The sequence below is a fragment of the Prionailurus viverrinus genome, chromosome A1, assembly GCF_022837055.1.
Source record: "Prionailurus viverrinus isolate Anna chromosome A1, UM_Priviv_1.0, whole genome shotgun sequence".
Taxonomy (NCBI): domain Eukaryota; kingdom Metazoa; phylum Chordata; class Mammalia; order Carnivora; family Felidae; genus Prionailurus; species Prionailurus viverrinus.
In genome coordinates, this window is record NC_062561.1 from 207,512,816 (window position 1) to 207,620,564 (window position 107,749).

At 39.7% G+C, this 107,749-nt stretch overlaps 1 protein-coding gene and 1 long non-coding RNA gene across 3 annotated transcripts; one reads left to right on the top strand and one right to left on the bottom strand.

Moving 5' to 3' along the window:
- Positions 1–16,401: 16,401 nt before the first annotated feature.
- On the bottom strand, positions 16,402–29,606 carry LOC125173444 (uncharacterized). The gene is made up of 4 exons (XR_007155024.1): positions 29,364–29,606; positions 28,102–28,300; positions 23,354–23,432; positions 16,402–16,508 (listed from the first exon to the last, which is right to left on the bottom strand). It is a non-coding gene; the product is annotated as an uncharacterized LOC125173444 (long non-coding RNA).
- A 116-nt stretch (positions 29,607–29,722) lies between these two features.
- MROH2B (maestro heat like repeat family member 2B) lies at positions 29,723–103,220 on the top strand. Of its 2 annotated transcripts, none has more exons than XM_047823272.1 (43): positions 29,723–29,939; positions 30,172–30,234; positions 31,850–31,911; positions 33,333–33,443; positions 34,968–35,127; positions 35,843–35,941; positions 38,637–38,791; positions 41,558–41,698; positions 42,046–42,138; positions 42,230–42,299; positions 44,165–44,278; positions 45,161–45,234; positions 47,678–47,800; positions 48,519–48,632; positions 50,701–50,857; positions 51,004–51,044; positions 51,925–52,066; positions 52,624–52,667; positions 54,930–55,037; positions 58,599–58,715; positions 71,628–71,735; positions 72,264–72,416; positions 75,416–75,442; positions 76,225–76,344; positions 76,561–76,640; positions 82,692–82,827; positions 82,922–83,017; positions 83,279–83,368; positions 83,737–83,857; positions 86,469–86,566; positions 89,149–89,301; positions 91,457–91,614; positions 92,126–92,252; positions 92,845–93,032; positions 94,335–94,475; positions 94,785–94,899; positions 95,525–95,671; positions 95,915–96,097; positions 99,781–99,936; positions 100,280–100,414; positions 101,058–101,160; positions 102,167–102,232; positions 102,686–103,220. In XM_047823272.1, exons 2-43 carry the CDS (start codon positions 30,207–30,209, stop codon positions 102,790–102,792), a joined length of 4,761 nt encoding a protein of 1,586 aa, XP_047679228.1. In that variant the 5' UTR covers positions 29,723–29,939; positions 30,172–30,206; the 3' UTR covers positions 102,793–103,220. The 2 variants fall into 2 exon arrangements, with proteins under 2 accessions (XP_047679228.1, XP_047679235.1); XM_047823279.1 differs by having other exon boundaries at positions 29,723–29,781.
- Positions 103,221–107,749: the final 4,529 nt, after the last annotated feature.

Genomic DNA, 107,749 nt, shown 5'->3' on the forward strand with positions numbered 1-107,749 from the left:
TCTCTAGACTGCAATAGCAAAAAAAATTAGAAACATCCAGAATGCCAAAAAAAAAAAAATCTTATTGCATTGTAGAAAATTTGGATAATATGAGCAAAACTAAAGAAGAAAATATAATTACATCATCTACAGTATTTTTCCTATATATATAAATACAACTTAATAGAATAATACTATACATATACTTTTATATTCTATCCATTTGAGTTCACATATGGGCTGATACTAAGCTGGAATGTTTACTCTAATGATTTCAGTTACTAAATTATGGAAATATCTCCATAGTAGTTAGAAATGGTTGCTGCCCCAAGCCTTCTATATACGCCTCCTGAATTTGCCTTGGCTTCCACATCTGGGGCCATTAGACTCCCTCACACTTCAGAAACTGGAGGAATATGTCTGACACTGCCAGAGGCTTCCAGAACTCTATACCAGCTTAGTGGTCTGCATCCAATTGTACATATTAGCACTTGTGTCATACCAGTTAAATTATTCTATTGTGCCACGACATTCATTTTTAAAATTATTATAATGTCTATGTTGTAAATATGCCATAATTTATTCAAATATCTCCTTCTTATTGAAAAATTGTGGTTTTAAATTTTTTTTTTATTTTGTAAGTACCACTGTGATGAGAACTTTGTTTTATTGCTTATTTATGAAATTATAACTAGGTCACACAAGGATGAATACCACTAAAGCCCTTCGTATATGCTGCCTAATCTTGGTAACTTTTTAAATATGGCATTGGGTTGACTTGAAAGAAATACACAAGAACCTCAAAGACCAAAAGGTCCTGAAGATGTAAAAGCACTCTAGAATAAGGGTTTTCATGACAGCTTAAAGACAGAGGTACGGCGCTGAAATTAAAAGAAATTTCTCATGTATTGTTTCATTTGATACTCAAAACAACTCTGCAGAAGAGGTAGGACAGATTAGTAACTTGTCCAAAACCAGTCATTAATTTATATACATATATATATGCCTGTGAACCCACATGCACTCCCCTTATCCATAGCTTTCAATTTTATATAATATTGTATATGCACATTAATTAATAAAAATCCTTTTTAAGTGGATGTTGCTGAAATTTTACTCTCATCTTTGTGCTTAACTTTGATATTATAAAAAAAGCCGCTAAGAGCTCATTCTGACTTTCACCAGATAATGGCTATATACTCCTTAAAATCTATTCCATATTCATAAACATACTCTAATGGCTGGTGAGTTTAAACAAAATGTCATGGATAATTTTCATCTCTAATATAATAATAAAAGTGATTGTATCTCTCCTACTCAGCTTATAGGAATTAAAAATTTCAGTGCCTTAAGAAAGGAAAATATGATAAATATGCTTCATGATCTTAGTAGAGTGGATATACATCCTCAGTTATTTTTTTTTCACTTTGAGTAGAACTTTCATTTGAGATCATCCTTCCATTCTGCCTCAAAAACACAAACTGGCATCCTTTCCTAGACAAAGCCTATATTAACACTAAAAGTATTCCTTCTAGAAAATGGTATTTATTTGTTGTTTGAGGGGAATTTGATGCAGCCCTTGACAATTCTGCCATGACAACAAATTTGTTTCCATCCAGTTCTGTAGTGTCAATTTGCTTTCAAACATATCACCTCATGCACTCTCAGCATGTAGCATCTCTCTGTTATTTTAGACTTCAATCTGCTTCAGGCTCAGAGAACGCCGTGGTGTGTCTGTAATTCATGTTTATTTTTAGAGTTATGCGACTTTCATTAGAAATCACAAATCTATCTTAACCCAGTTTGTCTTGTTCTGACAAAAAAAAAAAAAAAAATGATCATGCCAGGACAGTTTCAATGAGCAGACTTTGAAAAATAATTGAAGGAACTTTCCTGGGGAGGTATGATGATGGTGGACTATATCTCTCTCTGTATCTCTGTATCTGTATCTGTATCTCTCATGCAAGATTAAAAGAACCCTTCAAGGTATTTGATTTATGCCACCAAACAATATCAAGTAAGCGTTTCTTTAAAGATAGAGATTATAAAATGCTTCTGATAAATAAACCACAGCTCCATAAAGCAAAATGAAAAGATATTTGGAAGAAAGCCTGTTTGAAAAGAAAGGGATTAACATTCATTAAGTGCCCACCAGATTCCAAGTACTTTCTGCAACATTAAGTAGGTATCGTTACTATCCCCCATTTTAGAGTTGACAAAATTGACCAAATAAAGAGCAGAGCCAAGATGTGAATCCAAGTCTGTTTAAATTTCAAAACCATTGATTTTTGTAGTGCATGTTTTGAATGAGCGTATGATCAAGCTTTTAGTGGTAGGTTGCATTAGTGTTCCCAGTTCTTCACTGCTTCCTGCATACCCTTTGCCATGTAACTTTCTAAGGCCCTCTCAACTGAAGGCAGAGTATCCCCCACATCCCAAGTCTAGTCTCAACCATGTGATTGGCTTTAGCCAATGGGATATTAATAGACATAATACAAGCAGGGGGTTGAAAGCATTTGCTTGATTGGTCTTGGCCTCTTTCACTCCACCAGCACCATGAGAAAGACTCACTGACCCAGGTAGGGGATGAGAAACCCCCAAAACAAATCTACCCAGCCTGGATCAGCTGAACCCAGCAAGCTGCAGGCACATGAGGAGTCTAGCCAAAAATAGCAGAACTGCCCATTCACGCTCTGCCTAATTCAGCTACCCTTAGCCAATCCACAGATCTGTGCAAGTAAGTCCTGTTGCTTTAAACCACTGAGCTGTGGGATGATTTGTTACACAACAGTTTTGTGGCAATAGCTGACCAATCTACCCCCCATAACCTGCCCCAGAATGGAGCAGAGACGGTTGTGTTTTTCTTTGTAATCCTACAGGTTGCAAAATGTACAAAGGATTGAATATTGCTTCCACACACAATGAAGGAAAAGCTTTTGGTCAATTAATCCTAGAAATATTCTGTAAGAGCTCTTGAAATATTAAAACATCAGCCACAGTACACATTTAAGCAACATTTAAGTCCCAAGATCACCAGCTGGTTGACTTCACAGAATGTAATCACATTCCAGGAACAAAGGGGACATGCTTTTAAGAGACACGGGCAAGCCATCATTCTGCAAGAAGAGGACATATAAAAATTTCAATCTATAAAAATTACACTTTAAATAACTGAAAGAGGGGCACCTGGGTGGCTCAGTCAGTTGGCTGAGCTTCTGACTTTGGCTCAGATCGTGATCTCACAGTTCATGGGTTCAAGCCCCACAGCAGTCTCTGTCCTGACAGCTCAGAGCCTGGAGCCTGCTTCGGATTCTGTCTCCCTCTCCTCTGCCCATCCCCCACTCATGCTCTGTCCCTCTCTCTCTCAAAAATAAATAAACGTTAAAAAAAATTTTTTTTTTTAATTTTTTTTTTCAACGTTTATTTATTTTGGAGACAGAGAGAGACAGAGCATGAACGGGGGTGGGGCAGAGAGAGGGAGACACAGAATCGGAAACAGGCTCCAGGCTCTGAGCCATCAGCCCAGAGCCTGACGCGGGGCTCGAACTCACAGACCGCGAGATCGTGACCTGGCTGAAGTCGGACGCTTAACCGACTGCGCCACCCAGGCGCCCCCAAAAAATTTTTTAAATAAAATACCTGATAGATGTGAAAAAAACTGATAAAGTTTGATTAGTTTTTATCTTTTATTCCTACAATTTCATAGTCTCTCTCTTCCCCCAAAGCACTTACTTGTCATTTACAGAAGAGAAAAAAAATGACAACATGAAAATAAACAGATCAGTTATAAGTGCATCTTCCCATTTTGCTTGTTATTGACCTTGTTCTAACACTCAGGACATGATTCTGTTTCACATATTCTTTACTATCTGCAGTCCACTCATTAGAATAAGACTTTTTTACTATATAACAAACTTATACCCTTGCTTTAAGACTCAGCTCCAATTCTGGTTCTTCAATAAAAAGTTCCATAAACTATTCTCTCTTTCTATCCTAATGACTTGCCACTAGACAAATGATCTCTGTCCCACGGTTCTCTCCTGGCAATTTACTTGCACTTTAAAAAAATAGCCCCTTGGGGTGCCTGGGTGGCTCAGTCAGTTGAACATCCGATTCTTGGTTTCAGTTCAGGTCATGGGCTCAGGTCATAATCTCATGGCTTCCTGGGTTCAAGCCCCACATCAAGCTCTGCGTTGGTGGCACAGAGCCTGCTTGGGATTCTCTCTCTCTCCTCTCTCTCTGCCTCTCCCCACTCACGCTGTCTCTGTCTCTCTCAAAATAGATAAATAAACTTATTTATAGTTAAATAAATAAGTAATAAGTAACCCCTTAACACCTTCCAGTTGGATTTTGAGGTATTTTTTGTGCATCTTGATCCATCTGCTAAGCAACAGGTCATCAACTGAACTGCATCCTAAGGTCAGAGGGGTAAGGATCAGTAAAGAGGGTTGACAAATGGCAACTCTGGGGAGTGGAGATTCTAGCCAGCTGAAGAGCATCTGAAGAAAGAAAGCTGTACTCAGGTCCACCGACATTTTTCCAATAGGGGAACATACGCTCAGAGGTGATAGATACTCCAGTTTTTAAGATTCTTATATAAAATTTCCCAGCCTTGTATGAAATCCTCCTTTTTAAATCCTGCTATGACAGAGATTTCATTATTGTTCGCAATTACATACCTGCTGCACAGAAGCAGAATATAATCCCCCGCCCCACTGAGGAAGGGCTTGGCTACGTGACTTGCGTCAATCAGCAACGGTTGCGCTCCGTGTCTGACCAGAGCTTTCAATGCATCACCGTAGCCTCTGACCCCAAAATGACAGATACATGGAGCAGACCCCAACCCTGACCTGCAACCTGAGGCGGAGCCACCCCAGCCGACCTGCAGATCCATAAGCAGGAAACATAGATGTTTGTTGTTGCATGCCCCTGAGATTTCTGGGCTTGAATTTCATACAGCATTATTGTATCTAAAATTTGGATACAGCATTTGCCCACACATCTAAGGAAAAAATTAAAGCACAAAGCACTCTGATAACTAAGTTGGGCTCAGAGGCCTGTAGGTTTCAACCTTCATTACTGGGCGTTTTTTGAGGAGCTTGTAGGGAGTGTATTTCCATTTAAATTTCCTGTCCCCTATCAGGACAACATCTAGTATTGTCCATCATAGAATAAAAACAAACAAACAAAAAACTAATTTCTTACTTGATAATAATCTCTTTTACATCAAAGCTCTTCTTTTTATTTATTTTTTAATGTTTATTTTTGAGAGACAAAGACAGAGCACAAGCAGGGGAGGGGCAGACACATAATCCAAAGTAGGCTCCAGGCTCTGAGCTGTCAGCACAGAGCCCAACGCAGGGCTGGAGCTCATGAACCGTGAGAACATGACCTGAGCCCAAGTCGGGTGCATAACCGAGTCACCCAGGTGCCCCAAATCTCTTCTTTTTAAAAATAGAAACCTCTTGCCCAGATTATGGGGAGGTCAAGCTATAAAGCATGCTGAGTCATCACTAAAATACACTAACTCACACTAATTTCCACATCCTGTTCCATATATAAACCTTACAAATGTAGACAGGACCCTTAAGAGGAAATTTGAAAACACGACTCCCGGCACTGACAACTTTTGAGTATTCTGCAACAGACGAGAGCAGTCTCACATAGCAACAAGTGGATAGTTCAAAATTAGGTGCATCCTTAAATATGGATAATTAAAGATGCTATGCACAGAGTTTATTTCTCTCAATATAGGTTTTGTTTGGCCGTCCTGGTTGGTGCAACGGTTCACCGATATCTGTGACAAGCTCTTCTTACAATGCTCTTTTGTCATCCCTAGGTGATACCGTTGGCCTCAAGACAAACATTAAGTCACCACCGTACCCACGTTCCAACTCCCTGGGAGGAGAAAGAAAACAAAAGTCAGCCTCCTTTCCTTCTAAGGCATGACCAAGAAATGGTACATAGCACTGCTGATGCAAAATGAAAACCTTTCAGAATTTCCAAAAAAAAGAAAAAAAAAAGGAAGAGTTTTATTCAAGCCCATGTGAGAGCAGCTGTCCAGGATATACAATCTGGAGGAAGGAAAGAATACTACAGGGTCACCTGGGTGGCTCAGCTGGTTAAGCATCCAACTTCAGCTCAGGTCATGATCTTACACTTCATGAGTTCAAGCCCCGCATCGGGCTCCCGCTCTGTGCTGACAGCTCAGAGTCTGGAGCCTGCTTCGTATTCTGTGTGTGTGTGTGTGTGTGTGTGTGTGTCTGCTCCTCCCCCACTCATACTCTGTCTCTGTCTCTCAAAAATAAATAAATGTTAAAAAAATAAAAATAAATACTTCAGAGAAGTAAAGTTTAATACATGGTTGTGTATTTTTTTTGTTACATCAAGAGTTACAAATCATCATGATAAAGGACATTTCATAAAATTACAAGCTTTATCTTATGCTTTTAGTGTGGTCAAGGTTGTAGGCTTCAGAGTTGTGAGAACAGAATTTAGGGAGACTTTTACTCTTATTTTTAGTTTGAAATGTTCCTTTTAGGTTATTTGCTAATGAAGCAGAAAGTTTCTTTTTTTTTTTTTCCTCTTTATACTTTTCTTTATTTCTAAACTCCTCTACAATGAACCTATACTGCTTTTGTAATTTGACCAAAAGTTAAAGACATGATGATTCACTCACTTTATTCCAACTCTGAGAACATTGAGCTTTTGTATTTATTTTTTTTTTCTGAAATTTATTGACAAATTGGTTTCCATACAACACCCAGTGCTCATCCCAAAAGGTGCCCTCCTCAATACCCATCACCCACCCTCTCCTCCCTCCCACCCCCCATCAACCCTCAGTTTGTTCTCAGTTTTTAACAGTCTCTTATGCTTTGGCTCTCTCCCATTCTAACCTCTTTTTTTTTTTTTTTCCTTCCCCTCCCCCATGGGTTCCTGTTAAGTTTCTCAGGATCCACATAAGAGTGAAACCATATGGTATCTGTCTTTCTCTGTATGGCTTATTTCACTTAGCATCACACTCTCCAGTTCCATCCACGTTGCTACAAAAGGCCATATTTCATTTTTTCTCATTGCCACGTAATATTCCATTGTGTATATAAACCACAATTTCTTTATCCATTCATCAGTTGATGGACATTTAGGCTCTTTCCATAATTTGGCTATTGTTGAGAGTGCTGCTATGAACATTGGGGTAGAAGTGGCCCTATGCATCAGTGCTCCTGTATCCCTTGGATAAATTCCTAGCAGTGCTATTGCTGGGTCATAGGGTAGGTCTATTTTTAATTTTCTGAGGAACCTCCACACTGCTTTCCAGAGCGGCTGCACCAATTTGCATTCCCACCAACAGTGCAAGAGGGTTCCTGTTTCTCCACATCCTCTCCAGCATCTATAGTCTCCTGATTTGTTCATTTTGGCCACTCTGACTGGTGTGAGGTGATACCTGAGTGTGGTTTTGATTTGTATTTCCCTGATAAGGAGCGACGCTGAACATCTTTTCATGTGCCTGTTGGCCATCCGGATGTCTTCTTTAGAGAAGTGTCTATTCATGTTTTCTGCCCATTTCTTCACTGGGTTATTTGTTTTTCGGGTGTGGAGTTTGGTGAGCTCTTTATAGATTTTGGATACTAGCCCTTTGTCCGATATGTCATTTGCAAATATCTTTTCCCATTCCGTTGGTTGCCTTTTAGTTTTGTTGGTTGTTTCCTTTGCTGTGCAGAAGCTTTTGATCTTCATAAGGTCCCAGTAATTCACTTTTGCTTTTAATTCCCTTGCCTTTGGGGATGTGTCGAGTAAGAGATTGCTACGGCTGAGGTCAGAGAGGTCTTTTCCTGCTTTCTCCTCTAAGGTTTTGATGGTTTCCTGTCTCACATTTAGGTCCTTTATCCATTTTGAGTTTATTTTTGTGAATGGTGTCAGAAAGTGGTCTAGTTTCAACCTTCTGCATGTTGCTGTCCAGTTCTCCCAGCACCATTTGTTAAAGAGGCTGTCTTTTTTCCATTGGATGTTCTTTCCTGCTTTGTCAAAGATGAGTTGGCCATACGTTTGTGGGTCTAGTTCTGGGGTTTCTATTCTATTCCATTGGTCTATGTGTCTGTTTTGGTGCCAATACCATGCTGTCTTGATGATGACAGCTTTGTAGTAGAGGCTAAAGTCTGGGATTGTGATGCCTCCTGCTTTGGTCTTCTTCTTCAAAATTCCTTTGGCTATTCGGGGCCTTTTGTGGTTCCATATGAATTTTAGGATTGCTTGTTCTAGTTTCGAGAAGAATGCTGGTGCCATTTTGATTGGGATTGCATTGAATGTGTAGATAGCTTTGGGTAGTATTGACATTTTGACAATATTTATTTTTCCAATCCATGAGCAGGGAATGTCTTTCCATTTCTTTAAATCTTCTTCAATTTCCTTCATAAGCTCTCTATAGTTTTCAGCATACAGATCCTTTACATCTTTGGTTAGATTTATTCCTAGGTATTTTATGCTTCTTGGTGCAATTGTGAATGGGATCAGTTCCTTTATTTGTCTTTCTGTTGCTTCATTGTTAGTGTATAAGAATGCAACTGATTTCTGTACATTGATTTTGTATCCTGCAACTTTGCTGAATTCCTGTATCAGTTCTAGCAGACTTTTGGTGGAGTCTATCGGATTTTCCATGTATAATATCATGTCATCTGCAAAAAGCGAAAGCTTGACTTCATCTTTGCCAATTTGGATGCCTTTGATTTCCTTTTGTTGTCTGATTGCTGATGCTAGAACTTCCAGCACTATGTTAAACAGCAGCGGTGAGAGTGGGCATCCTTGTCGTGTTCCTGATCTCAGGGAAAAAGCTCTCAGTTTTTCCCCGTTGAGGATGATGTTAGCTGTGGGCTTTTCATAAATGGCTTTTATGATCTTTAAGTATGTTCCTTCTATCCCGACTTTCTCAAGGGTTTTTATTAAGAAAGGGTGCTGGATTTTGTCGAAGGCCTTTTCTGCATCGATTGACAGGATCATATGGTTCTTCTCTCTTTTTTTGTTAATGTGATGTATCACGTTGATTGATTTGCGAATGTTGAACCAGCCCTGCATCCCAGGAATGAATCCCACTTGATCATGGTGAATAATTCTTTTTATATGCCATTGAATTCGATTTGCTAGTATCTTATTGAGAATTTTTGCATCCATATTCATCAGGGATATTGGCCTGTAGTTCTCTTTTTTTACTGGGTCTCTGTCTGGTTTAGGAATCAAAGGAATACTGGCTTCATAGAATGAGTCTGGAAGTTTTCCTTCCCTTTCTATTTCTTGGAATAGCTTGAGAAGGATAGGTATTATCTCTGCTTTAAACGTCTGGTAGAACTCCCCTGGGAAGCCATCTGGTCCTGGACTCTTATTTGTTGGGAGATTTTTGATAACCGATTCAATTTCTTCGCTGGTTATGGGTCTGTTCAAGCTTTCTATTTCCTCCTGATTGAGTTTTGGAAGAGTGTGGGTGTTCAGGAATTTGTCCATTTCTTCCAGGTTGTCCAATTTGTTGGCATATAATTGTTCATAGTATTCCCTGATAATTGTTTGTATCTCTGAGGGATTGGTTGTAATAATTCCATTTTCATTCATGATTTTATCTATTTGGGTCATCTCCCTTTTCTTTTTGAGAAGCCTGGCTAGAGGTTTGTCAATTTTGTTTATTTTTTCAAAAAACCAACTCTTGGTTTCGTTGATCTGCTCTACAGTTTTTTTAGTTTCTATATTGTTTATTTCTGCTCTGATCTTTATTATTTCTCTTCTTCTGCTGGGTTTAGGCTGCCTTTGCTGTTCTGCTTCTAGTTCCTTTAGGTGTGCTGTTAGATTTTGTATTTGGGATTTTTCTTGTTTCTTGAGATAGGCCTGGATTGCAATGTATTTTCCTCTCAGGACTGCCTTTGCTGCGTCCCAAAGCGTTTGGATTGTTGTATTTTCATTTTCGTTTGTTTCCATATATTTTTTAATTTCTTCTCTAATTGCCTGGTTGACCCACTCATTCGTTAGTAGGGTGTTCTTTAACCTCCATGCTTTTGGAGGTTTTCCAGACTTTTTTCTGTGGTTGTTTTCAAGCTTCATAGCATTGTGGTCTGAAAGTAAGCATGGTATAATTTCAGTTCTTGTAAACTTATGAAGGGCTGTTTTGTGACCCAGTATATGATCTATCTTGGAGAATGTTCCATGTGCACTCGAGAAGAAAGTATATTCTGTTGCTTTGGGATGCAGAGTTCTAAATATATCTGTCAAGTCCATCTGATCCAATGTCTCATTCAGGGCCCTTGTTTCTTTATTGACCGTGTGTCTAGATGATCTATCCATTTCTGTAAGTGGGGTGTTAAAGTCCCCTGCAATTACCACATTCTTATCAATAAGGTTGCTTATGTTTATGAGTAATTGTTTTATATATTTGGGGGCTCTGGTATTCGGTGCATAGACATTTATAATTGTTAGCTCTTCCTGATGGATAGACCCTGTAACTATTATATAATGTCCTTCTTCATCTCTTGTTACAGCCTTTAATTTAAAGTCTAGTTTGTCTGATATAAGTATGGCTACTCCAGCTTTCTTTTGGCTTCCAGTCGCATGATAAATAGTTCTCCATCCCCTCACTCTCAATCTAAAGGTGTCCTCAGGTCTAAAATGAGTCTCTTGTAGACAGCAAATAGATGGGTCTTGTTTTTTTATCCATTCTGATACCCTATGTCTTTTGGTTGGCGCATTTAATCCATTTACATTCAGTGTTATTATAGAAAGATACGGGTTTAGAGTCATTGTGATGTCTGTATGTTTTATGCTTATAGTGATGTCTCTGGGACTTTGTCTCACAGGGTCCCCCTTAGGATCTCTTGTAGGGCTGGTTTAGTGGTGACAAATTCCTTCAGTTTTTGTTTGTTTCGGAAGACCTTTATCTCTCCTTCTATTCTAAATGACAGACTTGCTGGATAAAGGATTCTTGGCTGCATATTTTTTCTGTCTAGCACCCTGAAAATCTCGTGCCAATTCTTTCTGGCCTGCCAAGTTTCAAAAGAGAGATCAGTCACGAGTCTTATAGGTCTCCCTTTATATGTGAGGGCACGTTTACCCCTTGCTGCTTTCAGAATTTTCTCTTTATCCTTGTATTTTGCCAGTTTCACTATGATATGTCGTGCAGAAGATCGATTCAAGTTACGTCTGAAGGGAGTTCTCTGTGCCTCTTGGATTTCAATGCCTTTTTCCTTCCCCAGTTCAGGGAAGTTCTCAGCTATGATTTCTTCACGTACCCCTTCAGCACCTTTCCCTCTCTCTTCCTCCTCTGGGATACCAATTATGTGTATATTATTTCTTTTTAGTGTATCACTTAATTCTCTAATTTTCCCCTCATACTCCTGGATTTTTTTATCTCTCTTTTTCTCAGCTTCCTCTTTTTCCATAACTTTATCTTCTAGTTCACCTATTCTCTCCTCTGCCTCTTCAAGCCGAGCTGTGGTGGTTTCCATTTTGTTATGCATTTCGTTTAAAGCGTTTTTCAGCTCCTCGTGACTGTTCCTTAGTCCCTTGATCTCTGTAGCAAGAGATTCTCTGCTGTCCTGTATACTGTTTTCAAGCCCAGCGATTAATTTTATGACTATTATTCTAAATTCACTTTCTGTTATATTATTTAAATCCTTTTTGATCAGCTCATTAGCTGTTGTTATTTCCTGGAGATTCTTCTGAGGGGAGTTCTTCCGCTTGGTCATTTTGGATAGTCCCTGGCGTGGTGAGGACCTGCAGGGCACTTCCCCTGTGCTGTGGTGTATAACTGGAGTTGGTGGGTGGGGCCGCAGTCAGACCTGATGTCTGCCCCCAGCCCACCGCTGGGGCCACAGTGAGACTGGTGTGTGCCTTCTCTTCCCCTCTCCTAGGGGTGGGATTCACTGTGGGGTGGTGTGGCTCGTCTGGGCTACTTGCACCCTGCCAGGCTTGTGATGCTGGGGATCTGGCGTATTAGCTGGGGTGGGTAGGCAAGGTGCTCGGGGGCAGGAGGGGCAGGCTTAGATCGCTTCTCTTAGGTGATCCACTTCAGGAGGGGCCCTGTGGCAGCGGGAGGGAGTCAGATCCGCTGCCAGAGGTTTGGCTCCGCAGAAGCACAGAGTTGGGTGTTTGCGCGGAGCGAGTAAGTTCCCTGGCAGGAACTGGTTCTCTTTGGGATTTCGGCTGGGGGATGGGCGGGGGAGATGGCGCTGGCGAGCGCCTTTGTTCCCCACCAAACTGAGCTCTGTTGTCAGGGGGCTCAGCAGCTCTCCCTCCCTTTGTCCTCCAGCCTTCCCGCTTTCCGAGCAGAGCTGTTAGCTTATGACCTCCCAGACGCTAAGTCGCGCTTGTTGTGGGAACACAGTCCGTCAGGCCCCTCCGCTTTTGCCAGCCAGACTCGGGGGCTCTGCTTGGCCGGCGAGCCGCCCCTCCGCCCCGGCTCCCTCCCGCCAGTCCGTGGAGCGCTCACCGCCTCGCCGCCCTTCCTACCCTCTTCCGTGGGCCTCTCGTCTGCGTTTGGCTCCGGCGACTCTGTTCTGCTAATCCTCTGGCGGTTTTCTGGGTTATTTAGGCAGGAGTAGATGGAATCTAAGTGATCAGCAGGACGTGCGGTGAGCCCAGCGTCCTCCTAAGCCGCCATCTTGCCGCAACTCCAGAAAGTTTCGAATACTATAGAAGAGAATAGGTACTTAAGAGACAACTAAGAATGTCTGTAACACGAAGATAAAGAGGAAACATTTTGACAAGTTTGTAAACCCTGATCCACTTTAGTCATTGCATGTGAGTTTACAAGTAAATCAGTGTCTATGCACTCTTTAATAAAAACTACTTTGGGGTCACCTGGGTGGCTCAGCCGGTTGAGCGTCTGATTCTTGACATGGGCTCAGGTTATGATCTCATGGTTCATGGGTTTGAGCCCTGCATCGGGCTCTGCACTGATAATGGGCAACCTACTTGGGATTCTCTGTCTCTCCCTCTCTCTCTTTCTGTCTCTCTCTCTCTCTCAAATAAATAAATACACATCTCAGAAAAATACCACTTTGCCCCCTTAATTCCATCAAGTAAATATTGAAGAAAGGTATTTAAAGAAATAAATTTAAGACAAGACCATAATTTTAGACTGCTTGAAATGACCAAAGGATTTGATCTAGCCTTTTCCTTGCTTAGCATATGATTAATATTGGGTTAACTTCATTTTGAAATGAAAGGGTGTGAACTTCACAAATGATACTCAAGCAGATGATCTGTGTTTATTCACTAGGTGGTTAGTGGTTACCTATTTATTGAAGTGCCATGGCAAGGCACTTCACTAAGTACGGAAGACACGCATGGATAGCAAAGCACACATGCTCCTCGTGTTCATGGAGAGAAGACGGACATCAATCACACCATCACACAAATAGAAGCATGGTTACAAATGGATGAGGGTGCGATTAAAATTGATACAGAGTACCGGGCAGTACATTGGCCATGGGATATGGAGATAAATAGTCCTTGGAGAACACAAAAAGCTTCTCCTTTCACACTCAAGCACCAATTCTATTTCTCTTTGTGTATCTTTTGCTTTGAGGAGAGACCAAAGGGATTCCCCAAGAATATGCTACCCAGAAAGGTAGCGCATTAGCTTCCGGGCACCACAGTTACACCTCTTAGGAGTACTGTGTTGATACAGCAATTGATTTTTACTGTAGTCTAGTTTTCTACCAAAAAATCTGTGTAGCCTGTGTGAATGATAGAAAACAGCTCAGGGATGTGTTTGTCTCAAACCATACTCTCTACTTCTCCCACAGAAATCTTATTGAGTTGCCAACATGATAATTGATCTCATTAGAAGCATCCCAACAGTCAGTGCTCAGCAGAAATTGAGGAGAATGCTGGGAAATTGCCATTGCTGCACCAGAGCTGGGTCTAAATTAAAAGGAGCAGGTTTTCCCCGACAGGAGACTAAGGTACAAGATAAAGTTAACACCTCTGGATTATCTATTATTCAGGAGTTTTTAGAAAACTGTGGTTTCTATTTTCATTATACACACAATTCCTTAAATTTTTGTTATTAATATCTTATGACTATGGCTTTTCCAAAGCCCCTGCCTCCCGGGCTAATTGCCCCCTTTGTGCACTGCTGCGTCCTCCACGACATCCAGATGCTCCAGGAAAGCATCCTCTCAACTCTCATCTCTGCCTTTAAGCCCCCAGAAGCACCCTGAGCCTGTTCTACTCCTCAGTGTTCAGCAAAATAACACAATTTTTGAACACCCAATAATTCCACTCTCTAATACACAAGCATCTGCTGGTTTTAATAAGGAAAATAGCAAAGGGGATTATTCCTGAAGTCAGGCGATGTAAGTTGCTAAGTCTGTGGGAGACATGGTCTCTTCAACAGTAAAGTGTAGTTAAGAATAGCTGGCCTCCTTTACCTTGCGGAGCTTTGATGAGATGAAGGATATGAAAACATTCTGAGGATGACAGCAAACATGCTGTAAGCCAAAGGCGACAGAATCGGAATGTCCCCTGAACACACTGGATGTAGGATGTTTTGAAGACCCTGAAAATCTTGCTGTCTTCCTAACTTTACTCCTCCTTCACACCTCAATATAACTGTGTTTATCATGATACCAGAAATTTGCACTTCCACTGTTGTCCTTTTACATTGAGTCTTGGGTCTCCGGAAGTCCCTCTGACAATGCATAGATCTACCTGGTGTTGGTAACAAATGAACCTCAAGGGCAAAGAGAGGAGGGTATCAGATTAGTCCATTTTGGTCTTGCCAAATGGATGGGATATCCTAGAGGATGAAATGCAACATGAGTACATTTGGACTGACTAGAGAAAATTCAAGTTTGAACTGAAACAGAACTATTTATGGACTTGGGTAGAACACAGGAGGATAGAAATTAAAACTGGTTCCAAAAAGGAAATGTGGAGACAAGTACTATAGATGAATTTCATCTGCTGAACTACATGACTTAAATCTAGACAATAAAAACCAAATGTGGCTCTAAAAACTAATTATCTTTCTTTCTGCATCACTTTCATTGCATCCTCTATGAGCCTCAGTTTCCTTATTTGTGAAATGAGAGTAGTAATGCTCACCTTACAGCTTTGTTGAAGGATTGGATACTAAAATAATGAAAAGCAATATGATGCAGTGTCTGGAATATAATAGGTGCTCAGTAAATATTTTCCTCCCCTGTACTACCTGTGAAAATTTATGATATAACATTTTTATTAGGGGTGCAGAAGGAATAATTAGCATAAAGGAGAGAAAACAACATTTAAATTCTCCTTTTGGTGGGATTTTTCCTCCCTTATTTGGGAATGAAAGGGCCTAGAAACTAGTTAATGTACATAGTTCATGTAACAAAGCAAAAAAAAAAGAAAGAAGAGAAGACACAAGAGACACTAAAAGTTGCATAGAAATATTCAAAGTTAGAAGGTGATGAGGTATGCATCCATGAAAGAATACAGAACTTTCAGGGCTATGCTGGAAGGAAGGAAGTGGATACAGGAAATCCATCCAACTGCTAGTGGAAGATTCCAGGTTATCAGACAAAAGGGATAAAGTGGTGTGTCCCATTTCAGTGGACTAGGAGAAACTGCAGCTCTTGTCCTGAACCCACCATCAATATTTAGGAATTTTGAAAGGGTGAGAAAAATGCAAAACAAAACAAATACTGCAGAGAGAAAAAGTCCTAATTTTTCAAATACGGGAGGAAAGTGGAACCTGAGAACTATAATTTAATACCCCCCCAAAATGTTTCAGACAGATTAGTAAATATATAATTAATAAGCTGTTGGAAAAGAAAGATATGATTGCCAGGAATCTGAACACCCTTCTGAAGATCTCTGAGTAGCCTTGATTGATATGATTCTCAGACTCATTAAGAGTACCATAAAGGGTATGTTTTCATTTTAACTGAGGACTTAGCAAAAACCTTCTCAATAGTGTAGTCAAGAGAGAGCATTGTGTGATAGATACACATGGAAAAATCTCTAGAATTAAAAAAGAAAAAGAAAAAAAGAAAAATCTCTAGATTTATGGAGGATCAGTGTTCAAATAGCTGGTTTCTCAGTGTCAATAAGGACAGAATAATCTAGGGTCAGCTACAGATTTCAATCCCTGCTTGATCTTTCCTGCCCTGATATGTACCATCTCTAGAAACTGAGTCCCCAAATTCTCTCAATATTTAGGCTTGAACCAATTCCCTTTCCCAAGCCAATCTTGACAAAGCAAAATATATATCAAAAACCTCCCTAATCCAGAATAGGAGAGCTTGGAATTAAGTAAGAATTCTAGTGCTACTTCCCAGAGCTCAGTTCCTTGGTCACAATCTCTGGGGGAAAAAAATTATTTTATTCATTGTCTTAGTTCACACTGTTATAAAAAAGTACAAAAGACTGGGTGGCTTATAGACAGAAGAAATTTATTTCTCACAATTCTGGAAGCTGAGAAGTCCAACATCAAGGTGCCAGCATAGTCAGTTTCTGGTAAGGACCTTCCTCCAGGTTGCAGACTGCCAACTTCTTGTTGTGTCCTCCTGCGACAGAAATAGGGAGATAGAGCTCTCTCCGAGTCTCTTTGATAAGGGCGCTAATCCCATCCATAAGGGCTCCACCCTTGTGACCTAATTATCTTCCAAAGACAACACTTCCTAATACCATCACATTGGGGATTAGGATTTCAACAAATATATTTCGGGAAGACACAAATATTCAGTTCATAACACTGGCATTCCATCCCTCAAGGTCTTCTTCAAAGCCATTTAGACCCAGATCTGATGAACCAGGAGCAAATCTTGGGCGCCTGGGAAGTAATCCTCAAATTTTAGTTCTAGGCCCATCCCCTCCATACAGATTACACTATAGATTTGTGTGATCCTTATAACAGTGCATTAACTGTTATTTGACTTCATTCCTTCTAGTAGCTGGGTTTTGCACATTTAATTGAAGTTGTAAAGTTCCTGAGTTCCTGATGTGCTCCTTTTGGGGAAGGACACACTCATTTGTCCTACCTAATGACAAGGATCTCTCTCCCCATATTATCATAGTGATGACTTGATCTATAGTTGTCTACCATGTGAAATCCCTAGATCTAGAACCCTGCTCACCTTCCTGAGCAAGTGAAGCTTATTTTATTCATTTCTTTAAAAAGATTTATCCTTCATCTCAGTAAATATGCCAATAAACATGCCTCTGGTCCTCTGATATTCTCTCTCTATTGGCTGGCCCTGTGTTACCAATTCTAAATATTTCTATGGCTGAGACCATCTAATTTACAGCCTCTGAACTAGTCAAAAACATATATCTTTAAAATTTATTTATTTAACAAATATTTATTGAGCACCTAGTATATTCCTAGCACTATTCTAGAAACTAGAAGCAGAGAAATACAAACAAGTAAAAATCCCCTGCCCTCACTGAAAATAAGTATGTTTTATTTGAACTTTTTCTAAAATCTAGGAGGTAAAATCAATAAGTTAGAATACAAAGCAACCCAAATAAACTAGAACGATAAGCCAAAGCAAGTAAGACTAACTTTAGCAGAGTGATACAATTTTCAATTGGCTTTAAAGACTCCTTTGCTCAAACATAAGTTGGGGAAGATCTGGTATGCCAGCAATTCAAGTGAAAAGATATGTGCATTAATCTGTGAGTTAATTAGAGCATAGAAACCCAATATGGTAGAGCTATCTTTAAAAAAATCTGAATCTTAGGCTGAAGTAAGCACAGTTCAATGCACGCATTAGTATGGAATACTGTGATCAGTTATTGACAATATAGATGGCTTTTATTTTATTTTTTCATGTTTATTTGTTTTGAGAGAGAGAGAGAGAGAGAGAGAATCCCAACAGGCTCCCCACTGTCTTCGCAGAGCCCGATACGGGGCTTGATCCCACGAACCGCGAGATCATGATCTGAGCCGAAATCAAGAGTCAGATGCTCAACTGACTGAGCCACCCAGGCGCCCCAATATAGAGGGCTTTTAAACACTAGAAAGTATTCATAGGAATGTGAGAAAGATGGCAAGAGACCTGGAAGTCGAATTATTGGAAGAACTATTAAGAGATCATTTAAAGACTTTTTTCTAGAAAAGAGAAAAGCTGTGAGGTACAGAATGGGTCTGGAAATCTTTCCAAATATTTGAAGTACTATCATATGGATGTGAGAATAGAATTTTCCTACTACAAAAGACAGAACTGCACTCAAACATAGACTTCCCAAAACCAAAGAAATTGGCACATAAGGCTGGCCTTTTTAACAATTTGAGCTGTGTCGAAATAGAATAGTCTGTGTAAAAGTGGTAGAGTCCCTGTCACTGAAAGTTTTCCAGCAAAGGCCAAGTTGGCACCTGCTAAGAACTGGAAGTGGGGTGAGGAGGAGGGCAGGGGCGTCTATAGTAGAGAACATATTACCCTGTAGCACTATCTAACATCTCCTCCAATTCTAAGGTTCTGTCATTCATCCATTTTACTCCACCATGTACCGAAGGAAAGAGAGATATTCTAAGGCATTAAAAAATAGATAAGCTTGATACCCCTCCTGCAGTGGAAAAAGCTGTACCTAAAACAGTGCAGTCAGTACAAATTGAGACAAAATGGTCCTTGTGAAAATTGTTAATTCAATCGCTAAAATAAAACTGTCTAAATGTGCATATGGTACTCATTTAATAAATCGTAAAAGTGACACTTCCTGACAGGCAAGGGAAATATTTAAGTGCCAACTTCAGAACCACAAATCTGTCTAAGTACTATAACTTGTAAATGAGATATTTTGCCAATATATAATGTAAATTAGACATACACACATGCACTTTTTAAAATATTCTTTCATGGGGCGCCTGGGTGGCTCAGTCAGTTAAGTGTCTGACTCTTGATCTTGGCTCAAGTCGTGATCTCCTGGCTTGTGAGATCAACCCCACACAGTAGGCTCTGCACTGGCGGTACGGACCCTGCACGGGATTCTCTCTCCCTCTCTCTCTGCCCCTCCCCAACTTGCACTCTCTCCCCCTCTCTCATAAATAAATAAATAAATAAATAAATAAATAAATAAATAATATTTTTTCTTACAGTGTGTAAGTTTGCCTTTATAAGGCAACTGCTCATAGCTGATATTGTACGGTATTGTTGTTTTTAAGCTTATTTCCTTTTCCTTAATACCATTGTTTTCCCCCACATCCATATTTTGTAAATAGGGGTAAATTTAATTAGTCTAATACAGCCCACATGTTGTTAAGTTATGGTAGGTAATAGCAGCTTTTGCTTCATGCTAACCTTAAAACCATATGCAATATAGTGATTGCTCGACCATTCAGATGACCAAAATATATTTGTCCTATACATCTGGTCTTCATCCAGGGTTCTTGGTTCATAGTTCCCAAAGTTCTCAGAATTTCCTAGGTGTTAAGAGTCATAAAGGTGACTTTTGCTATGTTAATGAGGTGACTTTTGAGAAGGCAGTTTGCCTGTAGAGCCAACCATGTGATTAGAGGGTTGGAACTCTCAGTCCCACCTCCAAAACCTCCAGGGAGGGAAGAGGGGCTAGAGATTGAGTTCAATCACCAGTGAGCAACCATGACTGTGTAATGAAACATTTGCAGGGTTCGGAGAGCTTCTGGGTTGATGAACGTATGGAGAGGCTGGGAGGATGGTGCGCCTGAAGAAGGCAAGGAAGCTCTGTGCTATTTTCCCATGCACTGCCCTATGCATCTCTTCGTCTGGCTGCCCCCGAGCCAAGTCCTTTTATAGAAACCAGTGATCTAGTAAGTAAATTGCTTCTCTGACTTCTGTGAGCCACTCTAGGAAACTGATGAAACCTGAGGAGTTTGTGGAAACTTCTGGTCTATAGCCGATCTGTAGCCAATTGGTTGGAAGCACAGGTGATAACCTGGGCTTGCCACTGACATCTGAAGTTGGGGGTTGGGGGGAAGGTAGTGAGGTTTTGTAGGACTGAGCTCCTTACTTGTGAAATCTGATGCTATGTTTGGGTACAGTGTTAGAACTGAGTTGAATTCTTTGACTCTGCTAGTGTCTGAGAACTGCCTGCTGGTGTGGGGAAGCTCCCCACCCTCCCACACAAACCCCCACATCAGAACAAGAGACCATATTTAGTATTTATTTCATGCCACCAAAAGCAAATATCTTCTAAATAGTACAAGTAAACTATGCAGATTTTATTGACTGTTCAGTTAGGATATGGAAAAGATTTACATCATTCTTCATACAGATCAAATATTTGAAATCCCAATTGAAATGTAGAGATTAAAAGAAACTTAAGAAGCATATCAACTAATTGCAATGGATATATCATAATTGGTTCATACTAAAACAGATGAACTCAAAAAAACTCAAAACTCCTCAAAAAAAAGAGGAAATTGAACTCTGAATATTTGACAATATCAGGAAATTATTGTTAATTTTTAAGTATAATAGTGGTATTGTGCTAACTTTTCTTCAAAGACTCTTGAACCCTTAGTTTTCAGAAAAACATTCTAAAATATTTGTGAATGAAATCATACACTGGGATTTGCTTCTAAACAATCTACAAATGGGGAAACAGAAGAGGATATAGAAGAAAGAGGTAATTCTGACTTGATAATTATTTAATCAGGTGATGAAAACACATAGGAGTATTAATTATACAATCATCTCTATTTTTACAAATATCTGATATTTTCCATATTTTTTTAAATAAAAACAAATCTTATTTAGACTTTTATTTTCTCTCTGCAAAGTCCTTCTTCAACCACCACCAGCCAATTTTTCCTGTTTTCCTACATTTTCTAACTCCTGTATTTTCTCAAGCAATTCAACTCTCAAACAGAAAAACAAAAGCCTTGAAACTAACCACGCCCAGCCCTTTAAAGAACACATTAAAGATTGTTAATCATGCTCAGAGTCTATCCCTTGAGATCTTGGGTTCATGCCAAAACATCTGTTTAATTATCTAGTCTAATTGCAGTTCTTCTTGTATATCATTACACTGGAATTTTTTAAAGAAAGAAAATGTATTACCATAAGTTTCATCATCTTAACAGCATTAAAATTCATGAGTGTGTGCATGCACATGTGCACGCATGTACGCACAGGTTTATCTCTGCCTTTGTGTGTGCTCAAGAGGCACAAAAGCATAAATAACTGAAGGTTGAAATTAATGATTTTGAGAACTTCTAAAATAAATTAAATAATGAACAAATAATAATGGAGTAAACCTCATAGATTAGGACAATGATATGAGGTATCATCTCCATTTGAACTTATCTTTTATACCCTAATTTTACCATTTTGACTCTATTTTTATACGCTATTCATGATTTACATAAAACCAACTGACAAACACAGATGGAAAATGTTATCTAACAAAGGAAATAAATGCCTATATCTGGCTCCCTCACAGACCTCTAGTCATATTTAGGTTTACCGTGTACCCTTAAATGTTTGGAACATAATAGGATTTTTGTTCTGGCAGACACTCTGGACTGTCTATCTAAAAGATCCTCATAACTCCTTTCTTCCCTGTGTTCCTCTATTGAGAGGCATAGAAGCTAAAATACATGATTTCCCAGGCTCTGTTGCAGTGAAAAATGGCCATGTGACCAAATTGTTACCAAGAAAATGTGAATGGAATTCACTGTGAATGTCTTCTCTTCCCAAATTTAAAATATAAAGTCTTAAATGGAGAAAGGTTTGTACTTTTCTACCTTCTTCATTTCTGGAATGCCAACATGAGGTGCAGAAGTATGGCAAGGCCATCTTGCAACTAAGAGGTCAAAAACACATGCTAAAGATAGTAAAGCAGTAAAAGAAAGAGCCTCGATCCAGAACAACACTGCTAAACCGCTGTTTTATCTCTGGCTTCCTTTCTTCAGATGGATTTTTATATAAGAACAACAAAACATTGTATATTTAAGCCACTGTCAAGAGTGTTTTCCAGGTTTCTGTTTTGTTTGTTTGTTTGTTTGTTTGTTTGTTTGTTTTGAAAGGAAACATATTCCTAATTTACACACTAGTGTTCCTAGGAGCAAAACAGGTGGCAGCTGTTCACAATACAGAAACGACACAAATATATGTAAGAATGTGGGCAGACTTCTGCTTCTGGCAAAGATGATGAAGTGACAGGGACTGGATTTACCTTTCCACCTAAAACAAGTAAAAGAACAGACATAAGAAACAGTTTTCAGACCTGAGCACCTGTTAGTGCAGGACATTGATCTCTGAGAGAGGAGGAAAATCTGGGTTAGTCCCAGTGATTGTCCAACGTTACTTCTGGAAAAAGTTTCTAAGCTCCAAAACAAGGTAGAGGAAACCAGGGAGAGCCTGGAGGTCTATCTGATGGAAGATATGGAGCTAAGAGTCCAGGCAGGGCAAAGTGGATAGAGTGAGTATGGCACTGGGAAGGAAGGAGCTGCAATGGAGAAAGCTCCAGAGAGCTGCAGAGCGTTCACCTCTGCTCTGCAGCCGAGTAGTGAATAAGGGTTACACGTGGGGAGAACTAATACTGGGGAACAAACCATGCAAAAGGAACAGAAGTAATGACCCCAAAGCTCACACAGGCCTAGGAATAGCTTATATTTTCAGCCAGCCAGAGTGTGAAGCTTCATAACTCACAAGACAACAGAAGAATATCACCTGAGTGGTAGGGCCAAATTTGCCCTTCATTAAGGTTGTCTGGTCCTTATACCTTACAAGACATAAAAGAAACCGTGGAAAGGGTCAAACTGTTCCCCTGTAACTTAGCTGTGTCACAGAATAAAGCTTAAAAATATTCGACACCCAACAAAAAATAATTTACAATGTCTCACATCCAATGAAAAATATTCAAAGAAGCAGGAAAATATAACCAATAAGAGGAATAAAAAGAATCAATGAATAGAAACAGATTTAGAAGTTACATGCTTTAGATGGTAAACCACAAAGAAAAGTTTATTTGCTTTTGTAAAATAATATACCACCAAGGCACAGTGAAGATATAAGGAATACTATTTTATGAGATATAATACAGAACAGAAAAATGCTTAAGAGGTAATTAACATGTAGGTAATTAACAACTGAGTAATTAATAATTAGATTGATTATATCATCAGCATGATTATTTCATAGAGTTCAGGAAGAACACTTTCTCTTAAAATCAGAAACCATGCTCTTAAGACCACAATAAACTTAATGCTGCTGGAATGATTTGGTCTGGTTAGTCTATTTTTTAGTTAGGTCATAAAAACAACAAAAGCGAGAACAACCCAAAACAAAATAACAGATAGTAATAACTTAATGAAAACTCAGTGCAACATCTTCCCCTTGCATTTCCTTTTTCAACTAACCATTGTACAGAAGATAGAAACTTAGAGGTTGCAACTTCATTGCTAAACATCTCCAATATTTATACCTACTTTTCTGGTTTAGTAATTACAAAATGCTGACATGGGCTCTGGATTCATCTTCTTGGACTTCCATATTCTTCTCTGTGCACTATGGAAGCAGATGGAGAATTATATAACACTAGGACCAGCCAGGAAGGTCAAGTTTTGTTTTTCAATCCTTGATCCAGTTTATGATCTTATGATTTGCCTCCTTTCCAACAAAAATCCCAGTTCATATCTGAGTGCTACTGGTAACCAGAAATTGTATTATTTGAAACTTACCTAATTTTTTACCACCACTTCTTGGCTAAAATGTTTTTGAATAGTTTCATTTAGTAAGTTTTTTAAAACTTATTGAACGTCCACCAACTAATGAAAGGTTAAAGAAGATGTGGGGTGTGTGGGTGTGTGTGTGTGTGTGTGTGTGTGTGTGTGTGTAATGGAATATTACTCAGCACTCAAAAAGAATGAAATCTTGCCATTTGCAATAATGTGGATGGAACTAGAGTGTATTATGCTAAGTGAAATAAGTCAGAGAAAGACAAATATCATATGATTTCACTCATATGTGGAATTTAAGAAACAGAACAGATGAACATAGGGGAAGGGAAAGAAAAATAAGATAAAAACATACAGGGAGGCAAACCAAAAGAGACAAATAGAACAAACTTAGGGCTGCTGGAGGGGAGGTTGGTGAGGGGATGGGCATTAGGGATGGGCATTAAGGAGAGCACTTGTTGGGATGAGCACTGGGTATTATATGTAATTGATGAATCGCTAAATTCTACTCCTGAAACCAATACTATATTATATGTTAACTAACTTGAATTTAAATCAAATCTTGGAGAAAAAAAGAGAAAAGAAAAGAAACCCAATTCCAATGCAGCTATGAGGGTCAGGGTCAGGAGGAACAGTTCTGATAGCACTACTTTATTTTTTTTAATTTTGAATATTAATTTTTAATAATGTACGATAGTTAACCAGTTTATAAAAGTTGATTTGTGTTGATTGATTTGATTTTCAATATGAAAATAGGTTGGATAAAAATTGCATATAGAAAAGGCTAGGACCACTGGCCTATGTACTTTTTTTTTAATATGAAATTTATTGTCAAATTTGTTTCCATACAACACCCAGTGCTCATCCCAACAGGTGCCCTCCTAAATGCCCATCACCCACTTTCCCCTCTCCTCCACCCCCCATCAACCCTCAGTTTGTTCTCAGTATTTAAGAGTCTCTTATGGTTTGCCTCCCTCCCTCTCTATAACTTTTCCACCCCCATTCCTTCCCCCATGGTCTTCTGTTAAGTTTCTCAGGATCCACATATGAGTAAAAACATATGGTATCTGTCCTTCTCTGACTGACTTATTTCACTTAACATAATACCTTCCAGTTCCATCCATGTTGCTACAAATGGCCAGATTTCATTCTTTCTCATTGCCAATTAGTATTCCATTGTATACATAAACCACATCTTCTCTATCCATTCGTCAGTTGATGGATATTTAGGCTCTTTCCATAACTTGGCTGTTGTTGAAAGTGCTGCTATAAACATTGGGGTACAAGTGCCCCTATGCATCAACACTCCTGTATCCCTTGGGCAAATTCCTAGCAGTGCTATTGCTGGGTCATAGGGTAGGTCTATTTTTAATTTTCTGAGGAACCTCCACACTGTTTTCCAGAGTGGCTGCACCAGTTTGCATTCCCACCAACAGTGCAAGAGGGTTCCCGTTTCTCCACTCCACATCCTCGCCAGCATCTATAGTCTCTTGACTTGTTCATTTTAGCCACTCTGACTGGTGTGAGGTGGTATCTGAGTGTGGTTTTGATTTGTATTTCTCTGATGAGGAGTGATGTTGATCATCTTTTCATGTTGATAGCACTACTTTAAAGGAAAAACAAAACTTTTATTGTTAAATAAAAGAATTAGTAAACAAACAAAAAACCTCATTGAACATGGGGGATTCTGAAAATCTCTAAGTGTAACACGAAAATATTCACATTTTTAAGGCACATCTAGAATCCGTTGAAATCACCAAAATTATGAGTTAGAAATACATTGTTAATCTTATAAAAGTAATCAAAACAGAGATGTGTTTCTTTCTTTAAAAAAAAAAGTAAAAGATTTTTCTTTCTAAATGTGAGACATTCAGCTGGAGGTAATAAAATTGTCTTTTAATCCTTAAAATATAATACCAATGGCTGTTTCTTCTAAAAGTTGTTACTTAGGCAGTTATGTGGCCCAAGTAACTTATTATGAAAAGCTGAGAGAATGAAAGTATCCTACTTTCAATTATCTAGCAGCCATTAAAACTGAATTCTTCATTCAAAAAGATGTTCTCATAACATGACCTGAGCATACAAGAGGTAACTGACAGTTAAAACCTAGACCTTCTAAAAGCTCTGGGAAAGGCTGAATGAACTCTAGGTCACAGAAAGCAAATTCCCTCAGATGCCAGGCTGCTAAGCAAGGTCTTCCAGAGGTAAAGGGCCCCCATTGATTCTCTCACTACTCAGTTTATGAAATCAGTCTATGTTCCTCTCCTGGCACCTGTTGGTAACAAAGCTAGAAATGCCTACTATGAGAGGTATTTGGGAAACAATTTGCTAGACAATTACTCGCCTGCAAGACCTTCAGTTATGTATCACTTGAGAATGAAACCATTTTATAAATCCATTTGACAGTTTCCTTCCCTATCTTCAATTCTTAACTCCTTCTGAATTCCTGAAAGGATGACTATAAAACCATATTTTCAGTTTAAAAATGCATCATGCTTAGTAAAACACAGAAAAGCAGCTGCTGTTTAAACATGCTTCAGATTAGCAATTCATGGCTAATATCTCTTAAGGATTATTAATCAAGAAGCATTAAATTGGGGCGCCTGGGTGGCGCAGTCGGTTAAGCGTCGGACTTCAGCCAGGTCACGATCTCGCGGTCCGTGAGTTCGAGCCCCGCGTCAGGCTCTGGGCTGATGGCTCGGAGCCTGGAGCCCGTTTCCGATTCTGTGTCTCCCTCTCTCTCTGCCCCTCCCCCGTTCATGCTCTGTCTCTCTCTGTCCCAAAAATAAGTAAAAACGTTGAAAAAAAATTAAAAAAAAAAAAGAAGCATTAAGTTAAGCTCAGTCATTATATTAGGCTGTGAGGTATAGTCACATGTCTTACCATGCTGTCCCCAGTGATGGCTGGCTTGCATTCAGTCCCTGGAAACTTCTCTGACCTCCTCCCTACATCACTAGCTGCTGCTATAAATTCAAGGTAGAAAGAAGTCTCCATGCTGGGTTTATGTGGTGCAGAATGTAAGAAATTCCCAATCCACAGAAGGCCCCAGTTAAAACAAAAGTCACTTGTAAATTTGTTGTTTAGTAATTAAAAACATTGTACATTGTTTTGGTATTACCAAGAAAGTGAAAACAAAGTTGCTTCATGCACAAAATGATCCTTAGGTCAACTAATCTGATCCTTTCATTTTTTTGCAGTTGGGAACTCAAACTCAGTCTAGAGAGGCTGATTTTTTTCATAGTAATACAACCAGGTAGTTTGAATCAAAACTAAGACACACATGAAGTTTGTGAACTCCAAGTCTAGTCCAAGTCTAATGCTGTTTCTTCTTTTCCCTTTTACTTCATACATGAACCCTTCTCTGGGGGGAAAAAAAAAAAAGAGAAAGACAGAAAAAGGGAAGAAAGAAAGAATGAACTTTGAATATATATTTTGTGATAAAGACATACACAAACATTGTATATTTGTTCTGAAAACAATAACAGCCTAAATCTCGGTTTAAAAAAAATAGAAAAAGCAAGAAAATGCTATTATGTTCACTATTCATGCTGAAGAAGTTAGAGGATCTGCTGTCTTCTACTTAGAGAAGGATAAAGAGAAAAAGATTTCTCTGCCTTTAGAGGACTCATCTCTACTTTCAAAGACCACCTCAAATGTTACCCCTGTCCTCTGTGCAAAGAATTCACAACTCATTCTTGTTCTTTGTTTACTCCTCAGTCATAACAATCTCTACTCTGCCTCATTGTTTCAGTTAGTTGTATCAGCAGACTGGCTTCTCCCCATGGACCATGAATTCCTTGAGGTTAACATGGCCTCTTTCATCATGGTCTGTCCGAGCAGCTCTATCATAGGGTTTCTTGCCTAAGAAGTAGTCAGTAAATGTGTTTCAAATGGAACTCAACTGAATTATGCTGAAAATTATCCTTTTATTATTACTGTTTACAACAAGTAGAAAAAGCAGAGTAAGAGAGACCAGAAAAGGGGGGTGGAGAGAAAATGACATGAGAGAATGGAAAGGAAGGAGGAAGAAGAGGAAGGAAAAGAAAGAAGCAAATGAGAGACTGCTAAAAAAGCAGGGCAACATTTAGCCCTGTATAAAATTACCATCTAATATTTCTTACCTTTCTATACACCAGAGTGTAAGCAATTGGGCTTATGTTTTAAAACTGACTGCAAAAAAAAAAAAAAAAAGCAGAGCCTAATTCCATTTTAAATATATTTTATAAAATCTAATTCTTCATTTAAAGAATAAAAGGATTCACGTCAACATTCAAATGAATTGTATTCCAAAATAAAACCATTAAAACCACAAAAATGTAAATTTCTATAAATTTTGATATTGGATAGATTGATTGATAGATATCCTCCCATAGTTTTATATTTCACCTTTACTGCCTTATTAATATTCCTGCTGATAATACCTCATTTGGGCATAGTAGTTCTGGGATTGGGTAGTCTCACTTGTCAAGTTAAACTGAAAGGGAATGGTTATCACATACCCAGGGAGACTCCTCAGTTCTTTCTTCTTAAACTTCTTCTTAAATTCAGTTCTTTAGCAAGCTGAATTTAAACTTCCTTGCAAACATATATTCAGAAACAATACTTCATTTGTCAGCACATGCCATCCTATTAGCTTTGAGAGTTAGTGTTTAGCATGCTTCCAGGGCTTCAGAGAAATCAAACCCATACTGTGTTAACCTGGTGTAAAAAGAAAAACAGGAAATAATGGGGAAATGAAACAAGATGGCCCAGAAAAATGGAACAAAAATGACAGTAAATTTGTTGTTTTGAAGTTTGACTTTTTAAAAATCTATCTGCAATGTTACTATATGAAAAGAGAGATCAATGGGTAAATTTGCTATATCTGAAAGAATAGTTAGCAAAAAGATGTGTTTTGATTGCCCTGATGAGTAAATTACAAAGTCAATATAAATCAATCATCTCCTAACCTCCCTAATCTCTATGAAATCAAGGAAATCTTGATATACAGACATTCAGAAAAATTATTTGCCACCATTCACAAAATGAGTAAGAAATTGATTATAACAATTACCTAAATAGCTCACTTTCTTATTATTGATTCTATTGTACGTTGTTCTTTAAGATTCTAAGAGCACATAATTTGCAACATCTTTATTTCCCTACAAGATGTTAGGAGTTTCAGGCTACTTCAGTACCTCTCTGACCTACCAATTCTCAGCCTATTCTTCAAGGTTGAGCAAATCACGGCACTGGGGATGAGCAGTAGTCTTCTCGCCCATTCACAACAAACACCCTTCAAATAACTGCTAAATTTTCAATTATCCCCTAGTGAGTGATTGGGCAATGATCTTAGGCAGTGCTTCTCAGACTATAGTGAGCTCAAGAATCACTAGGGGTGTTCATTAAAAATACAGATTTCTGCCCCTCATTATAATTGTCCTGGGAATGGATACTTTAAGTAAGGACACCAGATGATTCCTGTTACTAGGCACTTATGGACACAATCTGGGGAATAGTGACGCTGACTTGGGAAGCTCTAGATGTTCTTAACTAGTAGCTTGCTGAGGCTCTTTATAATAAATACAATGCAAAATAATCTGTCTGTAAAAAGAATAAGGCATTCAAAGATTTAGTTGGAAGAATTTGACTTAGGAGTCTGAAATAAACTTCACCAATAAAGGAAAGATAACTGAAAAGCAGCAGCAGATGAGAATTGTCATGTGCTCCTTTCCAAGACCCCTTTCACATCCAGACCTATAGACAGCTAGTACCCCCTTACCTAACACCGGCCGCATTAACATACAGTCAGCCTGGACATACACTGAAAATTGTGGTCATATAGATTTAGGGTCAGGGGCATTGGGACCAGATTTAGGTCCATACTGGTAAAGTTGAAAGCATTATAGTCAAGGGATGTGGATAAAAAATGATTTGAAAACAAGAAGAGAAAATGGAATCAAAGAAAAAAAGCCTGAGCCTGGAGTGAGGCCAAGACCTAGACCATGTGAATGGTGGAGGGAGAAATGGGGAACAGGAAGGGAGGCAAAGAAGGCTTTGCTTTGCTGCTGTCAGTTGGACATTCCATTCAACTGCCCCTGGTGGGCATTCCGGTCCACTGAGCATGCCCAATTTGTGTGACTGACTTTCACCAAGTAGAACAATCAACAAGATCACCATAAAGGCTTTACCAACACCAGGCCAGTAAAGTCACCACTGAAAACCATTCCCAAATTTGTGATCAATGGACCCAAGTTAAGGGAGAGGAACTCCTTTGGTCTACAAAAATGGTTTGAGTCCCAGTCTCTAATTTCTTCCTTCTCAGATACTCTGGTCTCCACCCAAGGGACAGTATTCGATGAGATGCAGTCATTTTGTTGGTCAGCAGGAGCTCAGAAGCAAGAAAATGTCATAGTGGTAGAATACAGCATCATCATCCTCAATAGGAGCCCATCGCTGGAAGCTTCCAGATCACTGTGCCAATCAAGTAGAGGAGGGAATGTCCTTTAGAGAACCTTATGTGAACTTTATGTGAGAAACTTGCCAACTTTCTTGTTCAATTTTTTAGCCATACTATTTCTAATACTTAGGTGCTGTCTCTTAGAGAGCCTAAAACAGCCAAGACATGACTCAGGACATGGAAGAATCTGCAGGTGAGCATCACGGGATCCTGAGGAGCTAAGTGTTTTGTATCTGTACAATCATATCTATATGTGGGGAGGGGGATAGTGTGGGTCATTAAGGAAGATCTATACACCTTAAAGATGTTATGAAAAGGTACACCAAAGTAAGGTTATTTCTCTTTTACTCTCCTTTTATTCAAAAATAATAAAGCCACATTGATTGTAAAGGGCTAATGATAGACTAGGAGCCTGAGAGATAATCGTGCCTTACCTTTAAAAATATATAGTCTACCTGAGGAGAAAGTGGCTACAGCACAAAGATAGTCTTTTGTTTAACCTTAAATACTGGAAGAGTCCTTTGAAATATTTTCCCCTAATTTTCAAGGATGGTTGCCTATCTGCTTTGCCAAAACAGACTGTACTAACGGGCTCTGTGGCTTGATTTGGAGGCTCACCTCTAAGAGTTTCTGTCTTGCCAACTTGCCATGTGGCCTGAAATTGCTTAATTCCTTGGACTCAATTTTTTTTCACTTTTCCAATGAGATTTATTCAAATATAAATATGCCTTGAAAGTGCAAGTCAAAATAATTTAGGTCATTATCAGAAAAGAGAAGTTTCAGGCACCTGAGTGGCTCAGGTGGTTAAGCGTCCAACTTCAGCACAGGTCATGACCTCATGGTTTGTGAATTCGAGTGCCATGTTGGGCTTTGTGCTGACAGCTCAGAGCCTGGAGCCTGCTTTGGATTCTGTGTCTCCTAGTCTCTCTCTCTGCACCGCCCCCCCCCCACTCACACACTTGGCCTCTCTCTCTCTCTCTCTCAAAAATAAATAAACATTACAAATCTTTTAAATATAAAAAATAAATAAATAAAAGTGAAGTTTCCATGAGCTTGGGACCAGAAAAGGAACCTGGCAGAAGGTTAGACAAAGGGAAAGAGAGGTAGGCCAGAGGTGGCCAAAGTATGGAAAACAACATAGGGGAGGTGCTGAGGGGGAAGTGAAAGTAAACCGTTATACCACACAATTGCCCTCTCACGTTCAAGGGTGTAAGGGTTTAATCTCATGGCATCTGAGACCTGAGCCTTAATAGAGAGAATGTATAGGGTGATACCTACATGACAGGTGAGATAATTAGCAATACAGCATCTTTTATCTTCCCCTTCCCCTTTAATTTAGATTTTGAAAAAAATACTAAGTATCCACTATTAGCAAGAATGTCAAGTATATGAAATATGAATAAGACACAGCTCCTGCCATCAGAGTTGGCAGAGTTGGCAGTCAAGAAGAAGCACCCGGGGGCACCTGGGTGGCTCAGCTGGTTAAGTGGCGACTTCGGCTCAGGTCATGATCTTGTGGTTTGTGAGTTCCAGCCCCACGTTGGGCTCTGTGTGGATAACTCAGAGACTGAAGCCTGCTTCAGATTCTGTGTCTCCCTCTCTCTCTACCCTTCCCCCCCCACTTTGTCTCTCTCCCTGAAAAATGAATAAATATTAAAAAAAGAAGAAGGGTGATAGGGGGCAAAGGAGAGAGAGAGGGAATGAGAAAGAGAGAGAGGGCGACAGAAAAAATATTTCTATAACTATTGCATTGGAATTAATAGGAGAGCATTTCAGCAGAGACTTAATTCTTTTTCTGTTCATTTTAGATACTTTTGGAGATATTAACCTCACTCTAGGCATGCTGAACATGGAAGATAATATGAGTAAGGTAAGGAAAATAGAGAAAATTCTCTTTTGCATTTATTTTCTCTAATCTAATTGCAACATTTCATACACCTCTTTCTTTCCCTTGACTTCCTCTTTTCTCTCTGGCTTCTTATGTGGTGTTCAATCATTCAGAAAATACAGTTATAATGGAAATCATTATAATGTTTAAACAATGACATTAGTATTTGAGAAATCAGAGTATTTAATTATGGAAGCTAGCAAAAGAATGTCCCTTTCTATAACCTTATACAGGCAGATGTGGTAAGAGGGGGATGTCAGACTCACAACCATGTGGATGAGAGTCTCCTCCTGTATAAGCTGAGACTTCCTAGGAAAATCCCAAAAGATCTCCCCTACTCATCTGTGATGCTGTTTCACAATTAGAGATTTATTTCTCTGGGATGTGAAGGCTTTCTTGGCTTCAAAAACCTTTTATAAAATAGTATCTACCTCCAAGGACACTTGTCTGGGAAGCAGCACACTAGATGCTTCCCAAACAATAGTGAATTATATTATATTCACTCCTCACACCTTTATGAGGTAGGTATAGCTGTTTCCATTTCACAACTAAGAAGAGTGAGACCCAGAGCTGTTACATGACCAGAACAGCAGGACTACATCCAAACACAAGCCTGTCTGACTTAAAAAAAAAAAAAAAAAAAAAAATTCCTCCTAATCATGATTCAATGCAGCCTCCCTGTGAAGGACAGGGCCTACATATACCTTTATCAGTGGTTCTCAACCCTGATGTGTATTGGAATCCCTTATTCGAGGGAGTTATTCCACACCTTCAACAGGGGCACAGTACCTCGAAGGCAATAGGCTTGAGGCTGTTGGGCATTTCAGAACACCAGTCTCTCATCTATCAAAGGCCATGTAGCCACCTAAGGGACCTTTCACACAGCGCCTGGCCAAGCCCCATGATTTCCGAAGGTTAAGATCTGTCCAAAAGAATTCACGACTTTCTCTCTACAAGGCAGAACTAAAGCTAAGGGCATAGAAATCTCTCGTAGGATCTAGCTTCATAGCTTATCAGCCTCCTTGGGAATCACAGTGTGCTCCTTATTACCATAGTCACTCCCTAGTGGTAAGAGCAGTAGTTAGGGTAATGGGCATTTCCAGTCCCCTGAGGGCCCTACAACAGTGATTTTCAAGACTTTGATATGTTAGCTAGGGTGCCTCCACCTTCAGTTAGATGTCCTTGAAGTAATGTTGTCAGGTTAAGATAGTTTTCAGAAAGAACTTTGCTTTACATATAAGCCTTCACTCCTAAAGTTGCATATTATGTTCAGGAAACCCCAATTAAGATATATAAAATCCATTGTAAAGTAGGAATACATTGCTCAGTTTGATGGTGTTATTCACTTGGACTTAATCTGATTCCTTTAGTTCTGTAACTCAAATTTCTGTGTATGTCCACAGGAAGACATTTATAGTCATCTCACTTCCGTCATTCAGAATACCGACATCCTGGATGATGCAATTGTCCAACGGTTGATTTATTATGCTTCTAAGGACATGAGGGACACCAATGTAAGTTTTATTCTTGATGATGAATCAATGTCAGGGCCAGCAACAGGCCTTTAACTGACCCAGCTGCATCCACGTGGACATTTATAAGCTTCTTGTACGTTGTTGTCTGAACCTCAAATCACTTTCATTTGTTCATATGTTATTACAATACCTATTATTTATCCCTTCACCGATAAGGAAACTGAGGCAAAGCTAAAAAAGACTTCAGAGATCATATTTACATGTTGATGTACATGTTGATGCTTAGAGACATTTTATTTTTTTTCAAAGTAACACAGCTATTGACAGAACAAGTAACTAGAACCTAGTTTCCTTTTTCTTCCCATATGAATTATGATTTCTTCATGTGTCTACTTATCTACATACGCTAGGCATTATATCTGAAAAATTATTTCTAGAAATAATTTGAATTCTAAGATGTTATTTTCTTCCAGAAAGGATTTTTACTTGTTATCTGTGAAGGGTACTAACAATCCATGATTAATTTCAGGACTTGAGATTATGGAGCTGGGGGTGGGGGAGGCAGGGCACATCTGTGACTCCAAGTTGGGCTACAGTTCATGGAGGGCCAATTGAACCTTTCATTTAAATGCAGGCTTTTGGGGTCTTAGACCAAAAGATGAGAAGTGGGATGACCAAGGTCTTCCCGTTTGTTAGTACTAAATTCTGTTTATTCTTCCCAAAATACTGCAAAGCAATCCCAACTATAGAACTTATCTCTCCGGATTGCCAATCTTTTCCAGATCTTCATTTAGTAATTCATTCTACCCTTTGTTGTGATGTTTTTATGAGTATATTTTTTAATATCTTGTCCGGCTCTTTTTATTTTCCTCAGCAGGAGAGTTCATCAAATTTACCTAGTTGAGCATTACCAAAAGCAGAAGTCCCTCCAAATATCTCCAGTATCAATGATAACTGGATCAGGACAATACTAAAACCCCAAACTCTAGACTCCTGGCCCCATTTCCCTTCCACCATTCCCTTCAGTCTTTCAACCGTAGTGATTCATCACTTAAACACGAAACATAAATCCTAGGTTCATAGTGCCTGGCTAATTAGCAAGAAAACATATATTGACCTCATATTTATAAGAACCTTATTAAAACATGGTTTTAAACATTCATTAACATTACATCTGGAGGTGCCTGGGTGGCTCAGTTGGTTGAGCTTCTGACTCTTGATTTGGGCTCAGGTCATGATCCCAGGGACATATGGGATCAAGCCCTTCACTGGTCTCCACGCTGAGCATGGAGCCTGCTTAAGATACTCTCTCTCTTTCCTTTTGCCCCTTTTCCGTGCTCGTGCTCCTCTCTTAAAAAAAAAATAACCTCCATTTTGGCAGCTACTGACCCCTCCTCTAGAGGCTTCCCCCCCCACACACACTGCCCCCGCTGGGGGAGTAACAGCCTGTTCTCTCTATCCCAAAGCCAGGGGAACTCATAATATTAGCTAGAGTGTTACCTCTCTGCAAACTCACTCTGCTCTTTCTCTAGTTGTTATTGTTATTTTCCTTTTCTTGCTCAGATCCTCAGAGAAACCAGAATGCTGGCAGGTGAGGTTTTGGTGTCTCTTGCTGCACATGATTTCAATTCTGTGATGTATGAAGTCCAAAGTAACTTCAGGATACTGGAACTACCAAATGAATTCATTGTGCTTGCTTTGGCTGAACTGGCAACAAGCTACGGTATGGAGGAAATAACCGCCACATTTTCCTGGGAAACAACTACCCTGACTAATTGTCTAAAACCAAATGGGTGCAAACAACAGAAAGGAGAACATACCTCCCTTCTGCTGTGCTAAAGAATATCAATAGCAGGATTTAGGCAGCTGTTTCTGAGCATAGATGAGTCTGCTGACTCACCATGAGTCCATGCTGCCCTGGAATTGGCTGGACTCCCTCCCACCCTCACCATCCCTTTCATCTGTCTTTGTTTTTGCAAAAGCCCTTTTTCTGCGAGGCATGTTCCACAAACCACTGGACATTTACATGAACTAAGGGTTTGTTATGATTTTTTTTCTACACCATTTTACTTGACAGATATTTATTTGTTTGCTTGTTTACTTATTTATTGAGAGCCTATTACCTGTGCTAGACCCTGGGGATGCAGGAAATTTGTGGTGGGAGAGATGGAAATTAATAAAATAATTATCCAAATAAGCAACTGCTACCAAAAAACAGGTACAGGTGACTTTATAGCTAGCACCTTATTTTAAACCGACCACTCCTTGATTCTCTAACTACAGACAGGCATTATGGCAAGAGAGGGATAGAGGCGGATATCTTCCCGCTGCACCTCATCTGTGCCCCCCATGCAGCCTTGAAATGCTGACATGAAGAGTCACAGAACATCCCAGTGTGAGGGGTTAATGCTTTTCTCCTCTTGTGCCCCTCTTGGCAGTGTCCCAGAGTATTCCCTTCATGATGATGACCCTGCTCACCATGCAAACCATGCTCAGGCTGGCCGAAGAGGAAAGGATGAAGGGAGTTTTCTGTATTGGTGGGTATCCCTATGGTTCCCTCTTTGTGAAGACCACACTATAAATTGAGCAAATGCTTTATTTTTCCTTTCACTCTTGTTCTGTTCTTTCTAACAATAATAGCTACCATTTATTGAGTGCCTACCCCATGGAAATTTCTCTCTCAATCCTCACTGCAATTATAATTCTATCTCTCTCCATCTTCAAAGCAAGGTAAGTACTATTACCCCATTTTACAGATGAGGAACTGAGGGTCATAGAAATTAAGGAATCTCCTTAAAGTGGTGACCGTCAATGAGATGGAGAGGTAGCATTCATGTCTATGTGACCACCCAATCTATATTCTTTCCATTGCCCTGAAAGGCCTCCATTTCTAGCCTCCTTCTTTAGTTCCATCACTTTCCCCACAATGGTTCTAGGAGCTCACCAGCTCTTAGCAGCAGGCTAAATTTTGGCATTTCCTTATAACACAATATTGTAGTAATGCTAAGTAAGCAAACTAATCAAAAATACAAACAATCATAAAATTAAGGAAAATAGGTGTACAAACTGTGGGTCACAAACCCCCTCTCCCCCCAAAACTAAAATACATCTACAGTAATCAAGAGTCTACAAATAAGAACATGCCCTGGAATTCCTAGGAAAAAACATTTCCAGCACAGTGAGGGGCTTCTTGGAGGAGTCTGGAGACCTGGACTCTTCTCTCTGATCATCCACTGAACCATCAGGTGACTCTGCCCTCTTTCAATCTCATTTTCACCCGAAACATGTCAAGTAAAGTGATTACTAAGATTCCTCTCACCTCTGACGCCCCCAACACTACTGTTTTGTAATATTTAAAAGCCCATGCTGTCAGGAATGTCATCTTTACCTATCAACCAAGTCTTTTCAGTTGTTTTGTCAATTTCTTCTTGTTTTGTCCTCAATGAAGGCAACATTTGTATCTGATACATACTGAGAATTTACTATGTGCCTGAGTACTGCCTTGGGTATTTTAAGATTATTGTTTCCTTTAACCTTACAACAACCTATTAGGTAAGTAACATTTTTCCTCCATTTCACAGATGAGAAAATTGAGACGTAGAAAGGTTAACTGTTTGCCTGCGGTCACAGCTAGTATGCGGCAGAGCCAGGATTTGAATTGTGACAGTCTGGCTCAATGACTTGAGCAATTACACTAGATTAGCCCACTTTTCAATTCCTTTAATTTCCTTACTTACTATCACAGCTAACATTGTGTTCTTGCAAATAAACTTTGGTGTCTGTAATAGCATTTCTACCTACAACATCAACAACCAACAGGGAAAAGGAAATAAAATTAGAAATCATCATGGCATTGAATAAGGGATTCTCTGTCTTTGTATTATAAAGTTATCTAGAACCCTTTGGTCCTAAAGCAAATTTTGCCTGCCACTACGGAACAGGTATAAAGTTTTGTAGTAATCCATCCACTCATCTAGCTCTTCATTCAACCCATCAGCCAATAAGCAGACATCATGCTTGTTGTTTCAGATACCATCAATAGATAAGACATCCTTTCTCTCATGTTGTTTATAGGCCAGTGCAACATAAACATACATACACACACATACACACACACACACACACACACACACACACAAGATTATGACAAAGCATAGCAGGAGATTATCAGTTTGAAGAGAAAGTGAATTAGCCAGTTAATGGCCAGCTCTAAGATACTCAGGATGTTTCCAGAGTATTCTTTGCATGTGAGGTATCGTTAAGGAGTAAACTATGAATTTTCTTTTTCATCTAGTGAAACATGAGGGCTGAAGGAACAAAAACTATTATTTAATGCAGTTGATGTAAGTATGTATAGGTTGGTGGTGCAAATATTTTTGCAGGCCTGACATTTTTTAAATTTTATTGAAGGGAAACAGACACATGGAAAAATACAGAAATCAGAAGTGTACAGGTTGATGAGTTGTCACAAAATGAACTTACTCATTTGACCGCCACTCAGGTTAAGAAGCAGGACATTACTAGTACCCCAGAAACTGCCTCATCTTTTCTCCCAATCATCACCATCTTCATCCTCTCCAAGGGTAACCACAAACCTGACAACCATAGATTAGTTTTGTCTATTTTTGAGATCCTACACGTTGTTGTGTGAAACTATAGTCCGTGTTCATTTCTCTATACTATTACGTGCCTGTACTACAATTTTTCCATCCTACCTGTTGGCAGATATTTAAACTGTTTCCTGTTTGAGGCTATTACTAAAAAAAAAAAAAGTGAATATGAACATTCTTGTATAAGTTTTTTAGTTCCTATATACTTGTGTAGCTAATGACTATATAATTAGGAGTGGAATTTCTGGGTCACGAAGAACGCATATTCAACTTTGGTAGATCGCATAAAACAGCTTTCTAAAATGTTTGTATCAATTCATGCTCCACGCCCCCCCACCCCAGGCAGTATGTGAAAATACCAACTGCACCTTAGTCTTACCAACATTTGAAATTGTCTGAAATTTTAGCAATTCTGGATGGTCTGTTGCAATATCTCATTATGGTTTTAATTTGCATTTCACTAATGTGGCTGAACACTTTTTATATGTTTATTTGGTACAGTCATAACATTTTACAGAAATTATTACACATTTGCTAATCATCAGTGCACTCTTCTCAAATTATTTTACGGTCCTTCCCATCTTTAAATTTTTCTCAGTCTGTGGTTGTTTTTAAAATGCAGCCCTTGAGAAGTTCAGCAAGGCCATTTACAAGTATGTCAACCACTGGAGAGATTTCCCCTATCCCAGATTGGACGCCAACCGACTATCTGACAAGATCTTCATGCTGTTCCGGTATATAATGGAGAAGTGGGCCCCCATTACCTCACCGGTGCAAGTGAGTGGCGGCCTCAACATGTCTCAAGCTAGCTCTCCGTCCATGCTGGTTGAACTTGCTCCATTCTTTCTGACGTGATAATGAATCTCAGTTGTTTTGGAATGCTATGAGTTGTGATTTATCAGGTTTATCAAATATTTTGTTTTTCCTGTTTCAAATCACTGTTTATTCATTCCTGAACTAATATTTATTGAGTCCCCATGATATGCCAGACACTGTTCCAAATTCTGGGGATACAGCAGGGATTAAACAGACCAAAATCACCACTCTGATGGAACCGACATTCCAATGTATGGAAAGAACAATATATAACTGAAAATGAGTAAAATATACATAAAGTTAGTTATTTCATGCCTTATATAACCCATAACCCATATTTGGGATGAGCCATTGACTGAGAAAAACAACAGGCCACAGAAATTTCCTATGTCTATGAAGATGACCATGAAATAAAATAACATCTAAAGAATGTTCATAACTGCTTCAAAATATTGTAATGTCTTGCACAGAATAGGTAACAAAGTGCATTCACATATAATCCCTTGTTTATCTTGCTTAATTGGTATAATTTTTAAATGTAGTATAAATTAAATCCTTTTTAGGTCCTTTACTGCTATATTATAAAAGATGCAACACATAGCCTTCTCTAGTTCAGTTTCTTTTCTATACTTTAAGCTACCAAGGCATTTATTTTTTTAACATGCTGGGGTAGTTAAATCATTAGCAAACATGGAACTTTTAAAATATCCTGTAGAAGTCTTCTCTTTAGGGCACCTGAAAATCAAAATTCAATACAAATTTGCCAAGCACTTTCCTAGCTTCCCACAGAAAGAGTTAGACAAGTGACTAGAAGGTACACAAAAGTAATAAGGGAACACAGAGAGAGAAGCACTTAACTCCTGTGGTGAGTACTGGAAAGGCCATGACATTGAAACTGAGCTTGCAGCCTATAAAGACATTCACTGCAGGCAAGATGCATTCCCTAAAGAGGCAATAAAACCCACTGAAGCATAGGCTGAGATGAGATAACATGCACACTTGAGTGAGCCCAGTGGGAGAAAGAGAAGGGGAGAAGAGAAAGGGGAATATAAAGGGGCAGAAATAAATGAAACTAGATAGGTGGTCTTGGCCATACAGTGAAGGGCCTTGAATGCTACACAGGAGCTTGGACTTTTTTTTAATAGGAAATGAGAGACCTTTGAAAGGGTTCTAAGCAAGGAATAATTTTCAAGAAGCAAAGGGAGATCTATGGAGTATTGTTCCAGTGCTCAAGCAAGAATAATCTTGAAAAGTGTCCATTGCTTGGAAATGTCCAATTCCTTAAAAGAATCGTCCAGCTGACACACAATTGGGTGAAATAAATGGTTGTTATTATGAGCCACTAAGTTTTGAGATGCTTTGCTGTATGACAAAACTTAGCAGGCAGAAAAAAATTCATCATATAATATTAGGTAGAAAAAGCAGAATGTAGAACTATAAAGAATAACACTAATTTTTTAAAAAATTAAAATGTATGGATAAAGTATAGAAAAAATTTCAAATAAATAAAAATCGTATTAAAATACACCAAACAGTGTATGGTCATGGGTACTATAGATACTATTAGCAATGTGAATACTGTGTTTTCTTCTTCATCATAACTTTTGTGATTTCTAAACTTTTATAATCAACCTATTTACACTTATATTTTATACATGTTCATTTTGTGTGTCAATAGAAGCCAGATTATAATGGATTGAGGAATAAATGAGAAGTGAGAGGTGGAGATAGCAAATGTAGACCTCTCTTTCAGAGAGCTTTGCTTTTTTTGCTTGTTTGTTTCAAGTTTTTATTTAAATTCTAGTTAATTAACATATAGTGTAATATTGGTTTCAGGGGTAGAATTTACTGATTCAGCATTTCCACTTTTTTAAGGAAAGAAACAGAATTGGGGTCTAAGTAATACGGAGTCAAAGAATTTTTTTTAAACATGAGGGAAATTCGGGGCGCCTGGGTGGCTCAGTCGGTTGGGCACCCAACTTCAGCTCAGGTCATGATCTCACAGTTCGTGACTTCGAGCCTCGTGTAAGGCTCTGTGCTGACAGCTTGGAGCCTGGAGCCTGCTTCAGATTCTGTGTCTCCTTCTCTCTCTGCCTCTCCCCTGTTCATGCTCTGTCTCTGTCTCAAAAATAAATAAAAACATTTAAAAATTTTTTTAAAAATAAATATGAGGGAAATTTTAAATCTGTTAGCATATTGAAAGAAAGTGACCATTAGAGAAAGGTTTAAGAAATCTTTTCTTTTCTTTTTTTTTAATGGTTATATTTATTTTTGAGACAGAGAGAGACAGAGCATGAACAGAGGAGGGGCAGAGAGAAAGGGAGACATAGAATCCAAAGCAGGCTCCAGGCTCTGAGCTATCAGCACAGAGCCCCACGCGGGGCTCCAACTTGTCAACCGCGAGATCATGACCTGAGCCGAAGTCTGACGCTCAACCGACTGAGCCACCCAGGCACCCCAAGAACTCTTTTCTTAAGAAAGACATAGGGAGACAGGAAAAATACTAAAATGAGTAATAGTATATACATAGGTGTAGATATAGCTATAAATACAAATATAAATATAATTGCCTCGTGCAATGATCTTAACCATTTTTTGAAGGAATCTTTCTTGGTTGAAAACAGTGAGGAAAGTTTTTGGGGGCTGTCTAAAGCCCCTGATATTCTGAGAAATGTACAAAAAACATAGTGAAATATTAGAAATGGTATTTGTTTGCTGCCTCTGCAGACTTTGGCCATTGTTAAGGCGCATGGCCCCACAGTGAGCCTGCTCCTTCATCGGGAAGACCTCTGCGAATATGCCCTGGACCAGGTACCCTGGCTCCTGAACCAGTATAAAGACAAAGAGATTGATTTCCACGTCACTCAGGTAAGAGCCACGCCCTAAAGGAACCGATTCAGAGTCTACTGGCAACCATCCTGAAAGACAGTAAATCCCAAGAGGTCCAAGGGAACTGAAATACTGGTTTGGGCAGCTGAACTTAAATATTTTTTGAGGAATAGGAGGTAGAGAAGAGGTTGGCATAGCTGGGTGATGGAATCTCCAAAAAGAGATTAAGAATTTTCTTTTCAAGCTGCTGAGGCACGAATCACTAAAGAAAACTGGTAACTGCAGGAAGGTGATGCGTTTGCCTCACAAAACATAATTGTCTTCCACATCCTGTGCTGCTGCTTCACAGGCAGCCTCCAACTAACGTTTGAGAGCTTTCATTCTAGAGTCTAAAACAAATATTGACCGCGGTGGTCCTTTATGATGCTGCCCTTCCAAAGGGCTTGAGAAAAACCATCTTTATCAATTTACTCCACCAGGTAAGAAAACCCTGCTGTCAGATCTGATTGTTTCACTTTCACTGGTTTTCTGTTGTTAACATCTCCCTCCTGGTTCTTCTTTCTCATTCAGGTGTGCAGAGTTTCAGAGCCTCCAATAAAGGAAAATGAAATTGAAGCTTCAAGCTGTTTCCTCATTCTAGGTAGGACCCAGCATCCAGAGGGTTTTCAATAAAAATGTTTCCCAGTGATGATGACAACAATGATGAAGGGTGTGCAAACTATCACATTAGTTATTTCACACACACACACACACACACACACACACACACACACACAAAACATTCCTTCAAACTCACAGCTCTCCCTATCCTACCCATTCCCAAGAGAAGCGGAACAGGTAGGGGAATCAATTACTCTGGTTTCCCCAGAAGTCCTTTACTTCTAGTTCTAAAACCAGAAAATTTCCAGACATACTTTGGGGATTAACCCCTTTCCAGATATATGGTTGGCAAATACTTTTCCCATCCCATATATTGCTTTTTCATTTTGTTAATTTATTTTTTCTGCTGAGCAGAAGATTTTTGGCTTGGTATAGTTCTGCTTATTTATTTTTGCCTTTGTTGCTTTTGGTTGCAAATCCAAAAAGATCATTCTAAGACCATTGTCAAGGAGCTTATCACCTATATTTTCTTCCAGGAGCTTTATGGTTTCAGGTCTTACATTCATGTCACTTTTTTTTTTTTGACGTTTATTTATTTTTGAGACAGAGAGAGAGAGAGAGCATGAACAGGGGAGGGTCAGAGACAGAGGGAGACACAGAATCTGAAACAGGCTCCAGGCTCTGAGCTGTCAGCACAGAGCCCGACGCGGGGCCCGAACTCACGGACCGCGAGATCATGACCTGAGCCGAAGTCGGATGCTTAACCGACTGAGCCACCCAGGTGCCCCTCATGTCACTTTTTTAAATTTGATCTTTGTATATGGTATAAGGTAAGGATCCAGTTTCATTCTTTGACACGTGGCTGTCCAGTTTTTCCAACACAATTTATTGAAGAGTCTATCCTTTCCCTGATATATTTTTTGGCTCCTTTGTCAAAAATTAATTGACCACATATACATGAATTTATTTCCAGGCAAACAAGGGTGAATTGGTAATCCTAGGGATACAAAATGCTTTTTTTTCTTGGTATTTGAGTTTATTTGAAACTGTGTCAAACCCAAAGTCATGCTTTTTTCTCCCTGGTTATCTCTTAGTACCTATTCCTTCTCTCTCTCTCTCTCTCCCTTTACTCTTTCCCTTTCCTTCTTGCTTTCACATCACAATGCCACTTGTTGCCTGGTTAGAATAACAGGAACGAGTGGTAGAGGGAGCACAAAGCTCTCAGAGTCAGTATACAAACTCTGTTCTAACATAGACCCTAAGAAGTAAGGACAAGAGCAATCCCATGCCTCCCAGACATCCTCCCTCCCCCAAAAATGTCATTTCTATTACTTCACTACATACCTTTCTATTATATCCTAGGTCTTTCCTAATTGATCCCTCTGTTTTTATTCTTTCCTCTGTTCTATGCTCGATGTAATTAACTGTTTCACTTTATCTCTGATAATTGTGAACCTAAACTGCTCTCCTCACATCAGGCCTTCTCTCTCTTCCCTGCTTCCTGCCTTACTCATGTAGCTCTCTAGTTCCACAACTGGTGAAGCATCACTCCGACCTTTGCCTCCATGTTCATAAGGCATTCTCCCCCTGTCTCCTCTCCTTTCCTCCTCTCATATTGAATTAGGGTCAACCCTAGTAACCTTATCTTAATTTGATTCCATTATAAAAAACCTCATTTCCAAATAAAGTCATATTCACAGGCATGAACCGACGTGGACCTAAGTATATAAATCTCTCTTAGTGACCAAACTGCCTAATTCTGTGTTGCTAAAGATGCACCAATATCATAAAATCTAATTACCAACCAAAGAGTGACAATCTTCATGGAATCCCCCTTTTCCCATTTACAAGTATTTTACCTAAGTTGAAAATGAGTTCTGTGACCAGCATTTCTTCAACCTTCAGCCCATTCCAACCCTGCAGACCTGATGGAATTTTTTGATGAACAGTTGAGAAATAATAATGAAACCTTTCGAACGGGAATCTTGACTTTGTTAAGATCGGCTATCAATGCTGAGGGTAAGCAAAGGGATGAAGTCACAGTGGTTTATTTTGTGCCAAGAAGAAAACTGAAGCCTATGCATTCTCTAACTCTATTCTATGTCTTTGGGGTGTTTATAGAGGATCACATTCAAGTGAAACTCTGTCTTCTCTGTCATCTACAATCTACTAATTTTAAACAGGCATTTTCAATCACCTCTCTTCTTTCATGATATTTAGAGATATACCTAGGGGAGAAGGACAAGTAGAATTAGAATTTAAAAGATCTAGTAAGCTGGTTAAGTGGCCCAATAAATAGAGAGTAGGTGGGAGGAATGCACAATATTCTAGAGATTAGTACATTTAGAAAAGAGCAGAATTTAATGAAATATCATATTTCATTAATGCCAAGAAGCACATACTTTCATGATATTGGAGTGCATCTCATAATTGATACCATCTTTAATTATAATCGGCCACTATAAGGGGTTTTTTGGTACAATATAAAATAATGATGTCTCATAAAGTTGATGATATCTTGGATTCAATACAATATGAATTATATTACATTATAATATTTTTAAAAATTAAGTTAACCCTGGGATTTACTGAAGAATCAGCAGACAAGAAACATAGTCTCACAAAATTTAAAGCTAATCCATTGGGCATGATATATTGAGTCCACTTTGGAACCTAACATTTTAAACAAGATGAAACCAAATACAATAGGGAGCAAAGAGAGCAATTAACATCTTTTAAAAATTGGAAAAGAAGAGAGTAAGAGAAAACTGAATAACATGAAATGTTATGGACAAAAGACTTTGCAGTTATGTGCCATAAGTCTAATAGGTTTTCATCAGTCCTAGAACATACTGTACTCCTACTGAACCCAGTCTCTTAATTTCTCTCCCTGTCTTTCAGAGCCCAAATTGAGGGATTATATCACTTCAATTGAAAGAACAGTCAAAGTTGTCATGGGCGACCTCAGTATAAAAGTAAGAGAATTAATGGGGACTTTGATTTTTGATGATGTTTTAATGAATTAATGAAATGGTTTTGATTCTTTAAAAATCTACTTATGAGATTGCTTTATAAAGAGCTCAGTGATGAATTCTATTTTTAGTAGAATTCCATCTTTCCCTGAAAGATAAACTATATCAAGGTAAATTCTAAAGTACACTCAGTTCAAGGGCTTATTAGTATAAAAAAAGATTTTTGCCTAGAGCATCACAGAGCTATGCTCTTCAAATAGTTTTAAAATTGTTAATTATAAAAATAACATATCTTCCTCCAAAAAAATAATAACCCCTAAACCTGCTTTTTTTTTTTAATTTTAGCTTAGATACCGTATTTTCCAACTAGGAAGCACCTACTGCAAGTCTTGAACATAGTAGATTGTGTAATATTTCCTGATTATTTGATTAAAGCATTCCATATCAGAAAAGATATATAACTTGTACTGAAACAAATATAAGAACTAGAAATTATTGTATTTTTTAAATTAAAACCATATTTTGTTTGGATCAAAGTCCTATACAGAAACCAATGAAAATAAGAAAATTCCCCTAAGAGGCTTTGGTCTACAATGATTATAACAAAAGCTATGCAGTAAATAACAAAAATTATGTTAAGCGAAATAAGTCAGTCAGAGAAAGACAAATGCCATATTATTTCACTCATATATAGAATTTTAGAAACAAAACAGATGAACATAAGGGAAAGAAGGAAACAGGCTATTAACTATAGAGAAAAAATTGAGGGCTGAAGTGGGGGTGGGTGGGGAAATGGGCTAAATGTGTGATGGGGATTAAGGTCACTTGTTGGGATGAGCACTGGGTGTTACATGTAAGTGATGAATCACTAAATTTTATTCCTGAAACCAATATTACACTACATGTTAACTAACTAGAATTTAAATTAAAAATTGAGGAGCACCTGGGTGGCTCAGTCAATTAAGCATCTGACTTCCGCTCAGGTCATGATCTTGCAGTTCATGGGTTCAAGCCTTGTGCTGGGCTCTCTGCTGACAGCTCAGAGTCTGAAGCCTGCTTCATATTATGTGTCTCCCCCTCTCTCTGCCCCTCCCCTGCTTGCACTATGTCTCTCTCTCTCTCAAAAATGAATAAACATTAAAAATAATTTTTAATTGAAACAACAAAAAAATAAATAATAAAAAATAGTTAATAAACAGTGGAGTGATTACATATAAAAAACCTTGTCCAGTAAGTGGCCAAGCCAATTGAAAAAGTACTAAAAGAGTTTAGGGTAGAATAAAAGAGGACAGAAACTTTAAGGAAGTCCAGCTCCCCAGGCAAAAATAGAAAATTTGTAACTTTTTTTTCTCACTTAGGTAGACTACTAGTACCTTTATGCTAATTGCTAATTGCTACCATGTGGCCTAACTCCTTATTCAAAATTATTCTTTTTTTCCAACTCTCCATTAAAACACCCATTCAGTAAAGAATTAGATCTGAGCTTTCATTCCTCAGGGAAGCAATCCAATAAGCAAAACTAATTATTTAAACATTGTAATACAGGTTCATAATCCCTTGTTCTAATCCCTGAGGCCAGATATATTTCAGAATTCACAACCTTCCTGATTTCAGAAAAACATTTCTGTGACAGGAGTCACAAACTCATTAATATCTCTGCAAGAAAACATATGCATATTCACACTACATTGAATAAGTAAAGACTACAGTTTCAAAACAGTTCAGTTGGGGTTTGCCACCAAATGAGTTAGTGCCAAACTCAAGAAACAGAATTCCAGTTTCCAGCGTTATTTGGGTTTTGAAATTGTAGGTAAAAGATTGTAGATCTGTAGTTCAACTTGCTATCTTTCACTGAGGATTTTAAAAGCAAGGCAGTGCTTTTTTTAGCCCACAGTACCAAAATTTCATCATCTATAGTAATAGAGGATATGTTTTGGGAACTAGGGAGAAAGATTTTGGCTGTAGAGAGCTTTCCCCAAACATTAAAAAAAAAAAAAAGCAGAAAACAAAAAAGGGGTGCCTGGGTGGCTCAGCCAGCTAAGCATCCATCCCACTCTTGATCTCAGCTCTGGTCACGATCTCATGTTTCATGACATCAAGCCCCAAGTCAGGCTATGTGCTGACAGCACAGAGCCTGCTTGGGATTCTCTCTCTCCCTCTCTCTTTGCCTCTCCCCCGCTCACGCACTCATGCTCTCTTTCTTTCTCCCTGTCTCTCAAAATAAATAAATAAACACTTAAAAAAAGAAAGAGATGCTTTCCTGTAACCCCTTAAACCATAAACTATAGCTTCCTCCTCCATCTATTTATAGTACCATCATTCAATTTATACTCCTTTTTGGAAAGTTTCCCACTAAATAATCCATGAAAGTTAAAGGACAGGAGAAGCTAAATTTATATTCTGCCCAATGTAGAAGAATGTTGCAAATACATTTTTCTGATTCTAGGTAAGGAATTCCACTCTCCTCCTTATCCAAACCATGTGTGAAAAATGCTACATTGAAGCCAGGGAAGGATGGCCACTGATTGATTACATCTTCTCCCAGTTTGCCATGTCCAACAAGAATCTGGTATGATGAAGAGGGTGCGGTTTTGAAAGCTACACTGTAACCAGGACAGTTGACTCAACTGGTTTGTTTGTTTTTTAATGGCTGAGGTTCAATTCAATGACTGATTTAGAAGTTATATTTCAATCTTATCACTTTCATTGAAAGATTTTTCAGCCTTTAGTGTTCTCCTCAGTTTTCTTTCACTGATACCACTTTCAACTTATGATAAACCCCAGGTAGGTGAAACTATGAGACAACCTTTCCTTAAAGGCTTGGGACAGGGGTAGAGAAAATGAATTACTTCCGAGAAAACAAGACACATCCACTCTTGCTGCACTGGGGTTGACTTCCTGAAGACCATGTGGGTAAGAGCTCTGTGATCTTAGTAAGACCACGACAGCTGAAATTACAGTCCACTCCACTAGGAAGAAGCGTCTTTGAAAATTTTGCCCCAGAGAAAACGGCAAAGGCCTGAGGGAGAGAGAGAACATCTGCAGTTCAAGGATCCTCACAATTTTTGCTTTTCTGCTTTATCCAGCAGTGTGTTCTAACCCATTCCTACAAGGAACACTTTAAAACAGAAATTAGACACTGAAGACCAAGATTGCTGGGTTCCTTGAGCCCCTTAATTTGAGTGACTACATCCTCCACCCCAGAGTCTGAGAACGCATCCAAGTAAGGTCAGAGGGGATCAGCAGGAGGGACTATTAACAAGTCACCTGTTTCATCTTTCTTGAAGGAAAAACCAATGAAACCTAATTCTCATGAGGATGAAAAGGGAGAGAAATCTGTTCGGGAACTAAGCCTTGAGGTCTTAAAAACCCTAGACCCACTGGTCATTGGCATGCCCCAGGTAAGGGGTCTTTTGTCACCACTGACAGTTACTTTGATCATCTTTCTGAAGCTCTGCCCATTTAGGAGTAAAGACAAGAATTTGTCCTTCATGTGTCATCAGCTTTTTGATGCTCTCATTAGAGGAAGTGCATTACCATGCTCAGTGCCCAAAACATGGTAGTTTCTCAAAAACAGGTGTTGAATTAATTCGTGATCTCTTATATCTGGATAGCCAATGAGAGTTTACAAGCATCTTAATATATTGTTTCTCCTCTTCCCCTAACATATCTAGACATAACAGTAAGTGATGTGTGGAGATATTGATTCAGTGAATGGCCAACCTTTTCCCATTCATCTGGGAAGGTGTTGAAAGCACATATTCTCAGACTTCACCTGAGGGTTAAAAATAATCTGCACCTTAAGGGGAATAAGCCTCAGAAGCTGTATTTTCCCTAAGCAAAAATAATCTGAGAAAGGATTAACTGACTAGAAATGCATAGCACAGACAGGAGAAAGTCAACAGACCAATTTAAATGGATCAGAGTTTCATCTAGGATGGCATTTTAAGATGTGGTTCTTGGATTATCTAAAATATTTCTTTAAAATGCAGATCTCCATACCCCAGACCTACTGAATCAACGTTCTGAGCAAGGGGCCCATGAATCTGCATGCAAATAAGTACCAATATTTCTGATGCATACTAAAGTTTGAAACATTTCAATCTAAAGATAAATGATGAAAAGAAGTCTCGGACCATACTCTTGTGGGCCTGAAATGCCAAATCCCTACCTTGTGTTGGATAGCCATTCAAAATTTGAAACAAAAGCTAAACATTTGAAATGATAACTTTAGGGGCACCTGGGTGGCTCAGTTGTTTGAGCATCTGACTTCAGCTCAGGTCATAATCTCGTAGTTTGTGGGTTCAAGCCCCACACTGGGCTCTGTACTGACAGCTCAGAGCCTGGACCCTTTTTCAGATTCTGTGTCTTCCTGTCCCTCCACTACTCATGCTCTGTCTCCCTGTCTCTCTCTCTCAAAAGTAAATAAACATTAACAATTAAAAATTTTTTTTTTTTCTTAATGTGTATTTATTTTTGAGACAGAGACAGAACATGAGTGGGGGAGGGTCAGAGAGAGAGGGAGACACAGAATCTGAAACAGGCTGCAGTCTCTGAGCTGTCCGCACAGAGCCCAACGCAGGGCTCGAACTCACAGACCGTGAGATCATGACCTGAGCCGAAGTCAGACACTTAACCGACTGAGCCACCCAGGCGCCCCTACATTAAAAATTTTTTAAATGATAACTTTAAGAGATGAGTGTATTTACATAAGAATAGATTAAGAGCAAAAAGAGGGAGCTTGAGATCAGCTCCAACTTAACAGGAATAGGAGCAGGGTCATGAGAGAAGGAAAGAGATATGGAGGGGCATGGAAGATCTTCTAATGATAAAAGGACAGGGCTTGGTGATTAAGTCTGGGTGACAAGACAAAAGGAAGAGTCCATGTTGACACCTAGGTTTCCATCAGGGCAAGGGAGTTTTCCAGAGAACATGAAACAGACTGACTATAGAAACAGGTGTTCCAGAATTTCAGAGCAAGAAGGTCAGCACCTGGAGCACAAACAGTAGCAGCAGCCCATTCACTGTCTGTGCCCAATCATCCTCTCTCAGAGCAGTCCATTCCAGTCTTTGAGTTTGGGGACGTATACAACTTTTTGGGGGTTGTCACATTGATAAGAGGCTTTGTGGCACTTGGTGAGTGGAGCCCAGGGATGCTAGACTTCCTGCATTTTGTAGAACTCATCTTCACAGTGAAGGATTGTCCTGCCCCAAATTCCAGCAGCAAACCCATGCAGAAATGCTGAGTAACACTCACTACAACTAGCACCTGAAAATGAATGTGCTGTGCAGAGATTTTTTATAATGACTTCATTTTGATTTGGCCTGAAGAGCAAAAAAAAAAAAAAAAAAAAAAAAAAAAGCAAGTGAGAGAACCTACTCTAAATCAGGGGGCAACACAAGAGTGAGGACCAATTAGAAATCATGGAAAAGAAGAGGCAATCCTTGTCTTGTGCCTTGTTTCCACAGGTGCTATGGCCAAGAATCCTGACTTTTGTAGTACCTGCAGAATACACAGGAACTTTGGACTACCTGTTTAATATCATCAGAAGCTTGATTATGGCAGAGGAAAGGAAGAAGAATAATGCACAGGAGTCAACAGCACTTGTCATCTCTACAGGAGCTGGTGCGTACATTCAAAAACAAAGCAAAACACTTCTCTTATGAGATGTTCATTTCCAGAAAGGCTGCAGTACCTTGACCATACACCCAATTCCAATCTGAATTTTTCTAGTTGACACAGCAATAATGAAAATCGCTTTCTCTTTCTAGTGAAACTTCCTTCACCACAACAGCTACTGGCCAGGCTTCTGGTGAGTGAGTTACAAATAACTAATGCTGGTTAAATTTAAGCCAATATAGATCATTGAGTTCTTTTTATTTTAACGTTTATTTATTTTTAAGAGACAGAGAGAGACAGAGTGTGGGGGTGGGGAGGGCAGAGAGAGAGGGAGACACAGAATCCAAAGCAGGCTCCAGGCTCTGAGCTGTCAGCACAGAGCCCGATGTGGGGCTTGAACCCACAAACCGTGAGATCATGACCTGAGCTGAAGTCAGACACTATGGACTGAGTCACCCATAGATCATTCAGTTCTAAATAAATGTTAATAAAAATTACGCAGCAACTCCAAACCAAAAGAAACACTAGAAAGGCATAATAAATGTTAGGCTATTGACACTCATTAAGATTGCTGGCAAGATTATCTTCTCACTCTGAAATGCTTGTTAAACTTAATTTATTATTTTAAAATAAGCATAGACTGAATTTGATCCCTAAGTACCATTCAAACAAATTCCACATCTATTATTTAGATTTCCTTCTTTCCCCCATAGATTGGGGAACTTGAGTCTAAATCTATTATTTAGATTTCCTTTTTTTCCCCATATGTATCATTTGCTCAAATACCATTTCTACAGGCCCTTAATTAATAAATATATCTAAGTGTTGGTACCCTCCATTTATTTTTGGTTGATGGTTTCTATATATTTTTTCACCTTTATCCTCAGATAAAAATTGGAGAGTATTGTCTAAGTATTAGCTTTGCTCTAAAATAAGTAAGAACGGACTGATGATTTGTTAAGATTGTCTACCGTAGGAATCAAGGGAATCCAGGATAGTGATAAATAGAAAAGGCAAGTAGGACTTTTAAATATACCTCAATTTGATTTGCCTTTTATCTTCCATTTTTTCAGGTAATATCTATGCTTGCCAGTTTAGGGAAATTATGTGGCGCTGGTGCAATAGGACTTCTGAAGATATTGCCTGAGATAATTCACCCAAAATTGGTAGACCTATGGAAAACACGCTTACCTGAGCTCCTGCAGCCTCTGGAAGGTACAAGCATTGGGATCAGGTCTTTATCCAACGAGGCAAGAACGCAAAGAAAAAGGCACCACTTCTCTGTCTAAAACCATTATTGCTCATTCTAGGGAGTTAAAACAATGAACTTGATATGAAAGGTAGACAGTTACATTTTTTCCTTGACTCCTTATGTTCTATTTCTGTACCAAATACTTGTACTACAGGAGGATCTGGGGGTAACATTCTTAACAGGAACTCTTACTTTCGCTCTGGTCTTTTCCTTATATTTAGAGAAACTCCTTTTTGGTATTGTTCTAAAAAGTTATTACTATTTATGTTAGAATATTAAAATATGGTCACTTCAGTAGTGACTGTTGAAAGTAGCAAAAAGCCTAAATTCTTATCATGGATTGAAGACTTTCTGCCCACCTGACTAGCACTTAAAGTTGGCAACATAGTAAATTACATCTGAAATAACCATCCTGTGTAAAGCTTGAAATGGGGCTCCAGCATCCACTGGGGACCTGGCAAGGGAGAAACAGAGTCCTGACCTTTGTTTTGCAGTTTATTGCATCAATTTCTATTTCTAGGAAAGAACACTAGCATCGTGCTATGGGAAACCATGCTGCTTCAGGTAAGGGTAGCTTCTAGACTAATAGTTCACGATGGGGTGATGACATCCTCTAGAGTTACCCATCTTCACTACAAAGATCTGGATACCAAAGGACAGCAAACAACATTTCCTTTCCTTAACAAGAGGACTAGAATGTTAGAAGTGATCACTTCAGAAGTACAGTCTTTGTATCACCATAATTTGAACAATAATCTTAAATCTTTGATTTAAGAGTTTCAGATAGTTTTTGAAGATATCACTTACAAATATTTGTGTCTTTCTTAAATCTACTCTAATTTTCAGTTTTTCCTCTCCTTATAATTGCATTCTTTTACTGTTTATATAAAGAAACACAAATCGACATAATTTCCACTTCTATGCTTCTAAATGTAACTGTTTCTTCCTCTTTCTGTTTCTCACCATATTTTTCCTGATTTCTAAAAATCAGAGGGCCACATTACACCATTTTTCCAGAAAAAATCTCTTAGCTATAAATTTGTTGGACCTTTGGAACTGAACAGTGCCACAGACAGTGCCAAATCCCCCAAATGGTAAATTGGAGGTAGGAGTTGGATATTGGCTCTACAGAGGATTCTGATTTCAAGAGCCTACAGGAGGTCAAGGGGTTTGTGGGTAGGAAGCTTTTAATCAAGCAGGGTCTCCGTTCATAACCCGCCTACATAGAAATTAACTATGGCTTCTTAAAAATGTCAAGTTTTAGTGACCTTTCCACATCACCTCCATGTGCCATCACTGCCCCTTCCAGAATCAGAATCTCTAAGACTGGTTCTTGAGAACTCCACGTTTTAAAGACTCCTACAAGGGATTCTTATCCGGTATGAGATTTGAAAACAACTACTCTATTCTCCTGGTCCTTAATTCTAGGATCTACCTCTCCTAAATTCATGCTTCTTTTATCTTCCCCCTTCTCTCTCTCAAAATTCCTGCCTTATCCCCCCCCCCCCCCCCCCCACTATTTTAAAGTAACTTTTCTTACTAGGAGAGAAGGTTCTTTTTCCAGAGGGAAGCCTCGAGAACATTCTTTTCCCTCTTCCAGTCTTGGGTGTGCTTCCATTTAGTCTTCTTCTTCCCAAACTGCTTGCCTGTGCCTTCTTCTCTTAGACTTCCAAGGCTGTTTAATTTCTTCTCATCAAAGGACCCACTCACTGAATGAGTTCCTATTAAGAAAATACATAGAAATCTTCATTGGTTTTAAAATTAAATGTTCTTTTCTAAGCTTAAAGTAGGGAAAACACAGGAGAAATAATTGACTTTAGAAATTTCAATGGACTTTGTTCTCCAAAAAGACAAAAACACAATTTTATGTATTGTTCAATGAAGAAGGGCATGGGTTCAGATGACTGATTGAGGCCCTGGCTCAGAACAATTGGTGAAACCAGGAATATTTAGTTATTAGAGTTGAAGTTAGCAAAATGTACTTGTACATTTAATTGGTCCTTCAAGACATTTTAATTCTTTATTCAAAAAATGTCCCTTTCTCTTAGTATATAATAAAACAAACTAACATTGACAAATGGAGTTTTCCAAATCTGATTAAAACTTTAAAATGTTAACTTTAAGTTTCAGAATGGATTAGTTTCTAGTTTAATCCTTTCAGCAATTTTTATTAAGAGGAAAAAGGATGGCATTTACATGGAGTTGCTTCCACATTCTGTATAACTTGTTCTTAAAGGGAATTGAGAACATAACAGAATATGGCTATTAAAATAAACTAAGAGGGGTACCTGGGTGGCGCAGTCGGTTAAGCGTCTGACTTCAGCTCAGGTCATGATCTCCCAATCTGTGAGTTAGAGCCCGGCGTCAGGCTCTGTGCTGACAACTCAAAGCCTGGAGCCTGCTTCAGATTCTGTGTCTCCCTCTCTCTCTGCCCCTCCCCCGCTTGTGCTCCATCTCTCTCTGTCTCTCAGAATTAAATAAATGTAAAAAAAAATTTTTTAATAAATAAATAAATAAGATAAAATAAGAGGGGGGACCTGGCTGGCTCAGTCTGAGGAATGTGCAACTCTTGATCGTGGGGTTCTGAGTTTGAGCCCCACATTGGGTGCAGACATTCCAAAAAAATAATAATAATTAATAAATAAATAAATAAATAATCTTTAATAAAATAAGAGGAAAACTTCCAAAATGACCAACTTTTTGAATGGGAAAATGAATAATCTCATTCAACATGTATCTATTCTTTGAAAAACTAAGGTAACAAAAAGTACCAAGAAAGTACATTAACCAGTTGTGTTCATATCTAACTTCCACTTCCTGCAACAGTTGCTCAAAGAATCTTTATGGAAGATCAGTGACATAGCCTGGACCATTCAATTGAGTCGAGATTTCAACCAGCAAATGAACAGTTACAGCAACACCTCCCTTGAGAAGGTTGGTTTTTCAACTAAGGGACTTTACTTCCTACTTTATAACCTAAAATGGCTGTTTAACTTCCAATTTGTCTGTACTACCACCAAAAAGAGGGATAAATTACTGGAAAAATGCTATCTTCTCTTCACCACGAATTGGACCAAAAATTATTCATAGGACTGCACCTACTGCAAGGAACACTGAGTGGTACAATGCCTTTGAGATAAATATGTACCTAGCTGAAATTCAGGTGTTCTGTTTTAAAGAAGGAAGAAAAATAGGTAATGAAGGAAAATAGTAGTCCCTGTCCCAGTACTGATTTGATGTCAGCTTATGTATTGGTGTCCTTTGGGCCAGTTTTGTGAGGCAGGCCACAAGAAACCATCTACTACAATTTAACAAAAACTTAGAACTAAAAGAATGCTCAAAGACTAGATCTTTCCTTCCTCTATTCCCAGATGGCTTCTACCTAACCCTTTGAGTTGTAGTCATCCATTTCAAAAGGGATTCATTCTAGCTTCTGCTACTTACTACTGGTGTAACTTTAGGTAAATTACTTAACCTCTCTGGAGCCTCAGGATATTCATCTAAAATGAAAGTTATAGTATACTCTGGTTTCCCTTCAAATCGTATAAAATGAAAGTTATACTCTGTTCTGAGGGTTGTAGTGTTATAAGGGTTCAGTGAGATAAAGTATATAAAGTCCCTAGTGAAGTGCCAGGCCCAAGACTTGTGCTCCATAAAAAAGTAGATCAAGGTTATCATTATGGTTATATCATTTCTAATGATATTCCTAAGTCATCAGTTCTAGTATTAAGTATCTATTCCAACAAATTATTTATTATCAACTTCCAACTCTCCTATGCAATATTCAAAGTTCCTCTGATTGATTCTCTAATTTGGGAGAGTACTGATTCTCCAAATTGGTCTATCAAGCCTGCAGACAAACTCATCAGGAATATTTGGTGAGCAATGCCTCATCTTCTCATATACGAACTACACTTGTGCATCTCATGTAATACCATTCGTCCGATAGCTTCCAGACTTACAAGATGAGTCCAAGGTAGTGGTGGTATGGGTAGACAGAGCAATTCAAGCAATGCGCTGCTTAAATGGCTCTCAGCCATTATACTTAACAACAAGAAAGTAAGAGTATACCAATTAGCTTTAGCTGCATAGCAAACTACCCCTAGTGGCTTAAAATAATAGGTTCCTACTTAGCTTACAATTTTGCAGATTGACAGCTTGGGCTGAGCTCACGGGAGGGGGCAGGGGGCAATCATCTGATATCAACTAGTCTCACTGGCATATACTGGGCATTGGCTGGTCTGTCATGATCTCAACTAGGACAAGTTTCTGATCCTCGTGGTCTCCCATCCTCCAGCAGGCCAGCCCAGGCTTGCTCTCATCATTGTGGTAATGAAGTATACAAAGTCTCTTGGACAGGCACAGTATTACTTCTACCACATTCTATTGGTCAAAGCAAGTCACAAGATAGAGGTGGGACGGAAAGGTTCTGGCTGTTTTTGCAATTGAACACATTTTTCCCCAGTTCTGAGATCCTGATTTCTGGGGTTCTTTGCCAAGTCTCAGAGGAAGAATGCACAATACACTGAATCTGACCAACATCAGCAGAGAAGCAATAAGTCAATATTATTGGGAGGCATCAAGGCCAACCCTTTACACATAAGTCCCCTTCATAATATCATTTTTTTTCTGCAGCATAGGACTTTTGCGGACTCCTTCCTGTCCTTCCTCCAAGGTAGAGTTAAATGCACTCTAGCAGCTTTGGCTCTAATTAATATTTGTTCCCCTGTGGTATACAGTTTTTCTCATTATAGTTCTGTTATCATGGGGGACTTTTGCCTGGAAATCCAAGAGTGCAAGGGGTGCTGCATCATTGGATTCTTACTCAGGCAGTTGTTCCACCAGTTCTATCACCTCATGTAGCCCTCTCATCCCTAGTTGGACTGATCTGTACAATTTCTCTTGAATGTCCTAATTTAACTCTATTGGTTACTACCAGTTTTTCCTTCCCTCTAGTGCCATAAGTTCCTTTTGATCCATAATGACGCCTCAATCACTACAATCCTTCAAACCCTACAGAGTCCTTAGAATGAACCTGCAACTCACCAGTCTTCTCTACTGTATGTGACAAGATGGAAATTTTAAATAAGGAGATGGCAATCTGATATTATTGTTTATTTTTTTGAAAGACAGAGACAGAGACAGAGAGAGAGAGAGCGCGTTAGCGGGGAAGGGGCAGAGAGAGAGGGAAACACAGAATCCGAAGCAGGCTCCAGGCTGTCAGCACAGAGCCCGACGCGAGGCTCCAACTCACGGACCATGAGATCATGACCTCAGTCAATGTTGGAACCTTAACCAACTGAGCCACCCAGGCAATCCTATTATATTATATAGCTGTAGATAATTTTAGTCTTAGAAAACAAATTAAGACTTCATGACTTCATTTTTCTAGCCATATAGTTGACCCGCCCAACTGGGTCAACTTCGCTCTTCAAGAACACAAGTATCTCCTCTTGTGAATTTTTTCCTTGTATCTTACCTCCACAATAATATAGATCTATCAATATGTGTACACACACACACACACACACACACACACACGTATACATACATACACATACACATATTTACATTCAGGCATGTGTTGTGGTGTTCAAACAGAAGGCATTCTTGGGCTACCCTCTTCCCTCTGCCATAGTTCTAAATCTTGTATGGCTAAATGAACGAGAACAGAAAGTCATGTCTGTCTTGTCTTTTCTACATCTAGACATTACAGAAGTATCCATGTTAGGGCTAGCATAATGAATCCAACATTCTCATCAACTAAAGGGACGTGGAAGCCACAGAATTATGTCCCACATGCTCTCTTGCTCTCCCAAACTTGCACTGGGAGTTTTCCCTCTCTAATTCACTCAGAATCCCTTACTAAAAGATATACCATGTACGTAAAAGTTCTGTATGTATTTTCTCCTTCACCCTGGACACGTTCTACGGCACCTCTAGACAACTCACCCTACTCCTAAGAGAGATCATAGTAGAGCTTACAAAGTATTATTTTCAAAACTATATAGACTAAATCTCCTAAACTATAAAGTAAGTTAATATACTTTGAAAGTTGAGAATATCTGATGACATCATCTTTAAATAACTCAGTTTTCACTGAACATGTGTATTTTAAAAGCATTTATTGAGCATTTATTAGCTACCAGGGACTGTACTGAAAGCAATCAATAAAGCCCTCTGTTACCAAGAACTGAAATTCTGAGCACAAAGACAATCAAGAAAATTGAACATTACAGTAGGGAGTAAAAAGGTATTATAATGGCACATCACAAGGCATAGAGGAGTACAGAAGAGCACAGGTAAGGACAGAGCCTGGTGGGGAAGAAAACACTTTCAGGAAGAAATAATACTTGAAGTGCATGTTTAGTAAGTAGTCATTAAGTAACCCAAATTTCTGTCCTTTGGATAACTGTGTAAACTCTTTCCACTTTTCACTGGAGTTTTGCTTTCCGACCGTTAACATTCTGTTCCTTTTTGTCTTTTGTTTTCCAGAAATTTCTTTGGAAAGCTTTGGGAACCACCTTAGCATCCTGCCAAGATACAGATTTTGTAAGCTCACAGATTAAGGAATTTCTCATTGCTCCCAACCAACTAGGAGATCAGCGGCAGGTAGGACTCCTTTCTCTCAATTTGCTCGTATAATGACAAAAACTAATTCCATTCAGACAACCACTGACAGGTCTTATGACAATGTCTTACTTGCCCAGAATCCATGGACACATTCAAAATAATCCAACAGAATTTTTTCAGAAAATTCTGCTTTTCTGTTTAAATATCAATGTTCCATTATTTTTTAAATTTTAATTCCAGTATACTTAATATACAATGGTATATTAGTTTCAAGTGTACAGTGTAGTGCTCATCATAAGTGTATTCCTAAACCCCTTCGCTTATGGAACTAAAAAGACCCCAAATAGCCGAAGCAATGTTGAAAAAGGAAAACAAAATTGGAAGCATCAAAATTCTAGACTTCAAGTTATATTACAAATCTGTAGTGATCAAGACAGTATGGTAACTGGCACAAAAAAGACACCTAGAGCAACAGAACAGACTAGAAAACCCAGAAATGAACCAATAATTATATGATCAATTAATCTTCCACAAAGCAGGAAATAATATCCAATAGAAAAAAAAAAGATACTTTTTCAACAAATGGTTTTGGGAAAACTGGACAGCAACACGCAAAAGAATGAAACTGGACCATTTTCTTATACCATACACAAAAATAAATTCAAAATGGATTAAAGGGGGAGGAGCCATGATGGCAGAACAGCATGGAAGTTTTTTGTGGGTCTTGTGTCTAGAGAAGCCTCAGAGGGCAGGAAGCTGCTTTTATGTGTGGAGGGAGGACAGAGACGGGGGGGGGGGGGGGGGTGCGGTGGAGAATACTGGAAAAGCATCCCTCCCCAAAAGCAGCTGGAGAGAAAGTGGAAAATTCGAAACAGCGCAGGGACTCAACTAAAAAGGGAGAAAGGAGAAAGGAGAAAGGAGAAAGGAGAAAGGAGAGGGTTTAAATTCCATTAAGACTATAAACAGGGAAAGCGCAGAGTCTGAAACTCCACAGCTCCATACCTGGTGGTGCTCTGGTGGGAAAGGTGAATCCCCAGGAGCAGAGTGGGGTCCAGGAGGTTCTCAGGCCACACAGGGAGAAGAGGTTACACTGCTGGAAAGACATTTGGTAGAGGCTGAGAGGCCACCTGGTCCCAGCAGACCCCGGAAGGCAGCCACATTCACTGGTGCTGAGGCAAGGTTGTTGAGGGTGAAGCCTGGTGCCAGATGTGTGTTGCAATTTTCCATGATCCCTGAAATGCTGAGGCTACACTGTCTCGCGATTTTTTGTGGGGGCAGACTGGCACCTGGCCACAGTCTTGGGGCACCGGCAACAGCAGCATCCAGCAGGCATTCCTGGGTGCAGCCGACATTTGGCCACTGCTCATTCGGCCATTGCTCAGTGAGACCCTCCCGCAGAGGGGCGGAGTGGGTCAAAACCGCAGTCCTTTGGAAGTAAGGGGCTGGGGAAAACAGCCGCATCTGAGACAAAGCTCAGGAGAGAGGTACTGCCTGGGGCCCGGTCACGGAGAGTGGAAAAGCAGAGAGTGGAAGAGAGCTGAAGACGGAGGACCAGTGCGCGATTACTGATCCAGGAGAACAGACTGGGTGGCGGGATGGCGCCATTTTTCACCGCTCCCGTACATGCGCATGCGCACTGACGAGCACCGCAACAATCCACCCCAGTAGGCTAGCAGCGCCATCTAGAGGAGAGCAGAGCTGTTACACCGAGCCCCGCCCAACTGGGTCAACTTCGCTCTTCAAGAACACAAACCTCACAGCAGGATTAATCTATGGACTATAAACAGCTACATGGACTGACCTCTAGGGGAAAACGAAGCAATTTCAGTCCGACTTCAATCTGTTAGCAGGTTCATCTATTCCATTTTTTTCTCTCTCTTTTTCCTTTTTCTCTTTTACAGTTCTTTTTTTTTCTTGAATACAGAAAGAGAAAAAACTCATTTTTATTTTCAGTTTTTGTTAAAAATATCTGTCTTTAATTTTTATTACCATATTTTTTACTTCTGTGTAAATTTTTTCAAATTCTACTTTACTTCCATCATTTTATTCTAGTCTACTTCAATGTACTCACCTTTTCAAATTTTCAAACAATTTCCTTTTTTCTTTCTTGTTCTTTTTTTCTCTTTTTCATTTCTTTTCTTTTTCTTGAATGCTGAAAGAGAAAAACTTCATTTTTACTTTCAATTTCTTTTAAAAATATTTTTATTTAATTTTTATTACTATATTTTTTGCTTTTATGTAAATTTTTTCAAATTCTATCTTACTCCCATCATTTTATTTCAGTCTACTACAGTGTATTCACTTTTTCAAATTTTCAAATGATTTCTTTGTCTTTTCTTTTTTCTTTTTTTCTTTTTTCTCTTTTTTGTTTCTTCTCTTTTTTCTTAGATACAGAAAATGAAAAAATTCATATTTATTTTTAATTTTTATTAAAAATATTTTTCTATAATTTTTTTCTACCATATTCTCTACTTTTGTGTATTTTAGTCTACTTTAGTGTATTCATTTTTTCAAATTCTCAAACGATTTCCTTATTTTTTTCTCTCCTCCCCTTTTTTTTTTGTTTGTTTCTCTAGTCTGTCAAACCACTTTCTACACCCAGACCAAAACACACCTAGGATCTAGCATCATCTATTCGATTTTTGTGTGGGTGTGTTTTTAATTTTTAATTTTAATTTTTTTTTAATTTTAATTTTTTAATTTCAATTTTCTACTTCATTAATTCATTTTCTCCCTTCAAAATGACAAAACGAAAGAATTCACCCCAAAAGACAGAGCAGGAAGTAACGACAGCCAGGGATTTAACCAACACACAGACACAAGCAAGATGTCTGAACGAGAATTTAGAATCACGATAATAAGAATACTAGCTAGAGTCAAAAAAAGATTAGAATCCCTTTCTGCAGATATAAAAGAAGTAAAAAATAGCGAGAATGAAATTAAAAATGCCACAACTGAGCTGCAATCACAGATGGATGCAGTGGTGGCAAGGATGGAAGAGGCGGAACAGAGAATCAGCAATATAGAGGACAAACTTACAGAGAATAATAAAGCAGGAAAAAAGAGGGAGATTAAGGCAAAAGAGCACGATTTAAGAATTAGAGAAATCAGTGACTCATTAAAAAGAAACATCAGAATCATAGGGGTCCCAGAGGAGGAAGAGAAAGAAATAGGGCTAGAAGGGTTATGTGAGCAAATCACAGGGGAAATCTTTCCTAACCTGGGGAAAGAGACAGACAGCAAAATCCAGGAAGCACAGAGGACTCCCATTAGATTCAACAAAAAACAACCATCAACAAGGCATATCATAGTCAAATTCACAAAATACTCAGACAAGCAGAGAAACATGAAAGCAGCAAGGGAAAAAAAGTCCCTAACCTACAAGGGAAGACAGATCAGGTTTGCAGCAGACCTAGCCACAGAAACTTGGCAGGCCAGAAAGGAGTGGCAGGATATATTCAGTGTGCTGAATCAGAAAAATATTCAGCCAAGAATTCTTTATCCAGCAAGGCTGCCATTCAAAATAGAAGGAGAGATAAAAAGTTTCCCAGACAAACAAAAATTAAAGGAGTTTGTGACCACTAAACCAGCCCTGCAAGAAATGTTAAGGGAGACTCTCTGAGGGGAGAAAAGAGGAAAAAACACAATATTAGAAAGGACCAGAGAACGCCAACAGAAACTCCACCTCTACAAGCATCATAATGGTAATAAATTCATATCTTTCAGTACTCACACTAAACGTCAATGGACTCAATGCTCCAATCAAAAGACATAGGGTAACAGAATAGATAAGAAAACAAGACCCATCTATATGCTGTTTACAAGAGACCCACTTTAGACCTAAAGACACCTACAGATTGAAAATAAGGGGATGGAGAACCATCTATCATGCAAATGGTCAACAAGAGAAAGCCAGAGTAGCCATACTTATATCAGACAATCTAGACTTTAAAATGAAGAATATATCAAGAGATGCAGAAGGGTATTATATCATAATCGAGGGGTCTATAGACCTAAAAATTGTAAACATTTATGCACCAAATGTGGGAAAACCCAAATATAAAAATCACTTAATCACAAAGATACAGAAACTCATCGATAGTAATACGATAATAGTAGGAGACTTCAACACCCTACTCACAACAGACTGTCTAATCAAAAAATCAACAAGGAAACAATGGCTTTGAATGACACATTGGACAAGATGGCCTTAACAGATATATTCAGAAGATTTCATCCTAAGCAATGGAATATGTATTCTTCTCCAGTGCACATGGAATGTTCTCCAGAATCGATCACATACTGGGACACAAATCAGCCCTCAACAAGTACAAAAAGATAGAGATCATACCGTGCATATTTTCAGACCACAGCACTATGAAACTCAAAATCAACCACAAGAAAAAATTTGGAAAGATAACAAATACTTGCAGGCTAAAGAACATCCTACTAAAGAAAGAATGGGCTAACCAAGCAGTTAAAGAAGAAATTAAAAGTATATGGAAGTCAATGAAAATGATAGCACCACAACCCAAAACCTCTGAGATGCAGCAAAGGCAGTCATAAGAGGAAAGTATATAGCAATCCAGGCCTTCCTGAAGAAGGAAGAAAGATCTCAGATACACAACCTAAACTTACGCCTTAAGGAGCTGGAAAAAGAATAGCAAATAAAACCCCAAACCAGCAGAAGATAGGAAATAATAAAGATTAGAGCAGAAATTAATGCTATTGAAACCAAAAAAACCAGTAGAACAGATCAATGAAACCAGAAGCTGGTTCTTTGAAAGAATTAACAAAATTGATAAACCACTAGCCAGTTTGATCAAAAAGAAAGAGGAAAGGACCCAAAGTAAAATCAAGAATGAAAGAGGAGAAATCACAACCAACACAACAGAAATAAGAACAATAACAAGAGAATATTATGAGCAATTATATGCCAATAAAATGGGCAATCTGGAAGAAATGGACAAATTCCTAGATACGTATACACTACCAAAACTGAAACAGGAAGAAATAGAAAATTTGAACAGACCCATAACCAGTAAGGAAATCAAATTAGTAATCAAAAATCTGCCAAAAAATTAGTCCAGGGCTAAATGGCTTACCAGGGAAATTCTACCAAACATTTAAAGAAGAATTAACATCTGTTCTCTTGAACCTGGCCCAAAAAATAGAAATGGAAGGAAAACTTCCAAACTCTTTCCATGAGGCCAGCATTACCTTGATTCCAAAACCAGACAGAGACTCCACTAAAAAGGAGAAATATAAACCAATTTCCCTGATGAATATGGATGCAAAAATCCTCAACAAGATATTAGCCAAATGGATCCATCCATACATTAAAAAAGTTATTCACCACGACCAAGTGGGATTTATACCTGGGATGCAGGGCTGGTTCAATATCTGCAAAACAATTAACGTGATTCATCACATCAATAAAAGAAAGGACAAGAACCATATGATCCTCTCAATAGATGCAGAGAAAGCATTTGACAAAATACAGCATCCTTTCTTGATAAAAACCCTCAAGAAAGTAGGGATAGAAGGATCATACCTCAAGATCATAAAATCCATATATGAACGACACAACACTAATATCATCCTCAATGGGGAAAAACTGAGAGCTTTCCCCCTAAGGTCAGGAAAAAGACAGGGATGTCCACTCTCACCACTGTTATTCAACTTAGTATTGGAAGTCTTAGCCTCTGCGATCAGACAACACAAAGAAATAAACGGCAACCGAATCGGCCAGGAGGAGGTCAAACTTTCACTCTTTGCAGGTGACATGATACACTATATGGAAAACCCAAAAGATTCCACCAAAAAACTGCTAGAATTGATTCATGAATTCAGCAAAGTTGCAGGATATAAAATCAATGCACAGAAATCGGCTGTATTCCTATTCACCAACAGTGAAGCAACAGAAAGAGAAATCAAGGAATCGATCCCATTTACAATTGCATCAAAAACCATAAAATACCTAGGAATAAATCTAACCAAAGAGGTGAACAATTTATACACTGAGAACTATAGAAAACTTATGAAAGAAATGGAAGAAGACACAAAAAAATTGAAAAACATTCCATGCTCCTGGATAGGAAGAACAAATATTGTTAAAATGTCAGTACTACCCAAAGCAATCTGCATGTTCAATGTAATCCCTATCAAAATAACACTGGCATTCTTCACAGAGCTAGAACAAATAATCCTAAAATTTGTATGGAACTAGAAAAGACCCTGAATAGCCAAAGCGATCTTGAAAAAGAAAACCAAAGCAGGAGGCATCACAATCCCAGACTTCAAGCTATACTACAAAGCTGTAATCATCAAGACAGCATGATACTGACACAAGAACAGACACTCAGATCAGTGGAACAGAATAGAGAACCCAGAAATGGACCCACAAACATATGGCCAACTCATCTTTGACAAAGCAGGAATGCATATCCAGTGGAATAAAGATAGTCTCTTCAACAAGTGGTGCTGGAAAAACTGGACAGCGACATGCAGAATTAACCTGGACCACTTTCTTACACCATACACAAAAATAAACTCAAAATGGATGAAAGACCTCAATGTTAGACAGGAAGCCATCAAAATCCTCAAGGAGAATGAAGGCAAAAGCCTCTTTGATCTTGGCTGCAGCAACTTCTTACTCAACACGTCTCCAGAGGCAAGGGAAACAAAAGCAAAAATGAACTACTGGGACCTCATCAAAATAAAAAGCTTCTGCACAACAAAGGAAACCATCAGCAAAACTAAAAGGCAACTGACAGAATGGGAGAAGATATTTGCAAATGATGTATCAGATAAAGGGTTAGTATCCAAAATCTATAAAGAACTTATCAAACTCAACACCAAAAAACAAATCCAGTGAAGAAATGGGCAAAAGACATGAATAAACACTTCTCCAAGGAAGATATCCAGATGGACAACAGACACATGAAAAGATGCTCAACATCATTCATCATCAGGGAAATACAAATCAAAACCACAATGAGATACCACCTTATACCAGTCAGAATGGCTAACATTAACAACTCAGGCAACAACAGATGTTGGTGAGGATGCGGAGAAAGAAGATCTTTTGCTTTATTGGTGGGAAGGCAAGCTGGTACAGCCACTCTGGAAAACAGTCTGAAGGTTCCTCAAAAAATTAAAAATAGAACTACCCTACAACCCAGCAATTGCACTACTAGGTATTTATCCAAGAGATACAGGTGTACTGTTTAGAAGGGACATATGCACCCCTATGTTTATAGCAGCACTGTCAACAATAGCCAAAGTATGGAAAGAGCCCAAATGTCCATTGATGGATGAATGGATAAAGAAGATGTGGTATATATCTAGAATGGAGTATTACTCAGCAATCAAAAAGAATGAAATCTTGCCATTTGCAAGGAAAATGGAAATGGAAATGGAGGATGGAAATGGAGGGTATTATGCTAAGTGAAATTGGTCAATCAGAGAAAGACAAAAATCATATGACTTCGCTCGTCTGAGGACTTTAAGAGACAAAACAGATGAACATAAGGGAAGGGAAACAAAAATAATATAAAAACAGGACAAAACATAAGAGACTCTTAAATATGGAGAACAAACTGAGGGTTACTGGAGGGGTTGTGGGAGGGGGGATGGGCTAAATGGGTAAGGGGCATTAAGGAATCTACTCCTGAAGTCATTGTTGTACTATATGCTAATCTGGATATAAATTTAAAAAAATAAGATTAAAAAAATGGATTAAAGACCTAAATATGAGACAGGAAACCATTAAAATCCTAGAAGAGAACACAGGCAGTAACCTCTTTGACATCAGCTGTAACAACTTCTTACTACATGGGTCTCCTGAGGCAAGGGAAATAAAAGCAAAAATGAAACTATTGGGACTACATCAAAATAAAAAGCTTCTGCTTAGCAAAGGAAACAATCAACAAAAGTAAAATACAACCCACAGAATGGGAGAAGATATTCACTAATGACATATCTGATAAAGGGTTCGTATCCAAAATACATAAAGAACTTATAAACTTATAAAACTCAATACCCCCAAAAAACAATTCAGTTCAAAAATGGGCAGAAGACATGAAAAGACATTTCTCCAAAGGAGACATCCAGATGGCCAACAAACACATGAAAAGATGCTCAACATCACCCAGCAATCATCAAGGAAATGCAAATCAAAACTACAATGAGATATGACCTCATGCCTGTAAGAAAGTCTAAAATTAACAATACAGGAAACCACAGGTGTTGGTGAGGATGTGGAGAAAGGAGAACCCTTCTGCACTATTGGTGGGAATGCAAACTGGTGCAGCCACTGTGGAAAACAGTGTGGAGCTTCCTCAAAACGTTAAAAACAGAACTACTCTATGATCCAGTAATTGCATTGGGTGTTTACCCAAAAAATACAAAAATAATAATTAGAAGTGATCCATGCACCCTGATGCTTAGGCAGCATTATTAACAATAAGCCAAATTATGGAAATAACCCAAATGTCTATCTGATGAATGGATAAAGAAGATTTGGTATATATACATAATGGAACACTACTCAGTCTTAAAAAAAAAAGTGAAATCTTGCCATTTTCAGGAAGGTGGATGGAGCTAGAGAGTATAATCTTAAGCAAAATAAGTCAGAGAAGACAAATACTATTGGGTTTCACTCATGTGGAATTTAAGAAACAACAACAACAACAAAACATGGGGGGTGGGGGGAAGAGAAGCAAACCAAGAAATAGACTTAACTATAAAGAACAAACTGATGGTTACCAGAGAGGAGGTGGGGGGTGGGGATGGGTTAAATAGGTGATGGGGATTAAGAGGGCACTTATAGTAGTGAGCACCAGGTGTTGTATGTAAGTGTTGAAGCACCAAATTATACACCTGAAACTAATATTACACTGTATGTTAACCAACTGGAATTTAAATAAAAACTTGGGGGGAAAGCCATATATATATAAAAGCCCAATATATATATAAAATTATTTTGATGTAGTCCTAATAGCTTATTTGTGCTTTTGTTTCCCTTGCCTCAGGAAATAAACCAAGAAAAATGTTGCTATGACCAAAATCAGAGAAGTTACTGTCTATGCTCTACTCTGAGATTTTTATGGTTCCAGGTCTCACATTTAAGTCCTTAATCCATTTTGACTTATTTTTGTATATGGTGTAAGAAGGTGGTCCAGTTTCATTCTTTTGTAGGTAGCTGTCCAGTTTTCACAGCATCATTCTTGCCTCCTTTATCAAAGATTAATTGACCATATAATCATGGGTTCATTTCTGGGCTCTCTGTTCTGTTGATCTATGTGTCTATATTTTGATACTATAGCTTTGTAGTATATCTTGAAATTGTGATACCTCCAGTATTATAACTTTTTTATTTTTTTTTTAATGTTGTGTATTCATCTGACAGAGAGCATGAGCAAGTGAGGGGAGGGGCAGAGAGAGAAGAGAGAGAATCCCAAGCAGTCCTAACGTGGGGCTCAATCCCACAAACCATGAGATCATGACCTAAACTGAAACCAAGAGTCAGATGCTCAACTGACTGAGCCACCCAAGGGCCCTAGTTTTATACTTCTTTTTCAGAATTGCTTTCGCTATTCAGGGTCTTTTGTAGCTCCATTCCATTTTTTTTTTAAGTTTAGTATCTTTTATAGACACGGGACAACTGTGAATTAAGCATAGGTTCTTTTAATTTGTTAATGTTTATTTATTTATTTTGACAGAGAAGCAGAGAACATGATGAGTGGGGGGGGGGGGGGGGGGCGGTCAGAGAGAGAGAATCCCAAACAGGCTCCGTGCTGTCAGCACAGAGCCTGATGTGGGGCTTGATCTCACAAACCATGAGATCAAGACCAGAGTTGAAATCAAGAGTTGCAGGCTTAACTGACTGAGCCACCCAGGCACTCCTGTAGTTCCAATACAAATGTTAAGGTTATTTGTTCTAGTTCTGTGAAACATGCTGTTGGTATTTTGATAGGGATTTCATTAAGTCTGTAGATTACTTTGGGTAATGTGGACATTTTAACAATATTTGTTCTTCCAATCTATGAGGATGGAATAGCTTCCCATTTGTGCTGTCTTCAATTTCTTTCATCAGTGTTATAGTTTTCAGAGTGCATGTCTTACATGTCCTTAGTTAAGTTTATTCCTAGGTGTTTTATTATTTTTGGTGCAATTGTAAATGAAATTGTTTTCTTAATTTCTCTTTCTGCTACTTCATTATTAGTGTGTAGAAATGCAACAGATTTCTCTATACTGTTTTTGTGTCCTGTGACCTTACTGAATGCATTTACCATTTCTAGTAGTTTTTTGGTAGTCTTTAGGATTTTCTATGCATACCATCATGTTGTCTGCAAATAGTGAAAATTTTATTTCTTCCTTATCAATTTGGATGCCTTTTATTTCTTTCACTTGCCTGATTGCTGTGGCTAGGACTCTCAGTACTATGTTGAATAAAAGTGGTGAGGGTAGACATCCTTGTCTTGTTCCTGGTCTTAAGGGAAAAGCTCTTAAGTTTTTTACCATTGAGTATGATGTTAGCTCTGGGTTTTTCATGTTTAGGTATGTTTAGGTATGTTCCCTCTAAACCTACTTTATTGAGGGTTTTTATCATGAATGGGTGTACTTTGTTAAACGCTTTTTCTGCATCTATTGAAAAGGTTTTCACCCTTTCATTGATGTGGTATATCACATTCACTGATTTGTGAATATTGAACCACACTTGCATCCCAGGATCAATGCTTCATTATTTAACCAGGTTTGTGAAAGTATTGAAAAATGAATTTCAATTATTCTTAATAAAAAGTATTTTTAGTATATTTTGGCCTTGATTTTTTAACTTAAATCATAAATATCAAAATCATTGAATTTACAAGCTGAAAATAACCTTAGATGCTATTGATTTTCTTTTTTTTTTTTTTTTTTTCAACGCTTTTTATTTATTTTTGGGACAGAGAGAGACAGAGCATGAACGGGGGAGGGGCAGAGAGAGAGGGAGACACAGAATCGGAAACAGGCTCCAGGCTCCGAGCCATCAGCCCAGAGCCTGACGCGGGGCTCGAACTCACGGACCGAGAGATCGTGACCTGGCTGAAGTCGGACGCTTAACCGACTGCGCCACCCAGGTGCCCCGATGCTATTGATTTTCAACCTAGAGAAAACATAAGCATAACCTAGAGAGCTTTTTCTTTTTTTTTTTTTTTTTCAACGTTTATTTATTTTTGGGACAGAGAGAGACAGAGCATGAACGGGAGAGGGGCAGAGAGAGAGGGAGACACAGAATCGGAAATAGGCTCCAGGCTCTGAGCCATCAGCCCAGAGCCTGACGCGGGGCTCGAACTCCTGGACTGCGAGATCGTGACCTGGCTGAAGTCGGACGCTCAACCGACTGCGCCACCCAGGCGCCCCTAGAGAGCTTTTTCAAAGCACTTTTACCTATTCCCTACCCTGGCCTAAGCTGCAGAGTATATGTGAATGTGGAGGAAGGAGAGTGTGTTAAAAAAAATTAAAAATAAATTTTAAAAATTCCCAGGCTAATAAAGACCACCTAGTATAAAAAAAATTTTGTAGTGTATTTTGTTATACATTGTCCTCAGAAATTTTAAGATGTTTAGGATTCTATCTTCCATATTAAATGGTCAGAAACCACTAGACTTACTGAACTTTTGAGACTGCTTTTTTTTTTTTTTTTTTTTTTTTTTTTTTTAATATTTTTTTTTCAACGTTTATTTATTTTTGGGACAGAGAGAGACAGAGCATGAACGGGGGAGGGGCAGAGAGAGAGGGAGACACAGAATCGGAAACAGGCTCCAGGCTCCGAGCCATCAGCCCAGAGCCTGACGCGGGGCTCGAACTCACGGACCGAGAGATCGTGACCTGGCTGAAGTCGGACGCTTAACCGACTGCGCCACCCAGGTGCCCCGATGCTATTGATTTTCAACCTAGAGAAAACATAAGCATAACCTAGAGAGCTTTTTCTTTTTTTTTTTTTTTTTCAACGTTTATTTATTTTTGGGACAGAGAGAGACAGAGCATGAACGGGAGAGGGGCAGAGAGAGAGGGAGACACAGAATCGGAAATAGGCTCCAGGCTCTGAGCCATCAGCCCAGAGCCTGACGCGGGGCTCGAACTCCTGGACTGCGAGATCGTGACCTGGCTGAAGTCGGACGCTCAACCGACTGCGCCACCCAGGCGCCCCTAGAGAGCTTTTTCAAAGCACTTTTACCTATTCCCTACCCTGGCCTAAGCTGCAGAGTATATGTGAATGTGGAGGAAGGAGAGTGTGTTAAAAAAAATTAAAAATAAATTTTAAAAATTCCCAGGCTAATAAAGACCACCTAGTATAAAAAAAATTTTGTAGTGTATTTTGTTATACATTGTCCTCAGAAATTTTAAGATGTTTAGGATTCTATCTTCCATATTAAATGGTCAGAAACCACTAGACTTACTGAACTTTTGAGACTGCTTTTTTATTATTTATCTTCTCCTTGTCAGATGTGATCATTTATTGCTCTTGGAATTATTTCTAACACCATTTCCCCCATCCTGTTTGGAACTCTCCTTCCCACCCAGTCCAATGGCTTGTTCCCTCATTCATTTTAGAACACTACTCAATGTTACCCTGTTAATGAAGACTTCCACCTATTTAAATTGAAAATGCCCCAACCTACAGTTCTATTCTCTTTTCTTGTTTTCCTTCTGTCCATAGCACTTCTCACCATTGAAATACTATATATTTACATATTTAGCAAATTTATGTGCTTATTTAAAGTTATTCCCCTGTCATTTCCCCCTGGTTGTGTGCACTACAAGGAAAGGGAGTTCAGTGTGTTTTGTTCACTGTTGTCTCCCAGCACCTAGAAGAGTGCCTGACACATAATAGGCGTTCCATAAATATTTGTTGAATAAGTGAATGGTTAAACTCAAAACTCCTATCTTTTCTGACTTTAGGGAATAACATCTATTTTAGGATACTGCGCTGAGAATCACTTGGATACTGTTTTAAAAGTTCTTAAGACATTCCAAGATCGGGAAAAGTTTTTCATGAATCGATGTAAGGTAAAAAGAACAACTTTCCGTCCCAAAGCTTTTGGTCACTGCAAGGGCAAACGACACTGATCCCAACAGTGAACAGCCTCTTCCTGTCCCCAGGTCTGTAGTCCAGGTGAGAATTGCCTGAGCCCAGGCCCTGTAGCATGACCAGCTATCTGACAGATCTACTCCATTTTCTATCACTATTGCTGACTCGAAAGGTCCTAAGGAATTCTGTGTGTGCCTAGGTTTGTCCCTCTACCAACTGTTCAGGCCTCCTGGTCAGTTTCCATTGTGTACACTGCTTCCCCTGAAGGAAAGAGATGTAATAAGTAAAAATTAATACACGCTTTCCCATAGGGACCTCTTTTAAAGCCTGATAGATCCACAACATAGTTTTGGGTGTTTAAATTTGACCAAGCAAGCATATCAGTTTTAGACTAATTTTCATCATCGCAGTCTCATTTCTTAATGCCTGTAGTGGTCCATAGAATTAGGAAACAACATGGAAGGAAGGCGACACCTTCAATCATAGTTTTTATGTCTCTCTTTCAGGGTATTTTTTCTGGGAAAAAGAGCCTCACCAAGACTGATGTCATGGTAATCTACGGAGCTGTGGCCCTCCATGCTCCTAAGGGTCAACTCCTCACCAGGCTTGATCAAGACATCGTATCCCAAGTCCTATTTCTTTATGGCCAGTGCTCTCAGGTAATGGCTAGCCACAGGGCTGCCTGGATTTCTAGGCTGGGGTTCCCAAACCTTGGAGGGGCTCACCTCTTGGGAATATTCATGCTCAAAAGATACAGGCCAAAGGCAAGACAAGACCTGGTATATTTGGAAGATGAGAATGTAAGACAAAAAAAAATTTTTTTTCATAACAAAACAGGGTCAGGTAATTTGTTTCTTTCCAAAACCTTGGGCAGTTCATGTCCCATGATACCTTCCTAGGTAAGTACCCATAGCAGTCTCCCTCGAATCAAACTTAAAATAATTACTCCAGTACCTCATTAGGGCGTTACAGATTCATTACTTCCCTGCAATAGTCTCTGAAGTGTTACTAATGGTAGTTGTTCAACCTTTTACGTGGTATAGATAAACCACATAAAACAGTGCCTCACAAATAGTAAGCGAAATACATGTATCTTTTTAAATTTTTTTAATGTTTATTTATTCTTGAGAGAGAGGGGGACAGAACATGAGCAGGGAAGAGGCAGAGAGAGAGGGAGACAGAGGACCTGAGGCAGGCTCTGTGCTGTCAGTGCAGAGCCCGATGTGGGGCTCAAACTCACAGAACTGAACCGTGAGATCATGACCTGAGCCAAAGTCAGACACTCAACCGACTCTTTACCCAGGTGCCCCACAATACCTGTATCTTTAAGCGAATAAAAATACATCATTAACCAATCTACGCAGTCTACATCATTAGGTACTATTTCACACGCACCCCAACACACACATTCATACCAATCCCCCTGGCTGTCGCTGATGCTCTTCAAACGTGCCAGGAATATTCCTGCCTCAGAGCCACACATCTGAGTTGGAATTCATCTGATCACTTCTGTCCCCCATAGTACTTTTTATATCTTTAATAAAGTACTTTATATATATTGTCAATTTAGCCATTTTGCTAACTAGTACCAGGTCAGCCACCTAAAAATCACCTTGGGATCAAGTTTGAAATACGGCTTCCCAGGGGCTCCTGGGTGGCTCAGTCGGTTAAGCGTCCGACTTCGGCTCAGGTCACGATCTCACGGTCCGTGGGTTCGAGCCCCGCGTCGGGCTCTGGGCTGATGGCTCAGAGCCTGCAGCCTGCTTCTGATTCTGTGTCTCCCTCTCTCTCTGCCCCTCCCCCATTCATGCTCTGTCTCTCTCAGTCTCAAAAATAAATAAACATTAAAAAAAAATAATAATAAAATAAAATAAAATAAAATAAAATAAAATAAAATAAAAAGAAATACGGCTTCCCAGAACCATTTTTCAGGGAGATTGATTCCGTAGATCTGGGGTGGAGTCTGACAGCTGTAATTTTAAAAGGTTTATAAATGATTCTTATCCATAGCCAAGTTTCAGAAGCTTCTGCTGATTACGTGCACATCTGCTCCCACATCAGACTGTCAGCACCTTGATGTTAGGGATGGTACCTTATGCTGTCTTACCTCCTCTTCTGTGCCCTCCACACACCACCTGCTTGATAAATCTGTACTCTTGATATTTATTCATGTGTGTATGTGATAAAAATGGAAACACAGGGAACTCATGATATCACAGATATAAGTATACGCCAGTGAAAGGGATTAGGGCAGTGATCCTCACCCTTCAGTTGCATGACAATTACCTGGATAGCTTGTTAAAAATAGAGATCTCTAATGAATCACAGCCTTTAGGGATGGATCTATGAATCTGTATTTTTGCCGTGCTCCTGAAAAGGTGATTCTGATGCACTCAAAATTTGAGAAGCAATGATGAAGACCAAAAATACGATTTAAAAAAAGATGTTTTCTGGGGCACCTGGGTGGCTCAGTTGGTTGGGCATCCAACTTCGGCTCAGGTCATGATCTCACAGTTCATGAGTTCAAGCCCCGCATAGGCTTCTGTGCTGACAGCTCAGAGCCTGAAGCCTGCTTCAGGTTCTGTGTCTCTCTCTCTTCTCTCTCCCCACTCATACTCTGTCTCTCTCTCAAAAATAAATAAACATTAAACATTAAGATGTTTTCTGTTACATTAATTTTTAGTCGGTCATTGAGGAAAATTAGGATAAAAATAAAAGAGGAAAAGAGATAAAGATGTTTTAGATAATGATGACTGTACATTTTCAAGGTACAGTCAGTTCTGCTGTAACACAGCATATGCACAACACAGTACAAAAAAACCACAGGATTGTGGGGGAAATGGGGTAAGAGGCACAACATTCAAAAACCCCATCAATGACACAGAAAAAAATAGGAACCTAATTTTTAAAACCATTTAAGAAATATCTAAGTACTATAAAAAATTATGTCACTTTTCCTTGAAAAACACATGAATTCAATTGTGAAAGTTGTGAGTTATTATGAAATGGTGGTATAAAGAAGGGTCGTTTGAAATCAGACAGACAGCTAGAATGCCAGATTTGTATGGGAAGCAGCTCTTACCATGGTAAACTGAGGCAGCTGGTGTGTTTGAGGTGTTGCGTGAGTGTTCCTATGCAGTTCAATTCAGCTAGTTCACCTTTTGCTGTCGTGGACCAAACTGTGCATCAGCAAACACAAAATTCAGAATACATCAGAAGTATTTACTCACATATCAATTTCACTGGAACAAAATTGCATTTTCAATGCAAGCATCATAGCAGAACTGACTATATCTCCTTCCAAAGTCAGCTCCCTTATTACTTTCATTCTATAGCTTTTCGCTGGTCTTTCTGCCAACAGCCTCTATCCTTTTTCTTACCAAAATCTGGTAGAGTCTCTTTTAATTGTGAGGCTTGAAACCCAAACGCCTGATATCTTTATGCTGCGTTCTGTAGATCAGACTCACCTGGGGAAAATGTCTGCCAATGTACAGGACCTCACTTTGGAAATAGGGGAGGGAGTGAACAGCACCCACTCCTTGGCAAGACTCCGTGTCCTGCTTCACTTTTGTTTTCAGGTTGGTGGGTGGGTCTTTTTGCTGGTGTAAGGGAACTCTCTAACTGCGGCTCTATATCTGCTTTTGCCTTTGGTTTTCAGGTTCTGGGCATGTCTGTGATGAATAAGGTATGCAATATATTTGATATATGTATCTGATATATGTATATGATGTATTTGATACAAATACATTTGAATACCAAGTATGTTCCCTGGAAATGCAGGAAACATATAAGTCCTCTTGGTTTGATTCCAGAGGAAAGGATCCCAATATATAACTAATTAATCCAATTCTGAAGCCAGGATCCCTGAGCTTAATCTAGGACAGAACATAGAGCTATATTTGGTTGCAGGTAGTTTGAAAGTTAGACTGCAAACTAGAACAGTATTTTTAGAACTATGGGCTGTGACCCACCAGTAGACTATGATTTCAATGTAATAGATTTAATAGACCGCACCAGCAAATTTTTTAATGAAATAAAAGAAATAGAAGAGAACATTGTACATAGCAATAAGTGTCATAAAACTTTTGTTTCAGTTATTATATATATTATATTTAGATAGATAGATGATAGATAGATAGATAGATAGATAGATAGAATGTAAGTACAGAATGGAATTGTAAACTGTTTCCTACTGTGTGGTTTATGGTCCAAAAAGTTTAAAAGCCACTGCCTTATAGAACCTCAATCTATGGGGGGTGGGGGGTAGGGGGTGGAAGGAGTAGAAATTGACCTTTGTTTTTTTAATCTCCCTGCAACTTTGATCCTAAACTGAGGTAGAGAAGGAAAAAGAAACAGATTCTCACTTCTGTCTGGGCACATAGTTCAACCCTAGGTCAAGAACTGGGTTTATAGAACCAGGTGTGGTACCCAAGACTTTGGCTTGCACTGTGAATCCTTTCATTTTAGGACATGGATCTGCAAATGAGTTTCACAAGAAGTATCACTGAGATTGGCATTGCTGTCCAAGATGCTGAGGATCAAGGGTTCAAGTTCTCCTACAAGGAGGTGCTACTGGGTTACATGCTGGTGAGTGGGCAGAGAGGACATGGGCAAGGCCATGAAAAGTCTGTTACCAAGAGCACAGAGCTGTCTTTTTTTAAGTGGGTAAAACTTGCCAGTCCCAGGGAACAAACAGATCTCTGCCATATTTTGGACCAAGGGCACCCAGTGGTCCAATGGGATTGCAGCTGCATGTGGAAACTCCCCTGTCTAAAATATTTCACCTCCTTGTTTGTGTTACAGGACTTCATCAGGGATGAGCCCCTGGATTCCTTAGCTAGCCCTGTTCGGTGGAAAGCTTTAATCGCCATTAGATACCTCAGGTAGAGAATTTTAGAGAATTTTTCTTGCTCTCATTGAGAAAAATATTTCCTTCCCAATATCCTCCTTCAGATCAACTGACTTCTCAGTCAGTGGATACACCAGTGCACCCTTCCCAAAGTGAACACAGCTCATCGATGGGCTATTTCAAATTGGGGCTTCTCCCTCTTTTCAGACTTACAGAACTAAGAGCCCGACCATTTGATAACCAAGAGGGAGAAAGAGCAACTTAGAGGAGTGAGACTTACTGATACATCAGGATTGAAGTTTTGGTGCAAAAGGAAATTTCTTTTCCTAGACTTTGGTCTGTAGGCAAATTTTAATATTCCAATTAAAAATTTATGAAGCCCTGGGGCACCTGGGTTTCTCAGTCGGTTAAGTGTCTGACTTCAGCTCAGGTCATGATCTCAAGGTTCATGAGTTTGAGTCCCACGTGGGGCTCAATGCTGACAGCTCAGAGCCTGGAGCCTGCTATGGATTCTGTGTCTCCCTCTCTCTCTGCCCCTCCCCTACTCATGCTCTGTCTCTCTCTTACACAAAAATAAACATTAAAAAAAAACTTACGAAAGCCCTAATCATATTTTAGTTGGTTAGTAGAAATAAACCTAAAGAAGAAAATAATTTTAATCAAAATTTTGTTTTATTTTATTTTTAAATTCTTTTTTTAACATTTATTTATTTTTGAGACAGGGAGAGACAGAGCATGAACAGGGGAGGGTCAGAGAGAGGGAGACACAGAATCTGAAACAGGCTCCAGGCTCTGAGCTGTCAGCACAGAGTCCAACGCGGGGCTCAAACTCATGGACCGCGAGATCATGACCTGAGCCGAAGTTGGCCGCTTAGCCGACTGAGACACCCAGGCGCCCCTTAATCAAAATTTTAAAATAATATTTTCCCCCTGCAGTAAAGAAATACAAATTCATTGTTAAAACCTAGAAACTGTAGAAAGTTTTTAAAAATAATAAAAACTTTGGGCTCCCAGGTGGCTCAGTCAGTTGAGCAGCCGACTTCAGCTCAGGTCATGATCTCACAAAGTTTGTGAGTTTGAGCCCCGCATCGAGCTCTCTGCTGTCAGCACAGGGCCCACTTCAGATCCTGGATCCTCTGTCCCCCTCTCTCTCTGCCCCTCCTCAGCTTGTGCTCTCTCTCTCTCTAAAATAAATAAACCTTTAAAAATAATAATAATAATAATAATTTCCCCCTATTTTCAACATTTTGGTATGTGTCCTTCAATTCATACCCTATTCTTCATTTTAAGTAGAGTTGAGATCGTGCTCTACATACGATCGTGCATCCTGTCTTTCCTTATTTCATCTTACATATTCCCATGTTATTACCATTCTTTACAAACATTATTCTTTTTTCATTGTTTTTAAAAAATATTTTAATTGGAGGGGTGCCTGGGTGGCTCAGTCGGTTGAGCAACCGATTTCGGCTCGGGTCATGATCTCACAGTTTGTGAGTTCGAGCCCTGCATTGGACTCCGGGCTGTCAGTGCAGAGACCGCTTCAGATCTTCTGTCTCCCTCTCTCTCTGCTCCTCACCACATTGTGTGTGTGTGTGTGTGTGTGTGTGTGTGTGTGTGTCTCTCAAAAATAAATAAGCATAAAAAATTTGTTTAAAAAATATTTTAATTGTTGTGAAATACCCAAAAAATGTATCATCTTAACTATTTTTTAAGTGCATAGTGCAGCAGTGTTAAGTATAATCATATTGTTGTGCAATCAACCTCAGGAATTCTTTTCATCTTGCAAAACTGAAGCTCTATACACGTTAAACAACTCCCTGTTCCCTCCTCCCACCAGAGCTGGCAAACACCATTCTACCTTCTGTCTCTATGAATATGTATTTTAGGTACCTCATATAATGGGATCATGCAGTATTTGTCTTTTTGTGCCTTTCTTATTTCACTAGAATAATGTCCATCCATATGATAACCTGTGTCAAAATTTCATTCCTTTTTAAGGCTGAATAATATTCCATTTAATATATACACCATATTTTGTTAATCCATTCACCCAATGGATGCTTGGGTTGTGTTCATGGTTTGATTCTTGTGAATAATTCCACTAACAAACATGGGTGCCTAAATATCTTTTCCAGTCCTTGCTTTTAATTCTTTTGCGTATACACATAAAAGTAGGATTGCTGGATCATATGAGAATTCTATTTTTAATTTTTTAAGGAAGCACCATACTGTTTTCTGTAGCAATGGCACCATTTCATACTCCCATCAACAGTGCATAAGGGTTCTAATTTTTCCATATTTTTGCCAATACTTGTCATTTTCTGGTTTATTTTTAACAGCAGCCATCCTTAGAATCTCATTGTGGTTTTGAGTTGCATTTCTCTAATGATTTAGCAACTTTCAGCATCTTTTCATATGCTCATTACCTATCTTTACATCTTCTTTGGAAAAATGTTTACTTCTTTTGTCCATTTTTGTAATTGAGTCTTTGTTTTTTGTTGTTGAGTTGTCAGAGTTCTTTGTATATTGTGGTTATAAGCTCCTTACCAGATATGTGATTTGTAAATATTTTCTCCCATTCCATAGATTGTCTTTTTACTGTATTCATTGTGTCCTTTGATGCACAGAAGCTTTAATTTTTATTTGTCTACTGTCTATTTTCCATTTGTCTATTTTCCCTTTTGTTATCTGTGCTTTTAGTGTCATATCCAAGAAATCATTGCCAAATCCAATATCATTAAGCTTTCTCTCAAAGTTTTCTTCCAGGAGTTGAAGAGTTTTAGCTCATACATTTAGGTGTTTGGTCCATTTTGCCTTGATTTTTGTATATGGAATAAGGTAAGGGTCCCAACTTCATTTGTTGTATGTGGATATCCAGTTTTCCCAACACTATTGAAAAGACTTTCCTTTCCCTCACTGAATGGTCTTGGACCCTTGTGACCATGTATCCCAGAGTTTATTCCAGGGCTCTCTATTCCATTAGTCTATATATGTCTGTCTCTTTATGCCAGAACCACACTGTTTTGATTACTGTGGTTTTTGTAATAATCTTTGAAACCAGGAAGTGTGAGAACTCCAACTTTGTCCTTTTTCAAGATTATTTTGGCTATGTGGGGTCCCTTGAGATTTCATATGAATTTTAGGATGGATTTTCCATTTCTACAAAAAGTGGGATTTTGATGGAGATTACATTAAATCTATAATCTGCTTTGGATAGTATGGATACCTTAACAAAATTAAGCACCCAAATCAATGAACATGGGATGTTTTTCCATTTATTTGTGTCTTTTTAAATTTCCTTTAGCAACCTTTTGTGGTTTTCAGTGTACAAGTCTTTCACTCCCTTGGTTAAATAAAGTATTTTATTCTTTTTGATGCTATTGTAAATGGAATTGTTAATTTCCTTTTTGATTATTCATTGTCAATGTAGTAACACAACTGATTGGTATGTGTTGATTTTGTATTCTACGCCATTGTTGAATTTGTTTTATTCTAATAATTTTTTTGTGAATGTTGGGGTTTTCTATTTTTTTTTTTTTACTGTTTATTTATTTTTGAGAGGCAGAGATAGAGCACAAGCAGGAGAAGGTCAGAGAAAGAGAGGGAGACAGAGAAGCCAAAGCAGACTCCAGGCTCTGAGCTGTCAGCACAGAGCCCAATGCAGGACTCGAACTCACAAACTGCGAGATCATGACCTGAGCCAAAGTTGGACGCTTAACCAACTAGGGTGCCACCCAGGCACCCTAGGGTTTTCTATATATAAGATCATATCTTCTGCAAACAGAGATAATTTTGCTTCTTCTTTCCAATCTACATGGCTTTTATTTCTTTTTATTGCCTAATAGCTCTGGCTGGCACTTTCAGTATTATGTTAAATAAAAGTGGCAAAAGCAAGCATCCTTATCTTGTCCCTGATCTTAGATTTTCCTCTAAATGTCAGAGGAAAAGTTTACAGTCTTTCACCATTAACATGATATTAGCTGTAGCCTTTTCATATATAGCCTTTATTATGTTGAGGTAACAAACAGCATTTTTAATGGCTGTTTAATGACTTACTGTATAGATATATCTCATTATTTAATCAACCTCCTCTTGCTATAGTTAATTGTCAGTTTTTAAAACTATAAACAGGGGCGCCTGGGTGGCTCAGCTGGTTGAGCATCAGACTTCAGGTCATGATCTCACGGATTGTGAGTTCGATCCCTGCGTTGGGCTCTGTGCTGACAGCTCAGAGCCTGGAGCCTGCTTTGGATTCTATGTCTCCCTCTCTCGCTCTGCCCCTCCCCTGCTCATGCTCTGTCTCTCTGTCTCTCTCTCTCTCTCTCTCTCTCTCAAGAATAAATAAAACATTAAAAAATAAAAACTATAAATAATATTTTGGTGAACACTTTATGCAAAAAGTGCTCTCTGAACTTTTAATTATAAAAGTTGACAATTTAGTTCAATAAATAGTATTCAATGTCATCCATGTACCAGGCATTGAGCTAGATTCAAAAAAGATAACCATTAACAAAATATGGCCTTGTATACTGGGGAAAATAGATGCAAAAACATACCCACATAATCTCCTAAACTGTAGCAAGAAGCAACTAAGAGAAGGCACAGGTTGCCATGTTTACAAAGATACGTGAAGTTTGAAGAAAGCTCAGGTAAATAAATGTGGAAGATAAACTAAAAGTTAGCTAAGCACTAAAATAATGTTGTCAAGTAGAAATATAATGCAAGTCACATATAATGCAAGTCACATTTTCTGGTAGCCACTTTTAAAAGAGTGAAAAGAAACATTAATGTTAATAACAATTTTACTTAATCCGATATATTCAGTATATTATCATTTCAACATGTATTTGATATTTAACAATGTAATGAGAGAGTTTACATGATTTTTCATACAAAATCTTCAAAATCCAGTGCGTTTTAGAATTACAGCATGTCTTCATTCAGTCTAGCCACAACTCACGTATTGGATAGCTGCCTGTCGCTAGAGACTACCCTCATTTGGACAGCACGCCTATAGAACTGGCAAACCAATCTCTAATTACTGAAAACCAATCGGTTTTCAGGGGCTAGAGTGAAGGAAGAGATGAACTGTAAAAGGGCATAAGGAAAAATCTAGGTGTTCTATATTGATTATAGTGGTGGTTTCATGGGTGCAAAACCCATTTAATTGAACACTTTTAACTGGATGAAGCTTGTTGTGCATAAATTTTGCCTCAATAAGTTGATTTTTTTTAAGTCAGCCAGACAATAAAGATGAAAAGACTGTTCAACATATTTAACACTTTCAACTGACCTGCCCCAGCTGGTACTGACTTTTATTCCCCTGTGAGAGAACCAATTTCACCCTGCCCCAACCATGTCATCATTTTCAATTTCTTTGCTAATTTGGTAGCTGACAAGTGGCATTTTATTGTCTTGATTTACATTTATTAAATAATAAATGGGGATTTTCATGTTTATCGAACATTTACATTTTTCCACGTTATGTCTAGGCTCATACCTTCGTGATGTTTATAGTAAATACCTGAAAGAAAGAAAGAAGGGAATGAAGGAAGGAAAGGAAAGAGAATAGAAAGGAGGGAGGAAGGGAGGGGGAAGGAAGGATGATTACAATGTCATTACTATAGGTACATTCATGAGTACCTATAGTATGTGTGACACCAGTTATAACCTGAGAAGACATAGGAAATGGATAAAAATCACTGCTCCAAATTTAGAATTCCCCCCACCCAACACACACACACACACACACACACACACACACACCCCATGAGCACTAGAAAAAACAAGTGGGTTAATGTTATCACAGATCATATAATAAAGGGTTAAATACCACAAAGCTAGGGATTATTTGTTCATCACTCTAATAAATTAGAAATGAGGCATGTTGACTATGCACGCCAGTACAGTCTGATTCCATGTGCCCAACCTCTCCCTGCTTCTGTCACCACCTCCCTCGACATTCCAACATGTCGGCAAACATATCTGACCCCTTCAGGTATGGTTGGCAGTTCTTGGGTACTCTTCCGGGCTATGTTTTGTTTGTCATCCTAACGTCCATCCCTCTACATGGTTCTCGTTTCAGCAAACTGAAGCCTCAGCTCTCACTAAATGACCATCTCAATATTCTTGAAGAGACTATTCGGAGGCTGCTTCCCCTTCCACCTCTGGAAAAACTCAAAGATGAAGGCGAAACAGATAAGGACAAGGAGCACATCCATGTACGTGGGGGTGAGGCCTGAGTAAAATCAAGAACTACAGTGGGACTCTACTCTCCCGCTGGAGCCTGACACTCATGCTCACTTTGGATTTCAGTTTCTCTACGAACGATCCATGGATGCTCTGGGAAGGCTGCTGAGGACCATGATGTGGGATAATGTGAAAGCGGAGGACTGTCAAGAAATGTTCAATGTGAGTAGGGCCACTGCTCAAACTGATTCCCACATCCCCTCATCTGTGCTGCAAGGTGACACTCCAGACTCTACCTCATCCTCTTCCCAGGGAGATGTCCAGCCTGACCCATTTAACCCACCACATAGGGCCAGTCCTCTTAAAATTGTTTGTGGGAGGTGAGCACCATTACAGAAGAGGCAGAGACAGCAGGAGCCAGAGAATGAGAATGAGTGAATATGAGGAGTGCTAAGGAAAGGACATTTATTCTTTGACCAACAGCTTCTCCGAATGTGGCTTGTTTCACAAAAAGACTGGGAAAGAGAAAGAGCCTTCCAGATCACCACACAAGTGCTGACAAATGATGTGGAGGTAAGTAATCCCCAGCAGTGAATAGATTTCATCCTTTGCTGACAGTAGGGATCAGCTGAGGCCTCTGGAATTCCAAACTTGTGCATGATGGATCTCCAGTCCCAGAATGGAGTGCTTTCCGGAGAAGCACCTGAGAGGTGTCGCCTGACCCCAGAGTGAGGCAAGGACACTAGGATTAAACTATCTGGCTGCCTTTACATGCTTGCCGGCTCACTTTTCCACTGCCCTAAAAGGGAAAGTCCAAGATTCAATTTCATTCTAAGGACCTTTAGGGGGAAAATAAGGGACTTCATCTCCAGTGCTGTTGGGAATATCCTGGGATGTCAAGCCTCCCCATCACCTTGCGCCCCATCTCCTTTATCCTCCAGGCTCCAGAACACTTTAAGATCGGCTCACTCCTCGGCCTCCTGGCTCCTCACTCCTGTGACACCCTGCCCACCATCCGTCAAGCAGCTGCCAGCTCCACGATTGGTCTGTTCTGTATAAAAGGTGAGGAAAAGATGAGAAACCCACAAATGAAGAGCAGATACCTGTTTTCTTTTGTTCTCAGTTTTCCTCTTTGTTCATCGATGTCTCTCTGTCCCTCTCTTTCCGCTGTTCAGTCGTTTTGGCTTTCTAATGCATTAATTATGTATAGGATTTGTCTCTCTTTTGGATCTTTTTTCCCCAATGGCTCTGGTTTTTGCTATTTTTAGAAATAAAGATAATGACACAGATGCATTATAAAGGTCCATTGGGGTAGGTGAAAATGTTTTGAGAGTGTCCAGTTTAAATCACTGAGCACTTAGGCGTATTAGCAATGCTTCTTCTATCACAAGGTTTTCTTCAGGAAGAAATAGCACTATTACTAAAGTTCTCTAAGAGAGACAACTTTGTGGAGGTTTTTCCAGCTTCCAGAACAGAAACTCTGCTCTCCAAGTACATGTGGAGTGTCAATATCAGGAAAGGTAAGGAATTTTAAAACCTCAATCTCGGGCTGAAACCAACAAGCAGGCCCTCCGGTCCAGGTTCAACCAGCAGTGGCTTCACAGAGGATAGCCTTGCACTGCGCATGCGCAGTTCTGTACAGCCCAGGCGCGGCCAGGACCATGGGTCTAAGTTTTAATTATATTTTTTAATTTACATCCAAATTAGTTAGCATATAATGCAACAATGATTTCACGAGTGTATTCCTTAGTGCCCCTTACCCATTTAGCCCATCCCCCCTCCCACAAAAAATCATATGACAAAAAGATGAACATAAGGGAAGGGAAACAAAAATAATATAAAAACCGGGAGGGGGACAAAACAGAAGAGATTCATAAATATGGAGAACAAACTGAGGGTTACTTGCGGGGTTGTGGGTCTAAGTTTTAATGCCATCTCACACCTGTGTTCCACTCTCTTTTAAGTACTCAGAAAATGTTTATTAAGCACTTTCCATGTTTCAAGCATTTCTCTGATGCTGGAGACACAGAGATACTACAACTGTAAAATTCACATAAAAAATGTGTTAAAACTAAAAGTTGGGATTTGGCTTGGGGGAGGAGGGGTGGTTAGTCAGTGGAGAAGAAAAAATAATGTTCAACAGAGTCAAACTAGGTATGAAAGTCCCTTGGGGTATGGGAAGATAATTCACTAAGGATATATGCTTGTACCAAGCCACAAAATAGAAAATGAGTTAAGGAGGTAAGAACTAAGAGGCCATCCCAGGAAGAGAAGAAACGTACCGGAGAGGAACCTCGTAGGAAGATAGGAATTTCAACTCTATTATCGTTCTACCTATTCTTCCTTTAGTGTACTTTATTTTCCTGAAACATGCAAAATTCAGGTTCTCAAGTATTCTTTGTTAATAAAAAAAATCCCATACTTCATTATTTACTTTAACTCTTTTCCTCAATGGATCGAATAAGCATGGCAGAGAGAAGGAATATGATTATGAAACACCCGTTGAATACAAGTAACAAGTGTGATGCTAAATTAAATACCCATTTATTTTTTTTTTAATTTTTTTTTCAACGTTTATTTATTTTTGGGACAGAGAGAGACAGAGCATGAACGGGGGAGGGGCAGAGAGAGAGGGAGACACAGAATCGGAAACAGGCTCCAGGCTCCAAGCCATCAGCCCAGAGCCTGACGCGGCGCTCGAACTCACGGACAGGGAGATCGTGACCTGGCTGAGGTCAGACGCTTAACCGACTGCGCCACCCAGGCACCCTAAATACCCATTTAATAATCAGTTTTGAGATGAAGAGACCTGAAGTTAAGAAACATAGCCATCCGCCGTGCGCCTGGATGGCTCAGTTGGCTAAGTGTATGACTCTTGATTTCGGCTCAGGTTATGATCTCATGTTCATGGGATCAAGCCCCACATTGGGCTCTGCACTGACAGTGGGGAGCCTGCTTGGGATTCTCTCTCCCTCGCTTTCTGCCCCTCTCATTCTCTCTCTCTCTCTCTCTCAAAATAAATAAACTTCAAAAAACTTTTCAAAAAAAGAAAGAAATGTACCCATTCCAGCAAGTAGTGGAGCTGGGCTGTGAGCTCAGGTCTGTCTGACTCCAAAGTCCATGTGTGTTCTGTTGGGCTGGGATGCCCGCCACAAAATGGTTTAGGTGGTAGTTTCCACAATTACTATACATTCAAACAACAAGCAGAAAATCGTTACTGCTTAGGTCTGGGTTTATAAATTGATTCCAACAATCATTTACAGAGTTGCTGATGTTTTTATTGCAATAGTTACCTTTCCATTTTCCCCAAAGTGGCTCACTGCAAAATGGAACTCCAACAGAGAGAGCAGCGTAGCAGAGTAGTCAGAGCCTAGGCACCGATGTCAGACAGACCAGGGTTCAAATTCTGACTCTGCTATTTTTAGTCACTAGATAACCATGGCCAAATGACTTTATACCTTTCTGTCTCATCTTTCTCATCTGCAAAAACAGGAGTGTCTACCTCAGATGATGTTTATGAGTAATAGATGAGATCATTGTATGCAGAGTATTTAGCATGGTACTAAACCACCTGTACGTGTTTGCTTTTACGCCTGCCCTTTCAATATGGCCAACTTCTTCAACCCCATCAGGTCTTTAAACTCTTGCATATGTCCCCCCTTGTGGATTTTAGGCATTCACCCAGAGGTGGAAAGACTGCAGGATTTGCAGGAAGGGCTGCAGTGTGATGATATACAGGTCCAGATCAAGATTTCTTCCAAAATAGCAAAGGTAATAGATATGGAGGACTGGCCAAGGGATATAAAGATAGTTCTGGGTTGATTTCCAAATAAGTAAGCTGTGTATGCCCCACCACCAAGGAGAGCAGTGGTCTAGCCATTCTTTTAGGCTATCATGCATTAACCCTGGGTGCATGCGCCCAGTCAACACCTGCTGCTTATATTTCATTCTCTGAGAAATATTGTGAACCAAGATTCTTCAGGGTAAGGGAGGCAGTGGAGTGGAGTAGAAGCAACAAGAGCTTTGGAGTCTATTGAACGCATTCTGTGTGCACTGCTTGAAACCCATTTTCCTCATCTTAAAAAGAAATGCATAACCTACCTCTCAGAGTTGTTCTGAGAATTGGTCAATGAATTCATTCATTTATTTAATCATTTATGCATTCGCCTACTATGTTCTGTGCACCTATCATATGCCAGACTTTGTTCTAGGCTCTAAGAATAGAAAAAGACAAAATGCCTGCCCTGGATGACCTTGTATCCTGGTGGATGGAGTCAGCCAAATAAATATGTTAGGTAGTGATAATTGAGAAAAATATAGTCAAGTAAGGGAATAGAGAGTAAGGGAGGGGTGATTTCCTAGAAAAGGCCACTGTGAAGGGGAGACCATGAAGACTGAGGGAAAAGAACATTCCAGGCAGAGGAGAAAGCAAGTACAGAGGCCCTGAGGTAGAGAAAGAAGGAGGTAGTGAGATCCAAGAGATAGCTCAGGAATGATTCAGTTGCCTTCCAGGTCTTGTTAAAGACTTTGACTTTTTTTTTTAGTTTATTTACTTATTTTGAGAGAGATAGAGATAGCGCAAGTTGGGGAGGGGCAGAGAAAGAGAGAGGGAGACAGAGAAACTCAAGCAGACTCTGCACTGACAATGCAGACGTGGGGCTCAAACTCATGAACCTTGAGATCATGACCTGAGCCAAAACCAAGAGTCAGATGCTTAACCGACTGAGCCACCCAGATGCTCCAAAGACTTTGACTTTTACTCCAGTTGGAAATAAAAGCCAGCACAGGGTTTTGAGCATAAGTCGGGGCACTATGTCCAATTGTGCCAGATACGAAATGCACAAGGGCCTCTTCATGTGAGGCAGCATCATTCTTAATGTAAACATTGTAGATATTTATGTATTTTAAGGTAGTTATCCACAGATGGCAGCAAAAGGTCCAACAAAATCAGTCATTATGACCATATACTTACAGAGAGAAGTGAACTGTCTTGAGGACAGGTGTCTTTTCCTAATTTGCACAAGCCCTGTATGGGCTAGGTGTGTTCCTGCAAGAAGGAACATGATCAGACTTCTATTTCAGAGGGTCATCTGGCTGCTGTGTTCATACTACAATACAGGCCAGCAGGAGTGAAATTAATGAGGTCAGATTGGAGGAAACTACAAGGAGGTGGCTTGGACTAAAGTGACAGCAGCAGAAACAACAAGAAAGTGTCCAGAATAAGGGAGAGAGGCCAGTTGAGGGGCACGGAGGAAACATAGGTCAAATGCCTAAGAAAGTGTCTGATGCATGATAACTACCCAAAAACACGAGTTCCCCTCCTTCCTTTCTTGCTAAACCATCATCCATACCAATATGAGGAAAAAACAGATAACCATTGAGTTTGGAGCCCAAGCAGGTATTTGGTGTTACATAGAACAGATGCGGCAGTCTGGGCCCTTGATCTTGGAACAAAAATGACTCAGAAACTGGTTGAGACATGCAACTATTCATGAAAAGGGACTCATTTCCTTTCAAGAACATTACTATTAAATATCAATCATCAGGTCACTTAATGCAGAGGGAAGTCAGTTGTAAAGAGTAATGTTTTCATACCTACAAACTCGTAATCACAACCATCTTGCTTGGTTAAAGCCCCAGACAATGTTCCTGGAATTCATTCAAACTGCTAACTTTTCACCTGCCTGCCTGCCTTTTCATTAGGACTCATGCACGCATGCATATGTGTTCACACACACACACACACACGCACACTCATACTCACACACTGCTATCGCCCATTCTGTATAGTTCTTGTACTTAGAGACCAAATTGCAAAGTTTTTATTTTCTAGAACTTTTGACTACTCTTAATTTTGAAACATGAAAGAGTAAAAGACAGGGATCATAACAATTCATACTTTTATGGAAACTGTGAGGCACCTGTTATTCAGCATGGCACTTAGTACCTGGTGATAGACTTTCCTAAATTCCCAAGCCTTAGCTATTCTTTGGCATACCCAAGACATATTTCTGTGATATATGAAATGTATGCTGAAGTAATTTATATCATATAAATTGTTATACAAAATTTATACATTATTTTTCCCTTGTGGAGTACACTAGAAATTTGGAGAAGAAATCGCCTCATGAGGCTTGGGATTCAATAAATATAAAATGATAAAAGGGCAACTGTAGGAAAAGTTTACCTAGAGGTTGTAGGGTATTGTCTCTATCTGTTTTAGTAGTTTCTATAGTTCTAATCATGTGCTGTTTGGAAATTCCAGTGGTTTCCAATATCTTAAAACAACAGTAGCAGCATGTTGTATGAAGTGAGATGATTGATAACATGAATCTTTCTGGGTACATTCTCAGATTGTCAGTAAACTCATCCCAAATGAAGAAATTCTAATGTTCCTGGAGGAAACCCTGGATGGTCTAGAGACCCTTAACCCCACCTGTACAAAGGCCTGTGGCATATGGATGGTTGCTGCCCTGAAGGAGCAGGGAGCTGCTTTGGAAGAACAGGTGAACTGACAGCCAGTTTGACCATCGAGCAGAATTCTAACACTTCTGAAATGCCAAGTTGATTGCTACTTCCCAGTTTGTCCTCTGTTGGGAAATAAGCAAGAGCATGCATAGCCTTGGGAGGCCTCAGCAGAGACCCAACTTGTGTATTAACAACCAGGCTCATGTTGTCTCAGCCTGTCTCAATTGCCTTTCTAGTCTGTGATCAAAAAATCTTTCCCAACTGTCACTCTTTGGCTAGAGACAGCAGCTCTGAACCAAGGGCATTTGGATTCTGGAAAACTGGACTGTTAGATCTATAAGGATGAGGGTGACTGTGTGGATCACCTTTGGGATGACCACTGAGGATCAGTAGAGTTTCTAATTCCACTGCCTCTCTTCAGGCTTCTCTTCCACACACCTTGGGGTTTGTTTTCTGGTAAGGAAGGTGTCATTGAAGAACTGATTGAGGGAAAGTCCTTTGTCCTTACTCCCAGCTGGAGAGTTAGGCAGAGTGAAAAGGATTTGAGCTCAGGAAGCTTGGTTAAGAGCTCCAAATGGGGATGCTCTAGCCTTTCTCTTGAGGTTGGACACAAAATTCAGGCAATTCAAAGATTAATAAGGAGGAAGAGAATCTTTAACTCAATGAAGGCACCTCCTATAGGTGAAAGAAGTTATGGTGCCCATGTCCCGGAGTCAACCACCCTAAATTAAAGAATTCTCCAAAGTATGACCTTTAGAAATTATTTCTGTGTTAATTACTCTCCAATCAGTTTTTTAAAAAATTTACTGAGTGTGTACTATGTGGCAGGCATTATACTGGACATGGGAAGATCAAAGGTTCATAAATTTGGAATGTTGTTGTATTTGTGTGTTTGGCATTAAAAGGGAGCAATAGGGACCTAAATCCTCCCCTAATGGGACTCTGTGGTAATCATATTTGCCAGATATTTATGTTTAAAGAATTTTAATTCAGAGTAAATGTCATGTTTAACCTAAAAATATCTATCCAAAATAAACAAGAGAAATATCTACTAGAAGCAAAGCTACTAGCAGATAGATATGCCCTTCTCCACGTCAAAAATCCAAATGTATAATATCATTTCCTGCTGCCCACAGATTCACATCCAAATTTGGAAGGTGACCTTCAGTGTTCTCTAGGATCTGGCTTCATCTTTTCTGTCAAGTTATCTTCTCTTAGCCTCATTTTCTCTGTGTTCCAAACTGGACCATTCTCTTGTTCCAGAAATGTTTGCCATATTTGCTTGGGCCCATGCTCTCATGCCAGTTTATATATATGTATATATATATATATATATATATATATATATATATATATTAGAGCAGTTTTAGGCTCACAGCAAAATTGGGCACAGAGCCCTGTACCTCCTCTCCCCACACACATGTATCCTCCCTTACCATCAACATCCTACAACATGGTGGTACATTTGTTACAATCGATGAATCTACATCAACACATTATTATCACTCAAAGTCCACAGTTTCCCTTAAAGTTAACTGCTGGTATTGACAAACGTATAATTGCACATATCCACCATTGCAGTAACATACAGAATACTTCCACTGCTCTAAAAATCTTTTGTGCTTCATCCATTATCATGTTTTTTTATTTTACATCTTTATCTATATTCTTCTTTGGGATGAGGATGACTTTCCCCACCATCCCCACCTTGCCTTTTGAAATTTCTATATATCCTTCAAGACCCACATCAGGTGTCCCTCCAAAGTGACCTCAGTTACTTCTGGGTTCCCTCACAATCCTGTGAACCTCTTGTGTACCATTTGCCATATACTGCCTGGCGCACAGGTGTTTGGATATATGGCTGATATTCTTTCTTAGAACATTCTTTCCTTTTGAGAAAGGGCTACATCGTATTCCTCTTTGGTAAATCCCCCACAATGCCTAGCACAACACTTGGCATAATGCAGTCTTTCACTAAATATTTGCTACATTGACTTAGGAATAAATACCCAATATACCTACAACCCTCGTGAGTAAGAGATAGGCCATGCATAGAATTAACTAGTGTTTCTAAAATTATTATATAATTCATCAACTACCCATGATTAATATGCTGACTATGTGTGTCCTAAGCCATATAGTAGAGGGAAAATGGCAATTTAATGTTTGATTTGGACTTTTTTTTTTTTTTAGCTGTTGGAGATCTTGAACATGATTTACTATCACATGCCAGTCCTCAGACAAAAGGAGGAAAGTTTTCAGTTTATGCTGGAAGCCATCTCTCAGATAGCCAGCTTTCACATGGATGCAGTTGTTGCTAACCTCTTACAGAAGCCTCTGCCCTTTGACAGGTAGATTCTAACCGAGCTCATTCCTTCTCCCAGGAAATGCTAATCCGCACTGAGGAAGAATTTGTGGTTTGAGAGAAAGAGAGTAAAAAGAAAGGTTGAGAACATCTCACCTAAATAATAAGTTCAAAAATGGTGTTTGAATCATAAATAATGTTTTTCCAAGTGTTTTTCATATACATATCCTCCTAATATGATAAGATTTCTTTTAAAAAAAAAATACATCATAGGAATAAGTGAATATTAAAAAATGAGTATTTCTCTTCTTTCTGGTTGCCTTGAATTTCACCTATGTGAGAGGTTTGTGCCTTAAAGGACATTAACAAACCTCAGTAACCCAAGTCCAGAATGCTGGACTGTTAAATAACACATCCTTATCATCTCCGGGCATGTTAGCATTGCCATCTGTCCTTGAAATTTTGATTAGTCATAATGTGGTTTTAGAGGGGAACAGATGAAAAAGCTCATATTCCAAAGAGTTGTTTCTTATCAGCTTCCTGGCTTACCACCCTAGGGACACAAAGACATTGTGGAAGGCTCTGGCTGAGAACACAGCCTCCAGTGGTAAGCTCTTGAGAGCCTTAACAAACAAACTTGAGAATGAATTAGAAGATGACGTAGCTGGGCTGGAGGCGATTTCAGTGAGTTGGACAACCCATCGCATACCTGGAATTGTGTCCCACTCCATGGTCTGTCCCCACCTGGAACTTGGTGATGTAGCATTAATCGTACTTCTTCCCCTCTTATACCCTGATTTTAAATCGGCTCCAGTTAATTGGAGTTAGTTGGAAAAATATGGCAGCAATTTTGTCTGTGGCTGATCACTTTTAGAAGCAAATGTCTCATCATCCCAAAGAAAATCTGTGGGTCTGTATTTACAAATTAGTCTTAAGATATCCAGAGCACCCCTTTGAAAGACCTCAATGCTGGAAACGATTTCATTTCACCTGACTGGTGCCCCCTAGAGTTTGGAGTTGCCGAACATAACAGTCCTGAGAGAGAAACACAGTATGAGCTGAGAAGTTTCCAAACAAATACACCCTCTTTTCTGGCATTTTTTGTTTTGTTTTGTTTTATTTCGTTTCGTTTCATTTCATTTCGTTTTGTTTTGAGTATGAGTGTGGTCAACTTGGAAAGCAATCCTTTGGGGAGAAAACAACTTGAAGGTCAGGCCAGGGAGATGTCCTTGGAAGAAAGGAGCCTGCTTGACCACGAAGTCCTTTCTCCCCTCAGGTGGCCTGTGCTATGTATGAAGTGGTATCAGCAGGCACCCCTGTCACAAGCTTGTACCCGGAGGTGTTCACTCTTCTCCTGAAGTTAGTCAGCTGCACGCTGGGCCAGAAAATGCCCACTTCCACCTTCAGCCGCAGGCGGCGGGTGATGCCACAGGGAGAACGGCAGCAGACCGCAGACCCCTGCAGGTAAATGGCCAGGCCAGAGGGCCTGCCAGAGCTGTCTGGAGGAGGGGCTCTGTTAGTCAACGCCTATGCCTCCTGGCGTGGCCTCAACTACCCATGAGGCAACGAGTCTCCACACTGCCCTTGAGCCCTGTTGCTCTTCCTCCCTGAGCAGTACCCAGTACAGTTGCCCAGAATGGTCACTTAACAACGAATAGCAGCTCTGTTTGCTTCCATAGAGAGCCTGTCCTGCTCCATTTGTTTTCTCTCAGTGAGACCCTTCAAAGAAAGCTGGAATTCTGGGATAGTCAACGCCACCAAGGAAAGAAGAAAAATAGAAATAAATACCATATTTTATTAAATTTAAGATATCACCAATTGAAGGAAGCAAAATTATTTTGTGCACTATTGAAAAAGAAAGAAAAAAATCCTGATTAAGCCATGAATCAATGCTTTGTTATACTTTAAATTTTTTACTATGTATTTATTCAAAGAGCTCTTTGAGAATTATTAGATGCACATTTTGATCCTACATCACAATGCTCTGTTTCTGTGCCCTTTTGCATAACTTTTCATTCCAATGTCAAATCCACCTTAGTTTTTTTTTTAATCTTTTTTTTTCCACGTTTATTCATTCTGAGGGACAGAGTGTGAGTGGGGAGGGGGAGAGAGAGAGGGAGACACAGAATCCAAAGCAGGCTCCAGGCTCTGAGCTGTCAGCACAGAGTCCGACGCAGGGCTCAAACTCACAGACTGTGAGATCATGACCTGAGCTGAAGTCAGACGCTTAACAGACTGAGCTACCCAGGCACCCCTCAAATCCACTTTGTAAAGACATTTTAAACAATGGTTAGACCCAACACATGTAGTTCCAATAACACAATGTTACCAAAATGACAACAGTATAAACAACCGTGCCTAAATCCATGCATGTTCGTGTGCATGCACTGGTAATAACAACTACACCACAACCACTGTGGGGCCAAATGTCATAACACACTATCCATTGCAAGCCGCATCCTGCTTCTGAAGGGCTGTTTCAGAATCAGTGAAATACAGTATTTGGCACTTTCCATCTTTAGGGCTTTATTTTCTCATGAGAGGTTAACAAAATTTTGTGGCATTATTTACTGGTCCAAATCACCTCAGTGTCCCCTTTGGCCCCAAAACTGAAGTGTGAGATCAGGCTGTCTGGTTTTTTCCCTCACACAACATCCATTAATCCAGGGTGAAGCAGCCTTGTGGGGAACAGAAAGAGTGAACTTGGGATTCACAACTCCCTGTATGGGGTTGACTTACTTTTGTGGTGCCCACTGTCTCCTTCAGGCTCTCAATCACAACTCTGAAGTGTGTGCAAGCCCAAGCCATGAAAGAGGGCCTTGCCAAGGAATCTGATGAGGGGGACAACTTATGGACCCTTCTCAGCAGCCCCAGTACCCACCATGTAGGAGTATGTGCACTGGCCAGGTAATGTGTGGACATTCGAGAACTGGATACAAAGGAGAAAAATTAAAAACAGAGTAAAAACTGCCATGTAGGCAACTTTACTGGAAGCAATGGACTCACCAAGGATCTGTAGTCCAGGGGAAAAAAGAGGGAAGAAAGAGCAAAGGCAGATGGGAAGGGACGGTGGGAAGAGCCCAAATCCTTAGTGCTCTTTCATGGAACATTCCTTTTGAGATCATTTATTTCCCTGAGAGAGAAATAGACTAAAATCTCCTCCATTGTTTAGAAAGAAAAAAGTCTCTGCTACAATTGGAGCCTTGCATTTTCTAGGAGCATGGCGCTGTGGCAACATGGAGTCATACTAGACATCATGGAGCAACTGTTTGCATCTCTCACCTCCTCCTCGGAGAACTACCGGATAACCGGCACAGCTTTCTTCTCTGAGGCAAGAGAGAACAGTCATGTCACGGCCCAGCAGGCTCTCTGGGTCCCCTTGGGGGCATTTCTCTTAGGGTCAGCAGTTCAGTGGGAGCTGGAACCACAGAAGAGGGCCCTTCAGGAGAGCTTTGGTAGTACAGAGATTCAGCCGCCGCCAGAAATACAGTACCTGAGAAGGGAACGAGAGAGGAAAAAGAACTCACCCAAACCTCTTCGCTCCAGTCTGCCGGAACCAACCTCCCAGGACAGAGAAGGGTGGACGATAGATATGACAGGGACAAAACAAAAAGTAACCAAGAACTATATTATTGTCCCCTCACACCCTGCCATAAAGTTTGTCCCAGACAACCCGGAGAAAGAACATTGCCAGTAACTCCCGTTTTCCTGTTTTTCCATTTAGATTAGAGACATCCTACTTAACTGGGTAGTGTGGTTCTCATCACCATGTAACCTTGGCCTGTGGGCTGCTCAAATAGATTCGTTTCTGCCAGACTTGCTGATTCACCTGAGGGCTTTCTCCCCTGCTCCAAGAGCAGCCGGGTGCTAGTCTTTTACTGTAGTTATGATGCACTTATCATTCTCCTGAAGAGAGGCCACTCCTTTAACTAAAGGGGTGAAGTGGTTGTTTTCAGCTCATGAAGGAGCCGATCCTTTGGAAGCATGGGAATCTACGGGAAGTGCTGATCCTGATGGATCAGAGTGCCTGGGACTCCAACGCCATTTTGAGGCAAATGGCCATCCGAGGGCTTGGTAATACAACTTCTGGAGCCCCTCACAAGGTAAAGGGAGTTGGGGTAGGTGCGGGGGACACTTAATCAGAGTTTAAAATAATTATTTACTAACCCACATCTCGTGCTTGTATAGCAATTAAGTAAAAATCCAGAAGAAATTGCTACAGTGGTATCTCTAGAGTTGAAATATATGTGACCCTAACAGAATTCCAGTTTCCCTGGGAGTCTCCTACCCTATTCTAGATGCACAGAGAGCAATTTTCAAGATTACGAGACCTTATTTCCAAATAGGTGAAGAAGCATAAGCAGATAATACTGGAATCTATCATCAGAGGCCTATATCACCTGGCCCGCACCGAGGTTGTCTGTGAAAGCTTGAAGGCTCTAAAAAAGATCCTGGAGCTGCTCACAGACCGGGATGTGAGCTTCTACTTCAAAGAAATAGTGCTGCAAACTAGAACCTTCTTTGAAGATGTAAGTGAGTCTGTTCAGAATTTTGCCCTCCAGGAGTGAGTGAACAGAAAGAGATTCAGGTGGTGCTGGTAGCAGGCAATGCTGGTGTCCCATCCATATTCCTTGGCCTTCCCCTGTGGTCACCCGCACACAGGTCACCTGCACAGAGGTCACTTGTACAGTTCTTATGCAGGCTGCTGGCCTCTTGCCTCTCTCTCTCGGCCTGAGGGTACTCTCTGGCCTGGGAATCAGGATTGCTCTGAGCAGGGTGGGCCAGACAAATGAGAACAAACAGGAAATAAACAATAAGAAACAAAAGTTTGCAAATAAACTTCCCAGCTTCCTCACCCATCACAAGGATTGAGCTCCACTTGCCCATAAGGGCAATACCCTCATGTATATTCCCTTTCACAGCTTTCCTCTCTGTCCTGTCATTCCCAAAAACTACCGCAGAACTCAACACAGAACAAAGGCCCCAGTAAAGACCTTGTCATCTCCAGCACTCTTTTCCACATCAAGATTCAAAGGTTCAAAATGCTTGTGTGGTTCACTTCATCGAGGAGTCAGTATAAACTATAGCCAGTGGGCCAAATCCCACCCCGAGCATCTTTTCATAAATTAGGTTTTATTCAGAGCACAGCCACGCTCACCGGTTACATATTGTCTATGGTTGCTTTCACACTTCATCTGCAGAGTTGATTAGCTGTTACAGAAACCATATGGCCCCCAAAGTCTAAATTAGTTACTGTCTGGCCCTTTACAGAAAGAACTTGCCAACCCCCAATCTAGTCAATAGCCTAGAAATAAATTTAAAAAAAGATCAGTTGGTGACCCTAGAACAGAGGAAAGTCATTTTCCTTTATACCTTCCAGAAAACTAGATTTTATTATTATTTTTGGCTTATTCACCGTCATCAGTGTAAAATCTCTTTCACCTCCAACTTATATCTGTTTTTTATAATCGAAAACTGTTTTCTCATGTTTGTTGTCAGAGGAGATGGAAAACTGCTGGTTTCCTCCTCTTAAACATTAAGGCTTGATTAAATTACCTTTCTACCTTCTAGTCTCCAGACTGAAAAGTCTTCATTTCCTTCATTATTCATAATAAACCTAATTTTTCAGCTCCTTAAATATTTTACAAGCCAGTGACTGTGTTGTATCTCTAGATGTGGCCTGCAGAGTATTGAATACAACCTGAAGAAAAATTACCTCTCAGGTCTGATTTTTTAATTTATCCACTCCAATTTTCTTTTTTTTAACTCTTGCCCTTTCCTCCTGACTCTTCGACAATCCATTAACTGTATAGACTTCTGGATTTTAGTCTGTAATATATACCCACAGTCAATAATTCTCCAGTTTTGTATTTTTTAGTTTCCTTTGACAGCAGCTTTCTGCTTGTTTCCAGCTACCTTCTCCAATGTTATCAACATTACTTTTTAATTCTCATCTTGTCCTCAAACCTGCTTTCTTGGCTCCCACTCAATGCTGTATCTTCCAATGATGTATCTTCTGTAAAATAACAAAGATGTTCTTTTCTCTTTTTTTTCCGTTACACAGATCATTGATGACAATCTTCGACAACAAAGAGCTGAAGCAACCCCTTCAGGGCCCCCACCTGTTTGTTAGGTTCCCTAGGCTGTTGTTGGTCCAGTGATGATAATTCTCTTGGATCTGAGCCTCCAATAATCACCTATGAGTTTTCTGGTCAACATAATGTTTCTCAGTCTTATGCAAAAGAAAAAAAAAACAACTAAAGTCTTGCTGGTTGTTAGGTTAGCACTTTCTCATCCTTAATAGGTATTAATTCCATCATATTTGTATAAAAGGGAAGTTTGATAAAACTTAGGTCTTAGTAATGCCATGCTATTTTTTTCTCCGGCAATGCTCTCTTCTCACCAATAAATTTAACTATACTTTATGAAAACTTGCCCCTGCAGTTTTAATCTATATATTAAGCATACAATTCTATAATCTCCAAACTTCTTCCCCCCTCCATTTCTTTCAATATTTAAGCACTTTCTTGGAATTCTTAAAACATGGTAACACTTCAGTGAAGGGGCAGAACGGAAAATATGGCTGCCATGCCACGCTCCAGTCCCTGCTTGCGCCCATCCCCATCCCTGAGCAGCCACCTTACTCTCTATGACTCCACTCTCTCAACTCGAAACAAGGACACTAAACTCTAGGATCTTTCCCAGCACCTACAACAGGTTCATTGCTTCTTTTCTGCTTTTTCATCATCCAACTGGTTGATCATTCCTTAACCTATCATTAGGTCCTATTATTTGATTTGGGAAAATTTTAAAGATTTTGAAAAAAGTAAATACCTTTCTAGGTATTTTGTTATTGGTTTGCTTTCTTTTTCCTAAAAAGAGACCTTTTAGGGAGCATAGCTGGTTCAGTCAGGAGAGCATGCAACTCTTGATCTCAGGGATATAAGTTCAAGCCCATGTTAAGTGTGGAGATTACTTGAAAATAAAACCTTTAGGGGCACCTGGGTGGCTCAGTCAATAAAGCGTCCAACTCTTGATTAGGTCATGATCTCACAGTTTGTGAGTTTGAGCCCCGCATCAAGCTGTCATTTCAGAGCCTGCTTGGGATTCTCTGTCTCCCTCTCTCTCTGCCCCTCCCCAACCCTCTCTCTCCCTCTCTCTCTCAGAATAAATAAACTTAAAAAAATTTTTTTTTCTAGTACATCGAAATTTCTACTTCTTTTTCCATTACAAGGTCACGTCTCATGTATTCATTTAACTTTTCTGGCCTTGTCCCAACCAGCCATCTTTCTTTTTTCTGGAAGATCTTTATTAACTTCCTTTTTTCTGTCATTTTTGCTTCTGTGCCCACTTCTGATACATTCCATCTTGCCACCAAAATTAATACTTCTCTATCTTCTCCCCCTCATATTCGTGGGGATGCTTTTCAAAAGTTGGCCCTTGTTTATCGCTAATCCAAAATATAATATTCTGCTACTCAGAACGACTTTTCCCTTCATCACTCTGCCTTTATATGGGTATTTTAAACTACTTTTCTGGACCTGGGAGGAAAAAAAGAAGAACCTCCAGAAAATCCATCAGTGTTTGTTAGAGCTGTGAACAATATCAGCAAGGTTTGGGGGATGATAGAAGAACATCTTTCTCCACCACCTCACCCTTTGGTTCTTAAAAGCATTGTCTAACTGTCCTGGACAACAAGCAAGGAAGTTCCAGAACTTCTTATATGCAAGGGTAGGGCTAAGCACTATTTGTTTATTCTCTGTTTCTGAGACCAAGGGTCTTCCGAGTTGCCTTTCATCATATTGGAAAGTATTTGGGACCTTGGAGAAGAGCCTTAGGCCTTGGGCAATTTAGATTTGGAGCCCCATAAGTCTAGGCTAGTGGTGCAGTCAGGCTAATTTGTATAAAATACATAAGCAGGAACCCTCCCTGGCCTGTTTACCGTCCCTGTGGTCATGTTTCCCCAGTAGCTACTCAACTGACAGAAACCAAGTCCCAGACCCATGGTCATTTAAACTCGTGGAGTGTGAGTGCAGAGCTTCTGGAAAAGAAAGAGTGTTCTTGGCACACATGAGGGCAGTGACTGGAGCGCACCAGTGCCCGGGGCACAGCCTCCCTCTGCTGAAGTGGGACAGGGCAGGGTGGGGGGTGGACACCGGTTGGGAATAGCCTGTGAAGGGCACTCACCCATGACATGCATCTGTCGTCACAGGAGCAGGATGATGTGAGACTGACTGCCATCTTCTTATTTGAGAATCTGGCATCCCTAACAGGAAGAAGGTGGAAGATTTTTTTTGCGGAAGAAATAAAAAAGAGCATGATTTCATTCCTTCTCCACCTCTGGGATCCCAATCCCAAGATTGGAACTGTAAGTGGTGCTTGCACAGACACCCGCACCTCCACCCCACCTCTTTGACCCCCCACCCCTTGGCCAGAAGTGCCAGGAGAGCTGGTCTAGCTGGACCAGAAGCCAGATCTGAGGCCACCACTCCCAACTAGACCTGAAAACCATTTCTCCAGCCCTAGGTTCTTTCTTGCCCTCTCTCTCAGATTGTTCTTCCATCCTTGAATCTGGGAAGGTGCCAGCATAGATCGTAAGCCCCTCACATTGCAGGCATCCACTACCACTCTCCCAGCCCTAGGCAGCACCCCACTCTTCCAGAAGACAATCCAGTATTCTGGACTGTGACTCAAAGAACTCTGTTTCTTAGGCTTGCCGTGATGTCCTGATCATCTGCATCCCTTTTCTGGGCCTTCAGGAACTCTATGGGGTGTTAGATCATCTCCTCGATGGTCAGGATCTACCAAGGGCCAGAGATTTCTACCGGCAACTCTGTGTGAAACTGGTGAGCATGCAGTAAATGCTGCCTGCAAAGCCATAGCCAAGAGTCCAGGCAAATCCCAGACAAGCAAACAACACAGCAAGGATCTCTGGCCAGAGTCAGAACTGTCTTGGAGGGACAGCAATGATTCTTGGTGTCCTGCCACATTACTCTCTGCTCTTTTCCAAGTCCTGACTGGGATCTGTTCTTCAAGATTCCTGAAACCCATCTGTTGATTAGTCCCAAAAGCCCCAGGACTTTTCTTTTTTATAAGTTTATTTATTTATTTTGAGAGAGAGAGAGAGAGCATGCCTGTGGGAGGAGCAGAGAGAGAAGGAGAGAGAGAATCCCAAGTAGACTCTGTATGGGCAGCATGGAGCCTGATGCAGGGCTCGAACTTATGAACCATGAGATCACGACCTGAGCAGAAATCAAGAGTTGGATGCTTAAATGACTGAGCCACCCAGGTGCTCCTACCCGCCCCCCCCCCAGTACTTTTCTGATTAAATTCAGGTTTGAAATGGCCAGAAGACATATTCCAGTAAAATAATGGCTCTGTGAGTGTTCACTGGTCTTTAGATTTCCTTTTGCAGGAACTAGAGGGTGCCAAATTTCACACAGAGTCACTTTCCCTCTTTGTCCTCTTTGTAAAATACATCTCTTTTAGGCAAAGAGAAACCAGGAAATCCTGTGGATCCTCCACACACACTCTTTCACCTTCTTCAGCAGCAACTGGGAGATGATCCGGAGTGCTGCTGTCAAACTCACAGGTGAGGGCACATCTGCACTCCCTACTCAGTTATGTTGCTCCTTCCCATCCACTTTTGCTTTGACTGGAAGCCACTCTAGCATGAACACAAGTATGACTGGTGTGACCAAAAAAGAAATGCCAGAAAGGAATTAATTTTACCTCTTGGAACATCTTCCCTCAAAGGAACCAACTTGTTCTCTTTTGCAAACATCTTCTGACTTCCCAACACCTCCTCTCCTCCTACTAGACCCTCCTCCCTACTGGGCCCTCATGCTTCTCTGGTTCCAAGTCATCACTCTTTCTTTTGCCTGAGTCTTTGCTCCCAGCCGGCTGCCACTGCCTAAATGGTTTCTTTTGCATTGTCCCTTAACATAAGCCATGGTAAACCTTTTAAGCTCAGTTGAAGCTGAGAGTTTTAGCAGCAACATGATACAAGTGGAAAGTGTGTGGGTCAAGAGGCCAGCAAACCTTGGCTCTGCTCTGTGATGCTGGACAATTCACTTAAATTCTCTGTGTTGCCTTTTTGTCTGATCTATAAAATAAAAGAGGAAAGTAAGTGAATCCCTCAGGATCTTCTATCATGAAATTCTAAAATTTATCATGAAGCCAGTTCCAACTAATCCAGCCCACTGTGAATGGGCCACCTGTAAGACTGAGTTAAAACATAAGGATTCCTTATTGGATCATGTATATGATCCCTCCAGCTACACTGTAAACTTTTTGAAGACAGGGATCAGATCTTACACACGTTAGAAACCCTGACAACAACCGGCATGCCCTGCGAGGACACCGGGTGAACTTTCCCAAATGCACATTGGCCGAGGGACCACTTCCACACATGACACTTAACACCCAATAGACATTAGCCCAGCATCATTCTGGGGGCACAAAGGGAGTCATAGAGTTTGCTCATTCACTACCCAGACCATTTAACTTCTGACCAGGAGCAGAGCCTAACCTGACCAGTTTTTCATGGCCTCTCCCTCTATAACGAAATTAGCACCTGTTTCTCCTGTTGATTTTAGATGCCATTGTTCTCAATCTGACCAACCAATATGTGCAGTTATTAGACAAAGAGCAACTGACCACACGTGAGTACCAACCCTAGTTTCTGCGCAGCCTGTTGCCAGAGAAATATCTGTGAGAAGGAGAAGTTAATTATGCACCAAGTTCCATGTGAGCCCAGAAACTGAAAATCATAGTACCTCATTATTGTCTCTAATGCTCCCTAGATCCTGGGATTTCTCCAGAGTATAAAGCAACCCCCAGCTCCAGCTCTTTGCAGGTATCATTCCCAACAGACCATTATTTTCTGATTGTCTATAAACCTACTGATCACAAGGTCAGGATCTCCTCTTCCCCTATGTCAGTGTTAAAATAGATCCTCAGCTTGCAGATCCAAATCCTACCTGTTGGCATGGAATGTAAGCATGGACCCAGGGCTCTGCATAGAGCTGACCCTGAACAATGGAGCCTCACAGGGAGGCAGAGCTTGAGCCTTGGCTTTCCTCGTTCACTGAACTTTGCTATTCTTTCTGTTTCAGGGCTCCAAGCACTTCGGCAAGACCCCTGTATCAGTGTCCAGAGAGCAGCCGAAGCTGCCTTGCAGACGCTCCTGAGGAGGTGTAGAGAGATAAGCATCCTTCTGTAAACCACCAGGAAACAAACTGCTAGGCTTTTTCTACAGCTGACTCCTGTTTTCATCCTCACAACCTACAGACTTGCAGCATTTTGAGGATAGAGATGGTGCCTAGCATAGGGATCTTGGAGTAGTGATATATTCCTTACCCTCCATGGTCTCCCTGCCACCTTCCATTAGTAAAAAGTAAACCCCACAAATTCACTTGAGGGATAACCTGTGATTTCAGTAGTGACAGCCACATAGCTGGAATATTGTGTCCCAGCAGATATCAAAAAATGACAGAACTGGAAACAATTCTGCTGCCATTAAGAAAAGGACTACTGTTATTGCCACACATAGCCCTGTTCTGTATTATCTCTGCCAGCCTTGAATTACTACCCACACGCTTTACTTTCTAAAAAGCAGTCTTAAAATAAACTTGAACCTGTGTGTTCTTTCTCAGGTTGTAATTTTTGTGTCGAGGCTATGCCCGATACTTTTCTACAAAAGACCCATTCTGGCATTGTATTAAATCTCATGGTTTTCTTTCTGTCGTTATCCCAGAGCACTCCTTCCTTTGAATGGCGCGTGTGTGTGTGTGTATGTGTGTGCATGTACGTCTGTGTGTGCATGCATGTGTTAATCTTCTTCACAGCATCTGAATCATAACTCCTGACCCTTTTTCACAATGCCTACATGAAAGGTTACATACATGAAATCATGTACATAACAAGAAGTTTCTAACACAGAGGCTGGTACTCATTGGACACGACCAAACCATCACGATCATTCATTAGCAACATTATTAAATTGATGCATCCCTTTCCAAATTCCTGTTACCTATATTCTAATCTCTTCCTCCTCAACCTCTTTGGGGAAGCATCTTTTGTTCCTACCGATCTTCTAGGGACCCTAGGAATTTTTTAGGTCAGATATTTTAGGCCAGAGTCCACTTACTCATTCATTTAACAAATATTTATTGAGTGCCTAAAATTTACAAGGCATTGTTATAGCTACTAGGGCTATGACTATGAACCAAAAAAAATAGAAAAATTCTACCCTCTTGGAACTTATATGCTATGAACTCTGGGTCTAAATTCTAGAAGATGGAGCCAGCCTCCAAGATGGCCTCCAGCGATTCTTGTCTCTGATATTCATCTTGTCCCCTCTCACAATGAATAGAGATGACCTGTGCAATCAATACAATATTTCAGAAATTACAAAGTGTGACTTCCCAGGTGAGATCACACATGGTATTGAACTCTCTTGAATCACTTACTCTGGGGGAATCCAGCTACCAAGTGAGGGAGATACTCAAACAGCCCCAAAAGAGTTCCATGTGGCAAAAAACTGATATCTGCTGCAAACAACCAGAGCTAACTTGCTAGCTATGTTAATGTGCAATCTTGGAAATAGATCATGAGCCCTCCCCAGGTCTGAAGGTCTTCAGACGATTAAAACCTCAGCTGACACATTGACTGGATTATGAGATAAGATATAGAATGCCCAATTAAATTTGAATTTCAGGTGAACTATGAATATTTTTTAGTAAAGTATGCCCTGATTATTACATGAGACATACTTATACTGAAAAAAATATTTATTGTTTATTTAAAATTAAAATTTAACTGAGCATCTTGTATTTTTATTTACTAAATCTGGCAACCCGACTACAATCTAATAAGAGTCCTGAGCCAGAATCACTAAGCTGAACTCTTCCTGAATTCCTGAACCACAAAACCATATAGTATATCTTCGTTGTTTTAAGCCACTAAGTTTTGGGGTCATTGACTAAGTTCCAGGGGGTAAACATTACACAAAGAGTCCATGATACCACCAATGTTGTATGCAAATTTCTGTGTATAATTGTGTAGGTGCATTTTCAAGGTAATGGCTTTCATTAAATTCTTAATGAAGTCAGAAGCTGTTCCCAAGCATAACATATATGAAACAGAGCAAGAAAAAGAAAATAAGAGGTATGGGTTTAGTCGACATCTTTTGGCAGGTTATTTCAAGTCAAAAGACTTTTCAAAAGAGCACCGTCCACTAGAACTTTCTGCAGCGATGGAAACGTTCTATATCCGCACTAATATGGTAGCCACTAGCCACATGTGTCAACTGAGCTCTTGAAATGCAGCTAGTCTATCTGAGGAATTAAATTTTTAATATTAAGCTTAAGTAGCCATGTGTAGCTAGTAGCCACAGTATTGTACAAGACAGTTTTGAAACGTGGGGCAAAGAGTCAGAATTTGAGCTGGGCCACCTCGGAATTGTAGGATATTCTCAACATGAGTATAAACTCACTGACACAGGACTTTGTCTGATACTAATTTATATATCTCCACCACTACTCTCCATCCCACCTGGCATCCAACAAAGAGCCTTCCTCATCACTGATTGATAGAAATTAGGTAGAACATGGTACTGTAATAATGTTGCATGATGACAAATGGTAGCTATGCTTACGGTGAGCAAAGCATAACATACAGACTGATTGAATCACTATGCTGTACACCTGAAACTAATAGAACATTGTATGTCAACTGTACTTCAATCTAAAAAGAAAAGAAACTAGGTAGAACGGGCACATGAAACACACGTTGCCACTGAAACTTTATCTCTCTAAACCCTAATCTTAAGATTCTCTCTTGACAAGAATTCCCAACACATTTTTTCCTCACATCCCAGCAACTCTCCTTACAAGTTGTGTAACTTGGGGGAAAACATCTAACCTCTCTGTACTTCAATTTCCACATCTGTAAAATCAGGGTAATGATATCTACTTCAAGGTGTTATTGTGGGGATGAAGTGTATTAATGTATATGTAAAGCATTTAGAAACCTAGAATAGAATCATTGTTAAGCAAATGTTACCTATACAATATAAATGTTTTTTATTTTTATTTTTATTTTTTGGAGAGAGAGAGAGAGGGCACAAGTGAGTGAGGGGTGGAGAGAGAGAGAGAGAGAGAGAGAGAGAAGCAGGGCTTACCGGAAGTGGAGCTCGAGCTCACCCGAAGTGGGACTCAAACTCAGCATGAGGTCATGACTTGAACTGAAGTCAGATGCTTAACGACTGAGCCACCCAGGTGCCCTATACAGTGTAAGTATTAACAGTATGAATAAATTTATCATTAGAATCACAAATGTTAATGTAAACTCAGCAACTGTCATATACAACTAACTGATTATACCACCTCCGTGGGGCTGTGTTCCTGATCCTGTGAATGCTGCTGCCCTCCTTGGGGGGCTGAAAAAGAGGCGACCTCTCCATTCAGAAGATCCCAGCTCAGCAGCTGGTGCTCCTGCTGTGCCTGCCTCACAGTCCCTGCAGTTGAGCCACAGTCGGGTTGTGTGGCAGGAAAAACGTAGATCTCTTTGTTCTCCCCAACAATTATTTCTATTAAGCCCTCCCAACGACTACTATTCCCTCTCAGAATTGCCACCAGTCCCCCCCCCCCCCGGAGGTCTCTCTTGACAGTCAGTCCTCCAATGGCCCTCTGTGGTTCATCTTTATGGTTCAAACGCAGGCATATCACCCAAGGGAGAAATACTTGTGGAGCGGTCTCAGGGAAATAGAGTTACAGAGGAAAAGCATGTTCAAGTACTATTGAAGAAATCAACAGATTCCTCACTCCTGTTGCTTGCCTTACTATTATTTGTACATTTAATCATTTCTCAACTCATGTTTACTTTAGGATAGAGTGCTTCAGGGACTAGAACTGCTTTAAAGGGCTCAGGATCACTGTTTTGCAATTCTGTACCCTGCCCTTTGACCCCATAGTGAGAGCCAGGGCTCTGCTGGTAAATCAGGGACATTTAGCTTGGCTGACCCGGCTAAAACAGTTTTACCAGAAAAGAGGAGAACAAAGATCACAGATGGGAAGAAAGAAATAGGCTTCCAGGGAAAGAAGCCAGGAGGATTGCTTAATTGGAATTGTCCCTGCACAGCCCTAGTTTTAAAGCATAAAATACAAGACCAGGCACTTTTTCTGGAACCCTCAAGACACTCTGAGATTGTAACAAAGATTTTCTAATAGTGTTTTATTACTACTAGATTTAGTCCCCAATCCCACCATTATCCTTCAGATTACCTAAGTGTGTGACTAGAGAATGCACAGTCAGCTGGATATAGTGGTAACCTGTGAGCTAATCGCGAGCTTTCTTCCAGGCCCCTGACAGAGAACAACTTTCTGATAAGCAATTTTGTATGGCTGCACTCTGGGAATGATCACTTGTTGAATTTCTCTTTCTTACTCATTTTTTACAGGTATCCCTAAAACTGGGACAATAGAAAACATGGATAGAGTCAAGAACAATATGAGAGAAAGACAATGGGATTCATTATGTGTGTGTGTGTGTGTGTGTGTGTGTGTGTGTGTGTAAACTTGCCAAGTCATGACATGAGAAATGGCATTTGCTTCTTCATTTTACTTTAAGTAAAAGTCAAACTTTATTTTCTCAACAAAACGTCCTTACTTATTTGTATTTCTTCTGGACAAACTGTCCTGGATTCTATTTATTGAATTATGTGGTTATCCTGAAAGCAAGATAAATTTGGAGAACACAATTTTATAAATACATGTGACTCATAGCTTCTTTTTCAATTTGGGAGCCACCAAAAAACATAAGATAAGGAATCCTTCTACATTACCTATCACTTCCTCCAAATAGTCTCAGAGGTAAATCCAGAGGATTAAATTGACCAATGCCCTAACACCTTCCTAAATGCACAGTGGTCAAAAAGAAGCTCTATCTTGGAGCTGGAGAGCCTGGAAAATTGCTTATTATTAGCCTGAAGGATAGGTTAACGAGGACTTGTTTTTCAGAGAGTAGAGGGGCAGTAGGAATTTATCTTTACCCTGATTTCAGTGGAATCATAAGAAAATCATTAATTACCTCACATCCAACGCTCAGAGGTTCTGCACAGGCCTGAGGATGAGGGTAGACAGGCCTATGGCAGGACTTGTGGCCTAGTCAGTTTCCAG

Coding starts and splice junctions, on each gene's coding strand:
- MROH2B (XM_047823272.1), top strand. CDS start 30,207: ATGACTCAGGACATGGAAGAATCTGCAG. Junction 47,801..48,518: donor CCATGTCCAACAAGAATCTG/GTATGATGAAGA, acceptor TCTTTCTTGAAG/GAAAAACCAATGAAACCTAA. Junction 52,668..54,929: donor GGGAAACCATGCTGCTTCAG/GTAAGGGTAGCT, acceptor TTCCTGCAACAG/TTGCTCAAAGAATCTTTATG.